At 37.2% G+C, this 144179-nt stretch overlaps 7 protein-coding genes, 2 long non-coding RNA genes and 1 pseudogene across 42 annotated transcripts; 8 read left to right on the forward strand and 2 right to left on the reverse strand.

The window, feature by feature from the left end:
• Positions 1-3511: 3511 nt before the first annotated feature.
• Positions 3512-4452, forward strand: LOC148698140 (uncharacterized). The gene is made up of 2 exons (XR_015960340.1): positions 3512-3847; positions 4073-4452. It is a non-coding gene; the product is annotated as an uncharacterized LOC148698140 (long non-coding RNA).
• Positions 4453-20023: 15571 nt separating this feature from the next.
• Positions 20024-22498, forward strand: LOC137714108 (alpha carbonic anhydrase 7). Its single transcript, XM_068453396.2, has 6 exons — positions 20024-20212; positions 20912-21129; positions 21326-21535; positions 21722-21889; positions 21994-22047; positions 22165-22498. The coding sequence occupies exons 1-6, from the start codon at positions 20122-20124 to the stop codon at positions 22249-22251; spliced, it is 828 nt and encodes a 275-aa protein (XP_068309497.1). The 5' UTR covers positions 20024-20121; the 3' UTR covers positions 22252-22498.
• Positions 22499-23165: 667 nt separating this feature from the next.
• LOC137715038 (lysM domain receptor-like kinase 4) lies at positions 23166-27519 on the reverse strand (annotated as a pseudogene).
• Positions 27520-29866: 2347 nt separating this feature from the next.
• Positions 29867-34239, forward strand: LOC148698141 (cocaine synthase-like). 23 transcript variants are annotated; one of them, XR_015960868.1, is made up of 13 exons: positions 29867-30225; positions 30454-30523; positions 30603-30791; positions 30870-30933; positions 31116-31292; positions 31643-31707; positions 31870-31923; positions 32419-32477; positions 32731-32853; positions 33151-33280; positions 33393-33524; positions 33855-34019; positions 34181-34239. XR_015960868.1 is itself a non-coding variant. In XM_088691297.1 (12 exons), the coding sequence occupies exons 7-12, from the start codon at positions 31921-31923 to the stop codon at positions 34193-34195; spliced, it is 480 nt and encodes a 159-aa protein (XP_088547423.1). In that variant the 5' UTR covers positions 29892-30225; positions 30454-30523; positions 30614-30791; positions 30870-30933; positions 31116-31292; positions 31387-31707; positions 31870-31920; the 3' UTR covers positions 34196-34239. The 23 variants fall into 23 exon arrangements, 10 of the variants coding, with proteins under 10 accessions (XP_088547423.1, XP_088547424.1, XP_088547429.1 ...); XR_015960869.1 differs by having other exon boundaries at positions 29874-30225; positions 30614-30791; positions 30861-30933; XR_015960867.1 differs by having other exon boundaries at positions 29874-30225; positions 30614-30791.
• Positions 34240-38929: 4690 nt separating this feature from the next.
• LOC137714984 (uncharacterized) lies at positions 38930-63880 on the forward strand. 2 transcript variants are annotated; one of them, XM_068454179.2, is made up of 20 exons: positions 38930-39158; positions 40525-41061; positions 41198-41789; positions 47440-47524; positions 49425-49576; positions 50306-50499; positions 50634-50764; positions 51048-51326; positions 51918-52067; positions 53054-53302; positions 53438-53578; positions 53685-54035; positions 54695-54868; positions 56257-57163; positions 57300-57529; positions 57678-57782; positions 59052-60944; positions 61297-61848; positions 61931-62156; positions 62822-63880. In XM_068454179.2, exons 2-20 carry the CDS (start codon positions 40533-40535, stop codon positions 63469-63471), a joined length of 7590 nt encoding a protein of 2529 aa, XP_068310280.2. In that variant the 5' UTR covers positions 38930-39158; positions 40525-40532; the 3' UTR covers positions 63472-63880. The 2 variants fall into 2 exon arrangements, 1 of the variants encoding a protein (XP_068310280.2); XR_015960880.1 differs by having other exon boundaries at positions 38985-39158; positions 61196-61848.
• Positions 63881-64434: 554 nt separating this feature from the next.
• LOC137716085 (phenylalanine ammonia-lyase-like) lies at positions 64435-70834 on the reverse strand. Its single transcript, XM_088691307.1, has 4 exons — positions 70695-70834; positions 67482-68382; positions 65121-66438; positions 64435-65071 (listed from the first exon to the last, which is right to left on the reverse strand). Exons 2-4 carry the CDS (start codon positions 67865-67867, stop codon positions 64628-64630), a joined length of 2148 nt encoding a protein of 715 aa, XP_088547433.1. The 5' UTR covers positions 67868-68382; positions 70695-70834; the 3' UTR covers positions 64435-64627.
• A 19646-nt stretch (positions 70835-90480) lies between these two features.
• On the forward strand, positions 90481-95816 carry LOC137715514 (E3 ubiquitin-protein ligase WAV3-like). Its single transcript, XM_068454863.2, has 2 exons — positions 90481-90951; positions 93482-95816. Exons 1-2 carry the CDS (start codon positions 90709-90711, stop codon positions 95414-95416), a joined length of 2178 nt encoding a protein of 725 aa, XP_068310964.2. The 5' UTR covers positions 90481-90708; the 3' UTR covers positions 95417-95816.
• A 5966-nt stretch (positions 95817-101782) lies between these two features.
• LOC137715929 (receptor-like serine/threonine-protein kinase NCRK) lies at positions 101783-108514 on the forward strand. 10 transcript variants are annotated; one of them, XM_068455294.2, is made up of 12 exons: positions 101852-102144; positions 102758-103482; positions 103598-103788; positions 104489-104568; positions 104727-104843; positions 105305-105415; positions 105867-106136; positions 106305-106540; positions 106642-106938; positions 107130-107366; positions 107551-107778; positions 107935-108514. In XM_068455294.2, the coding sequence occupies exons 4-12, from the start codon at positions 104499-104501 to the stop codon at positions 108199-108201; spliced, it is 1833 nt and encodes a 610-aa protein (XP_068311395.2). In that variant the 5' UTR covers positions 101852-102144; positions 102758-103482; positions 103598-103788; positions 104489-104498; the 3' UTR covers positions 108202-108514. The 10 variants fall into 10 exon arrangements, with proteins under 10 accessions (XP_088547434.1, XP_088547441.1, XP_068311395.2 ...); XM_088691314.1 differs by having other exon boundaries at positions 104730-104843; XM_088691308.1 differs by lacking the exon at positions 102758-103482 and having other exon boundaries at positions 101783-102144.
• A 1500-nt stretch (positions 108515-110014) lies between these two features.
• On the forward strand, positions 110015-111107 carry LOC137715930 (uncharacterized). The gene is made up of 2 exons (XR_011065612.2): positions 110015-110421; positions 110655-111107. It is a non-coding gene; the product is annotated as an uncharacterized LOC137715930 (long non-coding RNA).
• Positions 111108-117367: 6260 nt separating this feature from the next.
• Positions 117368-121402, forward strand: LOC137715987 (exosome complex component RRP41-like). Of its 2 annotated transcripts, none has more exons than XM_068455373.2 (7): positions 117368-117814; positions 118386-118464; positions 118605-118707; positions 118803-118923; positions 119676-119764; positions 120600-120749; positions 121132-121402. In XM_068455373.2, the coding sequence occupies exons 1-7, from the start codon at positions 117673-117675 to the stop codon at positions 121222-121224; spliced, it is 777 nt and encodes a 258-aa protein (XP_068311474.2). In that variant the 5' UTR covers positions 117368-117672; the 3' UTR covers positions 121225-121402. The 2 variants fall into 2 exon arrangements, with proteins under 2 accessions (XP_068311474.2, XP_088547443.1); XM_088691317.1 differs by having other exon boundaries at positions 117538-117814; positions 121029-121165.
• The last annotated feature ends 22777 nt before the right edge of the window (positions 121403-144179 follow it).

The following is a 144179-nucleotide window of genomic DNA, read 5'->3' on the forward strand; positions in this document are numbered from 1 at the left end:
AAGGAAAGGAAAAAGGATGATTTTCGATGGAACTAAGGACTCCAGTTATATAAGTTGTTTCATACCTCTTCAAATACCTTTTGGACGTATCTGAAGCTATACAACTCTTTCCAAAAAGTTGTATCTATTAATCAAAACGTTTTTAATTAATTTAATTAAGAACTTAATTCGAAATTCAAACTAATTGATCAGATTAATTTTAATTCCTTGGCCCTAAGTGCCCCAAGGCCCAAGGCCCTTGTCTTGATTAATTAATATTATAGTATAATCATTAAGCCTAATCCACACAATTAGTAGCCCAAACCTCAATCTTCATTCCAAATGGTCCAACACCTAATCACTAATAGAAATGACTTGACCTATATAAAGGCCCTTGACAAATGGTTGTATCCCAATGTGGGACAATGGGAGTTCAAAACTCCATCAATACCCCACATTTTGAGCCCACTATTAGGTCCTAGGGTAAGGTGAAAATGAGAGTAAACAATAGATGTGACACACATCAGGAGAGGTGTTTTTTGGACTTGAACCTACCTTATTATATACTTATCAGATTTACTAGATGATGCAGTGAATATAAAATCTTGAATCGTTCATTTTCGCAGTAAACCAAGACAATAAGCAAAATATATGTCACACCAACACATCGCAAATTCATATGTTTGTGTTTATTTTGGTCCTGAACAAATCCTGGATTCATGAGAGCTTTAGAGAATATAGCCATATAATTCTCATAAATGCAACCCCACATTTACTCTCATATAGGTGATATTGATTAAGAATAGGCTGCTACTATTCCACTTGATTTACAAGTATCAATATCATCAAACTAATGTATCCTACACCTATCAGTAGTCACCACACTTCTTCTATCATAGGAATGGGTATTTAAGTGTGTTTCTTCTTTGAAACTAACCAAACCAGTTTGCCTATTGAACCTAGACCATGAAATCTCCAATCAACTAGGTTAGGTTTCCATTTGGCAGTTTCATTTTACTCTATTGGCTTTAAACCTATTCCCCTCGATGTATGCTTGACTTGCTCTCTAGATAAACCTTTAGTAAGCGGATCATCCGCAATATTATCTTTTGACTTGACATAGTCATTACACTACTACAATATTAGCTTTAGGTGGCGGATGATGGTGGCGGATATTAGAAAAATACTGTCGAATAAATTATATCCGACACGTCATTTAATTAGTGGCGGACATTAGAAAAATCATGTCGGTTATATCGGACATAAATTCCTGGCGGATATTTAGTGACGGATATCAAAAAAATACTGTCGGTTATATCCGACAGTATTTTTGAATTTTTTTTTTTTAAAATATTTTGGACAAATTCTGACGGTTTTGAAGTTAATGGTGGCGGTTATAACCGATAGAAATTGACTATTTTATTATGTTAATTTCTGACGGTTATTATTTTAGTATTCTGGTGGTTATAATTGACACAAATGAAAATTTTATTATTTTAAAATGTTATATTGATTAAAAATAAATAAATAAACACATATTTTAAATATTTTTTTTTCACTTATGACCCTAAAGTCTAATGAACCCAATTCCCACGAGCCATAAATTTTCTAAGAGAATAATAACAACAGACTACAATATAAAGCTCTATCATTTTTGTAATAAGGATTATGCTCCCTCACAGGCAAGCAACAAGATACAAAGAAATTCAAACAATTTTTTTCAATGCGTCACAAAGCACATTGTCTGGCATATAAATACACATGAACATCTGGTATACTCTATCATGTACGATTTTATTATTTTAAAATGTTATATTGATTATAAATAAATAAATAAACACATGTTTTAAAATTTTTTTCTTTTTTTTGCGATTTTTTACACATGCTATCTCGGAGTTTATACAAACATATTTGACGGTTGGATCATTGAAACTAGTTTCGTAGAATGTATATCCTATCAAATTGATAGATTTAATGAACACTTAAGAGTTAATGTTATACTTTCATTAAGTATAAAATAAGATTTATCCACTAGTGTAAATATTTTAAATCGAAGATCGAATTCATTCATTGCATTCTTATAGGATCGAGGAGTGTAGCTGCAAAAAATCATCAAAATCGAAGCAAAATAACCGTTAAATTGTGATTTTTCGTTTATAACCATCGAAAACTTTTGTTTTGTTACCTAATCTCTTAATGTTTATTTTTTGTGATTTTTTACGTATGCGATCTCGGAGTGTGTACAAACAAGTTTGACGGTTGGATCTTTGAAAAACGCTTCGTAGAATGCGTATCGCATCAAATGGTAGATTAAATAAACACTTAGAGCTAATGTTATACTTCCATTAAGTATAAAATAAGATTTATCCATTAGTGTAAATATTTTAAATTGAAGATCGAATTCGTTCAATGCATTCTTATAGGGTCAAGGAGTGTAGCTATAAAAATCATCAAAATCAGAGCTAAAGTAACCGTTAAATTGTGAATTTTCGTTTATAACCGTCGAAAACTTTTGTTTTGTTACCTAATCTCTTAATATTTGTTTTTTGTGATTTTTTACGTATGCGATCTCGGAGTGTGTACAAACAAGTTTGAGGGTTGGATCGTTGAAAAACGCTTCGTAGAATGCGTATCGCATCAAAACGGTAGATTAAACAAACACTTAGAGTTAATGTTATACTTTCATTAAATATAAAATAAGATTTTGTGGTATCCGTTAGTGTAAATATTTTAAACTGAAGATCAAATTCATTCATTACATTCTTATAGGCTTGAGGAGTGTAGCTGTAAAAAATAATTAAAGTCAAAGCTAAAATAACCATTAAATTGTGAATTTTCGTTTATAACCGTAAAAAACTTTTGTTCCGTTATGTAATCTCTGAATGTTTGTTTTTTACGATTTTTTACGTATGCGATCTTGTAGTACCTACAAACAAGTTTGACGGTGAGATCATGGAAACTAGTTTCGTAGAATGCATATCTCCGTTAAATTTGCCTAAATTTTGAAGTGAGAAAAGTAATTTATGCTAAATTGTTATTTATGTTTTTCAAGTATTGATTAAACAATATTTAGTTTGTGTGATGACATTTTCATGTACAATTCTCTTTTTGTTTCTTTATCGCATATTTTACATGGATTATTATCTGTTAAACCAAAAGTGTAAAATTTATCTATTAAACCAAACAATTATTTATTTAATTTTAAAAAACATATTATTTATTTATTTATTAAACCAAACAATTATTATTTTATTTTTTAAAATTGTAACAAAATTTTGGGGGAAAATTTAAAATTTTCAGAGGGAATTTTGAGGGATTTTTGCCGCCATTTTGTTTTTGTCGATTATAACCGACAGTAATGAAAATTTTTCAAAATAATACCCTCCATCTCTTTATTGCGCCAGTGCTTCTTCCTTCCCCCTTTTCTCCTCTCCTCATTTCCTTCTCCTTCTCTTCTCTCCTCGTTTACTTCCAGTTCAAAGCATCAACAAGCAGAGGCACAGCGACAGCGACAGCCAGGCCTTAGGTTTTTTTTCTTCCCCTTCTAATTGTCATCTTTAATTCATGTTTCTGAAGCATAAATCCATCAGTTTTTCCTGTAATTCTCTTTTGGAACCCCCAGCAGAGAAATGCTCTTACTTTCATCTCTCTCTCCGATCTTTTGGTATTATCGCAATTCCTCTCTCAATTGGTGCTATAGTATTTCTTAAAATTATTAGATTTAGGGTTGGGTAAACTAATTTTAAGGATTTTGATTGTACTTCACGTTCTAGTTTTGTTTGAGATAGTCCCGTGTTTGGTTTAGATGTAAGGCCTGAAGCTTTTCGAGATGAATCTTAACCAAAGAGGAGTTGAAAAACATTTGGAGGTAAGATCGTTTGATTGTTGTACTGATTGTTTGAGGTCTGATTCTAGAAATCATCATGAATTTTTTATTTTTTTATTAGTGCCTTTTGAGGGTTTTGTGAGGGTGGGGGCAAAAATTCGATGTTTTCTATTTATGTGGGTTTGGTTGATATTTTCTTTGGTGTGATAAGTCTCAGTCCTGGTATTGAATTTTGTTATATTTATGTGTTTTCCGTTTCCTTGCCAGGTACCTGGCAGTGCTGCAGATGCAGGACCACGGCCAACTTCGTTACTGGCCTTCAACTGTTGCAGCTGCTCTTGTCATCCTGGCTTCTTTAGAAAGCAATCGTGATGTGTCCCGCCAGCGAGTAATATAGGTAATTGCCAGATGGGAAGAAGAATGCTCAACAAGAAGAAGGGAGAATGCTCTCATGTTCTTTTTTTTTTATTTTTTATTATTACTATATTTTCTGTTGGTTTTATCCGACAGAGAATGCTTTGCTTATTCATTATTAATATTTTCTGTCGGTTATATGTATTTTCTGTTGGTTTTATCCGACAGAAAATGCTCTTATTTATTCATTATTAATATATTTTCTATCGGTTATATCCGACACAAGTTTTGTCGGTTTTAGAGTATTTTCTATCGGAAAATTCATTTCTTGACGCTGGCAAATCTATCGCTTATTATATCTGCCACTGCATCTATTTTCTGTTTGATTTTGCATAATATCCGACAATAATATATGTTTCTTGTCGGTTTTTAGACCGCCAGAAATAGATAATTTTGTAGTAGTGATAGTAATTACACCACTAGAGAGCCATTGCTTTATTGTATTATGCCTTCGTCTAATTTGTCTAGACTTCCAATTGTATACATTATTTTTAGCTCGATATTGACAGCTAAATTATCACAGTGTATACATATTGCCATTACAGGTTTAGGCCATATGGGAACATCTTCCAAAAAATCTCTTAGCCACTCAGCTTTTCCCTCAACCATATTGAGAGCCATAAATTCCGATTCCATAGTTGATTGGGCTATGCATGTTTGTTTGGAAGATTTCCAAGATATTGCTGCTGCTCCCAAAGTAAATACATATCCACTTGTGGATTTTGTATCATTACTATCTGATATCCAATTCGCATCAGTAAATCCTTCAAGCACAGGAGGATACCTGGTATAATGCAATCCATAATTCATTGTATGCTTTAGGTATCTTAATACTCGAATTAAAGCTTCCCAATGATCATGACCAGGATTGCATGTATATCTATTCAGTCTTCTCACTGAGTATGCTATATCAGGCCTTGTATAGTTCATAATGTACATAAGGCTTCCAATAACTTGTGAGTATTCACGTTGAGATACTGTATCTCCTCTATTTTTCTTAAGTTTGCTATTAGCATCAAAAGGAGTAATTGCATCTTTACTTTCCAAATGACCATATTTTCTAAGTGTAGCTTCTATATAATGGGATTGTGTAAGAATATATCCTTCTTGGTTTCTTTTTATTTTTACACCAAGAATCACATCACCTAGTCCAAGATCTGTCATATCAAAACTTGATTTCAATATCTTCTTGGTCCAATTTATTATCTCTATGTTAGTTCCCATTATAAGCATATCATCTACATATAAACACAACGTAACACAAACATTATTTTGAGTTTTTGTGTAGACACACTTATCACACTCATTTATCTTAAAACCATATGTGATCATGATATGGTCAAATTTTTCATGCCATTACTTTGGAGCTTGTTCAAGCCCATATAGTGATTTCACAAGTTTACAAACTTTGTGTTCTTGACCTTTAACTACAAACCCCTCGGGTTGTTCCATATATATTTCCTCATCTAAGTCTCCATTTAAGAACGCAGTCTTTACATCCATTTGATGTATTTCCATGTTATGGAGTGCAGCCGTAGCAATCAACAGTCTTATTGACGTAATTCTCGTTACAAGTAAGTATGTGTCAAAGAAATCCAAACCAAGTTTTTTACGGTATCCTTTAACTACCAAACGACCCTTATATTTATCAATTGTACCATCATGTTTCAATTTCTTCTTAAAGATCCATTTGTACCCAATTGGCTTATTGCCAGGGGGCAAATCGACTAATTCCTATGTATGATTTTGCATAATGGAATCTATCTCACTGTTAACTGCATCCTTCCAAAATAGAGCTTCAAGAGTGGACATGGCCTCCTTGAAAGATTGAGGTTTGGTTTCAACTAATAAGGCCACAAAATCAGGCCCAAAATGCTTTTGAATTTTTGTCCTTTTACTCCTTCTAGGTTCAAGTTCTTCTTCTTCTTAAACTCTAGATGAGGATGAACCATCATCATGTTCTTTAGGTTCATTATTAACCTCAGATACATCATCATGTAATCTCTTTCTCAAGAAGTTAGACTTGCCCATTTTGTATGGAAATATATCCTCAAAAAATATTGCATTTATAGATTCTATAATAGTATTGACATGTATATCACTTACTTCATAATGGAAAACTAAGATTCTATAAGCTAAACTATTAGATGCAAAACCAATAAAAACACAATCTATAGTTTTAGGCCCTAATTTTGTTCTCTTTGGCAATGGGATTTGTACTTTTGCCAGGCAACCCCACACTTTAAGCAATTTAAACGTTGGGGTTCTTCCCTTCCATAATTCATATCGTGACTCCTTTCTCGTTTTAGGTGGAGTTTGATTCAAAATTTTATTTGTAGTAAGTAAAGCTTCACCCCACAAATTGTGTGGAAGCCCAGAGCTATTTAACATAGAATTGATCATGTCTTTAAAAGTCCTATTCTTCCGTTCAGCAACACTGTTTTGTTGCGGTGTATAAGGGGCTGTTGTTTGATGAATTATGCCATGTGTGGCACAAAATTTAGCAAAGGCATAAGACTCATATTCTCCTCCCCTATCGGACCTTAAGACTTTAATCTTCTTGTTAAGTTGATTCTCAACTTCTGCCTTATATGTCTTAAACATATCCAAGGTCTCATCTCTACTATGAAGTAAATAAACATAACAATACTTACTGAAATCATTTATAAATGTTACATAATAGTTTTTTTCCACCACGAGTTGGATATGATCTAAAATCACACAAGTCACTATGATTTAATCTAATAAATCATTGGATTTTTCATGCACCGATTTAAAGCTTTGACTAGCAAATTTCGATTTTGTACAAGTCACACATTTAACATTATCTAAATAATCAAGTTTGGGTAGCAAACCTACATTATGCATTCTAAAAAGAGAACGAAAATTTACATGTAACATCCCACATCGCCCAGGGGAGGTGGATCTTGTAAGCCTTATATGTATATTCTCATCTTTACCTAGCACGAGGCCTTTTGGGAGCTCATTGGCTTCGGGTTCCGTAGGAACTCCGAAGTTAAGCAAATTCACGCGAGAGCAATCCCATGATGGGTGACCCACTGGGAAGTTCTCATGTGAGTTCCCAGAAACAAAACCGTGAGAGTGTGGTCGGGGCCCAAAGCGGACAATATCGTGCTACGGCGGAGTCAAGCCCAGGATGTGACAATTTGGTATCAGAGCCAATTCCTGGCCGGAAGTGTGCCAACGAAAACATCGGGCCCTTAACCGGGGGGGGGGGGGGGGGGTGGATTGTAACATCCCACATCGCCCAGGGGAGTGGATCCTATAAGCCTTATATGTATATTCCCACCTCTACCTAGCACGAGACTTTTTTGGAGCTCATTGGCTTCGGGTTTGAAGTTCCATATTCCCATCTCTACCTAGCACGAGGTCTTTTGGGAGCTCACTGGCTTCGGGTTCCGTAGGAACTTCAAAGTTAAGCGAGTTCACCCGAGAGCAATCCCATGATGGGTAACCCACTGGGAAGTTCTCGTGTGAGTTCCCAGAAATAAAACTGTGAGGCGTGGTCGAGGCTCAAAGTGGACAATATCGTGCTACGGCGAAGTTGAGCCTGAGATTTGGTGGGGGCCCAGGTCGAGATGTGACATTACATGTCCTAACCTAGAGTGCCATAAATTAGACGAATCAACAATATAAGCAGAAGCATTATTTATTTCATTCATAGCATTAACAAGTACATTTAGTTTGAATAATCCATCAGCAAGGTAACCTTTCCCTACAAACATTCCCCCTTTAGTTAATACAAATTTATTAGACTAAAAAACTAGTTTGAATTCCTTATTACTAAAGATAAGACCAGAAACAAGATTCTTCCTTATATCGGGGACATGCAGCACATCAAGGAGGGTTAATTCCTTTCCAGAAGTGAATTTAAGAACACATTTCCCTATTCTAGCCACAACAAATGCAGATGCATTTCCCATAAACAGCTGCTTGTTTCCCTCGATTTTCTGGTACGAAGAGAACATATTTCTATCACCACATACATGGCGAGTTGCACCAGTATCTATCCACCAATCAACGTGGTCAGATACTAGATTGATTTCAGAAATCATAGCAGCTAGGGTATCCACATTGTTTTCAATCAGGTTTGCGCAGTTGTTGTTGCCTTGACCTCCAGGTCCTTGGTCCCTTCGATGACGACATTCTTGAGCCCTATGGCCTTGGTTTCCATAAACCTAGCAACTTCCCTTGATTTTCTTGAAGTCTTTACCTTTCACTCTAGGGACATAGTTCTTTTCCTTCTTCTTGGTTTTCTGGAATTTCAACCTTTGCTTTAATGAACTTCCTTCAACAACATTCGCCTTAGATTCCATAGTCGAAACTAGGCCCTTCTCATTCTTTCTGTTATCTTCCTCAATTCTCAACCTAACAATGAGATCTTCAAGGGTCATCTCCTTTCGTTTGTGCTTGAGATAATTCTTGAACTCTTTCCAAGAAGGTGGCAGTTTTTCTATAAAGGACACCACTTGGAAAGACTCATTGATCACCATCCCTTCAACATGAATGTCATGGATGATTTTTTGGAGATCTTCAGTTTAAGAGACAACGGGCTTGGAATCCGTCATTTTGTAGTCCAAAAATTTGTCCACGACAAATTTCTTTGAACCAGCATCCTCTGTTTTATATATTTTTTTTCTCAAGTGATTCCCAAAGTTCCTTGGCTATTTTGCACACCACATAGACATCATACAAAGAGTCATCTAATGCATTGAGCGCAGAACATTAACCAAATTTAGTGTAGTCAAATAAAACAGCATCTTCTGCTACCACCTTTTGAAGTCTTCGCCCTTAAATTTCTCAGGCTTCTCAAAATGAGGTTTAGTTCCTGATTGTTCCATATTGTTCGAAGATTGTTGGAGAATAATTCAGAAATAAACAAAACTTGAAATTCTAATATTTTATTTACCAAAAATACTTGTTGTGCATAATGAAATTACACAATAAATACAAAAATTAATATAAGAATTTCAATGATACTACCTTGATTACAGAAGGTAGAGGCTAGCATAAAAGTTATGTCCTTCGAACAGTATTTTTGTCCCACTCTTGTGCTTGTGGTTCTACAACGTCTGCTCGACTAGGATTCAACTACCTAATTCTACAACCCGCAGTGGATTCTAGAATTCTAGCGAATTGCTTTGTGTGTTTACTCTCTTGAATGTTTGTACGGAAGAGAATGAAAGGAAAAAAGATGATTTTCGATGGAATTGAGGACTCTAGTTATATAGGCCGTTTCATACCTCTTCAAATACCTTTTAGATGTATCTGAAGCTATACAATTCTTTGGAAAGAGTTGTATCTATTAATCAAAACATTTTTAATTAATTTAATTAAAAACTTAATTCGAAATTAAAACTAATTGATCAGATTAATTTTAATTCCTTGGCCCTAAGGTATCGTTTGGTATGCAGACGGGACGGGATGGGACATGACGGAACGAAATGGAGCGGGAGAAAAGATGCCCTCGGATGGAAACAAGGAGGAAGAAGAAGGAGACGGAGATGTTATAATTTTGTGTTCCACGGACGTGGAACGAGTCGTTCCAGGGGGATGAGGTGGAACGAAAATTCACCCAAAACTCGTCATGTGGAACAGCTCATTCCACTCGTTTTAGGCACACCAAACGTGGGACGGAACGCCTTGTCCCACTCTGTTCCGTCCCGTCCCACATACCAAACGGTACCTAAGTGCCCCAAGGCCCAAGGCCTTTGTCTTGATTAATTAATATTATGGTATAATCATTAAGCCTAATCCACACAATTAGTGGCCCAAACCTCAATCCTCATTCCAAATGGTCCAACACCTAATCACTAATAGAAATGACTTGACCTATATAAAGGCCTTTGACAAATGGTTGTTTCCGGATGTGGGACAATGGGAGCTCAAAACTCCATCAACATTAAATCATTTTGAAATAATTATGTAGATTTCAATAGGTTGAGACTCATCAACATTAAGAAACTAAATGGAAACAACTTCAAAACTTGAAGGTTAAAGATCAAGATGTATTTGGAGATGTTGGTGTTTGACACTGCTTTCAAGTTACCCCAGCTGACTACTCTAACTGAAGAAAGCACCATTCTACATGAAGAGAATTTTTCTAAATGGGAAAAGGCAAACCAAATGTCACTTCTCATTATGCAAAATGTCATAGAAGAACATATAAGGGAGGTATTCCAACATGTGATTTGGCAAAGGAGTATATGGCCAAGATATATGAGAAATTCAAAAAGTCTGACAAGGCTGAAACTAGGCATGGGCATAATGGATCAAGAATCAAAACCAAACCCTAACTAAATTGAAAAAAAAAACGGTTGGATCGATTTTATTTTACTTTTTTCGGTTTTGGTACAAAACAGAACCGGTATATAAAATCTTGGTTCAATACTAGTTCTCTATATATCTGAATTGAACCTAACCAAGTTTGAAAAAAAAAATCCTTTTACCACGTGACTGAGTTTAGTTAGGTGGTAGCTAAGTCCATACAATTGTCATGGGCTCTAGCTGCCACACCTGATCATCGATCTATTCTCTTTCTCTCACTCTCGAGTTTCAGCTCGATCTCACTCATCTGATCCCAACTTCAAACTCAAACCCCAGCCTTTCACCTCGAACTTGCCATATACCTCCTCCTCCAACCTCATTCCTCCATCGCCTCCCAATCTCCACCAACTGTCATTCCTCCACCATCAACCATCGTTCTCTCTAGTCTCACTCTTCATTTCTTGAGTCTAGATTGAGGCTTTCATCCCTCATTCTCCTCCTTAAGCAGACAAATAACCTCCCTCCAATCTCAACCCCACCATCTTCTTCTCCAATCTTGTTCCTCCATTCTCAACCCTGACATTCTTGTCCAACGTTGTTCGTCCATTCTCAACCCCGATCCAATCTCAACCTCATCATCTGCTGTAGCCAGTGTTCTAAAAAGCCCCGTCCTAACCCAGGCACTAGACTATTCGCCACTGCCACGACTAATCCCTAGGTGTTTTAAAAATAAGAAAGGTTTCCTATACCTACCTAGGCACCAGCCTAGGCCACGACTTTCACATAGACAGAGAAAGACAACTTCCATTTTACATTTTATTTTTTCAATAAATTTTTATAGACTTGTTGGATACTTGAATGAACACTAATTATATGTTTGTTCACAATGTTTTCAATATGTTCTAATACTTTATAATTTATATGTCGTTCTAATTTGCAATTTATGTAGCCCAATATAATTATGTAATTTTTAAGTATAAGTAGACATTTATTTATTTTTTTTATAATAAATTCAACTAATTTAAAAATAAATAAATAAAACCTCCTAGGCCTTAATCTTCTGACCGCATCTTAACTAATGCCTAACCCCTTTTAGAACATTGGCTTCAGTGCTGCTCACCTCATCAGATTCCACTTCAGTCGAACTCGCTGCCACTTTAATCATAATGGTAGTCGTTCTTTTCAATCTCTTCAAGTTTTTTGCGTTTTCTCTCTCTCAATTTCTGGTCTTTCTCTTCAATTGCTTTGTTTGTCTCGTTTTGGAACCCTAGAAATTGGGCATTCGACAAACTTTAATATATACACAAGTTGATTTGAGGAATTTAGCCCAGAATTTGGCTTGTGAATGGCTTCTATGGTTTATAAAATTGGGCAGTTTGTGTGATTTATAAAATTGGGAATTTTTATGCAATTAGGATTTTTATTCTGTTAATGATTTATAAAATTGCCCAATAACTTTTGCTTTCTTCTGTGAATTATTTTGTAATGGCTGATTGGATTAGGATTTTTATGCAAGTTGGGCAGTGTGTGTGTGGTTTTATAAAATTGGGCAGCGTGTGTGATTCAATAAGAATTGTGGTTTCAATTTGGAGATTACATGGGCAGTGAGTATTTTCAGTTTGCGCATTATTTGCGTGTATGGCACTGGTTGCCAACTTGCTGTGTACTGTGTGCGGTGGATGTGGTTGCAATGGAAAAAGAACAAAAATCTCACGGTTACTTGAACTTTGCTTTTTCATTTGGGTTTTTACTAATGCGGAACCCATAAGACATTTCATTTGACAAATTTGACAATGTTTGGCCCTATTTTAATCATTAGCAACATGGGATTTGGGTTCAATCAAAACCTGTTTAACCCAAAATCGAAAAGGACCTATTTTAATCACACAAAAAAACATATAAAGGGGGCTTATAACTGAAGCCCAAAACTGAAATAGGACCCTTTCATACCGAACCAAAACTAACCCATAAGGGTCGTTATAAATTTTGTACACCCCATGATACCAAATCGAACCGTACCAAAAATTTTTTTGGTTTCAATTTCAATTCCAGTTTAATAAAGTACCAAACCAAACTGTATCAAAGGCTAGCTAAAACTGGTTCTTATCTCTCAACCTTCGTTAGCACTAAATCTTGGAAAGCACTTTCTAGTCGAATTCCATGCTCTCGAGAGCTACACGAAGTAGCAAATCCAGATCCTCAGCTGGAATAAGCAAAAGGGGGTCCTCCCGCTTGAAAAAATTGGTTTTGAATAGAGAAATCACCATTTTCCGGGTGGATACAGAGAATTCTAGCTGCATATACAACTAGAAAGCAGAATCCTACTTAGTAGGTGGACTATTGAGCAGCATGGCATTGATACATTCGGAGTCTTGGTACGGAAGATTCAAATAAAAATCACGATGGTACTAGCAGTATAAGGCTGCACCTACTCAACCTCGTCAATATGTCAAACAAATTGAATGCTTTGGATATTGACATCACAGACCAATTTCTTGTTCACATGTTTCTTTGTTTCCTCTCTAGTGACTGTGCACGTGAAAGCCAAATATAACACACAAAATGAGACATGAAACGTGTGTGAACTCATTGCCATTTGCAGTCAAAAGGAGGAGTGGATGAAGAAAACCGAAATTGAAACTACAAAAGTTCCAACTACAAGGGCTCTAAGTCTAACCCAATAGACAAACAACAGACAAAATTGAAAACGCAGCTATTGTTGGGGTACCAAAATTGAAAACGCATCTCTTTTGTGGGTCAATGGTCAGCCGGCTATGGCGTTTGTAAACCAACTCGCCTGATTAATTAGAGCACTATTTCAGCAAGGGAAAACAAATTTATTTTTTACCAATGGAATGTTGGGTTATTTCAAACTTTGGACTTCTTCTTAACATGGGGAAGAAAAGTATTACCAATATCTATTTGCTAGTAAGGAAAATTATACGAAATAAATATGACAAACTTATTAATTTCACAGTCCTAAAAAACATGAAATTATTTCAAGCGTGTTAAAGGGTTAAAACATAAGCTTGCATATATCTTCTCACAACTCAAAGTATCGCACCTAGCTCGTGCAATTCAAGCTGTGAGATAATGAATTGAGATTAAGATAGATGTAAGTGTTCGATTTCCTATCAAGGTAGCACAAAAAAAATTAGTTACATGTGATGAGTCTATTTTATATTGTATATTTTACTCTATTCTTAGTATATTTTTGTGAGATTTTGATACTTCAATTTATATTTCCAATGTAGGATTTATGGCTTCCTCTTGAGCAAAAAGTGATCAAACGGATTAATTTTAGAATGATTCCAATTGAAGAGTGTTTGCAAGTCTTTCAACTTGTTCGTGTCAAAATTTTAGATTTTTATGACAAGCCGTTGAGTTATGGCAAATAAATAAGGGACCAGCATGGTGCTGGCAGATTGAGGCCCCATGTGGTATTGCTTCACTTTAAAGTTAAGTAGTAAAAAAAGTGTTTGGTAAAACAAAATTATCCTGCTTATCTTAAAAGCAATGGGCTCGAGACAACAACTTTTAAAAGCAGCATGTAGGTTACTTTTAAAAGTTGCTTTAATAAAAAGAAGAGTTGGGTCTTTAATAAATATTTTCAATTGTTGTAATACCTTCATTAATTTTTTTTTTAAATGACATTATTTAGCCTTCCACACATTTTATCCCTTAGAGAATAAAGTAAACGCTACAACCTATCACTATAAATACTAACCTTACACCATCGCCGCCAACATAACCATCATATTTGCTACCACCACCGCCATAACCACAACCTCCACCACTGTCATCACTACCACTAGTGTCACCATCATCATTATTGCCACCACCACCACCACCATCACTACCACCATTGTTACCACCATCGATGCCATCCCCACTATCATTACCACAACCACCACCATCACCATCACCACAACCACAACTACCACTGTCACCATCATTGTTGCCACCGCCACCACTGCCATTGCAACCACAACTGCCACTGCCGATGCTACCATTCCTCTACCACCATTGTTACCTCTCCACCCCAATCAACACATCTCACTATTAGCACCACCACCACACCTCCACCGCAACCATCACCACCATTACCACCACTGATGTCATCGCCCTCAATCCTACTACTATGTCCATTTGTCATTGTATACAAATATGTCACTTTTATATTAAATTTTACCAAACGCTTTTACGCTGCTTTTCATCCTCACAACACTTAAAATTCAGTTAACCAAACGCTCGCGAACTTTATATTACGGTTAAAATTTTACCAAACTACAAATACGAAAAGTACTTTTGTAAAGATTACTATTTATTATTTTATATATTTCTCATAATTATTATATTATTATTTTAACATTATTTTGTTATTATATTATTATTTTAATATTAAAAAGGAGGGTGATGGGCATATGAGATGAAGAAGGAAAAGAGAGATGGGGGTGGACGGTTTGCCCAATCAAGAGAGAAATGAGGGGAAATGGGCGGCCAATGAGGAGGAGAGAGGGAAGTGAGGAATGAATCAGAAAAGAAGGAAATGAGGGAGGTGCAGAGCACCCAAACCGGACCCATACACCTACACACCCGAGCCGGTTTCGACTGGTGTAATTCTGGCTAACTTTCACCATTTTTCCAGTGATTCACGACCTACCACCCCTACCAAACACCCACCCAACCTCCCCTCTACCATTTCCACCCAAAATCAAAATAAATTTAGTTGTAGTTTGGTGAAAAACCCACCGTGGGTGCCGCGGCAAACCTTGCCCACGATCCACCATTTGTGAAACGATTTCATTCAATTACCACCACCAAAACACTCATCTTGAGGCCTGGAACAAAGCCCAAACAATTGTAAGGGCGACGGAGCACCGGAGGTGATGGATCAAAGCCACCCATTTCTAGGGTTTCCTGCGAGTTCAAGAGAAATTAGAGCTTTTTCCGGCCAAATTGGACTTGACTACAAGTATAAAACTTGCTCTACTCATCGAGATTTTCATTTCTATGAAATTTGGTAATTTTTGAAAATAGTTGATATTTTTAGCGAGTCAAGGCGGCCGACCGCCGCATGCGGTGGCGTGTGGGCAGAGACACCACTTGACCTCCCTAGGCTAAAATGGGTGCCCCGATTCCATATTAGACATCCGATTGCCGAAATTCCGTTGTTTGGTTATATTTCCGTTAAGGGCCGCCACTTTATTATTATATGATTCGATGATCCGACCATTGTATCGTCACCAAACTTTAATATGTAATAATACATAATATTTAAGGATATTAGGAACTGACAGATCAGGAATCTGACATACGGATCTTCCCGGATGGGTTTTCTAAGTTTGTAGGCCGCCACTTAATTTTAGCGATTGGTGGAGATTTGACTGTTGGATCATTTCGAAACTTTAGGATGTTGTTCTAGAAGCTTATTGAAACTCTTGGGAAGTTACGGATCGAAAATCCAAGGTGTGGATCTTCCGGATTGAGTTACATAGGGTTGTGGACCCTACAGTAGACATTCGACCGACGGTTGACTTTTGGTCAATGGGTTCCAAATCATTCTAGAATGTTCTTAGGGATGTGTTTTATGTAAGTTACGTATTCTATCGATAAGAATTCTGAGACGTGATTTGATATTTGTTCTAGGCGACGATCGTTCGTGATGCCTCGATATTCGTGCTAGGAAGTTGTAATGCGGACTTTAGGTGAATAGGTCTTTTCCTTTTTACCGTATATATATATATATATATATATATATATATATATATATATAACTATTAGCTTCCATTTATGCATGTCATAAAGAGTTCCCTACAATACGCCTAGTTTAGCGGAATGCTTATAAGTTTTAGCATGTTGATGGAAATTACTAAATCTGCTACATCATTCAGGATGCACAGGTATGCATATTTTATTAATGCTATGATTATACCTACCGCTATGAATGATATTATGTTGATTAGAACTATCGAACCACTATAGCATGACTATATTTATGTTTTACTCATCGTTTATTGCATCTGGTGTTAGTGCTCGACCGAGACCAAGGCTAGTCTTCCACGTGTATGTTCACATTCGCACCGTATGCTCGCCTTGGATCCAAGTAGGTGCCAGTCCTGTCGTACAGGTTGCAATAGGCAACTCCAACTCGTATGTGAACACTATAGCGTATATCATTATTACACCCAGTCCTGTTCATGTCAAAATAACTCTACATGAACTCGTGTGTCAGCATGTGTCAATGAGCACTTGATTTGATATGTTTGCTTATGCGAAAGTATACGATTACTGACGTCATGCACTTATATATAAACTATTATGCCGTATTGATATCTTGGTATTTTGCAAGCGAGGGTGAGTATTTCCATACTATACATAGTATGTATATCTTGGAAACTATATATGTTTTACAGTGAGGGGTTACAATGTTTTCATAAAGGTTTTTATAAAACTGTATTTTTAGGTCCACTCACCCTTATTTTTCGCCCTTCCAAGTTTTAGTAGCTGAGCTTTCGTATCAACGAGGACTCTTGGCAAATCTCAATATAAGTGGCTATCTCTGAGGGTATAATTCTCAATCCACTCTAGTGTACTTTACTTATGTTCTAACATCACGTGTGAAATGGGTTCATTCCCGCTCACTAGCGCACTCTTATATTTAAGCACTTTCAGGTTTAAAATTTATTCACATTTTCCACATCACTACACTTTATGACTTCGTCATCTTTCAGATGTCGGCTAGCACAGCTCAATTCAGAGTCTTAGTGGACATTTTGGGTCGGGGTATGTCAACAGTCGAAGCAGTTTTTTAAAAAGCACATCAATCCCAAACTGGCCCTGAGTTGCATGGCTTAGTTGCGGTTTTTTGGGCTGGAATATGATGGTTTTGGAGTTGGGATCTTCTACAAACTTGGAGATGACGTCTTAAGCTTTAATTCAAGTCGTTTTGGGCCTGACTTGGAGCCCTAAAGGTCTAGAAACGTGTTTAATTGTTAGCTGGGCAGATTTCCCAATTAGATTTGGATTGTAATTTTAAGTTATCCCTTTGTTATTTTGTTTCCTAGTTTTTATAAGACGTATTTTTAGCAAGGATTTTATTTATTAGTAGTATAAATGATGTTTTGCCTGCTCATAATATTTTTTTTTCCTAAATGAAACATTAGCCTTCTCTGGCATTAAGTTCCTCTTAATCATCTTCGATAATCCTTTCTGGAATTTAGTTTCAACATACACTATACATTTAGTGGCGGAACAAGACTTCTATTAACATACTTTATATACATCATGAGTTTAAATTTTTGTCCCCAAATTTGACATTTTCTTTCCCTTTCAAATGTCCTGGACGGTAGGACTATTATCTCAACCATTCCATTAAGGATTATTTTATTTTATTTTTTTTCAATGCAACAGAAAACATTGGCGAATTGGGGTTGAAGTTCTCTTTGACCTTTTGGGCGGCCTGCGTATATAGTTCAAAATCTGACGCTATAATTCAACTAGTTAATTTAGAAACCAGTCCACATGGCTATTAATTTAAAAGTCTTGATCAAAATTGTTATAAAGTTTAACACGAACACAGTTTATAGGCACAAGATCATATATACACAAAATCTACTTCACAAACAACCACACAAATTACGTATAGATCTACAATAATGATTTTACATTCGTTAGACATCTTTTTAGAAAATGTAGTTTTTTTTTATTAATAGGAGTCGGGGAACAAAAATTCCGACCTCTTTGAGCGTTAGAAGGAGAAATATGTGGTTGAGAAGTTCTTTTTTTTCTTCTTTGAAGCAACAACGACATTCATTAAAAAAATCAACAGTATGTAAAAATGAGTAAAATACACAAATCTTACATAAAACGTTCCGACCTCTTTGAGCGTTAGAAGGAGAAATATGTGGTTGAGAAGTTCTTTTTTTTCTTCTTTGAAGCAACAACGACATTCATTAAAAAAATCAACAGTATGTAAAAATGAGTAAAATACACAAATCTTACATAAAACAACTCAGAAGAACTAAATTTAAGTGGATGAAATCTGCACAATCAGCTAAAAAAACTCATAACACCAAAATCTAGCATCACCAAAACCCTAAACTGAACCATAACTCTAAATTATAATTACTACCACAAATTGAAGTTTCGCTGCCATAGAACCGTTCACTTTATGGGCGGATTTGGAGAAGAATCAGTTTCCATTGATCTATATATGTATAATGACGTATAATAGTCACATATTAGCGATTAAAAGTTGTCATCTGAAAAAGAAGGCTAAAAGAATATGAGAAAATCACAACAAAATTCTTCAAATCGGGGGTTCAATTAAATTTATAGAAAGTGTTTGAAGGAAGAATTGGAATGAGGAATGCCAGGCGAAACAAGTGAATGGGTACGAATCCGGATCCTCTTTGTGAGGATCCCAGAGATCTGTGAATCATGTCCGTTCATCGTACATCGTGTAGTCAGAAATTATTTTAAATACTTTTATTCAAAATTAAACACAAACAATACCTGATAAAAACTGGCTGCATGATGTACGATGAACGGATACGATTCATGAATTTTCAAGATCCTCACTTAAAGGATCCGGAGAGGATCCTGTTGGATTGGGTACTACCACAAAAGACTTGCTATCAAAAGACTTGTTATTCGCTAATATGAAAATTAGAAACGATGAGAGAGAAAGAAAAATCTTTATGCGGGTTGTGACTATGATTTTTATTTAAATTATCGTTTAATTCTTCTTGCTACATATTTTTTCTCAAGGAAAATGCTAAACACAGATTTTTTTAGTCTCTCACGCATCCGTGTCTAATCTTGTCCATTGTTTTTGCTTGATTTATTTAATTTGATGACCACAAATAAAAAAAGGAAAAGTGAGAAAGGGTGTGTGAAAATCAACTCATTTTTTAAAAGAAAGTTATTATTATTATTATTATTATTATTATTATTATTATTAAAAGAAATTATTACATAATATAAAAGAGAAATTTCGAACCCAGAACGTATAAATGGAAACTAACACTCTACTAAAATATTAGGCCATAAAATCAACAAGTGATTTAGGCCCTTTCGGGAGACCTAAAAACAAAAATTGATAGAACCTCCAAAATAGCCTTCAAAACCACCAACCACCACACAAATATTAAACGAACTCATCATTATTAACTCAACATCCAGGAAACGTTAAGTGTTCAATTTCATGACGCGTAGATTAACCCATCACTTTCTATATATATAAATTAATAATTGTATCAAAAAATCGTCATCAACGACGTAAATCAGATAGTCTACTTTGTAGAAAATTTTGGAAATGAAGCATTAAAAACAACACCATCATTTACAGTCTTCTTCTAAATTATATTTTAATGTAGTGAATTTCTCTATTGACTGGCAAATCCCCATTGCGGCCTGGCTGCTTCCTTTCAAACTGCAACATATACAACTACCTGAGAAACTTTTGCCCCAGAAGGAATTTTATTTGAAAATCTTAATAGCGGAAGACTTGTTTTTCTGTATTCATACTACAGGCTGCTGCCTATAAATATGGAAGCAACTGGACCTATTCACCATGCTCCCAGAATCCCAGTGCAGCTCGAAGCTAAAAAATGGAGAAGTTTCCCACCCTAATCTTATTTTGCAGTTTCCTCATTGTCCTGGTATTGCTGAATTCATGCCAAGCATCATCTGATGAAGTTGGTACAAATTATTTGTAATAACTTTATTATGGTCAATATTTTCACTGTTAGAATCAAAATAGAGAATATTGTTCTCATTAGAGTTTCATTAAACTCTCTTTAAATTGGGTGGTTAAAGTAATGCATATTCAAAATCAAAAATAATTTTCTTTCAGCCATTTTTATAAAGTTTTTCTAGTTTATGTATATCAACTTGCATACTAGGCATGGTTAAGGATGACAATGGTTCCAATTGAATTTTTGGTTACCTTGTAAATTTGTTGTATAAGGAAGTCCATGCGCACCAATGTTATGCACTCTTATTCTTTTTAGATGGGGTTTTTAGTCAAAATAGTTCAGGAGATTAACATAATTCCTTACTTTGGTTTTTAAGATTTAAAATTGATTCCGTGAAAAATCTAATTAAATTGAGAATATTTTTTGTCAAATCAACCCCTCCACTTGAATTAATGGTTTTTTTTATTTAACGGAAACTTGTTACGGAATGACCAAAATGATCACTTCTATCGATTTTAAATTTCAATGATCAAAATAAGAAGTTATGATAATCTCATTGACTATTTTGGTTAAAAGGCCTTTTAGATGATATCATACGTCCCTCCCACAATTTTAGTCTAGTTTCCGGCCATGGATAGTGCCGTTATGGGATTTTGTTAGTAGCGATTACTTATCATTTTTGTTAATATTCTTGATGGCGCAGAAGATGAGAGGGAGTTTAATTACAAGGAAGACAGTGAAAAGGGGCCGGCTCGATGGGGCGAGATACGCCAAGAATGGAGCACGTGCAGCAAGGGATCGATGCAGTCACCGATCGATCTGTTAGATGGCAGGGTTGAAGTAGTGTCAAATTTTGGGATACTTCAGGGTAGCTACAGGCCTTGCAATGCCACTCTTAAGAATAGGGGCCATGATATGATGGTAAGATAAAGAAGGAAAAAACCAGAGATCAAATTTGAAAAATTCTCCCAACACAATTAGTGTTACTTACACTTTAAAATACCAAGAAGGGTGCATGTAAAGTTGGGGTTGTTGAGGTTTAATTTTCCATTAAGCCTAGGAGGAAAAGGTATTTTTACGAAATATTAATCGCTTGTTTGATTATTTGTCAATGCAGTTGAAGTGGGAAGCTGACGCAGGATTTATACAATTAAACGGAACTTTGTATCAACTGAAACAATGCCACTGGCACTCGTCTTCTGAACACACCATCAATGGCAAGAGGTTTGATTTAGAGGCGCATTTGGTTCACGAGAGCTCTACTGGAAAGATTGCTGTAACGGGAATCCTTTATAAGATTGGAGCTCCTGATCCATTTTTGTCATCAGTAAAATACTTCAAACCGTAACTTGGAGCAACACTACATTTACTGACTACTTTTCCGACCGCATCTCTCACATAAATAAAACTCAGTTGCATATAAGTAAGGTCTCAAGTGGATCCACCTATGTGAGGGATATGGTCGGTAAAAAAATATAGTCGAAATTATACTGACCGTGTCTTTTGTGTTTAGATGATGGATTCTTTGGCAGAAGTTTCTGGTACCAGTGAAGAGGAAGAAGTGGTTGGTACGGTAGATCCAAAGAAAATAAAAACAAGGAGCACAAAGTATTACAGATATATTGGCTCACTTACAATTCCTCCATGCACACAAAATGTTACCTGGACCATTGATCAAGAGGTTCTTTTTCTCTTATTTCATAAACCCTAAAATTTGATAATATGTTCTGGTGTCTACATAGTTTTCTGTTCTTTTTATATCTCACTTAATTTCTAACTCATCAGGTTAGGACTGTCTCAAAAGAACAAGTGGAATTCCTCCGCGTAGCCGTTCATGATGTAAGTTCAATCACGAAACTATTTTGAAATAAATTATTTCTTGTAAAACATTTATGCATAAACATCGAAAAATTTGATGTTGTTTTGATAAGACGACTTGTGTTGAAAATCTTGCAGGACTCAAAAACTAATGCAAGACCAGTACAACAGAGAAACGGGCGGGTAGTGCAAGTTTATAGACCCAAAGAAGAGGAAGAGGACTGAACCTAGCTAGAATATTATGGCTCTAAAGTATCACCATCTATCATTTACTGCAGGTCTTGAAACCCGGAGGACGAGATCTGCAGGGTCTGGTCTAAATAAAGGAAGGGTACCCATAAAGGAATTGTGATCACTAGGATTCCTCTATGTTATCATATGTGTTTATTTTGTACACCAGTTTCCCATTTCCGCTCTAAATAAAGGGTTCCCCCCATTTTTCTAGTTGGGGGCTCGGACCATGTTAGATTAATGTTTTTTACATAAATATTTCATATTAATGTTAGAACATAATTACATAAAGTACGATATTTCTTTCATGGAACGAAAGAAATTACATATACATATTTAGTATCAACATCTTTAATCTGTAATCAAACCTACAATAGCCTTCATGAAAACAAATTGAGTAATGTGAAAACAAGTTAGTCACATATGTTAACACTTTAGCTTATTAACACATCCGCAACTGATGTTGAGTAATGTGAAAATAAGTGTCAACTGGGTCTCGACCAAGTGAATAACATGCTCTTCCAAAATTTTATGAAGTCTTACATAAGACTTTAGTTCCTCATTCATATACTATCTCACATATATATAAACTATTCATTTTTAAAACAATATCCCCTAAACAGAAAGAACATGTGAAGCTGAAAAGCTTCTAGTAGTCCAGTTGGTCCAGGAAACATTTAGAATTAAGTAGAGTATCAAACAAGTGAAAGCAACAAGTTATCAGCCACCAGAAACTGATAATGCGTCTAAAATATATTAAATAATAAGTTTCTTCAGACAATAAATAAATAACTAAATATGTGATGTGAGCTGAGACCAAATGGAATCGAACCAGTCATGTCCTCCAATTACATAGCCTTCTATACTAGTTAATTAATTTGCCTCCTTTCTAGAGCTGATGGAATAAACTAAAACATGAACAGAAAATGATGCAGAAAATTTTCCATAAACTCGATGAAGTGCCGATCATACCATTCTGGCAAGCACTTTCATGATGTCATCGATGGATGGCCGATGGAGAGGATCATGCTCCACACAGGCTTTCGCTGAAACAGCTAAGCATGAGGCCTCTGCAAGAGGATAATCCTCCAACTGTGGATCTATGAAGCTCCTAAGTTGATCGAGGAAACCACCTTCGCTAGCACCCCCTCCCAAAAACTTGAAGGATTCTTTAAACAACTTTCCATCAATGTCCTCTCTTGCCGGGATGAGCTCAAGCAAAACAACTCCAAATGCAAAAATATCCACCTTCTCAGAAGCTGATCGTGCAGAAGGTACTCTGGTGCAACCCATCCTTTGTCATTTCCTTCTGAAGATCCCAAAGCCGAGATGCTTCCAATGTTCGAAAGCTTTGACCTCCAATTTGCTGTCACAAAAATGTTTCTAGTGTTTATGTCTAGGTGAGCACAAGAAGGGAAAGTACAACGGTGTAAGTAGTGAAGTCCTGTTGCAATATCCAAAGCTATTTGCGTTCGTTGATACCACTTTAGAGGACTAGATGGACTAGACAAGCAGCCCCTCAAGCAGCCATTGCTCGGAAATTTAAAAACTAGATAAGACCATGACATGTGATTTTCGCCATAAGAAACTGCCTCTAAGTTCACGATTTTGATGTGGTTGATCTTCGAATGCACGTCGATAACATGGCTCGGGTCCTCGAATCTCATCTGATTGATCATCACTTCAACATTATTTATCATTCCTGATAGAGATTTTAGTACCTGCATAAGTAAGGATAAAAACATTTAAAAATACTTATAAGAGAACAAGGTTGTCGTAGTATAGCAGGTCAAGTAAGGTCGTTCTCCATAAGGATTGAATGAATAGTTTATGTAAATACCAAATCTTAATTAATTATTTGAAAACAAAGTTTGAAAGATGTTGATTTTTTTACCTAAAATATTAAAAACGAATTTAATTAAAAACAATTAAATAAATTGGCAAAGTAAAGAAAACAAAAGAAAATAGTTTTGAATAAGGTTCTAAAAAATGTTAGGCGCTAGTCGGGCAGCAGGTTGGCGCCTGGCGCCTAAGCAGATAAGCGGGGTCTAGACGGGTGCCTAGGCGGATTTAGGTAAATTTCTTGTATATCTTGTAAATAAGTGCATATTGACACTTATAAAAAATTATACTTGTATAAAATCCATAGATAAGAAAATAAAAAAAAAAAAGATAAAATCAATGTTCTAAAAGACACTAGGTGCTAGTTGGACGGCGAGCTGAGCGTAACGCCTAAACGGATTTATGTAAATTTAATATAAATTAATTAAATTTACTATATAATATATAAATAATATGCCTTTTCTTTTAAAACAATATATGTGATGTTAGGATTTAAATACATACTAATGTAAATGGTCTTAAAAGAAAAAAGAATAATAAAACAATAGACCTTTACCGGTTTATGTAAATGATCTTAAAAGAAATAAAAGAATAAAAAATAGATAAAGAGAGTAATTGGACTAGAAATAAAAGAATAAAAAATTAGTAAAGAGAGTAATTGAACATGGACCCGTGCAATCAAAATTCAAAAGAGAGGAGATGGTAGGACCATAAAGAAGTCACCCACCCCTTCATCTTCTTCCTCAGTTCCCCTCGACTTGCAACAATATTTTTCCAGAAACATTTTCACATCCCGACGTCTTCTCATACGTCCGCCTAGCTTCCGCCCAGCCCCACCCAGACCCGTATAGCTCCGCCTAGACCCGTCCAATCCCACCTAAGCGTCCACCTAATACATTTTCCGATTTTGCGACCGAGTAACAGTTAATTGAAGCGGTCGGTCACCGTCCAGCGCCTAGGTGCTGCCTAGGCCGATTTTTAGAACACTGGTTTTGAAAATAAATTTGAGCACTAAGGTTTCGCCATCACCTTAACAATCCTACATAGTTCTTCCAATTACTTATGAATTACACATGCATATTTTGAAGGTTAAGTTTTTCTAAAGTATGCCCTACTTGAAACCTCCAACATAGAACGTATATCTAACATGCAACCCGTCCGTGGCGTCTAAATCAAATGTGAACATACAAGACTCATTAAATTTTGTGAAATCCTTTTGAAAAACCATATAACCCTTAAGACTTGTCGTCCATCCTAAGAAGTTACACATATTAACCACAAGAAGCCAACGCCAATTTCAGGGACATCCCTCAGCCAAAATTGCATCAAATTACTTTTCTAAATATCCTAATGGTGGTCAATCATTAAGGCAAATAGATAGTTTAAAGCAGAGTGATTAACAATTCAAAACCTACATACATAATATCATAAGTGAATTGAAAAGAAACTACATATTCTTGCTAAGGCTCGTGGCCTCGCCTTAGTAACCGAAACTAATTACTAACAACCATAAAACAAAATATTATTAAAATCATGGATAGAAAACATCTTGAAAATAACTTGAATTGTCAAAGGTTTGTATGCATTCTCCTCCTTTTCTTTTCCTCAAACCCTAATGGCTAAAAAGCCTTATTTATACTACTCTAATTAAAATCCTCCTAGTAAAAGGTCTTAGAATAAAACTAGGAAACCTAATAAATTGAAATAAAATAGGAAACATAATCCTAATTTAACTTGATAAATTCGCCCAAAAATCTGCACATCCACATTTTGGACCCAAATCAGCTCCAAATTGGACTAAAATAGCTAGATTTAAAGCTTGGACTATTCTAACACTTCTCCATGATGCCACGAACTCATCTAAGGTCATCTTAGGCTCCAAAAACGCAATTTAAGCCCAGAAACGTCACTTTCCAACAACACACACTACTCCTTTATTTAATCGCCAGAAAATAACCGCTTGGTAGAAATTACTGAGATTTTGATATGAATACGCCAAGGGACACAGGAACGTCTTCCAATTTGAATCACTCCAAAATTCATCTGTTTGATCACATTTTGCTCCAGATGAAGTATAATGTCCTATATTAAAAATATAAAGCAAAGTGTCAAAATTCTACCAAAATAACCAATAAATTATAACTAAGATTAGGGTAAAATATAGGGAACTTTAACGAAAAACTTCTGATATTATTCACTTTAACAAAAAACCACATTTTTACACTAAAAATTCAATCATGGTACTATTCACTTTACCCTTTATTTTGTCCTTATTGTTAAAACTCAAAGTTTTCAAGCTCTTTTCATTAGTTTTCTTAAAATATATGGTAAAATATGGACTCATCAATTCTCCTATACACTTGAGAGCCAATCTTGTTTTCTTCATTGAAATCCCTTGTTGCTCTCCGCAGCTCTTCTATGCTATAATTGAACAACGAGTACTTCAATCCTGCAAGAATATCCGGCGATAAACATGATGAAATCGAAGAGCTTCTGCCCGTCTGACCGGATTTATTCGGGCTTGAACATGAAATTGGAGAGCTTAAGCAGTAAAGCCTATGATTTTCTCTCTCTTCCATTTCCTTAAAGCCCTTTTATACAAAATTACAAATGCAGTTAAAGCTGCCAGTAGCAAAGAAAACCCAACAACATAGCCGACTATATACAATTTCTTGATCAGTTTCACGTTTCTATTCGAATTTTCCACAGAAATTATGGGAAGAAAAGCAGGAGCTGGAGGTGGAGAATGTTGGATGTTGAAGTTCAAGAGCGGTTCTGCTCTCAAAGGAACTAAAACAGTTGTATTCGGAAACACAATTTTGCTCGGCACTAAGTGATTCACTGACAATAAAACTTCAGGAGAGATGCTAAACTTCTGGCTCAAGGTAACTGGCCCATCACCTTCTACGAAAGGGTAAGTTACAAGGTACTTCACACCACTACTGTTAGCTAACTTCTCAGGACAAGCACATCTTAGACGCACATGAAGCTCAGTGCCAACCATAAGCTTGTTTTCTTGGGATATATTCTCCTTTTTAAGTGTAAAGGACTTAAGCAAGCCTTAAAAAACCCCACAAGCTACCTCGGAGTATGACATGTTTTGCAAAACTTTGTAGCTGAAATTTGCCATCTGAGCAAGAACAAGTTATGGGAATAACAACTTCCCTACCTGGTTTGAGTTCCTCGTACGGAGATGTTAGTTTGTTGAGTCAAAGCAGTTGATCAGTGTCCATTCAAAACAGTTCGAAAATTCAGGTTGGCTATGTAGACCAAGAACGTTTAGCAAGAATTTTGGAACATATTGCAAGTGTATCTTGAACCTAAATAGCTAGCATCAGCAGCACATTCAAACTGGTCATAGTACTGCTGACCATAGCTTGAACTTAGGCATAGCAAGATTAGAAGGCAAAGGTAAATCATGGTTTTCTGATATCAGAAATTGTACATTTAATTCTGTTAAGTGGTTTAAGAAAAGGAGAGGAAGAATTGATTTGGTTCAGATGAGATTAGTAAATTAATTAGTTGATTATTACTGATGAGAGAAAGCTAGTAATGAAAGATGGGTGTTGCAAAATGCCACAAATGGCCGGCTATAATAGTAATAGTCAGATGGGAACAGATTATGATATAATATAGTAACCACGCTCTGATACCAAACTAACACGTTTGACCCTGATATTCCTCAAACACTAGGGTAGACACGTAATGACCGACACCTGAGGGTGACGAAACCATGTTAAGATGCATGAGACTAACGAATATAAATAAGACTTATAAATTTAAATGTAATTAATAAGAAAATGAGGAACGTGTTCAGAGTATATAATCTAACTAGAAAACTAAAAAGAAATAACATAAAATTGAATGAATACAAGAATGGGTCCTCACTGAGAGGACTCGAAGATGTCGATGCAGAAGTGTCTTGATGCCGAAATTGTATGCCTCAATTCTAAATCTTGAGGGGACACTTTGACTTGTTTCTCTGTGTTTTTTGCAATCAAAGATCCTCTAAAGACTTGTCGTTGCATTTTTCAATTCAATTTTCTTCATTTTTAATTTAGAAGTAGTGTGTGAGTTTTTATTTATTGATTTATATTTTTATTTTGTTGTATTTGACCAATTTAAGTAAAGATTCAGGTAAGGAAAGAAAAGGCATTCTCAGTAGTCATAGGCGCATAGCTGATAAAACAATCCTTAGGGGACTAGAATTTGAGATGACGAGAATAATTTGCAAAAAGAGAGAGTAATGTTGAAAAATTGGGAACATGGAGATTAACTTTTCAGGCAAAGTATGGACCACCATCATATCATCGATATTGTTTCAATCTAATCACTTATAACTAGGTGTGGATTTTATCACGAAAGATTTCGTGATATAAGGTATGCAACTCCCACCTATAAGATGTATAATACTTTGTTATGTTTTTTTATGTGCAACTCTATTCTCCAACATGTCCCTTCACTAATGACCCCACATGGGTCACACTAGAAACCAATTCCTACATTGGGAACCAGTCAATTCATTAAGTTGAAGCTAACACATCTTTTCGAAAGCCCGGTCATCCTTCATTCACTAGAACTAATGCAATTTTTTGAAGACTCAATCATTTATTCAACACCCTTAGTTGGAGTTAGCCCAACTTTTCAAAAACCAACTTAAGGAAGCAAATTCAAACCTAGTAAATTGGGCCTAGAACATGTCAAAAAAATAATCTACTCTATATATTATTTTGTTATATTTATGAAGTGGGACTCTATTCTCCAACTTGCTGTATAATATAAGATTAAACCCTCAATAATCATGTGGTATAATATGTCCACATGTGTATAAATTGGTGAGTGTTTATTGATATCATATATACTAAAACCCGTAGGTGTTGGTCACTGTGGATGACCAGTGGATTTCCCATTTTGTCCTCGCCCATTCTTCTTTTATTTCAACTTTACCCCTTTTGCTTTCTATTCTATATATACTCAAGCTCAGCGGATTGGCACTGTTCATTAACAGTGCCCACCCGGTTTTGTCCCTCGCCTGCTGAGCAATTTTTTGTCCTTTTCTGGAATTGTGCAGTGAGTTGGCCATTTTGTCCTTTCCGCTTTCCGGTGCTGTTCAGCCTGTTCTCCATCATCTGCGGTTCTTTGCTTTTAAAAACCCAAACAATATTTTTATAATTTTTTTCCTTTTTGGCGCCACAAACTATGTGGCTGGTTTAACTCCTGACAACTATAATCATTTGTTTTGTCCTGCAGTCTATTTGTTTATCATTTTTTTGTCCAAAAACCAATGTGTTTATCCACGGGGTAAAACAATTGGTGATTGTTTTGTTTATTATATATATATAATTGTTTTTCTCAAGAACTCCCTCACCGATTGTTGCAGCTCTCTCTGAAAGTGGGTTTTCTTTTTTATGCGTGTTATTATTTTATTTCTCTCACTGTTTCTTTTCCATTTCAGAAAGAGGCAAAAGGAAAAGGGGGATGCCATTGCCATTGTCTGTTGGTAGCAACGAAAGCCCATTCCTCGAAAAAGGGATAATAAATGCAAAGTGGTAGAGAAATATACATACATGTGTACTCAACAAGATAAAATTACCGTTCATTAACAGTAAGCGGACAAAAGTGCCCTCCAATTCATTTGTTATCCGCCCATTTTTTCCTTTTTTTTAACAGTAAAAAGACGACTTTGCCTTTCATCTCCACCTGTCGATCACTCCTCAGCTTCTGTCATTTTCAATGGCATAAATACCCTCTGTTTCTTCTCCATTATGCCGTTTGTCCACGCGTCGCTCATCGCTCCACATCGACTACTTCTCGACCTTTCTTCTCTACTTTTCCCTCCGTTCCACTTCTCTCTCTCACAATTCCCTGCTTCTGTCGCTTTTGAACCTCGATTCCTTTCGCTCTCCAAGGCTACCTTCTCTCCCTCTTCCACCGTGCGATCTTTGTCTCACAAATTACCAACCGCACTTTCTTGCTAAAAAACCTTCACTGCTTTCTCTGTTGCTAGAGGTTGCTTTTTCTTCTGCTCCCGCAGGGCCTTCAGTTCTCACTTAGATTCCAGAGTAGAAGCCCAGAAAGCTAATATGGCAAAGCGAGAGCTTTCCAGCACTCTCAGGAACTTAAAAGGTGAAAAGAAACGATAAAATTGCAATTTTTTTTGGTTTTTTATTTATTTTTAGTGTTAATTTTTTATTAAATTATTATTTTTGATAAACCCTTTTAGAATCTGATCTAGGTTTTGCTTAAATTCATCTTGGTGTTGTTTAATTTTGAGTTATATAATTTTCTGGTGGACCTTTAATTGTATTTACAGATTAATACAACGTAATTGGGTTATTTTTTTAATTACTGTAGTTTATGCAAAGAGCAACTTAGAAAGAGGTGAAGAAAGAAGAAGATGTCAAACCATACCTTATCACCTCAGGTACCTTTTAGACCTATTGCATGTCAAAATCAACTTCAAATTTGTGATTTAATATAATTGAATTTTAACAAGTTTTTAGTGATTTTGTAGAATTTTACGTTTAATAACCAAGTGGATTACTTTACTTGGTTGGACCTGTTTTTATAGCTATATTTCAACCTTTCCTCTGATGGCTTTTAACGATTGGATTTCTCGAGTCTACTTTCCATGCTTTGACCATTTCATTTGGCAGAGGGTTCTGGGTTTTGGAGAATTCTTCATTAAATTGGTGGGTTTGTAGAATTGTACCCTTATATTTCTGGGTTTGGTTTTATGTCAGTTTAATAAATTTTTTTAGGTTTTGCAGAATTTTTTGTGATTAAATTTCTGGGTTAAGTAGCGGTTTTTGAGGTTGTGGTCTCCAAAAAAAGGTAATTTTTACATTAATTCTGTGAAAATTTGTACATATCAATGTGTTAGAATATTTAAGGGAATTTAAAATAAAATATGGTATTGGTATTGGTGGGGACGATGTATGGGAATTTTTCAAGGATTATTGGAATCTCATGGTAAGGAGTGATGTAGAAACTTATAGCTGCAGCCGTTGATGCAGGTTTCCTTTCTATGAACCTGATTTTGGATGGGGAAAGCCACCATGGGTGACTTCAGGTACGGAGTTCAAGAATCTAATTGTGTTAATGGATACACGAGATGGAGATGGCATAGAAGTATCCTTGAATCTCAAGGAAGAAGACCTGGCCATATTTGAAAGCACTAAGGAGCTGCTTGAGTATGCATCTTTAAATCCAACTGTAATTTTGTTTAGTATTGTTGAACCTTTTATGATCTTTCATTGTTTTGTTTCTTGCTTCTGTTTTTCTTAGGTGTGTGCTAAATTGGATGTTGGTTTGGTTGTTTCCAATCTTTCCCCACGACTTTCGATACCCAATAGAGAATATGAAAAACCCAACTTTAATTTTGTAAATTTTTTGTCCTAAATGAAGGTAACATGGGAATTTGTTCCGAATGGTGTTCAAAGAACTTCAAACTCAACTTTGTCCTGAATGATGATCTGTTCTCTGGATGTCTGATATCAATTTTTTATCTGCTCAGAGTGATTTGATTTACATCTTTTGCTAGGGTGCTAATGTGCCTCCACCATTCAATTCATTTGAATCTACTGGTCTCCCATATGAGATTCAGAGGTATGGAATTATTCTTCTGTTTTTGTCTCTTTTGTGTAATCCTGGTAAAGTTACCTGAGTGTTTTGTGCAAAGTTATGTGATTGCTAGAGGTCCAATGTTGAGTTCCTCTTTACAAATGCTTCTCAACAATTGAGCCCTTTTTGTCACTATTCATATTGCAGGTTTTGAGCTTCCACAAATTTCAAGGCGTTCAAACTTTACTCTCGAATGAAATGGTAATTAAATTTCTTAAAATTATAGTTTAGTACTATAAAAGATAAAGACTTATTTTCTCAGCATTGTAATCTATGTATGTTTACACGTTATCCAACTTGCTTCTACAAAATCAAAATACTTATATCCACCTACAAAATTCTGTTGAAGAAGTGAGATTTTTAAACTGCAGTTTTTCTTTAATTATTCACAAATGTATGTACAAGTTAACGAAAAAACATGTATGCTTTTTTGGTGAATTTAATTTGAATTGTTAAATTTTGGTAACAAAAAAAACCTATGATAAATTAAAAGACTATCATTAAATAAGATTTTCTGCTTAGTGTACCTCTATATAGTTCTATTTGAACTCACATTTTTTTTTTCAATTTAAATTTTATTTCTCTGCATAGTCTGGAAAAATTCTGCTTTCCTAATCATTTCACACAATTTTGTTTAGTTTTAAAAGTTTTGCTATAATTTTCTCTGATGAAAGGACATTCTGTGACAAAAACCAGGATCAATTTGTTTGCAGCTTGAAGATTTCTACTTTCACCAAGTTTATCTCCAACTCCAGGTATTTTCTCCCATTGACAACTTAAAATCAACTACACTGCACCTCTATACTTGCATAACTCTGTTTTTCTCTCCTCCTTAAATTCATATATGGAGATAGGAAGTTTAAGAATCTTTGTTCCTGCTAATAGGTTTAATAATAGTGACATTTGAATGATCTTTGTTTCCAGGAAACTGATTTTAAAGAATTGTAGCTGGTGATTCAGAAAATAGTTAGATTTTTTAAAGCTGACACAGGTTTTTATGAATATCAGGCTTTGAAATACAATGTTGTTCTAGGCTGTCATCTAGATTCCCAATCACATGTTTCCACGGCGGTTTCAAAGAGGTCCTTGAGACGATCAGATGCTGTACTTAGCAGCCACCATTATAATAAGGTTAGGTGTTGAGGTTTTTCCTTAACTTATTTTTCTCTTGGAATATGAAACCCTATGTTTTTCCTGCATGTTGGTACATGTAAATAACACAATGGTTCATAATCTTTTATTTAGAGTTTAATAAATATGATAAAAGTGGATCATAATTTTTACAATAACCTAACATGGCTATTTTTGAAGGTAAGACTGAGCGTCATTCTCTTGGTCACTAGATGCCTTGAGAATTTATAGTCACTCACCCAACTTGGGATTTGAGTAATCATGAATAACTCGATTTTGTGTTACTATGTGATGCAGTGGTGAGAGGACTTTGGTATGGGAGGGAGGACTAGAGAGAGATGTTTAGATTTGAGAAGGGTAATTGGTATTGAAAATTGAGATGCCTATATACCATGGCAGGGTCGGTTCCAGCTTTTTCTTTTCCTTGGTATGCATTATTTGTCCCTTTCTTTTAATTTGTTAGTTTAATTTATTCCTGCAATTTTGTATGAACTATATGTGTGTGGTGATAGATTGTAAGGTGATTGAGATTTGTGCAGGTAATTACTATAAATACAAATGGATGGTGCATACAAATTACTATAACTTCAAGAAAAAACAAAACAGACCCAGATACCAATTCACTTCAGTCCCCAAACATCTCGATCCATTCCAGCTTTTTCTCTTCCTTGGTATGCATTATTCCTCCCTCTCTTCTCTTAATTTTTTCTTTTTGTTTAATTATTTCTGGAATGTTGGAACCTGAATTTCCAGAATTATTGTGATTTTGGAACCCTAATTTGGGATGCATGTAAATGAAAAGTCTTATATATTTGGTCTTTGCTTACAACCTCTCTCTACTCTTTTTCTCTCTCTCTCCAAAACTCAATTTTGAAGTTGTCATGCATTTTTTTAATTTTTTTAATTTTTAATTTTTTATTATCACTGTCACCTTTTGATTTGCCTTATGGTTTTATCATCGTACATCATTAGTTGACTACTGTCTTTGTTTTCTTCTGCAGCATGGAGAGCTGTTCAAGGCACTTTCTGCAATTTATTGCAAAATAATGTCAGTTATCCCTTCTTTGGATACAACTCAAACTGGGAGCAAGTCTGGTATCCAAGCTTTACGTTCGTTGCATGTAGCACATGAAAAGTCTAAGAATGTAGTAAGCTTTATTTGGCAGGTATTCCCTCAATAGTTAAGGAAACAATTATTTTCCCCTTTCTGCTTTGAAGAAATAGAATTCTCTTTAGATGTTTAAATTTGTTTCATTCATGATGAGGTTGTGTATAAATTGCATTTGCATTTGTAACTCAGTTTTTGACTCGAACATTGTTTATAAAGATTGCAGGTGCATAATCTTTCATATAATTTTCAATCCCGCAGCAACGCGCGGGTGCAAATTCTAGTTATAACCTAAAATTGGGAAACACAATGATGTCGTTTACGAAAGAATAATTTTATTCAAACCCATGTTTTGTATCTTTGCACCCAATTTGAAATATTAATATGAATTGGTCTATCCTACTATACATTTACCATTGAGTAGACACAATTAAAATTAAAAATTTTAAAATTCAACAAACCCTACTTCAGCAATGCATCTCAAAACATTCTCAGATCTTCAAAGTCTTCAGCAACTCCAAAATAAACATCAACATTCCAACTCGATCTTTCTACCGAGTGACTTCATATTTATACTACCTATTAACACCGTTTATGGTAAGTGTTTTCTTATTATATGTAGTATATTATGTTTGGAAACTATACTTATTTTACGGCAATGGGTTATTACGTTTTCGAAAAGATTTTATAAAATTTTATTTTCAAACCTACTCACCCTTGTTTTTCGCCCCTTTAAGTTTTAGTGGCAGAGTTTCTGTGTCAACGAGGATTCTTGGCAAATGTTGGTATAAGAGAGTACCTTTGATGGTATAATTCTTATCCTACTTTTACTGTACTTTACTACTTTGACATCACGTGTGAATTGGGTTCAATCCCGCCAACATGCGCACTTTTGCATTTAGGTGCTTTTAGGTTTAAATTTATTCATATTTTTTATATCACTACACTATATGGCTTCGTTACCTTCTAGTGTCGGTTAACACAGCTCAATTTGGAGTCTAGACGAACATTTTGGGTCGAAACGTGTCATTAAGGCAAACATAATCCATTTGTAATCTGCAAAGTAAAAACACAAATTAACAAGTGTTTCTCGATTGTACTCATATTTGATCAAGTTATGGTCCACTTGATATTGCATGCCTCAATTATATAGAAAATGCCCACATACATTGTGTGAAATTTTTTGAAAGTTATGGGAACAAATGTGGAGAGAAATGTGGGAGAGGAGAGAAACAAACGTGGGATTTAAAAAGAGATTTGAGGTGGGATGCTTTGGTTGATATGTAAGTGAGGGAAGAAAAAAAAATAAACTTTTATATGCGAAACTACTTTAGTGTCCCCGATTTTAGTTTCTGATTTTCTTATTGGATTATAAATAAAGGACTAAATCGTATTTTTACTCTTTTGGTTGAGAAGGACAATTTTTGAAAATGCAACAATTCCCAACATTTCCGCATATAAAACATGTAGCATTTGGTAATCACAATATCTCGCATAACAAACATATCATATCGAGTGCTCATCGACATATACTGACACATGAGTTCATGCAAAGATATTCTAACATGAACAAGACTGAGTATAATAATGATTTACGCTCTAGTACTACAATTACGTGAAGACTGGTGCTATGTGCATCACATACGAGTCCTAATTGTCTATAGCAATATAGGACAGGACTGGCACCTACAATGGATCTAAAGTGAGCGTACGATGTGAGGTGAACATACACGTGAAGACTGGCCCTGGCCTTGGTGAGTACAAACACCAGTGTAGCACACGATGAGCAGATAATGTAAATATGGTCATGCCACAAAATTCAATAATTCTAGTCAACATAATACTATTCATATTCGTAAGTCTAATTAAGGCATCTCCTTATAGTACGCTTACATGTGCATCCCATAAGATTATTTCATGATTTCCCAACATTACGACATTTCTGATAAACGTTAATTTAATTATGGAATCACATAGAAAATGAATTATTAATATGTATGGAAACTAAATAAATATATATACTATATAAAAGAAAAGACCCACTTATAAATACTTGCAAAGTCGTAGCCGTTCAAACTAGTAAATACGGATCGTCAATGCTAATCATACCTAAGCATAATAGAGACCCATTAGTAAAACTCAATTTAAACATTTCAATTTGGAAAAACAGACAGTGGATTCGGATTCAACGCATCGAAATACCTTAAGAAGGGTCCTGGGCAATTTTCGTAAAAAGTTAACCGAGCCGCTGAGGCGGTCAACTATGTTAAAACTTTAAAATTTCACTAAATGGATGCTAAAACGGAGTCGGGGCATCGACATTAGCTTATGAGGGTTTCTGAGAAAATTTCAAAAAAGTCAACTAGCAGTCCACAATAAACTTTAATGGAATATTTCATCCTTAGATGAAATATTTTGTTAAAGTTAACGGAATATTCCTGCCAGATTCCTAAATGGGTTCGGGTCGACCGATTCAAATTCGGGTTTTTTTTTTTGGGTATTGGGTCGGGTCAACCCGTTTGGATTGTGGGATGTACCAGCCGGACCAACAAAAAAGAAGGCCAAAAATTCACGGAGAAGGTCGGAAAACTTCAAAGGTCTATAATAGGTTCAAAACTCAACCATTTTCAATGAAAAAAAAGTCAAAATGAAGCTAAAGAGATAGAGATTCAAAATATACCCATTTGGGCTTTAACTGTGGCCGGAGTTGGCCAAAAAAACCTACAAAAATCGTGGTTCTCGCAGGAAAACTAGGGAAGTCTCCTTTCGCCGTTTCTGTGATACTCAATCGTCCAAAACACACAAACACACTCAGAATCGAATCATGAGGACAAAAGGATAAGGTTTTGAGTATTTCCAAAGCTTACCTAGGTCAGCATCGGCAAAAGTTCGCTAGAGAAGACAATGACTAGTGGCAATGGCCACTGCGCAGTTCGAATCCATTAACCCAATGTCTTGAGCATGTTAGGTGATGTGATGGTGGTGACCAACTTCGAGGCTAGCGGTTGAGACTTGTCGGAGTGGGCAAGGTGATGGTTATTGGGCTCAGTCATGGCGCACATCTGAGATGGGAAGAGAGCTAACAGAGGGAGAAAGATGAGAGGGAAAAGAGATGAGGGAGAGTTTGAGAGAGAATGGAGTAAGGTGATGTGGTAGAAAATGAGTGGGAATTTGAAGAAATGAGGGCAGAGAGGAATAGGCGTGGGCCCCGTTGGCTCACAAAACAACACACAATATCTCTCCAAATGAAATTACCAATTTGCCCTCGGCATTCAATGCTTCATAAAATTTTAACCGTAACTTTGAGTTCGATTTCGCTTGCGCCCACGTATTCGTAGAAATGAAGACTATACGAATACAGTAAAATAGTAGCTCATACGCGTCACAAATGATTGTTAACAAAAGTCAACAATCTTGCCTCTAGTGGCATTTTCGTCGATTCACTTTTTTAAAATTAATGAAGCCGTAAAATAAGGGACGGGGTTTTACACTTAAGGCTTAAATTGAAAATCTTTTGGCAAAAATTGATTAACTTATATATCAAACTTGCTAAAATACCATCTCAAAAGTTTAAGTTGAGGGTATAGCTATATATTGTTGGACACACTGACGTAGTTTGTTTATTGGACGATGAATAACCAGTTACAGAATATGAATTCTGGGATCTAACTAACGTAGTTTCACCATGTGTTCTTGTTGCTATGGGATATGGAGCGGGGGTGTGACATGGTATTAGCACATGTAGTTCTAATGTTGACGTAGTTGCTAGGAGTTTGTACATGCATATTCTTATCAAATGCCTTTTGATCTATTGAATGTAGGGTAAAATATAAATTATGTAATTTGTACTCTTTTATCTTTCACCAAAGCTTCGACGCATTAGAATCTTAAGCGTAAAATGGTGTCGAGACTAACTTAGTGGTGGATTTCAATGTTAGAGGGTTCTAGTAGGTTTGTCAAGATTCAATTTGGTGACCAATTGAACATCTTGATAGCTAAAACGTAAAGCTCATACATGGCACAATCTGAGCCATTAAATTTTTGTCAATGCCTGTAAACAGAGCTCTTTGTATAGTCTTGTACTATAGAAAAACATGTTGAGGATTCTATTCCCTTATTAGAAAGAGGCAAGGAAATGGAATCGTATCAACTAGTTGATTTGTTTTTTGATCACATGTTAGTAAATATAGAGAAAGAAAGTTAAAAAGTGAAATGATTCATAAACATGAGAAAGTTAAGCAATGAAATAAATTTCATACCCATATTTTAATAAACGCTCAAAACTGAAGAATCAAAATAATTCTAATTTGTATTCCTTGTAACTAAACTTGCAATCAGCCTTTCAAATTTCCAAGAAGTTTAATATTCACTTGAAAACTACTGCCCTGAACTACAAAGTTCCAGGAATCTAAGTTTCATGAAAATTTGAAAATCCTAATCCAAACATAACAATTCATGAAACTTTTTTTTTTTTCTTTTTCATATCATAAAATTTCAAATTTATTTGTACCGTCAAAATTTTCTATAAAAAAAAATAAATATTACTTGTACACGAACACTCACAAATGAATTTTAAGATGTGTTTCACACAAAGATCATACATTGTTTACCATGCATTCAAGAATCTTATCAAACTTCAACTACTCTAGGTATCAGATAAACTATCAGTTAATCATATGAGTGGGTTAGCCGTTAGATTTGATTTTCACAACTGTCTAAATTTTCTTTTATCAATCTCAATTATTCATTTTTCTTATCACTTAGTTATACGTAATATTGAAGAAAAATGTGTATAATAATGCCAAACTATTAATTTGTTTTTATTTTCTTTATTTATTTTAAGAAATTGCAACCTTTGTTCTAAAACAAATTGTACCCTTGTAATTAAAAAAGGGATGGCATCTGCCCGTTGGGACATGGGAAGGGCAAACTTGTCATAAAACGAAAAGAAATCAAAATGACGTTTTCGTCCCCCACAAGGAAGCAGGCACTATCACACTGTAGCAAAAGAATCTCAAAAAACGCAACAAAAATTTCACCGGCTCAGCATTTCTCCTGCCCTTTGCGTCCCTCATTTTCCTCGGAAATTTTCTTGCAGCCCCATGATTTCCGTGCGAGGACCGAAGTAAAAGCCCTAGCATTCTCTGATCATTCTGGAAAAAAAAAAAAAAATTAAAGGACTAAGACTTGCATGCGGGTTAGTCCAAATTTCTCGATATTGTTCTAATTTTTGTGGAAATTTTGCTTAATTTATTCATAATTTATTCATTGAAATTGGACCTGAAATTGTTATTGTTAGTGTTTGGGGCTTTGGTTTGGATTATATCATTTGGTATGGAAAATCAAGGTGTTAAGGGTGGGGAATTCCTGGGTTGGTGTAATTTTTGGCAGGTGATTAGGGTTTATAGGGTCATGAGCTACGGCATTGTACGATTAGGATCTGAATCAGCTTCTTTTAATTTCTATTTTTTATGTTTAGCATGGGGCATGCGTTTGATTTTGATCTCTTACATTAGCCGTTGTTCGATTTCTAAAAGCGATAGCAAGTTGAGGATTGATGTGTTTGGTTCACGCATAAGATTGGTGTGATTTGGGTGTGAATATACGGCCACATGTCATGCGAATGCATGTTTTTTGCATAAATAGCTGTGATCAGCCTTTGGGAAGTGCTTTCTATTTCGGTTCAAGGCACATTGTCAGCTTTATGTATTGCCTAGCTTAAGGGACTGCCATAGTGCAGGAGTGCGTTCTTTTGCTTAAGTAGTTGTGATCAGCCTTTCTGAAGTGCTTTCAATTTCAATTCAAGACGCATTGATAGCTTTATGTATTGTGTAGCTTAAGGGACTGGCAAAAAGCTGCTACCTTCTCCTCTGGTGTCTGAACTGATTGAAATTGCAGCAGAGATACCGTGATTGCGTGTTAGCCTGTTAGGTAATTGCGATAGTAAAATGAATGGTTGGTATAGAAACTGGTAGGAGGCTGGGTTGATGAAATCACGGGTTAGGTAGGGTTTATGAGAGGAGGAGATGGAAGAAGAGATTAAGCGCTCACAATTTTGCAGTTATGGTACAGATTTTATCAGCATTTTAGAAGTCTCCGACATTCGTGTTTATTCAAGTATTCATGGTTGAAGGAATATTTTGTTGGGACGGCATCAATTCTAAATTTAAAATTGTAATAAATGTAGGCCTTTCGGGTAGTCTAAATTATCCTATGAGGTTCAAAGTATCTATTGTTTTTTTTTTTATTTTTTTAATTACTATCTGTCGATTAGTCTCTCACATTATTTTTTGTTTTGTTTTGTTTTGTTTTTTGTTTTTGTTTTTTTTTTAAATTGTGTTTCTCATACATAAAGATGAATTTTCAGTGGTGTCTTCATGTTCAGTTACCTAAATTACTGCTTGATGGTGTAGATGTTAGTTATTCCTGTTTGATGTCAGGTTATTGTGATTTGCAGATGTCCTCACTCTAAAATATCTTGACATTCTTCTATTGATGTACAGTTAAAATTATGCAGATGTCCTCACTCTAAAATATCTTGACATTCTTCTATTGATGTACAGTTAAAATTATGGCACATGATACACGATCTAGCCTGAAAATGAAGGATGATGAGGATAGTAATTCAAAAGGGAGGCAAATCAATAGTAAAAGATCAAGCACTTCAGGTTCTGGAGCATTGGATACAACTGGATTAAGGAGGTCTGCTAGAGAAACATCGTTGAAGAAGAACATAACATTGAGCCCTTCTACTACTAGGAAGTCTGAAAGACTCGAGAAAAAAAGTTCTGAAACTCCTCCATCCAAGAGGAAATCTGAGAGATTTGAGAAGAAGTTGACTCCAAGTCCATTGAGGATTTCTAATAGAGTCAAGAATCACTCATCAGATTCTTCTAGGTCTAAAAAATCTGAGAAAAGCTCAGGTTCATCATTTATGAAACGGAAAGGGGAACAAAAAGAGAAGAGTGTGAAAGAATTGACAGAGGTGGCTAGAGAAGTGAGCAAAAGTGTAGGATCTGGCCGTGTGAAAAACAAGATAAGAAATGCTCGAGCTTATAAGGCACTATTCATGAAACAAAGAAAGAAGTTTAAAGCACAAGGTAGTTGTTTTGGCTTTTCTCTCAATAGTCATTAGTTTATTGTTCATGCTTCCTTTTTCGTTCTTGTTTGTGTATTAAACAGTGGTATTGATTATTCAATACATTTTTGGCTCATTCTTATCTTCTTGAATATTAGGTCATAGCGAGGAGCAGAGCAGGCAGAATAAAGTTTCTGAGGGAGGCCGCAACGATTGTGGAGACACGGTTGATGGACTCTGTAAAGGTGTTGAAGCAGTGGAATCTGATTCCACTGTAAATAAATTTACAAAAGAAACAGTGGAAGATAATCAGGGAGGGGACTTGTCCCACTCAAGCCCAAGGCCTAGCTCCATGGAGGAAGCTTCTGAGTTTGGAAATGGTGATGGCTTAGAAATTTGTGGTCAACAGCCACTGCCATCATCTTATAATGCCACGACGAAAGAGATCAGTGATGCACCTGCAAGGGTACATGTGGATTGCCCTGGTGAGGAACAATTGAAGATGCCAGAGTTGACAGGTTCTACAGTCAATGGAAGTGTAGACAATCTCCACATGAGCTCGGAAACTGGTCATTGTGTTACACCTTCAAAGAGAAAAAGGAACATGGAGGATGAGGGTACCTATTCTTCTGCAGTTAATGCAAGTAAAGATATCTGCACCTTGATTGCTGATGCCATCTCCCCATTGCCATCTGGGTCCACAACGGATGCTTCTGTTGGGACTTGCGGTGTATGTTTGAAACGACGAAGGTATTCCTTTGCACAAAATAATCGTATTGTCTCCTTATCTGTTGGTGGTGGTTCCCAAAAAAAATTATATCTATTGGCCATCAAATTAATTTAGTTTGTGTCAGTCCACTGATTTACTTGGAGGTACAGAGTTTGAATACACCCTTTCACATTTATTATACTTCCCATCATTCCACTTTAGAATCCGTATTGTTGGTGGTGGTTTCCAAAAAAACTTATATTGAATTAATTTAATTTGTGTTAGTCCACTGATTTACTTGGAGGTCCAGAGTTTGAATACACCCTTTCACATTTATTATACTAACCATCTTTCCACTTTAGAATCCCTATTGCTGGAATTTACAACCTAGCTGCTGGAAGTTTACATATGGTTGCACATATCCTCCCCTAGAAAGGAGTCAACCAACAGATAAAGTGTAATCATACTACAACAACTTACAGTGTTATAATGTTGTTTGGCTACTGTTGAATTTATAACTTACATAATAAAGTGGAGTTTGAGTAAAACACCCAATATTTTGACAAAAGGAGCTAACACTTGTGCTCATCAGACTTCACCATTCCTCTCTATCAAAGGCCTCACATCCTTAATTTCCCACTGTTTGGATTTTGTTCGTCGTTTGTTGGAGTCCTTTTTTGTTTAGGATTGTATTAGGAAAGCTAAAAGTGCACAGATTCTTGTCGTACAAGGATTAGGAAAGAATAATTTTCTTGTACAATTAGATTAGGAATCATAAAAGCAGAAACGGAATAGGAATGTGTGCTTTCCTATCCCAAATAGGTTAGGAGATTTAATACGAAATAGGACTGTAAACCGCAGCCTATAGTTATAACTAGGGTGCGGCAAGGAGCAAAGAGCAGAGAGACAGCCAAGAGAAGTTAGAGGGATTAGTTCTAGGGTTTAAAAAAGCACTGTATGCTCTATTATTAATTTAAAGAAGCCGTGATTTCTCTGGGTAGAGGAATCACAACTGGATGTAGGCAAAAGTTCTACCGAACCAGTATAAATCTTGTGTGTTTCTAGTTATTCTCTATTTGCTAAGTTTAGTATACTGGGGTAAACATCAAAGAACAAGTTCCATCGGGGAGTCGAAAATCTTACAGACATATTGCAGGAATATGTCTGTTTTTTGCTACACTGTTTTTTGGTTTCAATATTTGCTACACTGTTTTTTGCTTTCAATATTTGCTACACATTTTATAGAGAGAATTTCTCTTGCTACACTTTTTTTGCTTTCTATATTTGCTACAAAACTGGTTAAGTTTATGGTTTGGTTCCTCCCTTTGCGAGATTTTGGGTAATCTTGAATCTCTCAAATTTATTTTATTCATGGTTTACGATCAGAGAATCGGGTCTTCTTTTTGCAATCTTTGTTTCTGGGTTTGCTTAATTCATGGATTCGAAGATAAGGAGACCAAAAGCTCTGACAACCGATGAAAACTGTGTTATTTTGACTTTAGTTTAGTATAGAAGTGGACTCCTTATCCCCTGTTTGTAAAAAGTTTCTCCTTTTTCAAAATATAAAAGCATGGAAAGCTAGCTCTGCCTATAATCCTATTATTTGTCTCTCTCTACATTCCTTCCTATAGTTTGTGTGCTTCTGAAATGGGATGGAAGATAAGTTAGATATCAATAATTGGTAAAGAGGAGTAAACCCACATATGTGGCAATACTAATAGTTGCTGTGACGATAATAATGGCTTTATGGCATTAGTTGATCTTCTTCTGAGAAAGCTAAGAAAAAAGGTACCCAGGAAGAGACTCGGTGAGAGTCAGGACTAGAATATAGGCAGAGATCTAGAGTATTTTGGACACTAGTGTGTATGTTAGCATAAGTGTTGCTTGTAAACCTTTGTCCAAAATCTTTAAAGGAACTAAAGTCCTTTTCAATCCAAAACTCAGACTTACACTATAGACTCTTAAGTATTATCATGTTAGACTGGCCAAATTACAGATGGAAACCAACCACAAACAAATTCAGTTTTCTATATAAATTAATTGCAGAAAAGAATTGGCTCGTGAGTACATATCAACTATAAAGCTAATGCAAGGAGTGACAAATCACATTCCCCTTTTGGAATTTCTTTGAACCATTGGTTAAACTTGAGTTGAATGCGACTTCCTTTGGAATGTCTTTTACCTGGTGATACATTTGTTGCGGGCTAGGTGATTCTTGTACTATATGCAGGAGCTGTGCTGACATGAAAGAAATTCTTCCACTTATTTTTTCCCCTTCTTTGTGCCTGAAAGGGGAAGTGAGGTGTTTGGACGTGAGAATGAGTGCAATTTCTTAGTTTTATTTGGGTTTATTCTCAGATCAATTATGTAATCAGTATTTTTCTAGTGGTCAGCTTACAAAAAGCTTTGTGTGCCCCTTGATTTATTGCTGTCCCCTATATTACTACTGATTGAAGTTTCGAGGTTATACTTTTCTGCTAAATGTAACTTCATTTTCCTTTATCCCCACTTGATGGTGCTTTGCAAAGTATTGCTGTTGGCAACTAGTATAAGGGGCTACTGAAATGGAATCCCAACTTAACATGGGCTGATCACAAAATCATTTTTACTTGGTGTGTCATATTTTTATTGTTAGGAATTGGCTCGTCAATGTTAGCGTCCAATTTTGTTTTAGATTGTATTAGGAAAACTAAAGGTGCACATATTCTTGTCCTACTAGGATTAGGAAAGCATTAAGTTTTCTGGTACAATTAGATTAGGTGGACGACTGCCTGAGTTGGGTTGGCATCCATATCACAGAACCTTTCTTCTAGCCAAGAATCCCATTATTTGAATCCGGTCAATTCATTGGCAAATGATAAATCTATCGGTTTAACACTCAGAACCTGAAAAGAGGAAGAGTCAGTAAGTCAAGAGCTAAGCAAGAAAGAAGGAGAGGCTAGAAAATTTGGAATTCTAAAAGCAGAAACGGAACAGGAATGTAATTGTACCCTTTACTTATAAATAGAATAGGAAACTTAATCCCAAAGCAGGCATGTAAACTGCACCCTATACTTATAAATAGGGTGTGGCAAGGGCAGAAAAAAAGAGAAAAAACAGAGACAGCCAAGAGAAGTGAGAGGGATTAGTTCTGGGGTTTACAAAAGCACTATACGCTGTATTTTTAATTCAAAGAAGCCATGATTTCTCTACCCAAAAAAATCACAACGGGATGTAGGCAAAAGTTCTGCCGATCCAGTATATATCTTTTGTGTTTTTACTTATTCTCTATTTGCTAAGTTTAGTCCATTGTCAGATACATCAAAGAACAAGTTCCATAGGGGAGTCGAAAATCTTACAATAGGTATCAAGAGCTTGGTTCAAGGTCTGATGCGATGTCAAAAGGAAAGGAGTTCGTGAACCTAGAAAGCTAAGGCCTGTGTTAAAACCTTTTGATGGCAAGGATGACTTCACGGACTAGCAAAGGATGATGAAGAACGTATTGATGCAACATGAGTTGGATGATGCACTCCTTGGTGAGAAGCCTACAACCATGATAGAACCGACATGGACCAAGACTCTCAAGAAGGCCAAGAGTTCCATTGAGATCAATGTTTTAAAAAACTTGCCTCGGGGAGTGCCTAGAGGCCTTGGAGGCTAGGTGGCTGGGTTTTTCCTTTGGCTTGTGGGGGTTGGCATCAGGGCGCGCTAGGCAGTTGAGGTGTGCCCAGGCGTTCAACTCGGGCCTTTTTTCCCTTTAAAATCCATGTTTGTTTCTAAAATGCAGGGGACTGTTCTAGTTTCAATGAAGAAGAAAGAGAGAGTTTATCTCTTCAGATCCTATGTGACAAAGTCTAACTCTTTTTTTTTTTTTTTTTTTTTTTAATGGTTGCCCATTAAAAAACTGAGCGCAATGGCATTCTAGGATTTATATAGCCGACCCCACTTAGTGGGAAAAGGCTTTGTTGTTGTTGTTATTGTTTTAATGGTTGCCCATTCAGATTTTGCCACCTAGCATTTTGATTAGCAAAGTTTTATTTCTCTTCAAATTCCCTATAACTGCTCCACTTAGCTTTTATTTTCCTTTAAATTCCCTTTAATAATTGGTCCACTGAGCCTTTATTTCAGTTTAGATTCCCTATAATTGCTCCACTCATCCTTCATTTCATTTTAAATTCCCTATAATTGTGCCACTCAACCTTTATTTCTTTTTGAATTGCCTATAATTGTGACATTCAACCTTTATTTTCCTTGAAAATTCCCTATAATTGTGGCCAACTAGCCTTATCTCTTGAAGTTCTCTATAATTGCTTACAATAAAATAAATAATTACAACATTTTAAGACTATATGACATAGTTTCCAAGTACAACTAGACGTAGTGATGAAGAAGATGATATTATCTTTGATTTAGTTATAATTATATTTGTTTTCCCAAGATATAGATTAAATTTTAGGCACCGTGAGGCTTCGCCTCATGCCTAGGCTGGGCTATCCATGGGACGCCTTGCCTACACCTTCGCCTTTTAATACATTGATTGATATTTATCTCACAAAATCAGTCAAGTCCCACATCATAGAAATGATCACTGTTAAGCAAGCATGGGACAAATTGGAGAAGGTTTATATGGGCAAAACCGTTTCCAATAAATTGTTTCTCAATGATGAACTATACGGACTTCAACTGAAAGAAGGATGATATTGAATTGAAGCAACAAGAATTCCATTCATCAGATCAGAGGAAGATGAAGCTCTGGTGGAGCCAATTGAGCAAGGATTCGAATCTGATGATTATGGGAAGAAGAGCATCAACATCATTCACCAGGTAGGAGTCAGGCACTCCAAGCACTCCAATCCGCCAGACATCCCAATGGGTTCAAACTCCAACCCACAAATCACCTGTATTCCAGAGATGCATAGCACTGGACAAACCCATTCGAAACAAGAAGAAACCCGACAAATTTGGGTTTGACCAAGACGAAGTTAATTAATCTCTTCACATCAGCCAACGAGATCCAATTACTTATCAAGAACTATAGTAAGTGATAAGCGAGATAGTTGGATAAGTGCTATGACAGAAGAAATGTAGTTGCTTTGCAAAAGCTCTGTTTGGGAGTTGGTTCCTGAACCCAAAGACAGAAAGCTAGTTGGATGCAAGTATATGAACAAGATGCCGTAAGATTCAAAGCAAGGCTTGTGGCAAAGGGGTATTCATTGAAGTAAGGTATCACAAAATTCGGGTTTGAGTGGAGTCCAAGGAGATTTGGGTTGAAAAGTTTCACACGAATGAAAATGCCGCATATTTCCTTACCAAGATAGTGCTGGCCAAAAAATTCAAGCATGGCTTGAACTCAATCAATCTAGTTGATTGAGTAAGGTGTAGCACCTCCGCACTTGAGGTTGGTAGAAGTTCAAAGTGCCGGCCAAGAAATTCAAAGAAGCCGTGATCTCTCTACCCAGAGAAATCACAACTAGACGTAGGCAAAAGTTCTGCTGAACCAATGTATTGTGTTTTTAGTTATTCTCCATTTGCTAAGTTGAGTTTATTGTCAAATACATCAAACAAGAAGTTCCATAAGGGAGTCGAAAATCTTACATCTATGAGGATATATACTTGGCTATTGTATTAGATTTTGTAAATTTTGGGCAGTTGTGATACTCTTATAACATTCCGATTTTAAAAGTGTTGATGTATCTCATTTGATATTTTCAGGGTGGAAAATGATCCAATGAAGCTGGAGTGTTGCTCTTGCAGCACAAAATTAAAGCAGGCGTTATGTAGTACATATGGAACTGAGGTTGGCTTAACCTTCTCGCTCTTTACTGCTTTCAAAATCCATTGTTTCAGTTCCATTTTATTTGAGTTTGTTTCTCTCAGATGGAATATATTGCTCTAAATGGCCTGCCACTTTTTTTGTTGCTTTCCGGTGCTTATATTATGGTGCTGTGGCTCGCTTTAATTTCTCTCTCTTCTTTCTGGTGATGTGTCTCGTTTCATTTCATGGGGAGGTGTTTCCATGATTGGTGTCATCTTGTGGATATGGTTTGTAGAGGATCTCTAATCTCTAGCTGCATACAGAGCTGATTTGATTATAATAGTTAATTAAATGTGGCTACCATGTCAAAAGTAACATCAGATATTGGATATAGCAAATAAGTTTTTTTGTTATACGAACATTGTAATTTAGTAGAGGACAATAATTTATAAAGCCTGTTGGGTTTTTCCAACCCATGATGAGTTATCCTAAGTCTATAAGGAATTATAGTCTTAGAGGATAAATTGTTTTCCCGATTGGAGTTGCGTCCCCAATCGGAGTTGTTTACCCAATTGGAGAAGGATTCATAACTAGATTCCAATTAGGATTAATAATCCTTATTGAAGAAGACCTTTATCATGACTTTATAACGGGCCGTTGTACTAGTTTTGAATTGGAGCAAAACAATATTTTGTATACCACTCAGGGGATTAGAGTGAGAGAATATTGTAAGGGCAAAGTGTGTGAGAGAAAAGAAAAGAGATAAAAGAGTGTATTTCTTGTTGTTGTTCTTTCAGGTTTATCGTCAACTTCTTAATTCTAGAGACTTTGGCAAGATTATTGGTTGTACTCATCATTTATATAGTGAAAGATTGTTGTTGCTGTCCCATGGACGTAGGTACATATAGCCGAACCACGTTAATTCTTGGTGTTATTTGTCTTGGTTACTTTGTTTTTTGATTTCTCGAGTTTGTTCTGTTTTTCTCATTCTTAAACGCGATATTCACAACAAAGCCGTCTTGGAATTTGTTTTTCAGTGTTACGGAAATTAGTAATCGAGTTAATGAAGGTTTTGACCTGTTGTGATTTGGCTCGTGAAAATACCAAGGCCAAACAGGTGTAGGTTTCCAATTGGGGTTGGGAAAGAAGAAAAGGAATGTCCACAGGTTATTTCCCATAAAAATTGGGAAAGAGGTTTTTCTTTGGAATCCCTTAGGATTAGGAAATAAGTTAGTTATCCCTATTCTAAAAGGATTTAGGAATCCTATACTTGTAAGGAATGTAACCATTGGTTCTATGTACTATAAATAGGCTAGTTGGGGGCTGTTCTAAAGCAACGTTGTGGGGTTTAGCAATTAGCTTAAGGGTTTTCATTAAGTTCTTGAAACCGAGTTGTTATTCTCCACAGTGCAGGTGATTTCTCAAGAGAGATCACGCAAGGAGTAGGCATAAGTTTGCTGAACCACGCTGAATTCTGTGTCTCTGTGTGGCGTGTTTACTTTATTGTTCATATATTTGCATAGCATCATCTTATAAGTTTGCATAACACTGGAGATTATCGATAAACAACATAAAAAAAGCAATTTTCGACGTTCCTATTCATGACTTGTTTGTAAGTCATTATTTTTATTTTTCCACAGATATTTTCAAATGGTTGAAATGGAACATTTTATGGGATCATGTCCGTTATTTTGTGGAGATTGTACGTATAAATTTTTGTTCACTGTTCCTATTTATGTTATGCTGCTTGGATCATTAGTAATCTTTCAAGGAAGCGAATAATAGTGTCTTTTAGTAGGTTACTTGATTTTGATACCCTACAATACTTTTGCTTGTCAAATTTCTAGGTAGTGCACATTACCTAGCTTAAAACCTTATGGTTTTAGGTTTATCTTATGTTTGTTGATCTTGATGTGGTTTTTTCTTTTCATTTTTCTGAAAGGTGCATCCTGATAGAGGAGAACTCACAGCTGATGGTACCACAGATGTTCCTGAAAAGCTTAATGGTATGCAGCAAAAAGAGTTTTCTGTAGATTTTCAAACAAATGGCGACCAAAATACATGCCTTGTCTGTTCTCTTGGTGGGAAGCTCTTGTGGGTAACCCTTTCTTGTGACATTTGATAGTTGCAAATGTTTTTATTATTAAATGATATGGAAAATTTATTTTTTGCTTTCATTCAGGAGAAACAAAATTTATTAAATCTGAAAACAGATTACAAAGTATTAAATCTGAAAACAGATTAGGGAGAAGGCATCCACCTTCATCCAGATACAAATAGAGCTAAGAAGGTAGCAACCACAGAATATACACATAAACGGCGCATTTATTGAAGTTAGTAAGCCAAATAACCCCACTAACGTTACTGTGCCAATTGGTCTATGACCCTATAACATGCAGCAGAAGGCCTTTCCATTGGAGCTTTTTGACGCACCTTACCTTCGTTTTTCCCACTTCTTCCACCATTTTACTAGTACAACATCAGAAATCTGCCTCTCCTTTACTGAAGCCCGCCTTAAGCGAATGAGATTGTATCAGTCAACACCTTTTATAATCATGAGGCCAACATTTTTACAATAATTTTTTATTAAACAGGACACTTGACTAACCGGCCTAAAGTCTTTTATGTTTGCTGGACACCGGACTTGCTGGCATAAAGTCCTTCACGTTTGCTGAAGCTGCACTTTTTAGAAGTAATTTTGCATGAGTGGTTGTAGTTGCACATGAATGAACATTTTCACAATATGGAACTTTTTTCTTTAAACTTCAATGTTATTTGCTTCTATGATGTGTTTTGGTTCTTAGAATTTGTTTTCAATTTCAGGTGCTGTAATGGAAAAGGATGCTGGACAAGCTTACATCTTTCTTGTCTAGATCCTCCTATGGATGATGTTCCTCTTGGACTTTGGTACTGTCCCATGTGTGTTAGAAAAAAGTTGGAATCTGGTATATATTCGGTGTCAGAGGGAATAGAGTCAATCTGGGATGCTAGAGAAGTAGAGGTATCTAATGTTGATGGTATGCAGAAATTATGAGACTTTAGCTTCATCTTTGTTTTGGATTATTTTCTTATTTTCTGTTGTGATGATTTTATGTATGATGACTTCTTAATAACAAATATCTGGTCCTTTTTTTTCCTGGTTGACCTGAAGGATTGCAAAAGAGGAAGGAATTTTTTGTTAAATACAAAGGTCTTGCTCATATTCACAACCAATGGGTACCAGAAAGTAGAGTTCTTCTTGAAGCTCCTACTCTTGTGGCAATGTTCAACCGAAATAACCAGGTCCGTTTTTTCAACTCTTGTTTTGGTAGACATGTTCTGTTATACTTGTTATGTCTATCAATGGAAAATTTGAAACACCCCAAAAAGGGAATTTTAACTTCATTCATGGGATTGAGATGCCTTTGCATGGGTTCAAATTTCTTTTTCTTCACTCTTTAGCTTTGTTCTATCATTTTTTTATACCCTTAAGTCAAAAGCTACCTTTGCACACCAGCTGTAGTTGGGGAGTTGTAAGATAAATAATTCTTTCAATATTAAGCAGTTGTTAATAAATGTTCTTCAGGTCACAAGGTGGAGGAAAGAGTGGACAGTTCCACATCGGTTGCTACAAAGGAGATTGTTAATGTCTTCCAAGCAGCGTGAAAACTATCTTGGGGAACATATTGGTGATAACTTATTTTGTCAGTATGAATGGCTTGTGAAATGGCGCGGTCTTCATTATGACGATGCTACTTGGGAGTTAGAGAATGCTGCATTCTTTGATTCACCTGAGGGTCAGGGCCTTATAAGAGATTACGAAAGCCGCCGGCAGACGGTGAAGAAGTCCTCTAAAATGGATAAGGTGCCAAAGGCATGAATTATATGATGAAATATATGAAACATCTAGTTCTAGATTTAAATGCATATCTGTTTGGATTAATATGTTGAAGATATCAGTTTCCTCCACGTTTTACTTGTTGACCAAAGAGATCTAAACCTATCTTATTTGTTTTGAATTAATTTTTAAGTGGAAAGTGACAAGGAACATACTGGTTGTCTAGTCTTAAGCACAGTTGAAACCTATAATGGAATCTCCAAAATTTGACGTGTAAAATATTTTGTTTCCTTCTATGATTGGTGGAGGGCTTCTTTATCATTTCTCTACGAGTACAAAGGCTTCTCTGTCATTGATCATAATGGATAACAATAAGTCCTCTCTGTGTGCTCTTTAAGGGATACTATATTTTTCTCAATGTTCTAAGGGTGGGCTGTCTTGATATCATGTATTTTCTGCTTGTTCACTGTCATTTAAGATTTTGAGTATATATAGATTATTTGTCTTTTATAAAATTGATTAATCCCTGAAGGGAACTTTTTGAGTCTACAGTTTATTCGTATGAGTATGCTTATGACTATACGATTCTTCAGTTGCTAATGCTAGCATTACCTGCAGATACTTGAGAGGAAAAAGTGTTCAACAGTTAATTTATCAGAACTGCTAGCCGGAGACTCATCCAGACTTGATAATACATGTCTAGAGAACATTAACAAGCTACGCAAGCTCTGGCACAAGGGTGAGAATGCTATTGTTGTTGATGATAAGGTGAGCTTGGTTTACTTTTCATCTGTTAGACAGCATGTCAGATAACATTTTGGTTAACTCACTAACATTGTCTTGTTGTGGGGTTTATGATTCGATGTTCAGATATATATGCACATACAGTTGATCTGTTCTACTTGTCTGCATTCTTGAGAAACAAATTTTATCATTAAGCAAAATAGAGTGCCACAGTGGTGAAAAGATAAATACAACAATACTATCAATCAAAGAGTAATTATTTTAAAACTCTCTGAGACTCTTTAACAAGTGTGTCAAGCCTATTTTAGTTATGCTGGTGCTAGGACGGCTTGTTTTACATCTCTAATTAATTAAAACGGCTTAATAACATGCTAAAACTAAGGATAAGGGGAGATTCCAAAAGTCAGGTGAAACCACTCTGGTACATAAAATCTCAGCTACCTCCCTACTATAGTTTTTAAAACTCATTTTTGTTTCTTTCCATACAAATTACCATGACACTGTTAGCACACTTCAACTTCCTAAAGCTTTTTCCTTCTTCCCCCCTCCAAAAGCCTCATGTTTCTCACCAACAAGAACTATGCAATTGGTCATTGGAGGAACATATGATCAGCACATTCACTCCCTCCTTTACACACTTGTATCAGCTACTGTGAACAGTTGTTCTAGTATTTACATTAGGAGGTACTCTAACCTTCCAAATTATAGGAAAGGGTTGGGTAAAGAAAGAGGAGGATTTTCACATAATTTTCACAAATACGATTATAATAAACAGGTTTACATTTTAATTTTTCTCCTCTGAAATATGTTATTGTATTTTTGACTGAAAAAGGTTTTATTAGGGACTTTAGAACGATTTACTATCTTCTTTATGATCTTATATATTAGCAACAAGCTGGTGCTTAATGGGGAACTAAAAAGAAAAAATTCAAGTTTTTAGACTGAATCTAGTAATGTTTCATGTGAAGTTGTGCTTGTGAACTGGTTGTAAAAAAATTCTGTTTTTGCAGGAACGAATTGTGAAGGTGATTGCATGTATTAAATCTTTGCAGTCTGATGCCTATCAACCTTTTCTGATCATCTCAACTCCTTCTACACTTCATTATTGGGATGATGAGTTCTCCCGTTTGGCACCATCTATGAATGTTGTGGTTTACAGTGGAAATAAAGATTTACGGAGAAGTATTAGGTCAATGGAGTTTGGTGAGGCTGGTGCCATTTTTCAAGTACTTGTTACCTCACCAGATGCTATTATTGAGGTATCTTTTTCCCTGATTGTAGGATCCATTAGCATTAGAAATGTAGTTGAATGTAAAAGTGCTTACTTCTCTTTGAACTGAATAGTCGCTTAGACAATAGTGACTTTGTTGTTAAACTGTCTTTTTATTCTGCAGGATAAAAATGTATTCGAACACATTGGATGGGAAACTATCATAATTGATGCATGCCAGCACCCTACAATCTCTACACAGTTGGTGCAGATTAAGATGCTACGTACCCGTAAGTGGCTTCTCCTGGTCAGTGGAGTACTTAAGGTTTGTATTTTATTGTGCTTTATGTTAGTATTTTTCTTTTTATATTTTGAGTGGTGGTGGAGATTGCTTTCTACTTGGCTCGCTTATGAAAGGCTAAATATTGCAGGAGAGCAGTCCTGAGTACCTCTGTTTGTTGTGTCTCCTTGATTCTGACAGCGATTTACAAACTGGTGATCACTTCCTAAGCAGTTGCACTGACATTATTGTTAAATTAAAGGACAGGCTTTCAAGGTATATTTCTCATGGATGCAAACATGACTCTCCCAGGTTTAGAGAGTATTGGGTTCCTGTACAGATATCAACCGTCCAGCTAGAGCAGTACTGTGAAAATTTACTGTCAAACTCCACATTAATTCTCTCATTGGCAAAGAAAGATCGTGTTGGAGCAGATATAACTTTAGCAGACAAAAATTTATCAAAAAAAGCACTCTATGATGTAACTCTAGCTGCTCGGAAGGTTGGCTGGTTTCACTTTTCTCTAGTATGGTGGTTAATGATTGCATGACATCTATGTGTCTTTTTGTCATCTACTGTAACTTTTGACTTCCATGGTGTCATAGGTTGTCATACTTTTTATTTGGTTTGATAACACCATTCTGTCATCTCATTTTGATTTTTCTCTCTTTAGTATGTTGGCGCGGATATTGTATATATACGTACACACATATATATAGTTGATTCTGTTTGGGTAATTTAAAAGATGTGGTCTTTGCACCTTCAAAAAGTTACTACTAGTAATATAGTTATCTCATGGGTTTTAGTTTCATTTAATTTAGTGATTATTAATTCAAGTTGTTTGTATATCACATACACGTATTGGAATTAGAAGAGATCTGTAATGACATGTTTTCATTTATTAGTTTCAACTTTCTCTTCTATTAATTTAATTGGATTTTGTTTTCTCATTTTATTATGTTGTTTTCTATTTTAATTTGTGCTTGGCTTAAAACAAAGGAAGATATTATTTGCATATTTGTTTTAAGTTTGAGTTTCCTTGTGTTTTGTGCAATGGGTATTGAAAACAAGTGACTTTCCTATGGTTTGCATATTTTATTCTCCCTCCTCCACCACCCTACTTGTTTCTAATTAAGTCACTTGTATGGCATTTGTTGACAGTGCTGTGATCACCCCTACATTGTGCATCCACCATTACAAGCCTTGCTTACTAAAGACCTCCAAGCAGCTGAGTATTTGGATGTAGGAATCAAAGCAAGTGGCAAGCTTCAGCTTCTTGATGTGATGCTTAAGGAGATAAAGAATCGAAGTTTAAGAGTACTTATCCTGTTCCAGGTACGCGATTAGTGGTAGTATAATTCTTATTAGAACTGCTGTTCTTAGTATTATTTGTTATACCTTATATTTAATATAGAAGTTTTGATCTTGACTTCTTTGGGAGGCTGTTCCCATCCTTTTAAACATGTGGATTTAGATAATTTGTTGATTGAGGATTAGCTTCCTATATTTTAGTTTTTGAGTATATGATGCATTTTGGTTGGATCATTTGTTGTTGCACTTTCCAGTGGCTTTTTCTTTGTTGGCTCTGTTAAATGAGGAGGCAGGTTTATGTTGATCCATTTCGATGTCATGTAATGCATTATTATGTGAAAAGCATAAGTTTGTCAGTGGAAAAGAGAGGGGTAGTGCTTGGGGGGTGTGCGTTATGTTGGCAATTTTTATGGGTGGTATGGGGAGAACGGAATAAGAAGACTTTTGAGAATGTTGTGGGTGTGGAGGTGGAATTCTTATGGCAAAGGGTGCGCTTTTGGGATTCTTTGTGGGCATCTGTAGCTTTGGAAGTTTGAGAGATCTCTTTTTCTGTTATTTGTTCAAATTGGAAAGCCTCTGTTTTGTAATTGTGTTTTGTGCTTTCTCAAAAAAAAAAAAAAAAAAAAAAAAAAAAGGGTGTGTTTTATGCTTTTTCTCAGAAGTGAACTACTTGTTCACTAATTTTGTCTTGTTTTTATCTTTAATAAAGTTTGTTTCTTATAAAAATCAGATGATATATATAAGCCGACAGACTATCACATTAAATTATATATATACATATACAAATAAGAAACAATATTTTTTTTCCCTTGAAACCGCTGCAGCCTGCAGCACTCCAATCAGAAAAGATCGCCCAAAACAAAGCATCCTGAATGTTGACTTACTTATGCCCAAACAGAGGCTCATCGCTAACCGTCCTCTACAGTTCTTACTTCTCTGTAATTTTCAACAATTATTTTTACTTCTCTTACCAAACCACCCAAAAAAATCAGCTAGCAAACAACATTTCCCTCCTCACAAAGCTTGAGTTACAAGCCCAAAGCCACCATACGAAGGTAAGTAGATGATCTCTAGCAGCAACTGGCTTCACGCCATTTAAGGTGTAATCACATATGTGGCTTCCGCCTTTGGATTTTATCACTTGTGTTCTCTCTGCCATGTGCCATAAGATGCAATTTTTTCTTCCAAATAAAGTACTAAAAATGAATGAGGATGTGAACCTGACCAGCTCTATAGTATTCAGGCAGTTCATAAAGTATGAATTTACTGAGCTTCTCTGATTTATCCAGGATGAATTTACTGAGCTTCTCTGATTTATCCAGGGTCATAAAAAATCAATGATAGACAACAGATACATGGACAAGAAATCATTCTATTGTTCTCATCTTCCTTTTTGTTTTTGTCTTTACCAGTCAATTGGTGGTTCAGGAAAAGCATTTTCTCTTGGAGATGTTTTGGATGATTTCCTGCGCCAAAGATATGGTGAAAATTCCTATGAACGCGTCGAATGTGGTGTCCTTCGGTCTAAGAAAGATGCTGCTATGAACTTGTTCAACAATAAGGAGTCTGGTAGATTTGTGTTCTTACTGGAGGCTCGTGCTTGTCTCCCCAACATCAAACTGTCATCAGTTGATACTGTGATCATATTTGGTAGTGACTGGATTCCACATAATGATATAAAAGCCCTGCAAAAGATATCACTTGATTCCCGGTTTGAACACATAAAAGTATTTCGCTTATATTCAACTTGTACGGTGGAGGAGAAAGTTCTAGTGTGTGCAAAACAGGGGAAGATTCTTGATAGCAACATACAGAATATGAGCAGTAGTATGCTTCTGTGGGGGGCACCTTATCAACTAGATAAACTAGATGAGTTCCATGGCTGCAACAGCCCAGCCTCTACTAGAAATATCTTGTCTGAAGAATCACTTCTGAAAGATGTCGTCCAGGAGCTCTTCTCCATACTTCCTCAGGATGGCGAGAACAGTGGCTCATGTAATTATTCTACGATTTTAAGAGTTCAACAAACTGGAGGAGCTTACAGTACGGAGGTTCCGTTGCTAAGCGAGATGAAAAATGAATATACTGGTGAAGGGCAGCCTCTTAGTTTTTGGACAAAACTGTTGGAAGGAAAGCATCCTCAGTGGAAATATTGTTCTGGTTTGTCTCAGAGGAATCGGAAACGGGTACAACCTTTTGATGAGTTACCAAAGAAACAAGAAATTGTAAAAAAACGAGGGAAGGTGGTAAATAGTAATGATAATGCACCCTATCTGAAGCCTGGATCAGAGGTGAAATCAATTCCTGGATCCAAGGAAGGTAAATGACTGGTACTGTGAATTGTTTCATTTTTTCACGGCATTTCTCCGAGAATTATGTCTTGATGCAATGTCATGGTCCTGTAGATCTGGTGGATTCCCATTTCTAGTTTTTTAAAATATCTCTACTTTTGCAGGAACTTCTGTGGCTGCAGCAGATAATTTGCCTCATTCTTCTCACCAGTCAACTGCTTGTGCAAATAAAGTAACTGATGAAATTCGTGATTCCACTTCAGATAATGTGAATACGCCGGAAAGTAACACGCTTGAGTCTGAAGAGAGAAGAAAATTGTGTGATGCCCAGAAGAGTCTCCATCAACTTCTGAAGCCAGATATATTAAAACTATGTGGAATCTTACAAGTCTCTGTATGGATTTGATTTTCATGTGAACAACCTTTTGCTTTCAGTTTTCATTCATATGTGCTGCTGTTATTAACTGGTATTTCCATTATTATACCTCAGTAAAACATGGTTCTCTCGTTTAATGATATCTTGGTTACTCACTGTAATGCAGGATGCTGTCAAGGTTATGGTCGAACTTTTTCTCGAATATGTAATGGGTAATCACCGTGTTAATAGAGAACCAGCGACAATATTGCAGGCATTTCAGATATCTCTGGTTAGAATTGTCTTGCTCTTTCATGCACTTATTTAGCCTAACCTTTTTTTTATTTTTTGTTGGCATGTTGAATTGCAAAGTTCTTTAATATTACTTTCCTTCAACAATCATATATCTTCCTGGTCGTGAAATGATTTTAAAGTATAGACTTGGTATTCATGCTTTTCCTTTTACCCTGATATGTTCATATGGTTGTCACTGAATATGTTATAGTGACTCATTGATTTAGGCTTACAACATCTCTTACAAATGATAGCAAGAAGGTACTTCATGTCTTGCGTGTTCAAAGAATCAATTTTGTTTTCATTTGCCTAGGCGTACAACAACTTTTATAAATTGTTGGTTCAGTTTTACAAATGAATGATGCATTGTATAACGATGATGCACTTTACCTAGCTTGACCTGATCAAGTTCTACCCTAAACATATTTGAGTGATGGTGATTCTTCTGCCTCTGCACTTGATTTGCTTACCACCATGAAATGTCACTTTTATACGGGTTGAAAAGTTATATTTCTTGTAAAAAGTAAAATAACCAAGGATGGATAAACTTCTATGAAGATAATGCAGTTTGAATAGCACTAAATTGTCAAAACTGATTCATGTTTTCGTCCCACTAGGTGATATTCAGAATTTTTTGGGTCAAGAAAAATGCTTTCATTACTAACAGCTTAATTTTTAAAAGAAATAATTGTATTTAAAATCCATATATGTGGTGCAAGTGGCCCTTTACCACAGTGGTGGAAAGGAGTTGAGCCCTTGCATGACAGCGTGGATTCGAACCCTGGCGGTGACTAATCTAACAAAATCTATCATTTGACAAAAAAAAAAAAAAAAAAAAAATCCATATATGTGGTAATTCTTTTATTTATTTATTTTTCAACTAAGTTTAATACTCCACAATTCTTAAGCTATTTTGGGGAAGTTTGGATATATCAAAAGAGAATGGGGTGGTTGGAGAATAGTGAAGTATTGAGTTTAGTTACAACTAAACTCAAAATCCACATGGTATTATCTTGTGATCTTCCAATTAAATTCCATACTCCACAATTCTTAAGCATTTCCTTCACTATGTCCATAGCTGTAACTGTGACTAACATTTAAACGGACCACATATTTAGTACTACCTCTCTCTATTTCTCTGTGTGAGGTTAGGGGACATCCTTAGTATTTTGTGTGCATATATACATCATTGCTTAATTGCATGCGCATGTTCCTTAGTGTTACTTTTAACATTTTTTTAACCGACTTTCTGATATCTATATTCCAGTGCTGGATTGCAGCTTCATTTCTGAAGCAGAAAGTTGACCACAAAGAATCTCTTTCACTTGCAAAGCAGCATCTTAACTTCAATTGCAAAAAGGAGGAGGCAGAGTATGTTTATTCGATGCTGCGGTGTCTGAGAAGAACATTTTTGCACAGTATAGGCGCTTTTAAGGCTGCAGAATCTCCAAAGCTTTCTAATTTATCAAGTAAAGATGTTTTGAAGAATTCGGATGCGAAGGCTTCACAGTCATTAACTTCTAATTTGCAGCACATCAAATCAGACGTTAAAGACTTGCCACCGAGTCAAGAATATTTTGCACAAGAAGATGTCTCAAAAAGTATTAAAGAAATTCAGAAAAAGCTCCAGAAGAAGATGAAAAAACTTATTGATAAGCAAAGCAAAGACAAAATTGAAGTTTTGCGAACTTATGAAGAAGAAAAGGGGCGTCTAGAAAGAGAGCTTAAAGCAGAGACAATTGTTATTCGATCTTGCTTTCAGAATAATACATTAATGAGAACGGATAAGCTTAAGATGTTGGAAAAGAAAATAGAAGAAAATAACATCCGGATGGACCTACGTCTTGAGCATCTTGAGGTATCACAGCTGGAAGCAAGGAGTAAACTGAGGGAGATGGGGAAACGATGGGTAGAGGAAGTGCAATCCTGGGCTCGTGCTGAATTGTTAGATAGATCACCCTCAGATACACTTGACCCTTGGTTGGAATGCTCAAGAACTAGTGAGTGTCAAAGTAGTGAAGATCACGAAGATCTTGCCACTTTAAGAGTCCATGACTTTGACAGTATTGTGCATAGCGTGACGGGGGGAGTTAAAGCACCATCTCCAACTTCAGAAAGTGTTCCTGCTGAAGCTGTAGCACATAATGCCCCCATTAGAACCGAGGAGGAGACCCCAGCTAGGCCACTTGGTGCATTAGATATTACTTCTGAGGCGGCTTCATCTAGTGGTTTCATGGGTAAAAACAAAGCTGAAAGTTCTAGTGATGTTCAAGAGAGTTTTGTATCTGTGAATCCTTGTGCCAAAGCGCAAATTACTGATGGAGGTATTGCATGTAGTGGGGTGCTGGATGTATCTGTGAATCCTTGTTCAAGTCATAGCTCGCAAAACGTCGTTTCTGTGAGGGCACCTTCACCAGAAGAACAAAACCATGTAGCGAAGCGAACCATGCCAGATAAAGAGATCAAATCAGGAGTGCTTGAGACTGTCAGTTCAAATGATGGACAAGGGAATCTTGTCTCAGTGGATCCACTTGCTGAAGGACAGATGCTTGGAAAAGTGACAGAACATGAGACTGTCAATTCCAGTCATGATTTGCATGACGTTTCTGTGAGCCCACCTCCATCTGAAGTACAAACCCATGAATTGACAGTAACCGTACCAGATAAAGAGGTTCATTTGGGCGTGCTTGAGAATGTCAGTTCCAAAGATAGCTTGGAAAGTCGTGTCTCTTTGAATGCACCTTCATCTGAAGAAGAAATCCCTGAAAAATCAACAGAATGTGAGCCTGTCATTTCAAGTCATGGTCTCCACCATGTTCCGCCTATGTCACCTGCCTCTGAAGAACAAATCCATGAAGTGACAGTAGCCATGCCAGATAAAGAGGTTGATTTGTCAGTGCTGCAGACTGTCAGTTCAGATGATGAGCAAGGGAATCTTGCATCTGTGGATCCACCACCACCTGATGAACAAATCTGTGAAAAAGCTACTGAAAAAGAATCCAGTGAAGTGGATCTTATGGCATCTGATAGTGGGGCTTTCCAGCAGAATGGAGTTGATATTGTGACCAATGTAAACTCTGATCAGGAAATGCCCCTGGTAAATTCACCTAGAGTGCAGCCTGTGGCCTTGGTTACTGGTTGTTCAGCAACACTAGATCAGGTATTTGCTTGTTGGAATTTGTCGATCTATATGGGAGTCACCTTGTTTTTATCTTTGTTTATGTTCCATGAAAATGACTTTGTGCTTTGTCTGATGAGCAGGCTGCCCTACTTTGTTTTACACTATCTTGAGAATTATGACAAGCTTATATTTGTAATTTTCTGATGAAGTTTTTATATTCACATTTCACAACATCTTATAAGTGGTCCACTATTATATGATTTTGTTTTGACTTGGTTCTTTCATGTTAGGAGGTGGTATTCATATTCCATGGTAAATTTTGTTCTACAATAAAATCAGAAAGAGAAAGTGATTTAGCCGTTCACCTACTGACAAATGCTTACCTGGCCAGGCATATCAAGACATAGGTACTCGGATAGAAACATCTGATGCAGAGCAAGAAGATGCAGTATCCAGCGAACAGCAGAATACTTCCCAAACGGTTGAAAATGTCACACCCGAATCTGCTTCAACCGTAGCATCCAATCTGCCGCCTAATCATGAATTGCCAGACATTGAACCTGTAGTACAACAGCCATCCTATTATGCACCTGATAATAGTGCTCCTGAGTTATCTTCAGCTGGTGGAGTCGAAATTCGGCCTGGTGAAGACTGTACCTCTAACCAAATTTCCCATGGTCCGGTGGATATTGTTGAGAATATTTCCGATCTTTCAAATCAAACTGTTTTGCGGCCTGTCACATCCTCTACTAGTGAATTTGGACTGCCATTTTCAGACACAAGGGCTACACCTGTTACTTCTGCATTTAATAGTCGTCCTATAAATGCTGCACCCCAAGGGGGATCTCGAGCGCCTCTGCCTTCGTACACTGACCCGCTTCAATTTGAATTGGAAAGATTGAATAAACAGACAGATCATATTCTTAAGTCTCATGAAGATGCGGTGAGTTTTGAAGTTAATATATTGTTGTTTATTTATTTTTCAAAGCAAAAATTTCTGCTGAGGTCATTTTTGTCCTGAACAGAAGCTACGACTGAAGGGTGATTGCGACAAGGAAATAGAGGAGGCTGTTGCTGAAATTCGACGAAAATATGAAGTTAGATCTCAAGAGATTGAGGCTGAATTTCTCCTTAAAAAGGAGGAGTTGGATTCAATACACCACAAAGTTTTGATGAACAAGATTTTGGCTGAGGCTTTCCGGTCTAAATGCATGGATCTTCGGGCATCAGGTGCATCTGGACTGCAGCAAGGTATGAAAACTTCTGAATTGCAACTTTTGAGATATCAGTTTTATTATTCATATACCAATTATGTGTTGTGAAATTTATTCTTTGAGAAGTAACCTTAAGGTTTGGACCTTCCGAGATTAAGGAGGATAGTAAGATTTTTAGATTTTAACCTTAAAGCTTCAGATTCCATAGGTTGTTTGGTGGGAGTGCAAAACTGTAGTAGATGAAGATTTTTGACCCAGGGATAGCTTGGTTCTGAACGTAAGCTAGGTCCATCATTAATACATACTTAGACCAGGGGAGGGTACAAAAAGAAGAAAAATGGCATGTTAAATGAACAATCGATGAGGAGTAGGGTTAAAGGATTTATAAAAAAGGATCCACTCAGACGAGAGAACAGAGAAAAGAAAAAGGTGGTGTGGCGAGAGAGACGAGGGGGAAAATTGAACTTGTCTGTATAAATAGTTTCAATATTTGATTCATTGTCAAGTTCGGTGTATGTGATCGGTTTCGAAACCTTCTTTAGCATTAACTGTGCCTGCTATGACAAACTGAATCTGCCTATTTGGTCTAAATGTACTCTAAATATAATATTTTTGGCGGAAGGGGCTGAGTCCCCGTATTCTTGCAGATTATGTGCTTTTTTGTCATTGCACTTATGCTCCTTGTTCCAATTTATCTGCCAGATGGGAATTCCAGTTTCGTTCAGCAGCTGGTTCAGCTATCTGTACATGATACACACAGAAATTCTCCAGTTGCTAGTTCATCTTTGGCCAGCACTCCTGCAGCTAACCTGCACACTTCAACTGCCCCCTTACCCAGCCCACCTGCACCTGCAACAATTCCTCTTTCAACTTCTCCTATTCCAAGTATCCCAGCAAGACCACCGCATATCAGTTCCATCTCCTCCACAAGAACCGCCCAAGGTGGAGGTGAGATTCGTGCCCCGGCCCCACATCTTCAACCGTTTAGACCTTCAACTTCCATGTCTAATCAGCAGTCCAATAGCAACTCCCCCGCAACGCCTCCCTCACTTCCTCATATTCCACGTCCTCCAGCTCCTGCACAGCAATCTGTTCCTAATACTAGTGCCCGTCAGCCTGAAAGTCCATTGGATCTGTCAGCTCTTCGTAGATTATCTGCTTTGGGGTTGCTTATGAATATGAACTCTCGGTCTGGTGCAAGTCCACCAGGTAGTTCGCCCTCACGCCCAAATTTGGTCTCAAACCGTGCCACATCGAACCTTTCTACTCCTCCCATTACAGGAAGTGCTCGTACGAGCCCAGTAAATTCAGGTGGACCCGCCGACATAGTTTGTTTATCAGACGATGACTAACCAGTTATAAGATACCAGTTCCTAATTTCTCAGAAAATCATTTTACCACGTCTCTTTCTTCTCTGGGTAATGCGCCGGGGTTGTGACTTTTGACATGCCCTAGGGAGAGGCAGGTGTGTTGTAATGCTGTCCTTGCTGCTGGGAGGTCGTAGCTGTACATTTTGAGATGCCTTGCGTTCAAATGATGGTAATGTAAATTCAAATTATGTAGTTAGTTCGTACTCTTATGTTTCAGCCGAGCGTAAATCGGTGTCAAGGGCCAAATTAGTTTGTACAACGCTGTCGGCACAAGTAGAACATTTTCTGTATCTCACCTCAACTTCATTCGTATGGCTTGTTTCCTGAATCCTTTCTTACTTGCTTTCACTTTTTGGGAATATATCAATAATAGCAAAAATTTCACTCTTAATTTCAAAATTGTCATTTTTTATAAAAACTTTCAATTATATTCAAAATTTCACTTAAACAGACACAAATCCTTTTATAAGCAAAACATTAAGGAAAAAGAGTGATTATGCTGGAACTTTGAATAAATAAGAAAATTGTTTGTGATAACAATTTTGATCACCATAATTACAGAGATAGCAAAGAACCAAAAATCACAAAATCACATTTAAATATTATCTATTTCTCTCCCAAAATTTAGCGAAACTAAAGAACTAGAAACAAACACTGATCGAAACATGGAAAAAATTGAAACAAGAAAAAGAAAATGTAGACGAGGAAAAATGCAAAAAATAATCATCTTAACTCATTGTCATTTAGGGCTACACAGTCTGCACCTGCAGTCGATTCCTTCACTATGTCTCCACTATTTCTTAGATTTTGGCATTAGAAATTCATCTAACAGGGTTTAGATTTTTTTAGTTTTTTTGGTTTTAAAGTTTTAAGGTATTTGTGTCTATTTAAGTAAAATTTTGGATATATTTGAGCGTTGTTATAAAAACAAACATTTTTTAAAGCAAGTGCGAATATTTGGCTATATTTGGTAAATACTCTTCATTCATTTTTCTCGCCGTTCTTATAAATGTGGCCGGGCATCTATCAGAGCACGAAGAATCCGGACTGATTGCTTTCGATAATATTTTTCTTACGGCTTAATCTGTTACAATGAAAATATATCTCAACATTATTGTTTTAGGACAGGGTAGAGTTCTTAACATATTGGAAGGGGACTGCCATCCCATTCATTGAGGCAGTGCAGGAGCGGATCGATTATCGTTCCGCTGCAAATTGCCGAAAACACTTTGTCGCAATCTTCTCCCGGCGACCTGATCTTCTCTCCGGTCAAAAATTCAGTTCCTAGCTCTTCCCTCACAAACTTATACAACGGATAGGACCTGCAGTGCTCGATCCGGTTTCGAGTAGCTGGATAGCCAGTCACAAAAGCAAATCTAGTCTCCTCAACTTCTTTGGGCAAAACTGTCTTCAATTCTCGCTCAAATGCACCAATCTTCAGAAAGATTGAAGCATTTGGGTTCGTCATGTCATCGTCGTTTGCCAGTGCATGATTGACCAAGACTAGCTTCAGTTTCTGTACAAGGACAGAATGTTCACCGCACGGATCGTCGATGTAAGTAAAAACAGGTTCATCGTTGATGTTCACCGCACGGATCGTCGATGTAAGTAAAAACAGGTTCATCGTTGATTACTTTGAGCAAATCTTTCTCACAAAACCTTGATGGATGGAGATCCCCAGCGCCTCCGACCGTTAGAACCCTTTTCGCAACGTTGCTAACTGCAAGCTTGACGCTGTTCCCCAGATTCTCCTCCAAATGCCTCAAGTCTATAGCCTGGCAAAGTGCAACCAAATAGCTTGAGGCCATCAGCTTCAAGACTTCAACTGCTTCAGCTGTTTTCCTTGCCGAAATCAAACCCAACGAGTTCACGTCTTGATTGTGCTGCTCAGCACTTTGGACGTGAGTGGTCACAGGGTTCGCAAGATACTGAAGCTCCGAGCAGTACGCTGCCATGGCTATGTCCACACCCTTGAGCCCGTAGTCCAAGCTTGGGTCCCGTCCGCCAGAGAGATTCGAAGGCAACCCGTTGTTGTAGAAGTTGTTAACCAGCTCAGAAAGCTGTGCAAACATGAGTTTTCCAATGGCCGCCAAAGCTATTCTTGTGTTGTCCATTGAGACACCAACTGGGGTACCCTGGAAATTGCCACCATGCAAGGCCTTGTTCCTTGAAACATCGATCAAGGGGTTATCGTTCATCGAGTTAATCTCCCGCTCGATGGATTTGGTGGACAGTCGAATAACTTCAATCTGAGGGCCCAACCACTGTGGCGAGGTACGAAGAGCATAACGATCTTGTTTTGGCTTTCGAAGGAGATTAGTTTCATGCAGCTGCTGTGCTTCCTTGACATAAGAACTTCCATCCAAAATGTGTTCTATTATAGCAGCAGCTTCAATCTGTCCGGGATGTCCCTTCAGTTTATGCGTCAAATGATCCGCAAACTCCAGCTTCCCTTGCATAACTTCGGCAAAAATTGCTGTTAAAACTTCCGCCAAAACAACCAAGATGTTAGCCTCAAAGAGCACTATGGAAGCCAAGCCAGAACCAACTCCTGTGCCATTAACCAATGCAAGTCCCTCCTTCGGCTGCAATTCAAAGAAGCCATTGTTTAGTCCCGCAAGCTGGAATGCCTGTTCGGCATCAAGGGGCTCGCATGAGGGTCCCATGGCCCTTGAATTAGGACGGCCAGTTAAGAGGCCGGCAATGTATGCGAAAGGGACCAAATCGCCGGATGCAGAGATGGAGCCACGGAGGGGCAGGCAGGGAGTAATATTGCGGTTAAGAAGCGTTGCGAGGGTTTCCAAAATCTCATATCTGATTCCGGAGTAGCCTTGGAGGAGGGTGTTGATCCTCACCAGCATTGCAGCTCTTGTTGCTGAGTGTGGCAGTGTCAGTGTGTGACACTGACAAGCTTCTGTCCCATTGCCAAATATTCCAGCATTCAAGAATCTGTTAAACATATAATCAAAAGGATCAAAGCCAGTGGAAGAATAAAACAATTAAATTTTCATCAGTTATCAAACAATAACAAAAGTGAATTAATGTAAGAAAAATATGCGAGGACATGAAATTATCCAAAAGAACACGAGTAAAGTGGACATTCCGGCCCTTGTTTTAACTGTTTGTCGACTGCAGTTCCAAACGAGACCATTGTCAGTGTCTCTTCTTCGACCAAACATCTCTCTATGAAAGACATATATATAACATGTATATATATGCATGGGTTAATAAACGTGAAACACAATCAGTGAAGATTAGATGCATCGTCCCTTCTCCTTATCTTCTCCTACTTTAACTAATTTTCACTCCCTTTCAGACGAATCAAATAAACATCGTGTTTTTTGTGACCGTCTCTCATCTGCGATTAAATGTCTTAACACACATCTTTCTTCTTTTCTTTATGACCCAGATTCTGTATTAAATTCTCACCATCTATAAAAACCCAATAGGGTTTTCTGAAGCTCATCAATTAGTTCTGATCATTTCTTCTGTCAGATATTCTAATCATCCTATATCGCAGAAGAAATGGCTTCTGAACTAGCTTCAGTTGAGATGAATTTCATGAAAAACATGAAAGAGTACGATATTTTTTGAGATTTAAGCTTAATTACAAACCAAAGTAAATTACATGGATATGATTTGCATGATGTGCGTGTTTTAAAAGTAGAGAGTTGTTATCTTCACCCATTCTTATTTTTCTACTCACCTAAGTAAAATATAATTAACAAACCAACTCAAGGTCGATGAGAAAATAAGAAAGGTAAATGACCACTGGAACAAGATTGAAAAGTGCCGGATCGGAAAGATAAACAAAATTATCTTTTCTTTATCAAAAGTAACTCAATAAGCCTAAATAATATGGTTTAAGCGAAACTTCATTAATTAAGATTAGCTGTTTAAGATAAATTAAAGGACTTTTCATATGTAATTTTATTCCTAATAGTTAAGCCATGCATGCAAAAAGGAGTTCTTTAAAACACAGAATTAGTCACCTAATGAGCTCCTTCTGCAGATTCGCTCCTTGATTCGTCCGCCTGTCCGAGTTCGCACCGAACCCAGTCGTAATCCCATATAAATCCTTGCCGCTGTTCACACCATCTATAACCCAAACGCTGCTTGCCTCCACCGCCGCCCTTGCCGACTTACACAGCTCAACAACCACATGACGTACCGAAACCGACGCCACCTGACCAACGGTCAGGCCCCGCCCTCCGACGTTAACCGTAGGTTTCCGGTACTCTTCCACCATACGCTTCACCTCGTCTAAATGGCTTCCCTGTACGGCCTCACCGATTGAGAACCAGTTCAACGGATCTTTTCTAAGAGTCAGATTTTCGACCATGTAACTCATTTCAGCTGAAGCTAGCTCAGAAGCCATTTCTTCTGCGCTATAGGATGATTACAATATCTGACAGAAGAATTGATCAGAACTAATTGATGAACTTCAGAAAACCCTATTGGGTTTTTATAGCTGGTGAGAATTTAATATAGAATCTGGGTCGTAAATATAAAAAGAAGAAAGAAAGCTGCTTTTAGCCCGGGAAAAGTGTGTGAAGACATTTGATATCAAATTAGAGAGACTCACAGTAAGTAGGACTAGATTTTGTTTGAGTGTTGGGGTTGGATCAATTCTCTGAAAGAGAGTAAAAATTAACTAAAGAAAGAAAAGAGAAAAGGAAAAGGAAGAATGCTTCTGCCATGCACTGACCGCGTTGGACATTTGTTAAAACCCTATTTGATCATTAAGTTGATCGAGAGAATGGCAACACCTGGACACAACAATGGAGATGATCAGATCGATCTGGGGGAGGTGTTGATGCCCATGGAGATGATAAGATCGATGTGGAGGAGGTGTTGATCCAAGGCATGCATCTCTCGTGCTCGTCTCATCATCTGCATGTAAGGTAAAAAGTGATCAGAGAGATTCGACAGATGGAGGTGACATACAGTAAGACTAACTTCAATGGGCTAAAAGCCAAATTACTCTTCAAAACTTCCCCCCAAACCCAACCTAACCTAAGGGGAAATTTTGGGCTAAATGCTAAATGTTAAACCAAGGCCAGATTCCGCCCAAAATTTAGCCTAGAAATCGATGTGGGTTCCACCGAACCGAGTGAAAAGGGGCGTTTGTTTCCATTTCCAAATTGTTCAACATGGCAAGAGAGCATATTAGAGGTCGTAATTGGAGCTGTGAGGAAGATGTTGCTTTATGCTTAGCATGGGTTTCTGTTAGCAAAGATGGTGCAGTTGGAACAAATCAAAATAAAAAAATTTTGTGGGATAAAATCATTGCAAAGTTTCAAGAAAACTGCAACGGCGGCGGGCAGGATGGTGGTGGTGTTTATGATCGGTGGAATACTATCAACAAAGCATGCACTTTATGGAAGGGAAACTTAGAGAGAGTCGTGGTTGGCATGCCTAGTGGAAAAAGTGCCATAGAAATTGTGAGTTTTGTTCTTGATATTTTATGTGTCATATACATAATATTAGTTTGCAACTAATTATTTTTATGTATTTTTTGCATAGGGTAACAAAGCAATGGAAATTTACAAGACAAAAGTAACACCAAAAAAATCAAGTTTTTAAGTTGCAACATGCTTGGGATGTCCTCAAAGATTGTCCGAGGTGGGAAACTGATGCGGACTAACAATGGGGAAGATTATTTCAACGTGAAGCCACACAAACACATGCCGGAGATAAAGGTGTCGATGAAATGACCCCATCTCTTTCTTTTGCAAGGCCCCCGGGAAGAGATAAGCAAAAGGAAGCAAAGAGAAAATGGAAGTCTCAAGATCCGATGAGTGGACACTTTGTTACCGGAATTGCAAAATTGAACGAAACCCATAGCACTCGCCAAGAAGAAACAGCCCGAATGCGTTTGAAAATGAAGGAAATCTCAAATAGGAAGCAAGATAGGTTTGAAATTAATTTGATGATGGATGACCTCAGCAAATACACTCCAGAGAGGAAGAAGTTCTTACGTGGTAAGCAAAAGGAAATTTTGCGAAAGTCTGCCTCAAGGAGTATGTTTCAAGATGATGAATCCTCTGAACCCTATATCCCAATTCAATCACGAAGTCCATCACCAAGTGAAAATGGTGGATATGATTATTAAGTTTATGTAGTGTATGAATTATGTGCTTTATTAATTAAGTTTATTAATTGTCGTTTGTATTAAGTTTATGTAGTTTATTAATTATGTGATTTATGAATTATCGGTTGTATTAGTTTATGATTTTTTAATATCTATCGGAATTTAAATTTTTTTAGATTAAAATGTTCATAAAATTAATTTACGATAGTCTACATATTTATTTTTTTTAAAATTTAATTTAAGAAAAAAATTAGCCTAAGTTCATTCTTTAATAATTCCGGGCTAAAATTTTACGTCAAAAAGGTTGGAGTAAAAAAGCTGTTTCTGAACTAAAAGCTAAATTTTCCGGGCTAAAAATTTTGGTTTTCAGCCCAACCATTGGAGATAGTCTAAAGGGGTGTTTGCATGGCCTTTTGCTCATCAAAAGGGGTTTGTTGGTATCCAAAAGGCATGCCATTTACACTCAGTTTATTGGCACACCATTTATGCCATTTTTGTCATATATTTGTGCCGTTTTATTACTTTATTTGTAATAAATGGCCACCAGTAATAAATTGTCATTTATTCAGGGACAAGAGAATAGGTTAGATCTCACCCTAATTACAGTGTAATTGGTGTGCGTTGTAGGACAATTTCTCTTATTGTATACTACCCATAAAAGCTAAAAAATTTATCAGTTGATAAATATCAGCAACTCTTATCTAAACTACGTCTCAGCATCTCGATTGTATGTTGCCACCGCGTGTAAAAATTTGTAATAAAAGTTCATTTATTTAAGGATAAGAACACTAAATTTGGACTAATTTTCTCTTTTTCAAACTAAAGGATCATAATACTAACGGTCTAGGCGGTTCGATGTGGTCTGTTTTCTCGACGATTGTGTGTGTTTGTGTGGGTGCATGCGTGTGCATGTGTAACCGTGCGAGCGTGTGTGTGAGTAAGTGTGGGAAAAGCACAGAATTAGCAGCGAACAAGTGTTGAGATGAGATCTGTCAAATCTGGAGGGGATGGCTATAACTGGTATTGAGGGGTTAGAGGGTTGATTTGAATTTTTGAAAGATCTTGAGCGCATAGCCCCAAATCATAGCCTAAAAGCCTAAAATCAAAATACCTTGAAACACGGGCAAACAGCCCGGAGATAGTGCCCCACCACACTACCCATAGATGGTGGGTTGCTCTACTGGTCCTTGACGGAAAATGGGGCCATCGCTGCTGCGGGGAATGATGAAAAGCCTGGAGACACAATTCCATTCACACCCTCCGTAAAAGGTGGGTTGATCTACCATTCCCAGATGGAAATCGGGGCCCTCGCAGGTACAAGGAAGGAAGAGGAAGAGAGAAAGGAGGAGGATAACAAAGGTTGAAAGGGTGGCTGCCACCGGCCCCAAACAGGAGCTAAAGGCCGGCGACTGGAGAGAGGGTTATGTTGGGTTTCTTCTGTGGTATATTTGATCTCATATTAGAGAAATCTGGTGTGAGTATCAGATAATCTATATAGAGAAGGCCAGGATATCACGGCGCTAAGGTTTGGTAAGATAAGATTTCAAATCTAAGATCTCAAGTGCGAGGGTCGAGTATATATAGGAAGAAGGCGGGTTGTACAATCAACACGTAATTATTGCATGGGTGACGAGTGGAAAGTTACTTTTTTACAAGGTTCTAAAAGATGCTAGGCAGTAGTCGGGCGGTGAGTTGGGACCTAGCGCCTAGGTGGCTAAGCGGGCGACTAGGCAAATTAAGTAAATCTATTATATTTAGTGTAAATAAGTGTCTCTTTATACTTAAAATATACAAAATTACATCATAAACTACAAAATAGAATGACATATATATTATGAAGTATTGGAACATAGTGAAAACATGGGGAATAAGTATATAATGTCTGTTCATTTAAGTATTGAACAAGTCTTTTACAAGTTATTGAAAAAAAATTAAAATGCAAAATGAAAGTTATCAATTTTCTGTCTAAGTGAGTCGCAACCTAGGCGGGTCTGGACGGGCTAGGCGGGTGCCTAGGTGGTCTAGGCTGGCTCCTTAGCAGGCTAAGTACCCTTTCTTAATTTTCAAACGTCCAGGCATAAATCTAATTTTAAACATTCTTTTGCCTTTATGAGCACCCAACTTTTAGTTTAGTTCACCCAAATTTTCAAATCTAGCATTTATCAAAGCTCAAGTAAATGAGCACGTTTATATGTTTAAGTAATTTTGTATCATATATCATTTAGTTTGTGTGTGTGTGTGTGTATTTATGGCTAAATTTTGCATCATATGTCATTTGGTTTATAAATATATCAAACTTTACGTTTCCAACTTTAAATAGAAACATACATTTGATATATTTATATTTATGGATGAATTTTGTATCATATGTTTCTATTTTTAATTTGTACTCACTTTTTATTTTCAACCAACTATCTTTTTAGTTTTAATTTGTATCTATATATATAATTTTTTTTCTGTGCCCCTATTTTTAAACTTCAATTTGTACCTATAATTTTTTAAATCTTTTATTTAAACCCATTATTTATTTTATAATGTGCTCATTTTCTTTAAAAAATGTACCACTTTATTATATGTATGTAAAATGTACCAAAAATTTCTTATGTAAAACGTACCCATTTTCTTAATATAAACTCTATTCACTTTTTTTTTTTTTTTTTTTTTTGGGTTTGTTTGTTTGTTTGTAATTTACCCATATTTAAAAAAAAAATTAAAACATTTCATTTAAAAAAAAATCAGATCAGATTTCACACAATTCCTATTTGAAGAAAAAATTGAAAATTCCTATTTCGTATTAATCTCTACATACTTTTAGGAAGGATTTAATCATTTTTCTTATTAAATTTCTTAATTAATATACTAAAATTTAACATTTAGTCTTTCAATCAAAATATTCAAATTAATAAAGCTTCAATCTAAGATTTTAGTCAATTAGAAACTGGAACTAAAGTTTTCCAATATGATATAATACTTAATTTCTTCAATATTAAATAACTAGAAAATAGTCTAATAGGGAAAAAGGAAATTGGATTATTTCTCTCACATAAGTCAATACTCATCGTACTTGTCACATCCTGCCCCCGCGCGGGGCGGGGGGGGGGGTGACCACTTCTCGGGCCTGCTCTACCACCGTAACACGATATTGGCCGTTTTGGGCCCCGACCACGTCTTCACGGTTTTGTTTATGGGAACTCACACAAGAACTTCTCAATGGGTCACCCATCCTGGGAGTGCTCTCGTGCGCTACTCGCTTAACTTTGGAGTTCCCATGGAACCCGAAGCCAGTGAACTCCCAAAAGGCCTCGTGCTAGGTAGAGATAGGAATATACATATAATGATCACTTCCCTGGACGATGTGAGATCTTACAATCCACCCCCCTTAGGGGCCCGACGTCCTCGTTGGCACACCACGACCAAGGTTAGGCTTTGATACCAAATTGTCACATCCCGGCTCAGGGGGGGACCATTTCCTAGGCCCGCTCCACCACCGTAGCGCAATATTGTCCACTTTGACCCCAACCACACCCTCACGGTTTTGTTTCTAGGAACTCACACGAGAACTTCCCAATGGGTCATCCATCCTGGGAGTGCTCTCGTGCGCTACTCGCTTAACTTCGGAGTTCCCATGAAACCCAAAGCCAGTGAGCTCCCAAAAGATCTCGTGCTAGGTAAGGATGAGAATATACATATAAGGATCACTCCCCTGGGTGATGTGGAATCTTACAGTACTGCTCTTAATTAAATCCAAAAATAAATGAGATTATTCAATTACTTTGAGGTTCTAACAATTTCATTCGTGTAAGGCATTTGACATATAATATAATACGATTCTTGATTAAATTGGAATAGTAAATTTAGGTGTTTTATGTTTTTACTGCTATTATGCATTTGACTTGAGTATTTCTTAATTGATCATGAGTTTTAGTTTTGAAGTTTGTGTTAGTTTTAATAATAGATTTGCTTATTGGCAGGTGATTTTCAAAATATTGTTAGCTTCTCAGAAACTTCTTTTTATTTTTTGTCATTGAATTGAATAAATTAAACAAAAACAATAGACAAGATTAAACATAAGGGCCCAAGGCTAAAAAAGGTGTATGTTCATCATTTTATTTGAAAAATGTCTAAAAAATTACTGTTTAAAAAAATATATTAGTATTGTTTTAGATTATATTAAGTAGGGACCCATTGAAAATTTTCGTACAACTCCTAAATTATCAAAGGCGACCCTAGTACTTGTAGGGTGTGGTTGGGTGAACTTGCATATTCTAAAACTTCATGGCATTGGGTTTCAATAAGGTTATTTGTGGAATCATAGGGCTGCATTTATAGCATTTTATAAGTCTTAAAAAGGGTGGGGTTTTTTTTTTTTTTTTTTTTTTTTAACAAACAATATTACCTATACTAAGGGAAGGGGTGAACTAAGCTTCACAATGAGTTAATAATAATGTGGTTTAAATTCACATTTGGCAAGAATAAACCTAAAACATTTCACTTACAAGTGAAGATGAATACCACTAGACCATAGTACTAAGTGGCAAAAAGGGTGGTTGGGTGAATAGATTGGGTGAACTTAGAGTATCTCCAAAGGAGATGTCAAAATGTCAAAATAACCAATAATGGTAAAAAAAACAGAAGCAATGTTTTCCAATCGAGAAGCCAGATCTGATGTGGCATGACATGGAATGACATATCTCCTTCTTGCTGCCAAATTTGACAGTAGCTTCAAATTTTTTTCCATTAATTATTAAATGTTTTTTACTAATTTTTTTTATTCGTTTAAAGGCTAGCCTTTTAATATCTTTTCATTATGAATGCAATGCTTAAATATTTTTAGAGCAGTTCCACCGTGGGAAAGGCCCCTCAGGCAATACACTATGTTATCCACCCAGTGAACAGTAATTGCCTTTAATGAATAGTAACCACTTTTTGCACCTCCACCGTTGCGCTTCAATAGCCCTGGCAATAGGCAATAAAGTATTAGTATTTTTTATTATTTATAATTAATATTATATTATTAATTTATCTTTTCCAATCCCTTCCCGAAACTTCTACCATTTTTGTTTTCTTCTTCCTTCCCACTCTGTCACTCCCCTCTTCTTCTTTGTTTTCCCTTTTTGCTACGGCCGACCACCTCCCTCCCTGCTCTCTTTTTCTCCCCCATTTCTCCATGTTTTCTTCCTCAAAAGAGGAAGCTACCGATTTTGCACCTGATTTGGATCGAAAGACCAGCAGGTCTTTCTTGTTCCTCAAAGCAGAGAGAGCAACACCGACCCACCCGTCTCCGGCCATGTCTAAACCCGTTGACATGTCATTCTTCCTCCTCTTCTTGGTCCTCTGTGACCAAGCCCACGGAGGCCGCTTGCTCCTTTTTGACTTCAACTAATCAACGTCATCCGATCTGATCTCTGATGGAGTCCACCACTACCACTGGTCCCACACCTTCGCACCCTACCTCACTCTCAAGAACGCCCTCTCGGTGAAGGACTCCACCTGCGAGCAGGCCTACGAGTTCCTGCCCTGCACCACCACCGTGATCGGCAACCTCTTCCTGATTCCTGTGTTCTCCTTCAAGGGTTCCAGTGACCCATGTTTTAAATCGTGGCTAATGTCACCCTGACGTCAGCTTTGTGTCAGGTCGCCTTCGGGCTCTCGGGCTAGCAACTCATGTTGAGCTTGTCCCTCGGGCTTGCTCGGGCTCCCTCACCAGCACACGTAGGACCATCTCCCTCGGGCTATCTGGCCCTATTCCAAAGCCAGTCCACTGGGCAATAGCCCACAGTGGAAGTGCTCTTATACTTTTTAATTCATTTTCATACTTTTTAATTTATTTTCTTTTATTACCAATGCAAAGCAAATAAATATGAATTTTTATTTAATGTTTAAATTTGACATATTGAATAAAGAGCTAAACTGTAAAAGATGTTAAAGTGACCACATAAAACCATCAAATTTAAATTTTATGTTTAAAATTTGACGTCTTAAATTAAAAATTGGGGAGCCAATAATTGCCTCCCTTTTCATTATTATCGTTGTTTTGCTGCAACTTTTCTACACATTTAGGGGGAGGGGGGGGTGTAGTCAAAACATGATTTGATAGAATTTTAATAAACTTTAAAATCAGGGTGTAGTGAATTACAATTTTAAAAGAGGATTTTAAAAGATTTAGAAATCATGGTGTAGTCAAAGTAGAATTTAAGAGGATTTTAAAGAATACATCCAAATCCAAGGATAGTCAATTAAGATTTTAAAGAATACATCTAAATCCAAAGTTAGTGAGAATGCAAAAGATTTGGTAGGATATGAATGGAAAAGAGGTTTTGATGGATTTGAAAGTGGATGGTATATATACCAAATGCTATTAAGAATCCTACCATCCCCTATCTTATTTCTTTTCACGCCCTCAAACAGAAAAGAACCTCCCAACCCCTTCATCTTCATCTATACCTTCCTCTTCGGAACACACCCCATCGTCCTCTTCGACTTCATCGTCTTCATTCTCATCTATCATGGATTTTTTTTTTTCAAATTCTAGTCGTAAACAACTATTGGGTTTGGCAAGTTCTAATCCCTAATTCTAAACAAAATCTTGTTCTCCAGGATTCAAGAACTCACAAATAAAGTTCTAAATTAATAAAAAAATCCATTCTAATCCCTAATTAACTATTGGGTTTTGGCAAGTTCTAATCCCTTTTGCCAGTTCTGATATTGGCATGTTGGTGGAAAAGGGAATTGGGGACACTACAACAGCAGCCACCATTTCTGCGACCATTTTTTCCAAGGTGAAGTGACGCACCCTAAACCCTAATCCCTTATATTGGCAAGTTCTAATATTTCCACAAAGGACTCCTCACCAGTCTCATGCTCTCCTAGGCGAGTACTTTTGCTTCGTGCATCGTTTGGTGTTCAATAGGTCATGAAGGCAGTTTAATCTCAGCCATAAGATTTTATTAAAAATGATCTAATAGCTCTATGTGTGATTTCCTTCTTTTTCAAAATACTATGAAATCCATGAAAGAAGTCCATACAAATCCATAGAAATCTATAATATAATCCATATAAATCTATCAAAATTCATATACAATTCTAGAGTCTATTAGAATCCTTTGAAATCTGTCACCTAAAAAAATACATTAAAATCATTTGAAATCCAAATTGACTACCTCCCTCTTAAAAAAAAAATTATATACAAAGACTTGATCTTATTAATGTTATCACTGTTGATAACATTTTAGTGATGGGTAATACTAGGGAGGGACACTAAAATATGTAGATTAAATTCTGTAAAACTAAATAACATGGAAGTTGATGATTAGGTTATTATATAAGTGTTGATCAACGAGCTTACTTCTTATTGGTGACACATCATTTAGTTTTCAAATTTAGTCTACATAACATTACTCTTTATTGATTGCGTATACTCAAGGTTACTAAGGGGATGTATATGAAGTTTGATGGACTTGCTTGACTCTGAAATCCAAGTGTATTCATTATAGACTTTAGAGTTAAGAAAACTTACCCGGTATTGAATAAAGACTTTTATATAAAAAATCTATGAAAATCTAGCGGTATTCAATTATGACTTTTCTGGAAGCAGCCGCTTTGCAAAGTAAGGATCAGCGTACGATAGACGTTTCTCCCTTGACCCTCGCAAAGCAGGGAGCCTTATTAGCTTAAAGTCGCCTTTTTTTATCAAACTATGACTTTCTTTGAGTCATCAAAAGTTTATGCTATTTAAAATTTTCATTTGAAAGGCAAATTTGAACCACATTATTGCTAGCCTATTGTGAAGCTAAGGTCACCCCTTCCCCTTATTGTAGATAATATCATTTGTTAAAAAAAATTCATTTGACTGTAAAGAATTTTAAAAAGTCATGGATTTTGATAGACTTTAATTGCTTTCACATCTCCTCTTAATATTTTGATCGATTCATTTTCTCAATTCTCTTGTGATATAATCCACCACCCACTATAATGCAATGACTATCACTTTCACTACTTTCAATACCGTGTTGCCACCACCACTACCTTACTGAAAAAAGTTGAGATTCCACCATAAAACCAATTGACATTATGGAGAGTAGCCTAACTACTTATAAGTACATGCAAGGTTCATTCTCTCATCAATGGGAGATTCATTCTTAACAAGCCTCTCACGTGCGATGTCTTTTAAGCCTAGCATGTGGACAACACAGCTCAAGTGACGTGGAGCATGTGTGGCTGTTGGGCTTCATATGTGAGACAACCTACTTTGATACTGTGAAGAAGGTTGAGGTTCCACCATCAAACCAATTGGCAATATGGGGAGTAGCCCAACTACTTATAAGCACATGCAAGGTCCCTCCTCTCATCAATGTGAGATTCATTCTTAACACACCCCCTCATGTGCCACGAATTTCAAGCCTAACACGTGGATAACATAGCTCGGGTGACATGGAGCACATATGGCCATTGGGCTTCACACGTGGGAAAACCTGCTCTGATACCATGAAAAAGGTTGAGGTTCCACCATAAAACCAATTGGCAATATGAGGAGTAGCTCAACTTCTTATTAACTCTCGCAAGGTTTCTTCTTTCATCAATATGGGACTCTTTACCTTCACATCCTCATACAAACCCTCAAATGCGGCGAATTTTCAAGCCAAACACGTGGACAACACGAATTGGGTGATGTGGAGCACATGCAGCATGAAGAAAATTAGGGTTCCACCATAAAACCAATTGGCAATATGGGGAGCACCTAACTACTTATAAGCACATGCAAGGTCTCTCCACTCATAAATGTGAGATTCATTCTCAACCAGGCCATCTTCTCCACCCCCACCACCACCAATGTCACCATCGTCGTCGTCACCGTCATTGCTATAAGTATCATTGCCACCCTTACTAGGACTGTCATCTCGACCACTATTATCACCGCCCTTCTCCTTACTCCATTCTTTACCCCGCCACCACCTCTACTATCACCGTCATCACCAAATACACCAACTTTACCACTACTATTTTGTCAACAATCTCACACGTGACACTTTGTCACGTCACGATCACCATTTTAATAATTCAAGCTTAAAATTAACAATTCTAGCATTGAACTGAACAAAATTCTGCAAAAGCCTTTCATTTAACACATTTATTTTCCACAAAAGTATATCATTAAATTATGAAATTTTATGAAATTATAATAGTTTGTAAAAATCTATTAAATCTGTGAAAATCTATCATTTTAAAAACTCGACGAAAACCATATAAAATCTTCATAAGTACACCCCTATATTTGAGTGAAGATTGTTAGGAACAAAAACTTACAAGATATGAAGTCCAAAGAATAGCAGAAAGATTTTGTTGAGACGGAAACTATTCTTAAAGCCCGTTTGGCGTTCCCAGTACGTATCACGGAGCAAAAGGTCTAATGCGTGTCGACTTTCCATTATTCAAAAACTAAAGACTTTGGTAAACATGCACTTATATTAATAAAGTTATCTGTGAAGCCATGTATACAATAAACCCAGTATATGTGGAGGAAATTAGGAGCGGTTTGCAGTTAGATATTTTCTCGCAAACTGCTCATATTAATTAAATGGAGTTCTGATCGATCGGCTGTTTAAAAAAAAAAAAATACATCAACTTATGTAACAGCCCCTCATAAACTTAATTAAGGTCATCTATTTGGACCAAAGGAGGTTCAAAATTAATTAAGATAGACCAATAAAGGTGTAACAACAACTAAAACTGATAGAATAACATACAGTTAATAATTAGTATTACTAATAATAATAATATACATCAGCTTTAAACGGATGCTTCGATATGAACTAACAACCATTTGAAATACCAAATAAAGATTATGGACGTAAGAGGGCAGCGAGTGTTTTGTCTTCCTCCACACTATCACCACTACATAGCAAGGGGTGAATCCGGGTTTAGTGGTCTTTTTCTTCAACCCACTGTATTTCACATTCAAATCTTTCATCTCTTTAATACAAATTAGAGTAATAATATCGTTTGTAATAACATTAAAAATCAGAAATTATCACCATTAATATGTTTATCTCTTTTTTTGCCTCTTATTTTTGACAAATTTGATGCATTTACGTCTTTGCATTAAAGTTCAGTGGGGAGGTGATACTGGCCTTTTATAACTTAAGTCATATCAGGAGCCATTGTTTTTTTCCTTTCCTGAAGCATGTGATGTGTATGCCACTTTCTTATTTACGGCATGAGAGGATAGAAAAAATGGAACACCATCAGATGTTCCATTGCCAAAGATGAAAATTTTATTTTTCCTTCTCTTTGATTTCTTCTCTACTTACCAGATTTTATTTCCTTCTACTTAATAACCAAACAATCATCAATATTTTTTATGAAGTGATTAAGAAACAACTTTCATTAGATAAATTCGAATATTATATTAAAGTTATCAAACAGACGATAAAATTCGGGAAGTGATTCTCATAAACTATTTTTAGCTTCTTACATATCTATATTTTAATCTTGACCGTTTATTTTGTTTGATTTATTAAATCCAATCATCATAAATAATAAAGGTGTGTGAGAAACTACAATAAGTGTCTGAAAATTACTTCTCTAAAACTACATCAAGCAAAAGCCATACAAAGAACAATAATTTCATCACCTTCAAAGCCTCATGATGATAAACTTAGCACGACGAATTGGAAAAATAGTTGGGTTTGAAACGAAGCAAAAAGAATCACACCTCATCAGCCCTTAGCGTAACCAAAAGAAAAACAATAGCAGAGGCCTCCCAAAAGTGTTTCTTTTACTTTCTTAGGCTTGAACTTAAGAAAAACCACCACAAACCCAAGTACAGCCTGAGAAAATAACGTTTTATTAGAAAGTGAATAATTAATTTTTAGAAAAAATAGTGTCACTTAGTACAATAGTGTAGTAGTATTCTTTTTGACTAATAAGTGAGAAGTTTGATTATGGCCAAAAGCGTATTCAAACTAAACTTTTATGGCTGGCCCATCACGCGGCTTAGACCCATCTCTCATTTTCTTACTGTAAACAATATCATGTATTAAAAACATGACAATATAATAAATAAAAAAATAGTTGTTATTCAAAAATAAAGAAAGTTATGTTTGTTGTTTCCTTATAGTAATACTATTGAATTTTTTAATTTTCATTTGAAGATTATCCAAAAACTAATCAATCAAATCGGATATTGTTTAGTTCTCCAAATGTATCAAATAAATGAACAGTTTATTATAAATTTGTTACTTGGTACTTACAATAATGTTCCATACATCATTTGGTACATTAACTATATTTCCGATTCGAATGATTTTTTCATATGATGATTTGCAAATGAAGATCAATAATTTGAACGATTCTGAATGTGAAATTTATACATATGAAGATATATTATCCGTAAAAAGTGGGATATGTCTAGTCGCCTGATGAGAATGCAAGTATTTTCCATCATAATAGATCTTTGCTACCTTAGTTGCCTTACATAGTTTATGCATGACACCCTGTCATCACTTCCACAGTGACGACGTAGTCGATGAGAGATTCAAACATTATTCTCCTCCACTAAAATGGCAGATGTCCAAGCACTTTGAAAGGCAAATAAAATGACTATTAAAGGAAAACAGCTTAATTGTGCACCTCAACTACTCAGATTGAACATTTGAACAAAACCCACAAGCTATCCTTTCTTCTCTGCTACTTTGCTAAACTGGACTTTTTTTATGGAATGTCCTACTATTGCCCGAGCTTTCCGATCAACCAATCCCCTATTTCAGGGACATCTCCTTGTTAGGTAGGGTCAGGGATTACTAATTAGTTGAATGAGCCCATCCCTCTGGCCTGTCATTTATAAATTAAAATACGAGTTACAAATTTGTTTGGAAAGTGATTTTTACACATTTTTTTAAATTTTTTTTTTTTTTTTTTACACTTTTCTTCATCTTTAGTCATTAAATTTAATAAATCAAACATAATCCACGAACAAAATTAAACAAGAATGTGTTAGAGGTAAAAAAATGTATATTTAGTACTATTCTTCTTGTCGAGGAATTTTTATTATGAGCAGAACACGAATGGTATATTACGTGTTTCTATATAAATGGTGAGAAATTTTATTTTTTAAATTATTAACTTTTTAACACACATACACATATCTCATTATTTATATAATAAGTAATATATTATCATGTATTCCGATCATATTGAAAAATCTCCCGTTCTTGCCTTAATAGTCATTTCATATTTCACCCTCGGCCCGTAAATATATGGGGGTCCCTGGGGCATTCATTATCTTTCACACGCAAAATTTGTTCCCACAAGAGAACAAAATAAGGACCCGGGACAGTGGAGCCTTTTACTCCTTTTGAGGCCACAAATATTTCCATATATATTTGATTCCCTTTGAAAAATGAGGGTAGTGTGATCTACACATCTATTTTTATGTTTTGTACATCTTTCTTAATTTTTAAGAATTGAATTGTAGAAAATCAAAGAATAAAAATTAACAATGTGTACGGAAGATGAAAAAAATTAATGGTGTGGGTATAGAACTACTCTAACCGTTAATCATGGTTGTTGGACAGAAACTAGAAGCCATTAAGTAAAGAATCCTTTGCGTGGGGTACTTAAATCTTTATTGATCTCCTGCCCTTAAATTTGCTAGACTTTCTAGTTCAAGTCAACAGAAAAGGTAAAGAAAGGAAAGGGATCTTCTCCGGATTTATTCCTTCTAATCCATCAAATTAGAGAATTCGTGCAATTGAAATTTGATCAAACGGTTACAAATAAGAACCCACTTTAAAAGTTATAATAACTTCAACCGTTGGATCAAATTTTAATAATACGAATTCACTGATTTGATGGATTATAAGAAAATGATCCGAAGGATCCCTTTCCGTAAAGAAAAAGGCTTTCTCAGGGAGCATCCCCTTTTATTGTGTCACTAAATTAAGCAAACGATAGCTTTACCAAAAAAAAAATTAAACAACGATAGTTATCCAAATTCAGTTTATGAATATGGGCCAATTAACCATATTCGAAGCTTCCTTGGATTCAACATTTCGAGATTTTTATGTACGATTGTAGATATATTCTTTTTGTATTTACATCTCCCATCACATTATAAGAGATTAAGAGCATAAATAATGAAAACAACATAGATAAATATATAATATATATCCCGATTACACAGAAAATCTCATGTATTTTCGAACACTTTCTCTTGTGAGATACTAATTCCAGAGGCATTGGCATAAGCTCTTGAAAGCTTATCAAGCTTTTTGAATCAAAGCTAGTATTGCTCAATATTTCTTTTGTACGCGGTATGCTTTGATGACTAACTCTACCCTTTCTTAAAATTAAGGAGCAATATTATTGTGCAGTAGCCGGAGCCCCAAAGCTTCTTGCACGTCACATATTGTGGAGGCTGGCTCTACCCCTGTTAAAACTTAAGCTGCATTGTGTGCCAGCTTTGACAGAAATGATGTGGGATCTTTCAATGTTTACAGGTTCAAACCCCACAATGTGACAAGGCAGTTGCAATAATGCGACATCCCCCATTAATACAGAACTTTCTTCATTCTTAAGGCCATGCAAGCAAGCTACGTTGTCAATAGAGTGCCAACACCGGTACATATAATTATAATAATATGATAAACTTTATAGATAGATACAAGTCTATCACCAACATTACTGATATTGTTCCAACTTAACTACTTATTACTAGATTTCCACATGAGACTCAACCATTCATCTAATTTCATCCCAAACTGCGTGCCAGGTATAGCTGAAACTTATATTTCTAAACCTCATTTAAGTAGTGAATAATTCAATCTCATTCCGAAAACTTGAGAAAATATTAAATTACAATTTAGCTGAGTTTTTATATGGTCTTTGAAATTGATAAAACTCATCATATTGATCTCTCAATTCGAGAATCAATTGATTTTGAACTTGAAATTCACTATCTAACATCAATTAAGCCCTGCCGTCCAAATCTGTCAAATTGTCTGCTAATTTGTTGATGTGGCACTCACACACCCTAAACCCATACCCTAAACCCTGCAGGAAAGGTCCATGGGAGAGAGAAAAGGTCGAGTAGAAAGATGAAAAGGGGTCGTGACTCGAGCGGATGGGTTTTTATTTTTTTTAGGCTTTTTAGCCAAAATAGTCCATAATGCATAACACATCATTTTAGTTCTTGAGATTGTTCGCCATCCATTATTTTTGTCATTCCGTTTAAAACTCTGTTAAGTGTCCCGGAGCTCTTAGTTGACAGTTTGGGCAATTTTCAAAGCTTCGTAACTCAATCATTTCTTAACCAAATTCAACCCATAATATATCAAAATAAAGATAGGAAAGTGTAGAACAAGATTATACCATTTGGAAACCCAATGGTTGCTAGAGATGGTCGTAAAATAGCCTAAAAGGTGACTTGTCCGTGGGAAAACTAGAAAACTCGCCAGAAACTGAGTAAATTTAAACGTTCATAACTTCTTCAATACTCAACTAAATCAAGTGATTCAAAAATGAAAATCATACTTCTCGATAAGACGAAGAGAATGGTACCTTTTTTTTTTTTTAATGGCTAACTCGCCTTGATTTGGCCGAAAAAGGCGATTTAGCCATTGATAAATATACCATTCTCTTCATCTCATTGAGAAGTATGATTTTTGTTTTTGAATCACTTGATTTCGTTGAGTATTGAAGAAGTTATCAACGTTTAAAGTTTAGTTAGTTTCCGGCGAGTTTTCCAGTTTTCCTGCGAACCAATTACCTTTCAGGCTATTTTCCAGCCATCTCTGGCAACCATTGGGTTTCCAAATAGGTATAATTTTGTTCTACACTTTCCTATCTTCATTTTGATATATTATGGGTCGAATTTGGTTAAGAAACGATCGAGTTACAAAGCTTTGAAATTTGCCCAAACTTTCGGCTAAGAGCTGGGACACTTAACAAAGTTTTTAACGGAATGATCAAAATAATGGATGATGGACAATCTCAGAGACCATTTCTATTGATTTTCAATCTCAGGGATCAAAGTGATGTGTTATGCAAATGGGATCAAAGTGATGTGTTATGCAAATCTAAGGAACCATTTTGACTAAAAAGCCTTATTTTTTATTTTTTATTTTTATTTGTTATTTGGGGTTCTAATTTTTTTTTTTTTTTTAATTTTGAATAATTGATTTTTTTTTTTTTTTTGTCTTGTTTACATGGTGCTAAATCATTGGTTGTTTGGGCAGCAGATTAATAAAAATTTTGACAGATTTGGATGGCAGGAACTAAATTGATGTGAGGTAGTAAATTTAAGGGACGAAACTTATTGATTTTCAAATTCATAAACTAAAATTATAAGTTTGGTCAATTTCAAAGTTCATTTATAATAAAAAACCCTGTATCAAATTGTTTCACTTTTATTATACCGATACAATTTTTTTTTGATAAAACCAAATAGGCATGCTGAACCGTAAAAGTGATTAAGTTGGGATACAAATGAAAGTGTAGACCAATATTACTCTCTATGTCCAAGTCTACATATGACGTGCAGTGTAAACAGCTATAAGCAGAAGAATAATGGGAAAAATGCTTGCAGCGTGGAAAAGTGATAATTAGGCAAACCATATATCAATTTTATTTCTTTTCATCATAGAAACTAACAAGAAGAGTCGAAGTCAACTGGGCTGAAGTAATGCAGGGCCCCATTGCTTAACAAAAAATGAACCCTAGAAGTAGAGTTCCCTTCATCATATGACTTATGAGAGAGAAACAGAGAGAGAGAGTTGAAGAAGAGTCTGGGCACATGATTTTCTATCAATATTCTTACGTTTTCTTTCTTGGATTAGTTTGAATATGATCTTCGCTTCATTTAATTGGTCACATATACTTAAGCATGCATTGTACGTCACAAACCTAATGTTGCATTCTTTTTTCATAATGTTCTTTTCATCGTCAAGGAAAATTTGATAGAACTAAGCAGAGGATTGGTCACATATACTTAAGCATGCATTGTACGTCACAAACCTAATGTTGCATTCTTTTTTCATAATGTTCTTTTCATCGTCAAGGAAAATTTGATAGAACTAAGCAGAGGATTCGAATTCAGAACCTATCATGGAATTGCTCTCGCGCGAACTTGCTTAACTTCGGAGTTCCTACGGAACCCAAAGCCAGTGAACTCCCAAAAGGTCTCGTGCTTGGTAAATATGGGAATTTACATATAAGGCTTACATGATTCACTCCCCTGAACGATGTGGGATGTTACACTAGGAGTTACTGAAAATTAATGGCCATGACATCTCAACCACTAAAAGTGGACTAATTTAATGGTCCAAAATTTGTGTCAAACTTTGTGTAAAAAATATGATACCACATATACGTCCCTATATATATATCAGAACAGATAGAAATTCATTATGATGAGTAAATGAAAAATGGATATCATTGATATACACTGCTTTGGTTCACTTACATTGCATGCGCCTCCATTTTAGGTTGAGATTTGGAAGCGGTTCATAATTGCTCCTCATAGGTGTATTTGAAATTTGGTCTAAAATTTTCCACGTGAAATCGGCCATATTATAAGCAGAAGTATCTTGTAACCCAAGTAATATATAGCATTTATTCTTACATTTGACTTTGATTTCAAGTACTTGGGGGAGGGTGTCACGGTGATGCAGGTGAAGGGTTTTGTAAAACGTCCTTTTATGGATTGGTGGTGCTATCTACACAATTTCTTTTACCTTCTATACAATCTTCTCAATTTTCAACGGTCAGATCAAATAAATTGAAGAAAATCGAATGATAGAAAATAACAAAAGGTGTGCAAAAAATAAAAATCGGTGTGTGGACAACACATCTACTCAAAATTGTTTTCTAGTGACGTATGCTTTAAAATGAATAATCTATCAACCTATGTGAAAATATTAAAAAAAAAAAATTAAAATGAAATTGTTTATTGAGCTAAATCAAATTTCCTAGACTTACACCGTTAACACCATCCAACAAGTATATTTTGTGTGCATTTTTCCATAGATCATTCACTCATATGTCCTAGCTTTATGTGCTAAAGTTGGATCAGATACGGGTCATGCTCCTCCGCTCGTAATTTTGTAGTCACTGCCGTCTCTGTGCAGGTAGCGGAAGTTCAACCTTTATTTACGGGATTAAGTGACCTCACTCTTATGATTTAAAGAATATCATTGTTGACGGAGATTCTAAACTTGTAATTGATGTTGTAAGTCGGGGATGCCCGATATTCCGTCGGCTTAAGACTGATATGTTCAACATTCATGGGTTGAAGGCTCGTTTTGATTCTATTTCGTCCAGCAATGTTACCGGAGAGCTCAATTTGGTGAGATGTGTCGGGCATAATGTCGACAACATTTGTCAAGGAACGGTCGATTTTCCAGAATTTGAAAGGAAAAATAAAAGAATCATATTCTTTATTATTTTGGTTTTGGATATTCCATCCAAAATGTTATTGTATTTATTAGCTGTTGCTTGTGTGACGCTCCCTTGTAATTTAGTTTACAAGAAAGAGAAAAGTCCTTCCTAATTTTCTAACAAATTATAATACAAATTCCCCGTTGTTTTATGCATGTGTGCAGAAAATGTTTTGTGTGTATCTCTGGGCAATTAACTTTTGTTGTCGTTCTAGGTTCAATTTCTAGTATTGGTGGTGGTCAATGAAAGCTGAAATGTCTTTTCTGAGTTTTTTCGGTCTTATAAAGAATAGGTAGACTGCTGTGACAAAGTCATTAGCTAGCCCCTTTTAAAAAAAACAAAAAACAAAAAACAAATACTTCTGTTGTCATCCTCCCGCAGCTGATAAAAGAAAAGGGATGTTGTGGAACCTCTCTGACCACTCCAATCTCTTTACCATCTCCACCTACCCACCAGCTCGGAGGGTGTGTAGGTGGTGCCACCGCACACGACTCCGACCACAAGGGGGTCCCTAATTTTGTATTTTAACCTATCTCTAAAGAAGGATGCAGTGGCGGATGCATTGAGGGGTAGGGGGTCAGTTGACCACCTGAACTTCGGTGAACATCCATAGATACATTGGGTGCTAATCCTCCGAACTTCGATGAATGTCCATGAATACCTTGGGTATTGCCCTTTTGAAGATTAGAGTTGGCTTCATACATGATAAAATGTCTGAAAGAAGAGCGAATGAAATGGTGATCTCAGTGAATAACAAAGCATCATCATTATTGGATAAACATATTAACAGGATGCAATGATATCAAACATTGTTAATGTGTTCAAGATAAGTGTGTTTCTTTGTTAAACATTCATATGGAAGCAACCTTGGAACATGTTAGTTACTCTCACAAATGAGGCATTAACAGACGTGCATTATACATTTTCAAATGACTTCAGGCCTACCAAGACTAGATGAAATGGCGATATGCATGCTATTTCTGGTAAAAAAAAAATTGCGCGTTGCACATGCTATTCTTACTGACCCCCCCCCCCCTAATATTATTTTCTAGATCCACCACTGAAAGGATGTATACTTTTTCATGCGGACCATAGAAGTATATATACTTGTACTGTAGCAGCTGTCTCTAAAGAAGGATTTTCACAATTCTTTTTATTGTGCTTTTATTTATTTATTTTTGTAAATAAATAAGACATAAAAAGGTCCATTGAAACTCAAACCAGATTTTGAGAAGGAAAAAGAAAAAAAAAAAAAAAAAAAAAAAAAAAACCTCAAACTAGATGCTTTGCTAATTTTTAGTACACTTTAATTTTTCTGTTTGGTTTTAATTTATAACTCATTATTTGTAAATATATTAAATAAAATAAATAAAAATACAAAAACTCGAAGTTAGTTCGAATTTTGGGGGCTTGGTTTAACTTTAGGGCCCCAAAATTTCAAGGCCGGATTTCCCACCCACCAACCGATGCTTCAAATTGTCAAGTGAACGTGTAACAGTAAAAAATAACATCTCATTTCGTTCCAACTGATCATCCAAAAGCTAAATGGTTTAAAGGCTTGGCAGTTGGGGTCAAAAGTGCAAATTCATATGCCAAATAATTATTTCAGTTTTTTTTTTTTTTTTTTTTTTTGGGCTAGCCTTGGCCTTGTATTAAATGCTTGGCATAAGTGAAGTTATTATATTTTTTTAGCATTTACTATGATTTGAAAAAGTAATATATTAAAATACAAAATAATATATTAAACACATCAGTTGATCATTAAGTTGAAATTTGGTATTCAATATTTAACGTTTCTTTCGAAAATGCTCTTAAAAAGTATATTCAATCCCAAAAAAATAACCCACAAGAAACATTGATGATGTTGTGAACGTAAGTTATGCTGTGTATTGTGATGTGTGTAAAAAATTGAAGTTGATATGCTTCATATTTAGGGTACATTAGCAAAAACCAAATGGATGTATTATAATTTGAGTGAATGTAATGTAACAATATTTTCAGATATCTAAAAAACTACATCACTTTTATATTTAGTTGTAAAAGTAATCATTTTTAGTAACGATGACATATTAATCATATAAAAACTACACAATAATAATATGATAACATACTGACTACACAACGATGATTTGATCATTTTTGAAATAAATGTCAAAAAATAATCATTCATGTTAATTGTACCAAAGAAATAGAGTAAATTGTAGTAATGGTCCATCAACTTTAATCAAATTAGAGTAATGGCTCTTCAATTAAAAATTCATTACCATTGGTCCCTCAACTCATCAAAATGTGTAGTTATAGTCATTTTCATCAACTTCGTCAAAATTTTGTGAAAATGAGTTATTTTGGAAGGACCGTTGCTACAATTGGGATCCCTCAACTCATCAAAACGTGTACCTATGGTCATTTTCGTCAATTTCGTCAGAATTTTGTCAAAATGAGTTATGTTGGAAGGACCATTGCTACAATTGGGTTAAAGTTGAGGGAACATTGCTCGAATTGAGTTAAAGTTAAGGGATCATTTCTCCAGTTGGATTAAAGTTGAGGGAACAATGGTAATTGATTTTTAGTTGAGAGACCATAGCTGCACATTTTGATGAGTTGAGGGACTTATGGTAATAGATTTTTAGTTGAAGGGTCATTGCTCTAATTGAGTTAAAGTTAAATTATCATTGCTACAATTTACTTAAAAAGATAACTTATCAGTCTCCTCTAGGGGTGGGCACGGTCCGGTTAGGCCCAATTCCACCCTCAAAATAGAACTGGAACTGAAAAATTTCAATGGTTCAGTTCGGTGCGGTTCTGCTTAAATTTATTACTAAAATTGTAAGATTCGGTTCATGATGGTTCTGGTTCGATTCATGTCGGTTTACGATTCTAACCAAAAATATATATATGTTTTTCCTAATTTTCTACTTCTACTACCAAACACATATTTTACTCACAAATTCAAGTAAATTTAAGTTTCCACTACTAGATCTACAAGATTTGTGACCAGAAGATAGAAAGTGTACATATAAATATAAATAAAAAGATAGAAATGTTCATATCAAGACCAAAGTGTAGATCTTAAAGTAAAACTAAAATGTACATAATGCATAACATACTAGAAAAGAATGGAGAAAAATAATGTAAGGGGAGAAAAGTGATAAAACAACAAAGGAGGGGGAGAGAAGTGAAGAAAAATATTGGGCTTATGCACATGATATTCTTGGAAAAGTGTCTTATTTATATAAAAATAATAATAAAATAATAATTTATATTAAAAACGATTTGGTTCAATTCCTCCGGTTCTTAATATTTTCAAACCAGAACCGTTTGAAATGGTTTGGTTTAATTTTTGTTTCGATTTTGATTTTTTTGGTCAATGCGATTTTTACAATTTTATTTGTCATGGTTCGATTCGATATTCCGATTTAACAGTTTTTATGGCCACCCCTAGTCTCCCCTTTCATTTTCTACATGGTCCCTATAAAACCATTTGCCCTCAAACTTTTCAAACACTTATTATTGCCTCTTTATTATTCAATTTCTTGTTGAGCTCAAAACCACCGCAACATGACACACCACCTCCACACTTCCACCATGGCTTCTTCACCTTATATCATGGGTATGGGTCACAGATTCAACATCTGAAAAAAGTTTGGATCTTTACTAAGATTTTGAGCTGAGAAAAAAACAAGTTTAAAAAAATGGGAAGCAAATGGAGGAAAGCCAAGCTAGCTCTTGGGTTGAATTCATGTCTCTATGTTCCTCAGACCAGAGAGGAACCGTCACCCTCATCGAATGACGTTGCCGCATCTAGATTCTCCGACGCCGTTTCATCGTCCTCTCTGCTTTCTCCGATGGGTGGTGACTCCGATTGCCGACCCACCACGCCCACGCCGTCGTCTTCCGGCCTCCGGTTGCCCAAAACTGGAACCAAGTCCTCCAAGGTTTGGATTTTTTCTGTATTCTTTGAAAATTCATTTGCATGTTAAGCTTTTGGTTATTGGTTTTGTTGTTGTTTGTGTCAATGTTTGCTAATTTGTTTGATTTGTGCAATTTTATCATTTGGGTTTATTTTCTTGTTAATTTGTTGTGCCATTTGGTTCCTAGATGTGTGTTTGCTATTTGTTGAATATCCATGGTAGATTCGTAGTGAATAGTGAATGAAATTAATTAAATATTTTCTTTGAACACTAAATTTCATTTCTTTACATGCACTCAATAGTAGGTTTTGTTTGATTTGTGCAATTTTATCATTTGGGTTTATTTTCTTGTTAATTTGTTGTGCCATTTGGTCCCTAGATGTGTGTTTGCTATTTGTTGAATATCCATGGTAGATTCGTAGTGAATAGTGAATGAAATTAATTAAATATTTTCTTTGAACACTAAATTTCAGTTCTTTACATGCACTCAATGGTAGGTAAAGGCGTAACCAAACATATTTGTGCTAGCGTAACTTAGTTAGTTAAGAACATTATTCCTTGCATCTGAAGTCTCGAGTTTGAATTCCCATCTCCCAATATCACTAGCATAAACAAAAAAAGATGGTATAAGTAACATGTTTATGATATTTTTTATGATAATTTACTGGCGATGCCAACTCCTAATCATGATTGAAATTTTTTTCTTTTGTGTATTTGTTGGTGTGGGGTAGATGATGGTAGTGTTGGTGGGGTGGGGGGTAGTGGTGATAATGTGAGTTTTGTGAATATGGGGTATTGGTTGTCAGGTTGTTTTCAGCTATTTGCAGAGAGTGAGAGAGAGATGTGAGGAAGGGTTGTGGTTGTGGGGATAGAGAAAGTGGACTAGTCCCCTTTAAGGACCATTGTCCTTTGGCTAACATTTCATCAGAAAAGGAATACACTTCACTCGCTGAGTCCCTGCTGGCTGCTGTACCTTTCCTTTCCTCCAAGGGAAAGTGCTTTGTCTGGTCAGCACAAGTGCGCTGTTCCACACATCTCTCTCTCTCTCTCTCCCTCTCTCTCTCTCTCTCTCTATAGATTGTGGACCCTTTGATTGTTGTGAGCTTTCCTGCAATGAGCATCAGCAAAAGCAACCAAAGGAGAATTGAAGAGGCAATTGAGAGGAGCAATCCATCATTCTTCTTTTGATGAGCTTCAATTTTCTTTTTTTCGTACCAACTTGAAAGGTTTATCGTTAGTCTGCAATTGCTTTGTTATTCTTTGCTTTTGAAAAGTCATCCCCTTGATCGATGGAATTTCCCATGGTGTCCTCCACCATTTTTTTGACCATTTCTCATTGACCTCCTTTTGTTGCCTAGCTGATTAAACTAGGCACCCCCTTGATCATAGTTAATTAATTGTATCATTGACCAAGAAAATGATTAATAAATTGTATAAAGAATCTCGAAATTGCCAACTGTTACTGTGCTGTAGATACGATGAAATATATTTCACCTTTTTATGCATAAGTGGAAATGGAGCTGCAGGGTTAAAGCTTTAATATGATACTGTGGAGTGTTGACCCTTCCAAATATTCTCATGCATCAAAGAATTCTGATTAATATTTATAAGCCAGGGTTCAGATTCTCTAAATTAAAGGGTTGGATTTGGATGCAAGTCCCCAAATGCAAATCTACGTTTTTAGGGCAAATGCAAATAGTGGTTTTTGAGTTAAAGCTGAGAGGTACTATTTTAATAATCCATGATACCTGAAAACTAAGAACTCATGTCCCCCAAAGGGCTGAAACGAAATCTAGATGTTTATATGGATGCTTATTTTGTTGTTATTATTATTTGATTGGAAAAGTGCCTGCTCATTGTACACAAAGACATGGACATGCATGTATAATTTCTTGTAATTCCCATATTGGACCTTCATTTTTTATGTGCTTAAATTACTGTTCTTCATAGCTTGCCGTGATAGCTAAATGATTTTCTTGGAGAGTTATCGGTTTCAAACCCACACATCGAAGCTTATGGTAAAGTAGATCTGATAAAAGGTTATCCCATCAAGTTTATGTGTCGAATCATCCAATCGTTCCTTAATCTTAATTTTGAGACGTGTAGAAATGCAGTTTTTTCAGCAAGTGATTAACTATAAAAAATATAAAGTTCTGAACGAATCTTTTTCTTTGTAAACTGCAATAACTACATGATAAATGGAATTCTTGAAGAAGATATATCTAATCAATTGTAATATTTTGTGCAGAAAGATATATGAAACATAGTGTGATCCAGAAAAAAAAAATATTGAACAATGCGTTTTATTTTTCTAGCCAATTCTGTGAAACCCTAGAAAGCTAAATCATGTTATATTCCTGTTTTAAATTTATCCTAGATTTCTCCTTCAATGGTAGGTTATATGAGGTGCCTCCTGTAGTCAATTTAAGGATCACTTTTGTTGACAAAGGTGCTTCCGTAACTTTAATATATTTTGCCTGTGTACCTTCAACATTTTCTGTTCTGAATGTAGTACCAGCCTACATTGTTCTAACCAGGTTGTTCTTGACTGTAGAGCACCTGTGCAATATGCTTGACGACCATGAAGACAGGACAGGGGCATGCCATTTTCACTGCAGAGTGCTCCCACGCTTTCCACTTCCATTGTATTACTTCTAATGTAAAACATGGAAACCAAATTTGTCCAGTTTGCAGAGCAAAGTGGAAAGAAATCCCCTTACAGAACCCCGCTTCTGACCTTTCTGGCAGTGGTTCTAGAATTAACCCTGTTGGTTGGCCCCAAGATGATGCATGGATGACCGTTTTACAACAAATTCCTCCCCCACGAGTTGATGCAACCCGACCAGTTTCTTCACTCTTTCACACTCCCGAACCAGTTATATTTGACGATGATGAAAGCTTAGATCAGCAACCTGAGATTTCCAACAAAAGCGCATCTGTCGAAGATGCTTATGATAACAATTCTATTCGAACAATAGAGGTCAAAACATATCCTGAAGTTCCGGCTGTTCAAAGAGCAGCCTCACATGATAACTTCACTGTTCTAATCCACCTGAAGGCTCCTCTTACAAGTGGAAGACAGAATAGCAGCAGAAACCAGACACCACCAGTATCTCAAATTTCTCGTGCTCCGGTAGATCTTGTGACAGTGCTTGATATCAGTGGCAGCATGGCAGGTACAAAACTTGCTTTGCTGAAACGGGCAATGGGGTTTGTTGTACAGAACCTTGGTCCATCTGATCGGCTGTCTGTAATTGCCTTCTCATCTACTGCCCGCCGGCTTTTTCCCCTTCGACGGATGACAGATACTGGGCGACAGCAGGCATTGCAGGCGGTAAACTCTCTGGTTTCAAGTGGTGGGACAAACATTGCTGAGGCTCTTAGGAAAGGTACCAAGGTGTTAGTAGATCGCAAGTGGAAGAACCCAGTTTGCAGTATCATACTACTATCTGATGGGCAGGATACATACACTGTCAGTAGTCCTAGTGGGATCCATCCCCGATCAGATTACCAATCACTTATCCCAATCTCTATCCGTCGCAATAATGCAGCGGGCTTGAGGATTCCAGTTCACGCATTTGGGTTTGGTGCAGACCATGATGCTGCCTCGATGCATTCAATCTCGGAAATTTCTGGTGGAACATTTTCTTTCATAGAAGCTGAGAGTGTGATTCAGGATGCATTTGCACAGTGTATTGGCGGGCTTTTGAGTGTGGTAGTGCAAGAACTAAAGGTTAGAATTGAGTGTGTTCACACGAGTTTGCAACTTGGATCAATAAAAGCAGGAAGTTACAGAACCAGCATGATGGTTGATGCAAGAATGGGTTCTATTGATGTTGGAGACCTGTATGCTGAAGAAGAAAGGGATTTTTTGGTGACAATCAATATTCCAGATGATGTGTCTGGTAATGACATGTCGCTGATAAAGGTTAGCTATGCTTACAGAGATCCCATTACGAAAGAAATGGTGAATTTGGAAGAAGGCAGTGAAGTCACGATCCAAAGGCCTGAAGTAGTAGGACAACTAATAGTGTCACTGGAAGTAGACAGGCAGCAGAACAGGCTTCGTGCAGCACAAGCAATGGCCGAGGCTAGAGTAGCAGCTGAGAACGGTGATTTGGCTGGTGCAGTCTCTGTCCTGGAGAGCTGTCGTATGGCATTGTCTGAAACTGCTTCCGCACGAGCTGGTGACTGCCTGTGTGTCTCACTTTCCGCTGAGTTAAAGGAGATGCAAGAAAGGATGGGAAACCGTCGTGCATATGAGGAATCGGGAAGAGCATACGTTTTATCAGGATTGAGCTCACACTCATGGCAGAGGGCAACTGCTCGAGGTGATTCCACAGATAGCACTAGCCTTGTGCTATCTTACCAAACACCATCGATGATAGACATGGTGACACGTTCCCAAACCATGTTGTTAGGGAACCCATCTCCCCGACGAGCCCTCAGCAGTGCTCAGTCATTTCCGGCCAAGCCACAGCCACGATAATCCTCAAAAGTAGTGTTCGCCTCACCTTACATATGTTCTTCGTCAATGAACCTTTTTGTTTCGTTATTAATTTTCTTCGTGGTTCAGGGAGTCGGGGACATAACTGGGATACAGAGGAATTTTGGGTGATTTAACTTTTGGGGGAGTATGTTTGGTTGTTATCACATGTACATGAATAAGAACTGGGTAAATGTGAGTAATGGGGGCTGAGATCAATTGTGAGAGAGGAGGAGGAGGTGGGAGTAGAGGTCTTTCTATTTTAATTTTGTTTATGGTTTAGTTTTTCTTTTTTTTGTATGAGAAGAGAAGGGGGTATAGCCTTTTAATTGTGGGGATACTTTGGAGTGAATTATTCACTTGAATATATGATAATGGTATATCTACTCATTCTTTTCACTAAGTTATCATTGCTTTGAGGTTTTGAACTCAAGACCTACTAATCTTCTAACTTATTCAATTGAGTGAAGTGATAAAAAAATTAAAAAGAAAAAAAAAAAAAAAAAAAAAAAAAAGCTCTGGTTGGGTGGAGGGGTTTGAAATATGGATTTGGGTTTGACAATTTGCAACACAAACTAGAAAACTTTAGGGTGACTATTTCGATTGAATAACTAGATGAATTACATTTGACATGTATTTGAAATAACTATACCCCCAAAAGCCGCTTGAACACTTCATTTGTTTTCTTTCATTTCTTCATATTCAAATTTGAGGAATATGATACCACCTGGTACTACAATTTAATGGTATGTTTTTTCATTTGTAAATAACATGTTTTAGGTTCGAATCTGATGAATGATGAGTATTTTCATTCTCAATTTTTGGTCGGAATATCTAAACTTTTCATCATCTTTTGTCCAAGTTTATTTCCTTTGGAAACCTTGTTTCCTACATAAAATACGCCAACATTTGGACTCTTTTACAAGCCTTGGTATTTTAGGGGGCTTTTCTTAGGCTTGAACTTGTTTACTTAAGGAACCTTCAAATTTCGTTCACATTCTCTCTCTCTCTCTCTCTCTCTCTCTCTCTCTCTCTCTCTCTCTCTCTCTCTCTCTCTCTCTCTCTCTCTCGGGTGTAACAACTAATTTCATTAAAACACATCAATATAAAGTGAGAAAAGTCCGACGATAATATACAATAATAAATTAAAACTGCATCCCAAATACAAAAAGAAAACAAGGAAACAAACCCCAAAAGTGAGCCCCATGGCAATCCTTAAACCGAAAACCTTAAATCTAAAAATAGGAACTAGCCTCCTCCACCAAAATAGTTACATCACCACCGCCAAGCCGCCTCCGTCAAGAGAAGAACCAATGAACCGAAGGGATAAAGGGAAAATGGGGGTGGGCAAGCCACCCATGCTATAAGCGCTCCCATAATCTTACCAAATCGTGCAAATTGAACTTTAGCAACCATTAAAACCCAAAGCATACCTTCAATCGAAATCCATGGAGAAGGCACTCGAGGAGCCGAATGGCTGGAACAGTTGGATAGTGACTCGCGGCTAGGAACAACAAATTGGAAGGGAAAAGGCTTGAACGTTTGCCATAAAATTGAGACAAAGCTCAAAGAAATTTAGACAAAGCCCAAATCAAATTATTAAACTTTGGGGCTTTATATGATCTTTCGGTAACTTGGGGTTGAATTTTCAGGACGAAACAAAGTTGAGATTTGTGGGGAGGAATGGATTATGGGACTCAGCTCATATTGAATGGCAAGGCATTTTACATTAATAGGTGGAATTCGTCAGGGAAGCCCTCAACCCAACCATTTTATCTACCCCACATCTTGAATAAGTATGGTGGTGGAAGTTAGACTTCGGGGAGCTTGATTTGTATTTTAATTTTCTGCTTGTGGAGGATCATGGAGGATTAGAGTTACATTACACAGGAGGATTGGGCAAAGTTCTTCAATTTTTTTTTTTTGAAGTTTTTTATTTTATTTTATTTTTATGTTTAATCTTATTTTCTATTTAAAAAATAATTTTTTAAATGACAAGAATCTCTTAAAATTCATTCAAATCTTTAATCAAAGTCCATAAGAATCCTTGAAAATCCATTTGAAAATTGTAAAGGATTCTACAATCATTTGAAATCTATCACGTAAAAAAATCTTGTAAAATTCTCTAAAATTCAAATTGACTACACTCCCCTTTGTTTTTGGTTTTCGGAGGATTTGGGCGAGAGCTCAAGTGTTCTCTTTGTTGATTGTAATTGTTTTCGTGCTAATAAAATATTGTTTCTATTAAAATGCGGCCCATGGGCGAAAGCCCTATCAAAAAGTTTGCTAATTTTCAAGCATGGTAATATTGGCGGTGTTCTCCCAACTAGCTCTTAGTTTAATGATTTTTTTTCTTTCTAAAAGGTCGAAGATGTCCTAAGTGTAAATTTCGTGGTCTCCCTTTGATTATAAACAATATGTTCCTAATGCTTTCTAGCTAGATAAGTAACCAAATTAATGCGAAAATTTTATTTTAAATTCTGTTACTGTCCTTAAATTTTATTTCAAATTAATGCGCACGCTATGTATGTGGTAGATGAAGTTGTTATAATAGATACTAGTATATGTCCACACATAAAGTATGAATTTTTTTTTTTTTTTTTTTTTTTTTTTGTCAAAAGTGTGAAATTTTTACTTTTGTTTTTTAAACTGAAGGAGAAGGGAAGAGTGTTTGTTTTGTGAAATTACGTTACTGTCCTTAACTTTTTTGTTGTGATGGAAGACAAAAATGCCTTTTAACCCTCTTTTGGGAAGGCAAGTATAAAATTACTAATTCACCTCATTTATGAAAATTAACACTAAAATTACTTAATTAAAAACATGAAGGTCATTTTTAGGGATGGGTTCATTATCATTCGGTTTGATTATTTGCCAAAATTGTAAGATCCCACATCGCTCAGGGGTGAGGATCCTGTAAGCGTTATATGTATATTCTCATCTCTACCTAGTACGAGGCATTTTGGGAGCTCACTGGCTTTGGGTTCCGTAGGAACTTCGAAATTAAGCGAGTTCGCGCGAGAGCAATCCCACTAGGAAGTTCTCGTGTGAGTTCCCAGAAACAAAACCATGAGGACGTGGTTGGGGCCTAAAACGGACAATATCGTACTATGGTGGAGTCGAGCCCGGGATGTGGTGGGGGCCCAGGCCGGGATGTGACAATTTGGTATCAGAGTCAATCCCTGGTCGGAAATGTGTGCCGATTAGGTCATCGGGCCCCTAAGGGGGGTGGATTGTAAAATCCCACATCGTCTAGGGGTAAAGATCTTGTAAACCTTATATGTATATTCTCATCTCTACCTAGTACGAGGCCTTTTGGAAGCTCACTGGCTTCCGGTTCCGTAGGAATTCCGAAGTTAAGCGAGTTCGCGCGAGAGCAATCCCATGATGGGTGACCCACTGGGAAGTTCTCATGTGAGTTCCCAGAAACAAAACCATGAGGGCATGGTCGGGGCCCAAAGCGGACAACATCGTGCTACGGTGGAGTCGAGCCTGGGATGTGGTGGGGGCCCGGACCGGGATGTGTCAAAAACCGAAAATGAAACTCAAGTTACTATTCAGTTCAGTTCAATTTTTGCAATTCGTAGTTCGATTTTGTTTGATTTTCAGTTTCAATTTTTTTTCATAGTCTTTATAACCTAGATATTGGAGAGAAAATGAAGAAGAAAAAAAAAATCTAAGGAATAAAGATTTCAACATATTTGGGCTTAAAGTTAGGTTTCCCTAGCCTTAGATTGAAATTATTCTAACAAATAACTTGGAATCGAGTTTGAAAAATGAATACCCAACATAAATAAATAAATAATTTATATTCATTCAGTTTGGTTTCATTTGATTTTTGTACCATCATAACTGAAACTGAACCAATAGCTTTCGATTTAGTTTGATTTTTTTAGTTTTGGTTCAATTTTCAATCAATTTGGTTTTTTTAGTTTCGGTATTCGATCTGAACTTTTTTGGTTTTTCTAGCCCGCCCCCAGTTATTTTACTCTCTTGTCAATTTGTTGATACAGAGGGTTTTCTTAATTAATACTAGCATTTGCCTACACACTTTGTGTATGAACATATTTTTTTAGAAAATGAGAAGGAGAGAGGGAGAGAGAGAAAACATGGGGGGGAGTGGGAGGTTTAAGTTTTTGGTTATTTTTTTATTTTAATATTGGATGTATTTTAATATCACCTGTAGGTAAGGCTTCAATAAAAAACAGTAAAATTTGGACATGTGAAATTACATTATTGGCCATCATTTTTTTTTTTGTGTGATAGAAGACTAAGTAGTTTTTTCACCCTCTTTTGGTTGACAAAAAGGGTTTCATTAATTAATAGAGATTACAGATGTGAATTTTCATGTTTTAACAATAGATTTATGACATCACAAATTGCTTGTTCAAAGCATAATGCTTGACCATATGAAGTGGCCCAATGAGAACAAAACCCTTGTTATAACTTTAATTTTACAATCATGCAGTCAAGCATAATGTTTTTTTTTTTTTTGAACAAACGATATTATCTATGCTAAGGGGGCAAAGAAAACAAACACAATGTTAACCGCATATCCAAACATCCCATTTCATCCCAACGCTTTCCCTCTTTTAGCCTTGAGAAATGCTAAAGGGACTATTTCAAAGTGGGACTCTGTATAGACTTTATGCCACCTCACAATTTAATATCAATTTTCGCGCCAACATTATAAAATATTGTGCTAACATGAGGTGACATAGAGTTCAAAGTCACAGTTCTAAGAGAGCCTCTTTAGCATCTCTCTTTAGCCTTTCTCCTCCTGCTTGCTTCTGCCATGGTTTTAGCTTCGAAAACCTTGTCTTCTCCAACACGTTCCAAAAACCTCGTCTCTTCTGTTGGCACCACCCACTTCTCCTCCAAAACCCTCCTAATCTTTATTGTGGAAGCCATGGCAACATCATTTCACTTGCTCCATCCATGTGGTTGGACTTCTTTGGCAACACCGAACATTACCTTCGCCCAAATTTCATCGAGTAATTTCAACCTTCATAATTGGTGTGTTTAGTTAGATAGATAGCAAGAGTTTGGAGTGTTTCATTTGCCTCGTGTGTTAAATATAGTAGTCTTCATAAGATGATTAAACCATCTATATGATGAAAAAAGTAGCATAAATTTAGACCATTCAGCAAATGCATGAATATGTACCGTAAATTAAGACCATTCAACAAATACATGAAGCACTTATATTTGTTGTTTTTATTACTTCTGAATGGTATCAGCTTTTTCCCAGAGCCATTAACAGAAAAGGATCCTAGCCGAATCCTTTTCCTGGGGATCCGAGGGATTTCGTGATCATGACTGTTCATCGTACATCATGGGGTCAATTTTTGTTAGGGACGATTTATATTTAATTTTAAATTTTAAATGATTTCTGATTGCACGATGTACTATGAACAGTCATGATCACGGAATCCTACGGATTCCCAGGAAAAGGATCCAGCAAGGATCATTTTCCCCCATTAACAATCCTATCTAATGGAACAGTATCCCTCCAGACCCAAATAAACTAAGCCTAATGATCAAATTATCTGGGTCATTGAAATTTGATCCAACGGCTACAATTATTATAACTTTTAGAGGGATTTCCTGTTTGTAGCCGTTGGATCAAATTTCAATGGTCAAAATCATTTGATACTTAGGTTCAGATTTTTTGGATCCGGAAGGGATCCGGTTCCCTATCTAATCCCCACTGCAGCCACCTCACACCTCTCTCATGGCCACCCTGACTGCCTCTCTCCCCACCTCCTTCAATGTCTCCCGTATGATAACCACCCCCATAGATCGCAACAATTATCTCTCATGGCAGTTCCATTTTATGGATGTTCTTGAAATCCATGGCTTAGAAGACGTTGTGGTTAGCAACACTACACCTTCCAAAAATCTCGATGATGGTTTCCTCAATCCGGCTAGCAACACTACACCTTCCAAAATCTAGATCAAAGTGACTTGCTCTTCCTTTGTCATCTCCATTTTGAACCTAAGTCGACTTGTTTTGGTTCCATGATTTTTTACAGTTATTTTGTCACGATGTGATTCGATTTCTTGATTCTACAATTTTTATGTCTATTCTTAACTCTCTACCAATAAAACAAAAAATTATGAAAGGTCTTGAATTCGATGTTCCAAGCTGATGAATCTATTTGACTATGAGAATGAAATTTCCTATAATCTCTCTAAACTTAAAAATAATAAATAATTATAACTTTGCCGTTTTATTTTTTCAAGGAAAAAAAAAACAAACAAAAGACTTTGCCAATCTGTATTTTTCCTATGCACGAAGTGCCACATTACATTCTTTAAAAGTAACAAGTAAAACTAAAATATAATGAAGTGGGACCACCTCAGAAAGCAAGACTGAGCCACCTCGGTTCAAGTGCATTATCTCTCATAATAATTATTATGTGTCTTTCTGCCCTTTCTGCAGAGAACCCTCTCACTTTCACACTCTCACTGTCTATCTTCAGCTGAAGAAGCAGCAGCTTCCATCAGCAACTTCTTCTCGCAATTAAAAATGGAGACGCTCTGACTCTCTCTCTCTCTCCATTTCTCCTATATTATCGTTGGATTACCAGATCCAAAATGCCTGAGGTAAAAAAGCCGAATAGGTTTCTCAAAAGCGCTTATTCAGACGCGATTTTTCGGCTTCTCTAGCACCAATGGAGGCACCTCGAAATCGCAGAAGCCACAGTATTTCAGAATCACTTTTTGTCAAGGTAAAAATATATCCAAATTGTCACTACATTAATCGATTTCCATGCCATGCCGTTTTTTGCTTTTCGATTTTCTTTTTCTTTCTGTACGGATCTGGTGGACTCATTTCAGCTTCTAGAAGACGAGAAAATTAACGCTGGTTATTGGCCTCAAATGTATTTATGAGCATTCTCTTGGGTGTTTTAGTAATTAAGTACATATTTTTTCCGAGGAAATAATTAAGTGTATGTTACTACTACCTAACCTATTAAATAATTTTTATGAAGTCAATGCCACGTCACTACGTTCCCTCTCATATTCTACTCCTAAATTTTGATTTCGCAGAGCTAGGATAGGTTAGTTGATCAGAACTACGGAACGATAAATATTACTTTGTCAAAAAGAAGAAAGATTTCTTATTTTGGAAAGGAAGTTTTGTTCACATATCAATGGAAGATTTCCCAACAAACCAAATCCAAAATTTTTGAATTTTCATTATAGGCACGGTTGGTGACTACAATTTGACAAAAAAGTTTATGTCTTTACTCTTTTGGAATAGTCTGGTATTTTCTCAACCGTGGTTTTATTATGTCACCCCCTATCACCCCCACCCATTCACGCTGTCTATATACGCAGGGCCCACTACGACCCAATATGGAGCCCACAATGACCCAATATTGGGCCCACTTCCGACAGCCGACAGATTGGTAGGACCCAGTGTGAGCTCAACCCTTGTTCGCTTTACGGACCTAGTATCTGTACATGTATGTCTGATTGTCCGTCTTCGAAGCTAAGTAAAAATCTTCGATAAACTACAACCGTTATTTAGCCGTTGGGGTGTCTGAATATTTTGGAGAGTTCGGTTGGTATTTTAGTAATGAGCCACGTTTGCTATAATTTAACAGATTGTGGGGTTTCGATGGATAATGTTGGATTAGATTTTAGGTGCAGCTGAGGGGTATCTTTCTGGTTTGCAAAAGGGCAGCTTTCAGAGAGGTGGTTGATGGGTTTGTTTTGAGTTTCCTTTTCTCCATTCCATTAATTCATGAACCCCATTTGTCTCTTTCCCCGCTGTTCGTGTCAAATGTGCTTTCGGCATTGTCCAATTTCTAGAGTCACTCCATCATCTTTGAAGAGATTGCGTATATTAGACCTTTCTGGTCGTTGTTATAATGGGTTTGCTATGCTCCACTTTGTGTACTTGTACTCATGTTTAAACTCTGAAGGTAAAAGAATGTGGGTGGGAGTTGCGATATTTTTAGTAATTTGAGCCCGATGCTTGTTCCTTTTGATTTCGTATTTTGCAAGTCAAGGTCGAGTTACTAATTTGCTGTTTCTGCTGCGGTTCTTTACTTTCTCAGGTGTGCTGATTGTCCTTAATTCTCTTAAAGTTTTATACCTTCTATCTGTTTGGAAGCAATGTCACTTTTAAAGTCTTATAGAGTTACTGTAAAGAAAGTACAATTTTGTTTGCAGGAACCTTGTTCCTTTTTAAGTTTTTGTATGCTGTTTGAGGAGGCAGTTTAATTAAGATAGGACGGGGAGTGCTACAAGCAGAAATGCATTGATGATGGATGGGGGCAGTCGCTCATTTGTTGGGCCAATTTCTGCTTGATCTCCAAATTTCCTGGTGTTTCGTATTTGATGCAACTCTACCGCAGTTACAGGTATAAATGAGTAATGCAATGTGGTTTTTTTATTTTTTATTTTTTTTAATGGTAATTTCTGCATTTATGTTTTTAGTTATGTGTAATTATGAGACTGGGTATAGCTATCCCTAACCATGGGTCAACAACAACTTTGTGAAGTCGTTTTCGCTAAAATTTTGTGTTGACAATACCGAATAATCGAACTTCATGTTGTACTACATATTTTGCTTGAGTGCATAGCAAAGTGGGTTGCCATAAATTTGTTGGCCAACCATGAATTTAACAACACCTGCATGTCATATTTTACTGCTACACGCTTGACTAACTTTCAACTGTTTGATTCCGGATTATATGTGCCTTTCAGATTTATGAGAGTATTGCATCGGATTTTAGTTTTCTTTTCCTTTTCCTTTAATCTCTTGGAATCATTATCTGCAATGTAAATGGCTTGAATTTTTTATCTTTCCAGTTTGTTATATCGGTGTCAGGCCGTTGTTTGCATTTTGCAGCATTTTCAGGGAAACCGATGTTACTGGATGCTTACATAATTGTTCATTTTGAGTTTTTCATTAGGACCTGAAAATGTCTTCTACGCTTGTCTTTGTTATTTTACTTCTGTTGTATTCATTTTCGTAATGGATTCAAATTTCAATATGTTCTGTTGTATTCATTTTCGTAATGGATTCAAATTTCAATATGATATCGTCATACTGTTCAGGTTAGAATAAATGAAGTTCCAAGTGAAAGTTTCCCTTGCCTGTCTCATAACCTTGATCGTGATTCAACAAAGTGTTTGCGGTTAGTATTGATTTTCTCATTTATCGCTCCATTTTTATGCAAAAAGTTATTGATATTGCATGATGGTAAATCCAAGGCACACCATCCTTGCCTTCAAATCTGTAATTCAGTATCATTTGAACAATATCTGTGAATCCTCTTTGGATAATTTATTGCAGCAGATGAGGTTTCGAGTACTTCCAACGCAACAGACTGGACATGTAGATGCTCATATCAAGGAAACCTGAGCTACACTCTAGAACCTTACTGTTCAGCATCCTGTAATTGCAGTCAGGGTATGCCACTGATCTTTATGGTACAATCACCAATAGCTTACACTTCTTTTGATACAACATTATTGCCGATAGAATTTTACACTTGTCCCTTCTGCCATCTCGTTATATTTAGTTCTGTTTATAACAGTTTCCAGTTAATACATATCAGAATATTATGTCAAATATGTTCTTGAGTGCACTTTGTGATTTTTCTGCGCACACAGGAGATTCTTTACATGTTCAAATTGAAAGAATAATGGCTTTGAGTAACCGTTGTATTTTTTCACTCGATGTTTCGGTAGAAGGTCTTTGTAAGTTAGTTTTATATATCAAAAAATGCTTTGGTTAAATCCTTGCATGTTAGGAGTTAATTGCGTTGGTTAAGAAAGATCCTTTTGTTTTGGTGACTGGAATACTTTTACACCTGTTTTTTTGCATGTAATGTATGGTGTATAACAATGGTTCATTTCGGTTGAATATAGATGCTGGAAGTAATACTACATGGACATGCATATGTGCTGCGAATGGGCTTCCTAAAGTGGCAGCAGACGGTCATGATCCTAATTGTTTTGCAGCCTGCAACTGCACTTATGGTACTCTCTCTCTCTCTTGCGTACACACACACACACACACACACACTCACTCACAAACGTTTCTTTTAACAATCCTTTCAGTATAAGTTGTTTCTAGGCGGTAGAATACTAAGTTATACGTTGGACAAACTCTATCGAACCAGGAAATCTATCATGTTCTGAAGTCTGTATCATGTATTCATTTATTGGTCAACTGATGCACTTTACCAAAAATATCGAAAATTCATGCTATTTTTAAATTGATTGCTTTTTGTGACCATGAATTTTGGTTTACTGCACGATTCCTTTGTACGCACACCCCATTTTTTGCGACATCCCATCTTTGACTTACATGTATTGACGCATCCATAATCTGTTCCACATGGACATGCTTTAGATAATCTTGTTTACATACATCCGAATTTTTGCTATGTCATTTAATTGTGACTTGTTCTGTATTGCTCGTTAACAGGATATCTCAATGCAGCACAGCCTTCAAAAAACCATCTTCCGAGCAAAGTTGTTGTGATTATTCTTTTAGCATGTGTCATACTCACAACTCTTGCTTTTATTTCCTCGGTGGCATGCTACTTCTGCCGAAGGGCCAAGTGCTCTATTCAACCGCCAATATTTTTGTCAGACACGGAAACAAGTTGCAATAGTGCTTCCAACTTAATTAGCTATAAGAGCTCATTGTTTGAGACAAAAATTAATATGGATTCTCCCATCAGTAAAGGCACAGGTAATTTAATCTGTGGACTGTTTTAGCAGAGTTAGTTTTCTTAATATTTATATACCCGCTCATCTTTTTGGCCTGTTCACTTCTTAGTACTCCTTTAAACATGGGCCTTTTATTTGTATATTTTTCTCCATACAGCTACTGCTATAACTATTCTGTTTCAATTCACAGGGTGCTTTACCTCTTGCGTATTTAGGAGCAAACCCCGAGCTACACCTGGAGCAATTATTCAATTTTCATATGTTGAACTGGAAAATGCAACCAATAAGTTTTCAGACTCCAATCTAATTGGACTTGGCGGAAGTAGCTATGTCTATCGTGGCCAGCTTAAAGACAGTGAGATTGTGGCGGTTAAGCGTCTAAAAGCTCTGAAAGGGCCAGATATGGACTCTGTCTTTTTAACAGAGGTAGTACCTCATCTTTCTGTACATTTCTCGATATACTTCAACATCCCGTATATTGGTTTCTTGGCAGAAGAAATAAGTTTACTTATCTGTTTTTTCCTCAGATTGAGATGTTAGCAAGACTTCATCATTTTCATGTGGTGCCTTTGCTTGGGTACTGCTTTGAAACCCATGGAAAAAATGTCGAGAGGCTATTGGTATTTGAGTACATGAATAACGGTAACCTGAGAGATTGTTTGGATGGGGATGAAGGAAAAAACATGGATTGGGTCACTCGAGTTTCAATTGCCATTGGAGCTGCAAGGGGTTTGGAATATCTCCATGAAGCAGCTGCTCCAAGAATTCTGCATCGAGATGTCAAATCCACAAACATTCTTCTGGATGAAAATTGGCAAGCAAAAGTAAGAAGTGATTATTTGAGGCATGGATTGAAATCTTCGATTCTATAATGAAACAAGGGAAATAACTATGATGGCAGTTTAGCTACGAACACGGTTTGTTTTGCTTTTAGGAACTGAAAGATGAACCTAATTTGACGCAGATATTTGGCATGCATATCTTATATTTTGAAACATTTATTATATATGTGCAGATAACTGATCTTGGTATGGCGAAACGCTTGAAAGCTGATGGTCTCCCTAGTGCATCTAGTTCTCCAGCTAGAATGCAGGGGACTTTTGGTTATTTTGCACCGGAGTATGCAATTGTTGGCAGAGCATCTCTTAAGTCAGATGTTTTCAGTTTTGGCGTGGTTCTTCTTGAGCTTATCACTGGTCGGAAGCCCATCCATCAATCAACCAACAAGGGAGAAGAAAGCCTTGTCATATGGGTAAGGAAAATGCTAAACATTATTACTAGGAATGTATGTCCATCAATTTTTTTGCATGAAATTCCGTTTTGTTACCACGATGCTAATTACTACGAGTCTTTATCATAAATAATTAGTTCAGAAATACATCTATGGGTTAATAAAAACTGATGTTAGCATATGAACATTTTTGTCATTTTTGTAGGCTACACCTCGTTTACAGGATAGTAGGCGAGTAATCACAGAGTTGGCCGATCCAGATTTAGATGGAAACTTCCCGGAAGAAGAGATGCAGATAATGGCTTACTTGGCAAAAGAATGCCTACTGTTGGATCCTGATGCTAGACCAAACATGAGTGAGGTTGTTCAAATCCTTTCGACTATTTCACCAGAGAGATCTAAAAGGAAAAACTTTTCTGCAAACCTTTTTGAGGTAATTCTTGTACGCTGAAATATGTTACATTGCTTTTCTGCACCTCTGTCGTTTATGTCATTTTTAACTTTTCATATGTCCTGTGGAGTCATGTCCTCATAATGTACGATTTGAGCAATGCGTATAAAGTCTTGACCTGAGTATTCTTCTGCACAGCACATAGGCATGGATGGCCATAAAGATGCTGAGGAGCCAAGGCAAGCGAAATCCGATAAAAGTTCAGTTTGTTGTTCACTGCCACTAGACATTGACCGTAGTCTCTGTGCTGAAAGAGATACAGATTCTGTTTCAGATAACTATATGGAGAGATTGATCCTCTTGACTTCAAATGCCAGGAGTTGTCGTACCAACGATGATGATACGGTGGATTTAACTGAGCCCAGGTTTGAGTCTTTTCGTGTAACAAGTGATAAGCCCCCATGACAGGAGAAAACTTGACTTGGGTAAAGCACACGGAAAAGGATGGAAACCAGATTTTAAGCTTGGTTCAGATACTTGTTTGCGGCCGGTTGCTCGAAGAAATCATGAGGAAGCAAGCGGGTTTCTGAAGATTTTTTTTTTTTTTTTTTTTTTTTTTTTTTTCTATACTTTTTTCTTTGAAGAAAATCATAGGCTGTGTATGTTGTTTGGTGGTTGTACAGAAGTTATAGAAATTCAAATATGTTAGGAGATGAAAAGGATGGTATGCTGCTTGTAACTCAGTAAATGCAAAAAGATAAGCATATTGGTTCCCCCCCCCCCCCCTTTTTTTATTTTTTTTAGTCAAAGGAGTAATTCATTATTAAACAAAGTTTGAACATAAAACAACTTACAACGAGCCCTAAAAAGAACTAGCATGCAAAAAGAAAGCAACTGATGCAATAAAGCATGAGTAATAGTTTCTTTCTGCATCGACTACAAAAACGATGAATAACATAAATGCATACGGGGGGTTTCAACTCAAAAATAAATACCCTTCTAAGTGGCCCAACCAATAGAGGCTCAAAAGTGGCTAGTAGAGAAAACCTAAGAAGCCTAAGTGAGGGATGGCTAACCGCAGAAGCTTGAAACCCAGAGGCAACGAACCACACACATCGCCAATTTAGCACCACAAAATAACAACTGATCCCTAGTTCATAGAATATACAGATCTTCAAAAGTATCAAATGATAAACAACGCTAAACCACAAACAAACAACATTATAGCAAAGCCAAAACTCAAAATTACCACGAAATAACCTGCAAACCGATTGAAGCAGCCAAACTTTACACCTATATCCACCACCCGGGGACCAGCAAAATGGTTCTATTTCATATTTTCGTATAATCCCATTTATCCTGAAGAACCGCAAAAAAAGAACAACATGGAATGTTTGGGATAACAGTTGTGGTCGCATATGCAAACAGGGTAGACCAGTTGATCAAGATAGTTTATTTGTTTGTACCTATGTTCGAATTCTTAATTTCGTAAATTTAGTGTAGAATATATATCATCTTGTAATTAAAAAAGTCAAGCCTATAACTGCTCTCACATGGTCACTAGACATTTTTCCATGCCGCATGCGGTTGCACATAATTGTAGCAATCTGGTCAAAGTAACAGCTCAAAATGCTAACTATAAATTACTCATTTCATTTAATTTGTTAGGAATGATGTAGAACAGAAAATAGATTAAAGAACAACTTGAAAAATATTCTTCGCTTATTCATAATTATTTTATTTTTGTATTTTGCATCTCATTAGAATATCCTAGCAGAGCCTTGTTGTAGGGCATATAACCATATTTATGTGGTGTTGGGAACCTAGGGTTGTTATCATTCATATTATTCAATCATAAACTTCGAGATTTTTCTCATACTTTCTAGTATATTCCAATTTTCTAATCTAAAGTTATCGTTTAAATTTCCTTCTATAATTAAGTTGCGTCAAGAGACATCAACATGAGCGATTATTCCAAGAAATCAAATATCTTTATTATGACTATCGAATGTGGTAAATTTATCATGCTCAATGATTAGCAATCACTCACTTGTGGGCCTCTACCACAAAAAATGAAATATATCTTTATAACAACTTACTGATTGTGATAAATTGTGTCAATTTCCTCGGAAAAAAATAGAAGATTCTAACCTAGACAAGATGGTTTAATGATCCCAATTGTCAATGAATATTCGTCCACTTATGGTAAGGGATCCAGTATTGAAACTTGACTGTTTCGTACTTTATCATACATATCTTCAGAAAATGGAGTTAGTTTCGTTGGGATTTCCTAATATACTCCCAAGTCTATTTACCGTTCGATTTGTACTCAGTGGTATTTTATACTCCGAATTTTCGTGGTTCCGTAGTTGAGCCATTAGGCAGGAGTAGTAGTTCAGAAGTTGCACATCCATTTTTGTACACAAAACTTCCAAAGTGCTGTTAGTTGAGCAAACATTATGCAAAGACTTTGAACTTCTTTGAATGGTAGTTGGAAGACTATGACTTGGGGATAGATAGCATGGTTTGTTGGATCACTTACATGTAAAGTTTTTCTTTGGACTTTGTTCCTCAGCACCTGCCAATATCAGTGCCAGAGATGGATCCACCGCCACCACAGCCAACCACGCCGCTGTTAGCCCCCGCTCCTCCTCCCTATCACCAAGCAGGATGCTTGGATTTATGGTAAGTTCTTTTCACCTCAATATTTTTGGTATACATCATGTACAATGGGAGATTTCTCTAATGCGGGATAAATCTAGCCGGATTTGAGGATAAGCCAGCTGCCAGCCCAATACAACCAGTCACATCCGGCAAGATTAATTTATCCGCGTTGGAGAATTTCTGCAAATATACAATTCTACTGCATTTTTTTAAAATTTAAATTTAAATTTTGAAATTTGGTTTTGATTATGTAGTTTGTGGATTCTGTGCTGCTGCGGTATATTTAAATGTTGTTGCCCTCCACTGTTTGAGCCTGGGCCTCCTCCACCACCATAGTGCTACATTTTCTTATGAGCCTACTGTATGAATTGTTTTGTGTAATAATTGGTGGACTCAAATCTTCATTTGATCTAACTATTTCAATTTGGTTAATTTGATTTTTAATTTATGTTTACATGCATATTTATTAATATTTTTATTTCACTCTTTGAAGATTGGGTGGCGAAGAGAGGATACAATATGTATTGCATCAATATTCTTTGGATTCCTTGTAATCCTAGAGTGACTCGAAATCCTGCTGTTTTAGATTCCTTGTTACTACTGCTGTATAACCTAAGTCCTATATGAATTAGTATTGTATCAATAGTCTGTATAAATACCAATGCAGCGCCACCCTATATTTACAGAGTAGAAATGTTTATCTTTCAGGTTGATGTTAAATATAAAGTGGTTTAGCGCAATTTTTATTTTTTATTTTGTTTCAATTTGTTTGTTAGTGCTGCGTGTGGCAGGCAATTTCCAATAAATAAAAGATAGTCATGGAGTTTGAGGAAGTGAATGTTGTTGGTAGTGTATGTGTGGGTGTAGTGGTAAGTATACTAGGTAATATTAGTTGAAAAAAATGTTGTCTTTTGTGTGTTTGATATTCAAGAGAACATCTGTGATCATTTTTATGTTAGTTTTTAGCTGATCCAGCACATTTCACAATTAGAATGTAATATGGTGTTTTAATGTTTGGAACCTACCATGTCAATGGAAACGTGAACCTGTTTGACTATTGTGATAGCGGTATGATGGTGATTAAAAGAAAAAAAAAAAAATTGATGCAGTAGTATTGGAATTGGGTCACAGTGAGAATATGATTATTAATGCAAGCTTTTCAGGGGAGGGTGTCAACATAGGAAGAATTCGATGTGATTTGTAAGTGTGACTTCATTCTTTTTGCTAGGGACATAGATATGTTCTTAGAACACCTCCACGTATACCAAACTAAAGAAGAAGTTTCTATTGTTCATCCAACTAAGTTGGGAGATAATGATGGTGTTAAAGTTGACATTGGTAATGAAGTTACATTTGGTGAAACTGATTATGTTAATGAAGATATTGCCGATGAGCGAGAAGGTAATGTGAATGCACAAGACCCGTATGTGAATGATGAACTTGAGATTACAAGAGCTGACGAAAAGGATAATTTTGGAGAACCTGTGGATGTGGGAACATCATCTAGTATGGGTACAATGAAGAGTGCTAGACTATGTGGTGAGCAATCTATCATTTATAACTCATTTGAAGAATCAAAGCAAGATGATTGTCGTCATTTGGAGTTTGTAGAAAGTGATTATGCCATGCATGACGATGATCTACGATTCAAGGAATTTGTTGTTTAGAGAATAGTGGGTTGGACTTGTACAAGAAAATTAAACCTATGGTAAGGGCGAAGAAGAAATTGTTTGCGAGGTAGACAATGGTGGCGAGATGGAAGATTCAGTGACCCTAGGCACAATGATAGTGAGAATGATTAGGAGACGTGCCAAGATTTTAATGAAAACACAAACTTGGACAATCCACAATTTGAGATTGATATGTTGTTTAGTGATTGCAAAGCATTTACAAATGGCTGTCACACATTATCCACTACACGTCAGAGTTGAAGCTAATGGAGCCTGATATTTTCATTGTAGATTATTGAAAAAAATATAGTTTTCTCCAATATCTTAATTGAGTCACATTACTTTGATAATCTAGCTTGACCAAAATTGAAGTAATTTTTTTACTCAAATCGCCAAAAAATACTCATCCAGCAAAATATATGCGCATAAGTCAAACTTAGTAGGGTGGCTAACCAATGTGGTTAGCTAGAACAGAAGAAAGTGAATTTAATCACATTTGGCCACCCTTTTTGGATATGCTGTGTTACAAAATAGTGAAATCAATTTGTTAAAAGCTTCTATCATTTACATTTCACAATAACAAGATATATAGAAACAAAGTAAAATGTGGATGACACTGAGTCCACAATAAAAACATTTCCTACACAAACTACTCATGAATCTGAATTTCACAAGATCCTAACCAAAAATAAGTCACAAGAAATTTATTCAAATACTAAGCTAACTTTTCGTACTTTCTCGAAATTTGAATTTGCTTAGGTTAAAATATTCGTAAAAATAGATTAAGAGCTCGTTTGAATGTACTTTAAAAAATGACTAAAAGCTCTTTTAGAGAAAATATTTTTAGGTTCCAAAAGCACTTAAAGTGCTTCTTGCAGAAAGCACTTCAAGTGCTTTTTGAGGATTTACTTGTATTTTTGATAAGGGTTGGTTCTAACAACATTTTCATCAAAAGCGCTTTAAGTCATTTAAAAGCACGTCCAAACAAGCTCTAAGATGACCTAAACAAAAAAAATCTACAGAATTTGTTTTTCGAAGATAAAACAATTGTTTGACAATTAGGTGCTAAACTTTAGGTTTTAGGCCAAATGCATTAGAGAAGGATTAAGAACTAAGTTTTATACAAAGAAATAAGAAAAAGAAAGAGGTTTGTTTCCCTCCCTTACTCATATATCCTGAGTTATATTAGTGTTAATGTTAAACGCTAACAATGTATCTGTTGATGCCTAAAAATAGATCAATGGGGTTGTATCATTTAAATTAATTTGGTTAAAATTGAAAAGGCAAAAAATAAACAAGAAAAAAAGGAAAGAAACGGAGGGGAATATATATATATATATATATATATATATATATATATATATATATATATATATTTGTTTAAATACCAAATCTACAAAAAACACTTCGGGAACTTTTAGTTTAGACACCCATGAAAAAGTAAACCAAAATCATTTTATGAATACAACTAAATTTTAAGATAATTACATGATTGCCACACAATTTCACTAATTTCTCTGTGATATCCACACCTCATTTTACTTCTCACACACTCCTTGATAATTTCTGTCTGTTGATATTTTTCAATTCATCCGATCCGACGGTCGAAAAATAAAAAAGTGTGTGAAAAGTAAAATGAGGTGTGTGGATATCACACCCCTTTCTCCAGCGACATGTGGCCGACTGCTCAACTTTCCAGCAATTATTATTATTTTTTTTTGGAAAACTGGAATTACACCAGGGCTAAGCCAGATTACAACAGAGAACCCACACAGGACTAACAAAGCTAAAAACCACAGGGACACCAAAAAAACAGAATGATCCAGTGACAAAGATTACATGTACTGCTAGGTCGTGTTTGTTTGGCCACCTTAGGCCTCGTTTGGCACTTCGTATAAGACCACCGGATAATATTAATAGTACGAAACGGGTGTTTGGTGAGTTTCGTATTAAATAAGCACCGAATTATTTAATTCGGGCCCACTTATTTTATACATCTCCTGCTCGCTTGTTTATCCCAACCAAAACCTTCGAATAATTTAGTCGGGTATCATGGCTCTCCTCGCTTACTCCGTCCCTCTCTATTGCTTCTTCGTCCCTCTCTTTTTCTCGCAGCACTCTCCTTCCACTCTTTTACATCACATGCACTCTCTTGTCTGGATCCCAAGTTCATCTTCGCCTTCTTCTTCTTTTCTCTCCCTGTTCCTCCCTCATCCTTACACACGCACAAGCACCTCCCACCTCATCCGTTTGCCTTCGATCTCTGACAAGTGACAACAAAACCTTCCATGGGTTGAAGGAGGAAGACGATGATTCGAATTCTTCTGATCTGGGTTCTGACGAGGAAGGGAGCCAGGCTCCGACGAGGACGGGGATAACAATTTGGATCTGGGCTCTGACGAGGAGCCTATTGGTTTATTACCATTGAAAATATTCAATCGGGGATTTTAATTTTGGTTGGTGAATCGATGAGTGGGTTCGTATGGAGGGTGGGATTTGATAAGTTATAGTAAATATTTCTGGTATTATTTTGGGTATTTTACCATTTGGAAGAGAATTACTCCGGCGTGGGACATATGTTTACTGTCTAATCTTGTTCTTATGTTCAATGCATCTGGTTCTTTAGCAAGTATTTTCCGAACTTGTCTCTTCCTGCCAAATAACAATAGGCATGAAATTTATTATGAATGCTTTGTGAATGAGTTGCCTTGCTGAGCATTTTCACATGATTGCCTCTTATTATGCAGGTTGTGTTGGCAGCTAATGACTTGCCTTCTATCAATTATGTAACTTACACTGAACTAATTGAGATTATATCAAATGATGTAACCCCCCTTTTCTTATCCGGTTCAGTACCAAACACAGTATAAATAATACGGTCATTAGTCCGATACTGAACCAAACGCCCGACTAATTTAGTCAATACTATCCGGTGGCTATTTATCCTATCTGACAGAAATAGTCAGTACAGTCTGAGCTGCCAAATGAGGCCTTAAGTTTCACTAGACTGGACTACTTGGGTAGGATTATTATTCTGTGTTTGGTGCAAGCTGGGATTGAGTTTAGTGGGATTAAGTCGGACTCATGCCGACTAAATCCTTCGTTAGCTGGGCTTAGCAAGAGCCCCTGAAAAAGGAGGGGATTGCTAGTCTCGTTTCCCCGCTTCCCCTCACTTTGCCTCACCCCACGCCTGAGAACTTGCCCTTCCACTGTCTTTTTCCCCACCTCCCTCTCATCTGTCCAGAAGATCTCCAAGTCTACAAGACTGGGTTTGACAAAAACGATTCAAATGAATCTAAAAGTCCAAGTCTGCAAGACTCGATTTGCAGGTATTTTCCCCTTTTCTGGGTTTTCGAATCGATTTTTCTGGGTTTTTTAATCGATTTTTCTGGGATTTGATTTTTCTGGGTTCTCGAATCGTTTTTTCTAGGATTCGATTTTTCTTCCGATTGGAATTCCTGATTGTGTTTCTGAATTGTGAACATGATAAAGGGTTCTGGGTTGGGTACTTTGCGTTCTCTCTCGAAGGATTACAACTACGAAGGGTTTCAAAATATTTGATGGAAGGTCGAGAAGGAATTTATTATTGTTAATTGAAGAGCTATTTGGCTACAAATCTTCAAGTAACTACTTGAGCAGAAAATAAATAGAGGACTTATGAAGGAGATGAACTCTTATATATCAAGAAAATGTTTTGGTGAATTGGGTTGCGTTTGATTTGTGAAGGGAGGGTTGGATTTGTGAGTTGTCTTTGAAATACCAAATAGAAGGATTTGATTTTTCTGGGATACTAGAGCTTTTGAGCAATTTGGAGTGGTTGATCAAATTGAATGATTTAGTAGTTCTGCTTTTTATGGGATAACAAATTGAAGGATTTCATGTAGTTTTGATTTTTCTGGAATTTGGTTAATTGTGCAAAAACTTTCGATGCTGGGGTTCACTTTCATTGGATAAGAATATTTTGCTACATATCATGTTTTTTTTTTTTTTTAATCATTATTTTACTCTTAGTCCGACATTGCACCAAACGCTTCACTAAGTTAGTCTAGTTTAGTCTAGTCTAAGGCAGTTCAGCTTAGTCTCTGAAGGCCATCCAGTCTGAGATAGTTTGATGCAACAAACGCACCCTTATTATTTTGATGTCACTGTTGAACAGTGACTTGACGACATCCATCATTCTCGACAGTGATAATATATATTTTATAATACATAATCATGTGCTAAGAAATCAATGAAGTTGAGTTGGTAAATTGACATTATTTCACTAGGGAGGTCATGGATCAATCTTCCAATAGTCATTATTCGTATTGTAGCCAAATTTTATGGGAACTTTATGAAAAACTCTTGGTACTATTCAATTTAACGAAAAATCATATTTTTAAACATTCATTTTATCTTTTATTTTGTACTTATCGTTAAAAATTAAAATTTTCAAGTTCTTTTTATTAGTTTTCCTAAATTTTATTCGTATATTTTATTAGTAAAATTTTCTAAAGACCTTTTATCGAATGAGCTAGGTGGGTCTGGGTTTTCTGCAATGAGGGCAAACATGAAAAATATACAATTCTTATGTCTTGGGTTACAAAGTACGACTTGATCCAAAGAAATTGGTTGGGCTTGGTATTTTTCTTTAAAAATTATATTTCACTTGGTCCTAACGTACCTAATCAATTAGTGTTTAGAGGGGGATTGGATCCTCTCTGGATTCTTTTTGTCCGAATCCTCCGTCTCCTCCCCAACATATTTCTTCTTCTTTTTCCTATGCAGTTCTACTGCTGATTCTTCAATTTTTTTTCTTTTTTTTTTTTTTTTTTTTTTCTAGCCGATTCTACCGCACCTTTTTCCAGGCCGTTGCTACGATCCTGGGTCGTCGTCTTCTCCAACATCCGCTCCCATCTCAACCAGCCCACTGTCTTGAGGCGGAGGATCCGAGGCCACTGCTGCCATCGCAGCTTCTGTTGCTGTCAGCACACGGGTGATTGTCTTTTGATCGTCCGATTTGTGGTTGAACGGACGAGATTGATGCATCCGGAGGATCCTGAGAGAAGGATCCGGAGAGGATCCTATTCCGTTTAACAGATCTCAATAACCTAGCCAGATGAGGCCTTTTGACTACTTTAATATAAAAATTGCAAAAAATAAAACTCCTGACATGCTAGCTAAATGACTAGCTATCTTATCTTTATGAATAGTAACTGGCTCGCTTTTGTTAGTAGAAGAGAGAAAGTTAAATTTTGGATGAACATTATAAACTATAAAATTGCATTGTTTGTGAGCTTCAAGATTTAGTTAATATGGTTGAAAGTGATGGCTAACGAAATTAATATTTGAATCACTTGGATAGCTACAACAAATAAATTTAACTAGTATTATTGGAGATGCTCGGTGAACATAGAATTCCTCTAACTGGTCGTTAATAAAAGCCCAAAGGAAAGAAAAAAAACAACGGCAAAGTCCGGCCCACTGATTAACCCAACGCGGCTAGCCAGAACGCACCGTTTAAGGAGAAGAAGGACAAACGAAAAGGCTCGAAGTAGCAGCGAACACACAGTAACGCACGGGAACAGAAGAGAAGGACAGGGAGTTTCGACTGCCGCCGCGAATGGCCGGGAAAGGTGGAGCAACCCCAAGCACTTACGCGCCGTCTCCGACGACCCAGAAGACCAAATCTCTAATTTTTGGAAACGACAACGTCGATTGGGTCCGCTCCGACGGCCGTGAATTCCACCAATGCCGACCTGCCTGTAAGACCTTTTCTTTCTTCCCATTTTTTCGCATAAATTTCATTCCTTTACACTTGTTCTTATTTTTGTGGATGATTTTCATGGATTTTCTGTTGTGGGTTGTTGTTGTTTTATTGCTTTTGCATGTCCAAATATGGAGTTATTGAATTGGTTAATCAGTTCAAGTGGGATTTTGATTTTTGTTTGTATAGCGTAATGTATGTAAAGAACTGTGTTTTAGTTTGGTTTAAGTTGAATCAATCTGTAAAAAGTTGTCTTTCTTTGGACTGCTCGATTTAGTTGGGATTTTGTTATTCTGTTGTATTGATTGTCTGTGATATCCATTTGCGTTAATCCTTTTACGGGGTTCAGAAAAATCTTCGGTTCTTTAACTGAATGTGGATGTACAAATGTATGTTGGCTACCTTGAAAGACGAAATTTTTCGACATGTTTGAATTTGATGTAATGTGGGAACGATGTGTGTTTGATTTGCTGAAACTACAACAAACACATGTGTAGTCTGCCCAAATCATGTGGGTTAGGAGAGAAAGAGAAGTAGTACTGCTCTAACAAGTTGTTGGTAATTTACAGTTTTCAAGACTGGTGCTGTAAATTGTGCTTCAGGATCAGCTTATGCAGAGTTTGGAAATACCAAGGTCATTGTTTCTGTGTGAGTATATCTGATTTAGAAGTTCATAGGTTCAATGTTTATACTTTTTTTTATTCATTCGAGTAAGCGCAACACCATGTGATTCAAAATGCAAAGATGATGAACCGAGTTTGATATTTTATTTGTCTTGGTTGGTTTAGATTTGGGCCAAGAGAGAGTAAGAAGGCAATGATGTACAGTGATATAGGACGCTTAAATTGCGATGTCAGCTATACAACTTTTGCTACCCCAGTTCGTGGACAGGTATATGACTTTGTGTTAATGTTTCTTCTGATCCTCTTTTTTAACCACTCTTTTTAAAACAATTGTTACTAATATTTGAACACCAAATTTTTTAGGGGTCGGACCACAAAGAATTTTCTTCTATGCTTCATAAAGCTTTAGAGGGTGCAATAATATTGGAAACTTTCCCCAAGACTACTGTGGATGTTTTTACATTGGTGTTGGAATCTGGGGGCAGTAAGTTTTCATTGGTTTTTAACATATAAACTCATGTTCTTTCTGCCATTGTATGTTTAGGCTGAGGAAAAAATAATATGTAGAAAAGGAACGAGGAACAAAAATGACAGAGAAGAGAATTTTAAGTCGAACGAATAAGTTTATACTCCTGCTGAATGTATATGTTTGTGTTCAATGTTTATGTATATGTCAATGTATAACTTGTAAACTTCTGAATGCGTGTACTATTTTTCTCTTAGAATTTCTTCAACATACAAGAATCTGATAAGACACGTAAATATAAATGTGCTGTCCATGACTTGTGGATTTCAGTGCCAACAGACACTCTCCTGTTATTCCTTGGGCTCAATTTTGGCACTCTATGGATTTTTCTTGGGAAAAAAAAAATTAATTGCTTGACAATTACCTCTTACCTAGCTCAGAAGCTGACATGTAATAAGTTGCAGAGCTTTCTTTGTGCTTGCATGAGTTTGATAACGTAATTATGTTGATAAAGATGTATAGTTGATCATAAGCAATTATAGTAATAGAGAAGTCATTTGGGATGAAATTTGAGAAATAACGATGATTTCTATGTTGTAGTATTATCTGTCCATCTCTGGCAGTCATTTGGGATTAAAATCGAGAAATAATGATGATTTTTATGTTGTAGTATCACCGGTGCATCTCTGCCTCTGATCATTTGACTGTGTCTTCATTTGTGCCATTCAGTTTGTTGTGCATGGTTATAAGCTTTTTCACGTTGGTTGCAGGTGATTTTCCTGTAATCATATCATGTGCTAGCCTTGCCCTAGCAGATGCCGGGATAATGATGTATGACCTTGTTGCTTCAGTTTCTGTGGTATGCATCTAGCCCAGACATGTGGCCTTCTCTACATTTTCTTCATAATCAAGTTTAAATCAAAGATTTTGATACTGAACCTCTTACCTTGTTCAACGTATCTTTTACCTTTTTTTTCTTTTACTATTGTGCAAACATCATATTCATGCACAAATTGCCCCGTACAGATTACAGAATATGCAAGAATTGAGACTCGTAAAACTTGAGCACATGGCACAGTAGGGAGCACAAATCTGATCCTTGATCATCCTTTTGTATTTATTCTGTTATTTTGGTTAGTCCACTAAATAGCAAGATTACTGCTATGTTTTCTCCTGTTCTTTATTTTCACATGGTATAGTGCTTTAAGTATTTATTTTGGAGAAGAGTTCTTGTGATTTATATATTTATGGCACTTTCTGCTTAAATATCGAATTGGCATTTCTTGTGCGTCCATGTGCACATGTTTGTGAACATATGAGATCTGTCACTTTGTTAGATATCTAACGTACTAAATTGCTGCTCAGTATATACCGTTGCCTTATTTAACATTAATTTCTTGGTTTCTTGGAAGGTTTTTCTTCTTTGTGGTACTGCATGGTTTAAACTCTGCTAAACTGATTCCTCTTACACTTATGCGTGTAAGAAAAATAGTTTGCCACTAAAATGTTTTTGCCACAAAGGCTGTAAATAGTACAATTGTGCTATCATCTGTCATTTAGCACAAATATATGGAAGTTCAATAGGTTTGTCCTTAGATTTACAAATGATTTTGGGCGTCGTACTGACTTTCATATCAAAGTTGTTTTCGTTCTTCAATTTTTTCGTTCACTTGTGTTCTATTTGTGGTGTCCAGTCTTGTCTCGGAAAGAACCTTGTCATTGATCCTATTTTGGAAGAGGAAAGCTACCAAGATGGAAGCTTAATGCTGACTTGTATGCCTTCTCGCTATGAGGTCACTCAACTAACCATCACTGGGGAATGGTCAACCCCAAAACTTAACGAGGTACGACTGATAGCTGATTTATTCTTTCCTGTATCATATGTTGTTTGATCAAAGAATTTCTGATCATTATTTCTACACGGGAGAATGGTAAATAGTAGCAGTAAGTATGCATGCAAGGTCATCTTTGAGATCTTGTTTGGTTGGTTGTTGCACGCTACATATGGGATTGATAAGTCAAATAGGTGGATATACTTGTCAAAATTGGTCTTGTAGGGTGCTTTCATGCAACTCCTTGACACTTAATTCACTAATATCCTTGGAATGCACTAAAATCCGTAGGAAGGTCATTTCGATAGGTCAATCTGAGGGGTGAGAAATCTCTGATACGGTTTGATAAAGATAGATGTGGCTTATGAGATGCTAACATAGTTTCTGCAAGTAGGGAATGCAAATTTGCCTGGACGCGTGCGCAAAGCTTGCGGAGATCATGAGGGCATGCTTGAAAGGGACTAATTCTACCTTGGAAGAATCATGAGGGCATGCGTGGAAGGATGTAATCGGTAACTCAACCTTGGAAGAATGGAGGCTTGCAAGGACCTTATTCTACCTTGGAGGAATATGATAATTTTGTCTAATTGTAATCGTTAGTTTTTCTTGCAAGTTGTACGGAACAAGTTTTGAGTAATTATAGAAGAGAAAGATTTGACCCTTAATTGTATCTTTCCCCTCCAAATTGGCCTTAAATTTTTAGTAAATTAATACAAATTAGGCCCTCAAAATTTTTTTTGTGTTTTTTGTTTTTAAATAAACAATATTATCTACATTGAGTGGGTGAGGGAGTGGGCGGCTAAGTCTTACAATAGTCTTGCAATAATGTGGTTCAAATTCGCTTTTAGCGAGAATTGAACTTAAGATTTCTTACTTACAAGTGAAGAATATCACTAGACCGTACGTTCTTTATCATTAAGGATATCGTTCCTTATTATTAAGGATATTTTTTTTTTTTGTATTCAAACCCCTCATGACATGTGACTCATTTTTTGTTTTTTTTGTCCTTATGATATAAAAAATGTTCTTAATAGTACAAAAAGTTGTCTTAAGTGTTTTTTGATTAAAAAAAAAAAAAAGATTTGTGAGGTGTAGTGGCCTATATTTACTAGAGACGTGCGGCAAAGAGAGAAAGAGAGAGTGGAGAATAGGCTTGAGGAATTGTCTATTAATTCCCCAGTCCTTATGCTTTTATTTATAGTAATAAGGAGGAGAGAAACTTGCTCTCCAAGTAATACAAAGTCTATTAGCAAAGATCTTCTAGATCCTAAAGGATTCCTATTATATCTTTACTTAGGTTTTACACAATCACATATCGATATAAACATGTCACAACACTCCCCCTTGAGTGTGCAAATACTTAAGTAGATGGTGCATCAGATCTTCAGGCAAATGTAAAAGTAGTTGATGAACTTGTCTCGTCTAGCCGACACAAGTAACGAATGTGAGTCTCAAAACAAACGGAAGAATGCATCGGTGGTAAAAACTCACAAAACCTCGCTATGGTAAAACCCAAGGTAGGAGAAAAACCCATAGGCTAAAGAGAAAAGTGAGAAATTGCATTAAGTCAAAACTATACGTCTTCTGGAGGCAAGTAGAAGAGCTCACAAGGGTATGACCATCCCATGATGGGTGCCTCGTTAAAACCTAGTTAGGTAGCAAAAACCCAATGGGAAAAATACTCCTAATCGTAGGGAAAAAGAGTACATTAAGATCAAGTGAGTATACTTCTGGATACTCCTCTTGAGTTTGACAAAACTTCTAAATGAAACTCCAAGCATCGCAAATGAGAAAGTTATGCATACCAATTCCTTGGACAAGTTTCTGGAAGGGTAGACTTCAGCGGTGACTCCGTGTAGATGTCGACAATGTTGTTTGGGATTGGACTGCTCGACTTCAATCTTTTGATGTTCATGCTGATGTAGACACAATATGCTTGGTGTTGACTTGTTGGATGTATCATAATTTGGTTGATACATACGATGTTGTATTCATGGATCATTGTTGGGACTTAACAATGGATGAAATCGCTAGGATTTTGAATATGTTCAACAACAGTTCTCGACTATATCTCTCACGTGATGAGATATAGTGAGTTTGGAATAATTCAAAGGGTTTCATAACAAAAGGTCTATCTGGTTGACCTCCAAGATATTGCGGTGATCCTTAATGGTAAAGACATAACCATTCGGGAACGTACCTTGTGTGGTTAGACAGATGGTCTGATTCATGGAATCCCATAAGGTAGGCATCATTCCGAAGATCAAGGGGGTGTGATATATTCTGAGATGCTGAGATGCATAGGGATAGATAAGCCCAAAACCGTAGTAACGGAAAAACTTCTTTAACACCAAATTTGGTGGTGGCGTGTTAGGCATAACGCTGCTTTATGCCAAGAGATTATTAGCACATAAGATGTTTGATCTAGTGCATTTGAGCTAAGTACAACAAACGCCTATGGTACTTAGATATGGTTGCCTCACGTTCCAATATGGAACCTTATGCTCTATATCATTCGTAAAGGTCTCATTTGCATCTAGTATACAGACGATCAGGGTATACTTAGACTTAACACCATCTGGGTCTAGTTCGAGTGGTAGACCAGAATACCATTAGAACTAGCTCGAAACTTCAGGTCGAGGTAATGTCGAGTTCTCCCAAGATCATTTATCTTAGACTCTGACTTGGCATTCCTGCTTTTGGGGCAAAGGTCCGTTGTACATATGGTACACAACTTTGCAGGCACATTGGCAGCTGGTATATGTGATCTCGTCACTTTTGCTATGTCAAATGTGGTTATACTTTGACGATCTAGATTAGGATTGGGATGAGACATAGTAGAGACGTCCACGATAATTCGCGGCGTTCTTTAGGAACGTTGACGTTCTTATCTCCCCCTAACGATGGGAAGATTGTCTCATAAAAGTGACAATCCACAAAATGAGTGGTAAATAGATTGCCTGTCAAAGGTTCTTAGTAACAAATATTAGAAGGAGAATCATAACTGACATAGATTTCAATCCTTCCCTGAGGACCCATTTGTTCTTTTGTACGTAAAGGCAGCGCAAATGGCATATATACCGCACAACCAAAGACGCGCATATTCGATTTGTTGGGTTCGTATCTGGTAACCAACTGACACGCACTTTATAAGGTTGGATCGTGACAGGCCTCAGGCAGACCAATATGGTTGGTTGCAATATTGTATGGCCCCAAGCATAGATCTGGAACTTTGGTACCTATGACTAATTGATCGTGCAATCATTTGAAGGCGTTTAATGAATACTTCTGCTGGGTCGTTCTGGGTATGAACATGGGACTGGATGTTCAACTTCAAAAACCCAACTGACATGCAATATCCATAAAAGTTAAAGTTTTCGATGTAAATTCTCCAACTTATCCAATCAAATAAATTTGATTAGATAATCAAAGTGGTGAACCCTGAGCTTGTTAATCTGAGCCACCAATGTGGAGAATGCAGCTTATGGACAATAACCACACGTGCAGAAGCATCAACCAATACTATAAAATATCTAAATGGTCTGCAGAGTGGTTGAATTAGTCCACACATATCCCCTTTGAATCTGTTGTATAAAAGATGGAAGGTATTAAGGTATGATACTCGTCTAGGTATGATGTCTTTACTTCTGGTAAAAATGCCTAAAACAACGCATCATGGATCATCCTAGATATCCCAAACGTATATCCATAGCAAAAATTCCTTTGGAATCGCGGGTTTCTGGTCGGCCACATAGGGGCTTGAATGGGTATAATCCACTCGTTAAGCGTTTGATCTTCTCTAGAATACGTTTTTGGCTATATTCATAGTCATTTTTCTACATTGGTTTCAATATGGTAATAATTCTCTCGAATATCCTTAAAACTCAAAAGGTGTTCTGCCGGAACGAGTGAGTATAAAGCTTCCCTTTATGGTAAAATTAGTACCATTGAAGAATATAGGGCAATGCCATGCCCCACAATTAGGTTGGATAAGCTTGAAATGTTGTCAGGGGATGATTAGGTATGAAGTTAGCATGGAACCAGATTGCTAATTTCCCCACAAAACATACCTAAGCTTGAGTTAATTGTAGGCACATGTGGTAATTTCGTTAATCAACTCTTTATTCGGGAATAATAGTGACATCCAAACACCAATCTTTAATCTGAGAACAAAATAAATTATTCGCAAAGTAAACCAAGTATAGAAGGGGGTTCGGCCAATAAGGTTTTCCATGTCAAATTTCGCTCTTCCAAATGTGTTAGGTGGAGCAAAATTAGTCTCACAGATTGACTACAGGAATGGTACTCCTCAACAACATTGGTAGAAGCACTGAAAAGTGCATAACCAATGATCTATTCCGTCAAAATGGAGTTAGATTCTGTAGGTGTGACATCCCGTCCCGGGATTTTTAAAAACGTACTGGTGAAATGACATTTTAGCCCCTAGTTCGTTTCGTTATTTGGTTTTGGTTGTTTTGTGTGGTGTTGGCAAGCTGAGGGCCACACACACACACTGTCTCACTGTCTCCCTCTGTCTCTCTCTCTCTGTGAGTTCCCCGAGCCCTATTCCCTTTCCTCCTCTTCGAAAACGTACGGACAAACCCACAACCACCCTAAACACTAACAGATCGAGGGAACCAAGGACATATTTAAGCTCGTGGGGTCGAGGGGAACACAACCGTAGCAATTTCAGGTGAGAAACATTTAGTTTTCACGTCGTTTCGAAGTGGTCCGAATTGTGTACTGTTCATGCAAAGTTTGTACATTAAGTTTTTGGGTTTTCTGAGCTTGTAGATGTGTTGGTGAGGTCCCAAGGAGCCTCGGAGTGCTTCGTTGGACAAAATTGGACGTCGGGATCGTCCTGTTCTAAGTTGGCCGGTTTTGGAGAAATTTCACAGGTATAATCTCTTAGTTTTAGCCCTTAAAACTTGTTGGGACTTGTTCTACTAGTCTAGGGCTTTCTTTTGGTCCAAAAATCACGAAAAACGGTTGAAAAGTGAGTGAGAAAACCTGAGTTGCAGGTTTTCCCAGTTTCCGGCGCCGGCGACGTTGCCGGCGATCGAAGGAAGAAGGCGACGGAATATTCCGTCAATTCTGACGGAATATTCCTAACGCCGTTAACGGAACCAGTTAGAATTAACGGAATATTCCGTCAGTTTGACGGAATATTCCTGACGGTGTCTGTTGACACCGTCAGTGTGCCTGGCACGTGGCCGCGCGTGGGTGGCGCGTAGGTCCGTGCCTGTGCTGGCGCGTGGGGGCGCGTGCAGGGTCCAAAATTTTTTCTAAAAATATGGTTGTGATCCTGAGGTTGTGTAGAGCACGTGGGTATATTCATTTGTCCATTTTGAGCAATGTATGAGAAGTTATTACGAGAAACGAGTTATGTGCTTTAAAGTTAACGTTTTTATAGTTGTTTCGCATCTAGGTGACACGTACCCAGAGGACGAGCGTGCACACGCGAGACAGGGGGGCTACGACCCTTCTACATACCAGTGAGTGGGCTTTTGTTTTCCGTATATACCTATATACATTTATATTCCCAGAAATTGAATTAAAAAGGGTTATTTGCCTTATGCCATGCACTTTATTATTTATCGTTTATGCATCTTTGCATGCATTATTTGTGGCATACATATACATATGCATATGTTATATATATTTATATGTGGGTGCTGTGGAGGCATAGGTAAGTGCCAGGTAAGCGTTAATTAACGTTTGCATTACATAGTGTTTAGAGATGCTTAGAGAGCTCATAACCTGCACCCTCGGTGTTAGTGCTCCCGCCCAGAGTAGGACACAGTCCTTCACGTGTTGTTCACCTCCCGCACCATACGCTCAGCTTGGATCCAAGCTAGGTGCATAGGCCTGTCGTACAGACCACTTTAGGTGGTTCCGACTCGTAGGTGACCCGCGATTATTCGCACAGCCTTCACGTGATCGTAGCACTAGAGCGTATATATGTATTACACCCAGGCCTGTCGTACAGACCACATAGAGTGGTTCCGACTCGTGGGCAGGTTCAGTTGTTGAGTTTGAGATTGAGCTCTATATGCAGCCGTACAGGTCACGTTAGGTGACTCCGGCTGCCAGATGTTATGTTATTGTTATGATTCATACCTGAGCACATACATTTCATTACGAGGTTTTGATCTGGCATATCTTGAGCATGATTGGCATACCCTTGAGCATGTTGGGCATATCTATACATACGTACATATGTTTATTTTCTGGGAAGTATACAGGTTTTACGGTGAGGGGTTAGAATGTATTTTATGAAATGGTTTTCAAAGAGCTTTGTTTTTGCCCACTCACGCTTTTGCTTTGCGCCCCTCCAGGTTCTAGTTGCTTAGCCGTTGCGGTGGTTTCCCTTGAGAGCTTTCCGGCGTTCTGACAGACACTCCACATTGTAGGGTCGCCTTCGGGCGTACTACTGTTGTCGTTTTATTTGGACTGCTATAGACCTGCTCTGAATTTGTAGCGCACTAACTAGCACTTATTCTAGTACTTGTATGCTAGTTTTTAATTATTCGTACTTTTATATTACTACTTATTAGCTTCCGCACGTGCACATGGCTACGTCACCTTTGTGTGACGGCCAGCACGCTCCGATCTCGGTCGGGGTGTGTCAGTTTGGTATCAGAGCCTAGGTTTGGCAGTCCTGTGTCCTTGTGAGTATTCTAATAATTTTGGTGTCTTCTGTCAGAACTATGCCGCCTCGTCGGGAACCCCGTCGCTCTTCTGAGCCTATGTTCCCCGATATTACTCAGTTGGGGGAAGCTTTTGCTACAGCCCTTCAGGCAGTGATGCGCCCTCCCCAGAGGACTCCTCTGGAGACTATGTACAACTTGAAGCTGGATAAGTTTAAGGGCAGTGAGGGACCCGAGAGCGCAGAGCGCTGGCTAGAACACATAGAGAAGACTTTCCGGGTGCTACATAATCAGGGGAACTTGCCTATGGAGAGGTGGGTCGAGACGACCGCTTGGTTTCTGGATACGGAGTCGGCAGCTTGGTGGGAGCAGGAGCTTCGTAGGTTGACTCCGGATCAGAGGATTGATTGGAACGTGTTCACGGGGTTGTTTAGGAGAAGGTATGTGCCCCCTGAGTACATCGATCGTAAGAAACAGGAGTTTTCCGAACTGAAACAGCGGAAGATGTCAGCGAATGAGTACTACCGTAAGTTTACGGACTTGTCCCGTTATCACCCTGATGTCGCTGGTAATCCGGCGGAGATGCTCCGTCTTTTCCGTCTGGGCACCAGGAAGAAGTGGCGTTCTATGGCGTCTACGGTCCACAGCGAGACTTATCGGGACTTCTATGAGATACTGTTGAGGATCGAGGACTCCGAGAATATGTCGAGCGATACGGATGAAGAGAAGGACGGCAACCAGAAGAAAGATGACAAAGGCAAAGGTCAGGCATCGCTCGGGCCCCGACAGACTCAGAACTTCAAGAGAGGTGGAGCTAGTTCTAGTTCGTCGAGTGGTGGCTTCAGTGCCACTGGGCAGGGTCATGGAGGTAGATTCTCTGGTGGCGCTAGAGGCCAGAGGCAGGGCGATGGTGGGCGAGGCAGAGCCCCTATTTGCCGCAGGTGTAACAACCGACATTTCGGTGAGTGTAGACGTGGTAGCAACGGTTGTTTCACATGTGGACAGGTGGGACATAGAGCGGCAAATTGTCCCCAGGGTCAGCAGCAGCAGAAACCGCAGCAGACCTTTATGCCACCACCTGCACCGCTCCAGCAGATTCAGGGTACTAGTAGCTACGGCCAGACAGGTCGAGGTGGTGCTTACCACTATCAGGGTGATGCTGTCCCTTATGCTCCTGGGCAGTATCAGTACCCTCAGGATCCCTATCCCCAGGGTGGCTATCCCCAGTATTCAGGCGGCTATATGTCGTATCCTCCAGCTCCAGCGGGTGGTTCTCAGTGGTATCAGGGAGGACAGTATCAGCAGGGAGAGATTGCCACTAGCAGTGCAGGATCTTCGAGGCAGGCAGGCCAGACCAGTCAGGGGCGTGGTGCTCAGGGACGCGGTGTTCAGGCGAGCAGAGGCCGCGGTGGGCGTCAGCAGGGACAGGGGCGTCTTCACAATATTTCTCTGCAGGACGCTCAGAACAACCCAGACTTGATTATGGGTACGTTGAACATTCTTGGTTGTTTTGCTAGAGTCTTAATTGATTGTGGAGCTACACATTCCGTAATTTCTCATACATTTGCTCAAGCGACGCAACCTCGCCCCACACCCCTAGGGTATGATTTAGAGTTTGTTATGCCTAGGGGAGAGAGTTGCGTTGTAGATTGTGTGTACCCGGGGTGTCCAGTGATCGTAGAGGGTGTTGCTTTGTCAGCCGATCTTATCCCGTTAGATATTGTGGACTTTGATGTGATTCTGGGCACGGATTGGTTGCACTTCTATCGTGCCAACATTGACTGTTATGGGAAAGTGGTTACGTTTCACCGACCTGGACTACCTGTGGTTACCTTCGTGGGTGAGCAGAGTGGGGTGAGATATGGCGTTATTTCGGCGCTACGAGCGAAAAAGTTGTTAACTAAGGGTTGTCAGGGGTATCTGGCTCATGTGGTGCTGGATGAGGTTGTTACTAGCAGAATAGAGGACGTGAGAGTGGTCAGACACTTCCCTGATGTATTTCCTGAGGATTTACCTGGGTTACCCCCAAATCGAGACGTAGAGTTCACCATTGAGTTGATTCCAGGTACCAATCCTATTTCTTTAACTCCTTATCGTATGGCTCCTGCGGAGTTAAGGGAATTGAAAGTTCAGCTGCAAGAGTTAGTAGATAAGGGATTTATCCAGCCTAGTACTTCGCCTTGGGGTGCTCCAGTGTTGTTTGTGAGGAAGAAGGATGAAACTTTGAGGCTGTGCATCGACTACAGGCAACTCAATCGGGTGACGATTAAAAACCGTTATCCATTGCCTCGTATCGATGATTTGTTCGATCAGCTGAGAGGTGCTTGTGTGTTCTCTAAAATAGACTTGAGGTCTGGTTACTATCAGCTGAAGATCAGTAGGGATGATGTCCCTAAGACGGCGTTCAGGACTCGTTACAGTCATTACGAGTTTCTGGTTATGCCATTTGGGTTGACGAATGCACCAGCCGCCTTTATGGATTTGATGAACCGAGTATTCCAGCCTTACTTGGATAGATTCGTCATTGTCTTCATTGACGATATTCTGGTGTATTCTAAGTCGAAAGCGGAGCATGTTCGACATCTTACTTTGGTGTTGAAAAGGTTGAGGGAACACCAGTTATATGCTAAGTTTAGCAAGTGCCAATTCTGGTTAGACCAAGTTGCGTTCTTGGGGCACGTTATTTCTGCTCAGGGTATTTTGGTTGACTCTCAGAAGGTTGTAGCGGTAGAGAGTTGGGAGCAACCGCGAACCGTCACCGAAGTGAGAAGTTTCCTCGGTTTGGCAGGGTATTATCAGAGGTTCGTTAAGGATTTTTCGGTGATTGCCTTGCCGTTGACGAGGTTAACGAGGAAGGATGTTAAATTTGAGTGGGATGATAGGTGTGAGCAGAGTTTCCAACGGTTGAAGCATTGTCTCACTCATGCACCTGTTTTGGCACTCCAAGACGATAGCGGTGATTTCGAGGTTTATAGCGATGCTTCCTTGAATGGTTTGGGATGTGTATTGATGCAGCATGGTAGGGTGATTGCTTATGCTTCGTGGCAGTTGAAACCTCATGAGATGAATTACCCTACACATGATTTGGAGTTGGCTGCTATCATTTTTGCGTTGAAGTTGTGGAGGCACTATCTTTACGGAGAAAAGTGCAGGATCTTTACGGATCACAAGAGTCTCCAGTATCTCTTTACTCAGAAAGAACTCAATCTTCGTCAGCGGAGGTGGTTGGAGTTGCTCAGCGATTACGATTGCACGATTGATTATCATCCTGGTCGTGCGAACGTAGTGGCTGATGCACTTAGCAGGAAGTCACAGGGCCGTATTAATGCGTTGTACGCTAGTCGTGCTCCTCTTTTGGTGGACTTGCGTACTACGGGGGTAAGGCTAGAAGCCGAAGATCGAGATGTGGCATTACTTGCTAATTTCCAAGTTAGGCCGATACTTGTTGATCGGGTGCTTGAAGCCCAAGTAGCTGATCAGGAGACTCAAGAACTTATTCAAGCTCGAGAGCAAGGAAGGAGGCGAGACCTCAGAGTTCGTGATTCGGATGGCATGTTGATGCTTGAAGGTAGAATGTTCGTGCCTAATAGTGTGGAGTTGAAGAAAGAAATTCTCGATGAAGCACATATCTCGGCTTACGCTATGCATCCAGGAGCTACGAAGATGTATCATACCATTCAACCATTTTACTATTGGCCGGGTATGAAGAGGGAGATAGCCGAGTATGTGAGCAGATGTGCTGTTTGTCAGCAAGTTAAAGCAGAAAGGAAGAAGCCGTTTGGGTTGTTGCAGCCGCTTCCCGTTCCAGAGTGGAAATGGGAAAATATCACCATGGATTTTGTGTACAAGCTCCCGCGTACACATAATGGCTTTGACGACATTTGGGTGATCGTCGATCGACTCACTAAGTCGGCTCATTTTATTCCTGTGAGAGAGAAGTATTCTCTGAGCCGTTTAGCGGAGTTGTTCATTTCGAAGGTTGTGAAGTACCACGGTGTCCCAGTGAGTATTGTTTCGGATCGAGATCCACGATTTACGTCGAAGTTTTGGGTAGCTTTCCAGGAAGCTTTGGGCACGAGATTACTTTACAGCACGGCGTATCATCCACAGACAGACGGACAGTCAGAGAGAACTATTCAGACCTTGGAGGATATGCTGCGAGCTTCGGTGTTGCAGTTTGGTGACTGATAGGAGCATATTTAGGCGACTTACTTAGCTTGTTTTCGTGCATCTATGTTGTTAATTCATAGTTGTTTTAGTAGTTTAAGCCATTTTCGTGTGTTTTTAGGTTCATATGGCTAAGGAAGCAAAAAGATGCATTTTGGAGCATTTTGGAGCAAAATTGGGCTTGGAATGGATAGCATATGCTTGGAGCCAAAGTGTTGGACGAATTTGAAAGCCTTGTATGCACTTTGGACGTAAAACAAAGGGCCTAGCCCAATCAAACAATCCTTTGAGCCATGCAAAACCTCTAGCCCAATCAACAACCCTTAGCCACATGCATTCACATGCATCACAACCCCAAAACCATCAAGAAACACCATTCACACACACATGCACTTATTCTTTCATCATTACACCACCATTCACACACACATGCACTTACTCTTTCACACACACATGCACTTACTCTTTCATCATTGCACCACCATTCACACACACATGCACTTACTCTTTCATCATTGCACCACCAATTCAACACATGCATTCACACACCAACAACCTAGCTCTTTTTCCATCATTATTTCATCCACATGCACTCTCAATCATAACAACCACATTCACTCTTAAACAATCACCCACATATTCTCCCATTCCCCCTATAAATACCCTTGCATTCATTCATTCAAGCATCATCTCATTTCATACACAACACATTACAAACACATTCTCCCTTCCCTAGCCGTGAGCTTCCCATCTCTCCCCTTATAATCCAAACACCATTTTTCCATTCCCCTTCCACTTCTACACCACTCCTCATCCATTTCCATAATCCCCCAAACCTCACCTTAGACCTTGTGCTACAACAACGAGGAAGATAAGAGGGCCTAAACGTTCATACAATTCAAGTTTGAGTTGTTGGAATGTTTAGGTGTTTCTTTGATTTCAAAGTTTAAATTCAATTCTCTTTGTTTTGTACGTATGAGGAATGGAAGAGAAGAGTGCCTAAACGTTCATACAATTCAAGTTTGAGTTGTTGGAATGTTTAGGTGTTTCTTTAATTTCAAAGTTATGAGGAAATAAACCCCCCTTTAGCTAGGGGGTGATTCGAAACTATGTTTATGTTTGCATTATGAGTTGATTAACTTTCGTTGGAATTTCATAAGTTGTTGATTCAATTTGTTTAACCGTTTGATTGATAACTTATTTATGTATGTTTATTAAGAATGCGCGCTTAATTTTCATGCATGAATATGACGCTAGAATATAAGTGAGTTTCACCTAATCGTTATGAACTTATATTCACAAGTAGTGGAGGTTGCTTATAAACAATCGCGTTAAATGAATTCTTGGCACTAGTTTCATGCGTATTCCATAGTAACGAATGCCTCGTCAACATTTATAGTTTTCATAATGCTTAATGATCTTTGATTGTATCTTTATTGTGCTTTTTACGTAAAGGACTTTTGGAGAATGTGGTGAATTGCGTTGCGCTAACCCATCCAATTCATTAACTTAAGGAGAACTTGACGGTTAATTTAAGCGGACCTAATTAACCCGGGGTGTTGAGTTTCATAATTTATCGAAAGACCAACTGAGAATCAATCTTGTATGCAAGTGTAACATGTGTGGAGAAGAACCCCTTGGCTATTCCATCATCCATATTTTCATCACATTCATATTTACGTTTTGCCTTTAATTACAATTTGTGCAATTTAGTTAATTTCGTCAAATCAAACCCCCCCTTTACTTTCTTGTTCTTTAGTGCTTAGAATCTGTTTAGTTTATGTTTTAAAGCATTTTGAGTTTTTGGTTTGTCTTAGTATTTTAAAGTTTAGTTTTGCATTCTTTGAGTCTAGTATAGTGTTTTAAACTTTGTTTTTACGTTTTTGAGTCAAATCCAAGTGATTAACAATCCCTCCTAATCCCCGGTCCAGAACGATCCCTACTTATACATATACTACAATTTGACAAAAAGAGGGTTTAATTTGTGTGCGTATAATTCTCGCATCAGTGACGCTTGGCACCAAAGGTTGGATTTGATGGAATTTGCTTACAACAACAGCTTTCATTCGAGCATTGGCATGGCGCCATTTGAGGCCTTGTATGGCAGAGCTTGTCGCACACCGTTATGTTGGTCAGAGGTTGGAGAAAGAGTTTTAGTGGGTCCAGAGATTGTCGAGGAGACTACTCAGAATGTTCAGATAATTAAGTCTAACCTGAAAGCAGCTCAGGACAGGCAGAAGAGTCTAGCGGATCGGCGTGCTACGGACAGAACATATGAGGTCGGAGATTGGGTATTTCTGAAGCTTTCACCGTGGAGAGGTGTTGTGCGGTTTGGAAAGAAGGGGAAACTGAGTCCTAGGTACATCGGACCATACGCGGTCACAGAACGAGTTGGTGAGGTAGCTTACAGGTTGGAGTTGCCTCCGGAGTTGGCTAGAGTGCATAATGTTTTTCATGTATCTATGCTCCGACACTATGTTGCTGATCCATCTCATGTGATACCTCCTCAACCGCTTGAGATTAACCCAGATTTGACGTACGACGAGGAGCCGGTGACGATATTAGATTGGAAAGAAAAGGTCCTGAGGAACAAGACAGTGAATTTAGTGAAGGTTTTGTGGAGGAATCATTCCGTTGAGGAAGCCACGTGGGAGACAGAAGATCGAATGAGGGATTTGTACCCTCGTTTGTTCTTTGGCCACTAGGGGCTGCTGTTTGGTTGTTTTGAATTTCGGGATGAAATTCTATTAAGGTGGGAAGGTTGTGACATCCCGTCCCGGGATTTTTAAAAACGTACTGGTGAAATGACATTTTAGCCCCTAGTTCGTTTCGTTATTTGGTTTTGGTTGTTTTGTGTGGTGTTGGCAAGCTGAGGGCCACACACACACACTGTCTCACTGTCTCCCTCTGTCTCTCTCTCTCTCTGTGAGTTCCCCGAGCCCTATTCCCTTTCCTCCTCTTCGAAAACGTACGGACAAACCCACAACCACCCTAAACACTAACAGATCGAGGGGAACACAACCGTAGCAATTTCAGGTGAGAAACATTTAGTTTTCACGTCGTTTCGAAGTGGTCCGAATTGTGTACTGTTCATGCAAAGTTTGTACATTAAGTTTTTGGGTTTTCTGAGCTTGTAGATGTGTTGGTGAGGTCCCAAGGAGCCTCGGAGTGCTTCGTTGGACAAAATTGGACGTCGGGATCGTCCTGTTCTAAGTTGGCCGGTTTTGGAGAAATTTCACAGGTATAATCTCTTAGTTTTAGCCCTTAAAACTTGTTGGGACTTGTTCTACTAGTCTAGGGCTTTCTTTTGGTCCAAAAATCACGAAAAACGGTTGAAAAGTGAGTGAGAAAACCTGAGTTGCAGGTTTTCCCAGTTTCCGGCGCCGGCGACGTTGCCGGCGATCGAAGGAAGAAGGCGATGGAATATTCTGTCAATTCTGACGGAATATTCCTAACGCCGTTAACGGAACCAGTTAGAATTAACGGAATATTCCGTCAGTTTGACGGAATATTCCTGACGGTGTCTGTTGACACCGTCAGTGTGCCTGGCACGTGGCCGTGCGTGGGTGGCGCGTAGGTCCGTGCCTGTGCTGGCGCGTGGGGGCGCGTGCGGGGTCCAAAATTTTTTCTAAAAATATGGTTGTGATCCTGAGGTTGTGTAGAGCACGTGGGTATATTCATTTGTCCATTTTGAGCAATGTATGAGAAGTTATTACGAGAAACGAGTTATGTGCTTTAAAGTTAACGTTTTTATAGTTGTTTCGCATCTAGGTGACACGTACCCAGAGGACGAGCGTGCACACGCGAGACAGGGGGGCTACGACCCTTCTACATACCAGTGAGTGGGCTTTTGTTTTCCGTATATACCTATATACATTTATATTCCCAGAAATTGAATTAAAAAGGGTTATTTGCCTTATGCCATGCACTTTATTATTTATCGTTTATGCATCTTTGCATGCATTATTTGTGGCATACATATACATATGCATATGTCATATATATTTATATGTGGGTGCTGTGGAGGCATAGGTAAGTGCCAGGTAAGCGTTAATTAACGTTTGCATTACATAGTGTTTAGAGATGCTTAGAGAGCTCATAACCTGCACCCTCGGTGTTAGTGCTCCCGCCCAGTGTAGGGCACAGTCCTTCACGTGTTGTTCACCTCCCGCACCATACGCTCAGCTTGGATCCAAGCTAGGTGCATAGGCCTGTCGTACAGACCACTTTAGGTGGTTCCGACTCGTAGGTGACCTGCGATTATTCGCACAGCCTTCACGTGATCGTAGCACTAGAGCGTATATATGTATTACACCCAGGCCTGTCGTACAGACCACATAGAGTGGTTCCGACTCGTGGGCAGGTTCAGTTGTTGAGTTTGAGATTGAGCTCTATATGCAGCCGTACAGGTCACGTTAGGTGACTCCGGCTGCCAGATGTTATGTTATTGTTATGATTCATACCTGAGCACATACATTTCATTACGAGGTTTTGATCTGGCATATCTTGAGCATGATTGGCATACCCTTGAGCATGTTGGGCATATCTATACATACGTACATATGTTTATTTTCTGGGAAGTATACAGGTTTTACGGTGAGGGGTTAGAATGTATTTTATGAAATGGTTTTCAAAGAGCTTTGTTTTTGCCCACTCACGCTTTTGCTTTGCGCCCCTCCAGGTTCTAGTTGCTTAGCCGTTGCGGTGGTTTCCCTTGAGAGCTTTTCGGCGTTCTGACAGACACTCCACATTGTAGGGTCGCCTTCGGGCGTACTACTGTTGTCGTTTTATTTGGACTGCTATAGACCTGCTCTGAATTTGTAGCGCACTAACTAGCACTTATTCTAGTACTTGTATGCTAGTTTTTAATTATTCGTACTTTTATATTACTACTTATTAGCTTCCGCACGTGCACATGGCTACGTCACCTTTGTGTGACGGCCAGCACGCTCCGATCTCGGTCGGGGTGTGTCAGTAGGGTTAAGGTTCGGGAATACCATCCCTTATTCTTGAAGTTTTTAGGTGGACAAGAAAGGTTTTCTTCCAGTCAAAATTTGATTGGATATAAACTTCAGAATTGTATGTACTCATGGACGTAAAGGTTTCAATCATGTTTTGCTTTGGGCAAGAATTTATCTTTGCATGATTGGAAACGGTCCATAGCATGTCAAAGAGCCATGGAGTCCTCAGCAGTGAGGTACTTCCATTTGATTTTGCTTCAGGCATAAGTCTTCGAATGAAGAACTGGCTACAATGATTTCGCAATTAGTCGTAGTCAAGCAAGGTATCATGTCTTGTATCCGCATAAAGTAGTTTCTTGTTCAAAACTTCCAAATCAGTGAAATCAAACTTGTTAATGTTCGACAATACGCTGAATGGCGGAAATAGGAATGTGATTGGTGTTGTTAAGGTTCGACAATACGCTGAATGACCGAAATAGGAATGTGATTGGTGTTTTAGGAAATAAAATTTCCATAAACATCAAAATTAGAACATTCAGGTTCTAAGACATGGTTTGATTTAAACGGATTTAAGCATGGAGAACTTCGGGTCTCAACATGAGTGTTGCTCCTTAAGAAACTTCAGGTTTCAATGGCACTTTTCCGAAACTTCGGGTTCAAAAGTATGAACTTTAAGTTCATAATACCTGCAAACAAATGCAATACATATACAAGGCAGAAATATATAAAGCAAGAGAAAACAAATATATTATAGTGGGTAGCTTCGGGACCCTTTGTGTGAAGGTTAGGGAAACAGCCCAAAAAATATAAATATGGAGCTTCGGGTCCAAAAATATTATTTTTAGTTAACTGGGTTGTGGGCCAGCGAGAAAAATTGGGTTAACAGAACCCAGGCCCAAATATGGGCTAAGAAAGAAAAAGTGAAAACCAAATCCCGATTTATAGGGTTTAGAGTTTCAAATGGGCTAAGTAAATAGGCCCAAAAGAATTTTTTTTTTTTTCACGAATTGGACTGTAGGTCCAACTGGAAAAAAGTAGTTTGAAAGCCCAAAAAAGCCTAGAATAGACTGCTAGGCTGGCTGCTTGATACAGGTCTAAAAACCAAAACGAGTCGTGAGGTCCTAAGCACAAAACCGGGGCCCTTAGTTCCTAGACTCAAGCAGCAAAGGCTGCTGATTCGTAGGCCCAAAATGCGACTTCAAGTTGGGTGTGGGCCGAGAGCAATACAGGCCCAAGGTCTTTAGGGTGTAAGATCCGAGCCCATCTTCAATTTCAGCTTTCATCTTAAAGCTTGTATCACATTCAACATAAGAAGAAAAATAAACTGAATCAATAAAAGTATATGAATTCAATAAAATCAAAATTGAATCAATTAAAAATAATTGAAACGTAATACTCCCTTGATTGAAGACGAATAAATTCTCTTTAGCACAACGTAAAGAGCATGTTGATAACGTGTTGTGGCCTATATTTACTAGAGAGCTGTGGCAAAGAGAGAAAAAGAGTGGAGAATAGGCTTGAGGAATTGTCTATTAATTCCCCAGTCCTTGTGCCTTTATTTATAGTAATAAAGAGGAGAGAAACTTGCTCTCCAAGTAATACAAAGTCTATTAGGAAAGATCTTCTAGATCCCAAAGGATTCCTATGATATCTCTACTTAGGATTTACACAATCACATATTGATAAGAACATATGTCACAACATGAGGAACTTTTTCTCTTTAAATTTTTGGTATTTTCTACTTTAATTGGCAATCCATGTAGCACGTCACGATCTTATTACGCTGTTTTATTTGTAACAAAAGTCCGTCGAGTAAATTGTCATCCTGCACTCTTCAGACATTCCAAAACCTTTATAACAGCCCAAAACAAACAAAACCAATATCCGATTGATCGATTGCTTCCTCATCTTTACTTTTTTTTTTTTTTTTTTTCAAACAAACGTTATTATTTATGCTAAGGGAGAGAGGCAGCGTTAGCATCACAATGAGCTAGTAAATGAAGAGGAATACCACTTGTCGATGCACATTTCTACCATCTCTAGTTTTGACGAAAATGTAGTTGCAAAACAATCAACACTTTTGATCAAAGACCTAAGCTTCACGCACCCATAAGGTTGGGGGGGTTAGGCTAATGGATCTTCAATGCCTAAGTTAGTTTCTCTAAAAAGAGTAAGTGTTTAGAGCTTTTTTGTAACATCCCACATCGCCCAGGGGAGTGCTCCTTAAATGTATATTCCTATCCCTACCTAGCACGAGGCCTTTTGGGAGCTCACTAGCTTCGGGTTCCATGGGAACTCTGAAGTTAAGCGAGTAGTGCGCGAGAGCATTCCCAGGATGGGTGACCCATCGAGAACTTCTTGTGTGAGTTCCCAAAAACAAAACCGTGAGGGCGTGGTTGGGGCCCAAAGCAGACAATATCGTAGTATGGTGGTGGAGCGGGCTCGGGAAGTGATCCGCCCCCGGCGGGGATATGACAATTTGGTATCAAAGCCTAACCCTGATCGTGGTGTGCCGACGAAGATGTCGGGCCCCTAAGGGGGATGGATTATGACATCCTATATCGCCCAAGGGAGTGATCCTTATATGTATATTCTCATCCTTACCTAGTACGAAGTTGTTTGGGTTGTAGCAGCCGCTTCCTATTCCAAAGTGGAAATGGGAAAACATTACTATGGATTTTGTGTACAAACTTCCGCGTACACATAATGGTTTTGACGGCATTTGGGTGATTGTTGATCGGTTTACTAAGTCAGCGCATTTTATTCCAGTGAGGGAAAAGTATTCTTTGGGTCGATTAGCTAAGTTGTTCATCTTGAAGATTGTGAAGTACCATGGTGTTCCAGTGAGCTCCCAAAAGGCCTCGTACTAGGTAAGGACGAGAATATACATATAAGGATCACTCCCCTAGGCGATGTAGGATGTCACAATCCAACCCCCTTAAGGGCCCGACGTCCTCGTCGGCACACCAAGATCAGGGTTAGGCTTTGATACCAAATTGTCACATCTCCGCCCGGGGCAGATCATTTCCCGGGCCCGCTCAACCACCGTAGCACGATATTGTCCTTTTTGGGCCCTGACCACGCCCTCACGGTTTTGTTTTTGGGAACTCACACGAGAACTTCCCGATGGGTCACCTATCCTGGTAGTGCTCTCGCGCGCTACTCGCTTAACTTCAGAGTTCTCATGGAAACCGAAGCTAGTGAGCTCCCAAAAGGCCTCGTGCTAGGTAGGGATGTGAATATACATTTAAGGATCACTTCCCTGGGCGATGTGGGATGTTACATTTTTAGGGTTGTACAAGCTTACCAAAATTTGGTAGAATTGGGGATATATAAAGGAGAGGATCGGCCATAATGTTAGGGTTTTACTCTACACATGACGACATCCTATTGGCTAAGGTTTATGGAGATATATTCTCAAGATATTAAATAGGAAATAATATCTTAAGATAATGGAGTAAATATCCCTAGTTGATTTAAATAGAGATTACTTATTTGAATGGAGTCAATATTCAATTGGGAATGTATTAAAGATAGGATTTACCACCCTATCTTTATTGCTTTGACTTTTCTTTGTTGTGGACAGTCGTATTCAGTTGTAGGATTTTCAGGAGTGTGAACTGCCTGTGGGAGTATCTGAGAAGCCTGCCCATTTAATGAGGGCAATCTTGTCTTTCTTGGGCAAAAGTCCAAATGTCACCTCTATAATTTTTGAGATTATTTTAGGCTCCACACCACTAGACCGTAGTATTAACTGGTTTCCTCATCTTAATTTTTTTTTGAACAAACGATATTATCTACACTAAGAGAAGGGGGTGGCTAAGCCTCGCAATGGGCTAGCAATAATGTCATTCAAATTTGCCTTTGGTGAGAATCGAATCTAAGATCTCTCACTTACAAGTGAAGAGGAATACCATTAGACTGTAGTAATCAACATAAAAATTTAGAATGCTACTAAACCCAACCCAGTGTCTTATTTTCTCACCCACATGATAATCTCACCTAAAGTAAAATGTTATTTCCCCACCCACCATTATTTCCGACCTAATATATTTTGTTTTAAATAACTCTAATTTGTTTTTAAATACATTAAAATAAATAAATAAGAACAAAAAAAAAAAATGAAAGATAATGCAAGACCTGGACATTCATCATCTCCTCCAAACCAAGCACATCCTTAACATTATGGCATCCATTTCATAATATCTCTTTTTCTACTAACCCAAATATGCCACCCCGATCTCTTTCTAGATCCCCACCCTCTATTTTCACCGAATTCCATATCTATGGCCCAATATTCCCTACCCCCTGGCAGACCCCAGTACTCACACATGTCACTGTCTCACAAAGACCCCGGATCCCAAACCACTCTTCTTCCTACTTTTCTATCAAAGTCGCAGATCTCACCGCCAAGGATCTTTCTCCTCCGTTGAAGTTTCTCACATCCGTCTAGGACACCCATTCCTTCCTCCAACCTTTATGTCGATGTAGCCCAAATCTTTTTCAGCCTCTCTCGATCGTAGATATCACACCCCACCCACCATTATTTATTATTTTAAATTATTTTTTGTTTTTTTTGAAAATTTTAGTAATTAATTAAATAGGAGTTTAAAAGTCTTTTTATAGAAGGATAAATATGTCATTAACACTTTTACTAAATGAAGAATGAGAAAATAAGACACTGGATGGTAATATCAGCACGCAAAACTTATTACAGATGAGGAAGCTGTGAAAACTAATTTTTATTGCAGAAAAATCAATAATTTGGTACAATTATTGTGCAACAATTTAATAAGAAATTGAAGATTTTGGGGTTTGAAAATTATGTGCCAGAAGCAGAAGACAAATATTCAACCGAGCATGTTTTAATTTATATTGTTTTCAGTGGGTAGGGCACACGTGTGCGGTGAAGATCTCCAATCCTTTGGGGTCCATTGTAGTTCAGTTCCAGTCTGTTATTATCCAACGGGGCATTCCAACATGAAGGACATGGACACCCAATGAGTAGTTGATTGATTAATGCTAGCACAAGGCTTGTTCACAATCACCGTCAAGAATGTTCTAGTAGTCATCGGGGGATCAAGAAATGACCACCTTTTGAATTTGATATCAAAACTAGAAAGGTATAAATGAATGGGCTTTTAATATTTTATTGTCAACTTTTAGTATCGAATCTAAAAGGTAAGTAACTATGTATTCTTGGTTATAAATGAAACTCCTCATTATATATTTTGATTTGTGCAATGAATAGATCACTACTTGACAATCAATAATATAAGATTCCACATCGACCAACGGAGAGGGGGTGATATGCCATATATGTACATGCCCATCTCCATATAGCACGAGGCTTTTAGGGAACGTACTGGCTTCGGGTTCCATCAGAACTCCGAAGTTAAGCGAGTTCGGGCGAGAGCATTCCTAAGATGGGTGACCCATTGGAAAGTTCTCGTGTGAGTTCCTAGAAACAAAACCGTGAGGGCATGATAAGCCCAAATCAGACAATTTCGTGCTATGGCAGAGTCAAGACTGGAATGTGACAAATAATGTCTATGTGCACCGGCGGAGCCCACTAAAGCCCACAAGGGTCACTTGACCCTTCTCACAATTTGTAAAATATGTCTTCTTACATGTAATGTTATAAAATGTGCTAGGCACTGCAGGCAGGGGCCTAGACGGTTTATTTTTTTATTTTTAAATTGAATTTATTATATAACATATAAATACATGTCTACTTATACTTAAAAAAAAAAAATTGTATTGGGATATATAAATAACAAAATAGAATGAAATATAGATTATAAAATATTACAACATATTGAAACATGAGGAACAAGCATATAATGAGTGCTCATCCAATTATTGAACAAGTCTCTTACAATTCATTAAAAAAAATAAAATGCAAAACAAAAGTTATCTATTTTTTTATCTAAGTGAGACTCGTGACCTAGATGGGTGCCTAGGTAGGTCTAGGCACCCACTCTTGATTTTCAAATGCCTAGAGATTAATCAGGGCAGTGACCAGCTGCCTAGCACCTAGGCGGTGATAGGAGGAGATTTTTAGAACAATACTTATATGTTATATCCAAGTTTTTTCATATTTGTACAATAATATTTGCCCCTTTAAACATAATCTAATATCATATGTGCTTAAGAATCCGAAGACACTTGGGCTTAAAGGTGCATGTCAGTTCATTCCTTGCCTTCAACTTTTCAATTTATTCACATGCGTGTCTTGAATTTGTTTGATATTTTTTCAATAAATTTTAATCAGCATTTGATACTGTTATTGTTTGTTCATCTTTTCAATCTCTTTCCTTGATAAAATTTTGGTTATACTTGGATTAAAAAAAATTGATTATACTTATCATTAGTATTATTATCGTATGAGTTTGGAATAATAATACAATTAGGTCGTAAATATCAAATTTGTAATATTCATAATAATATTATTGATGTGTAAGATCCTACATATTAAAGTTAAGCTGACCTTCCTTATTAGATATATATATATATATATATATATATATATATATATTTGTTAAGTGATAGATTTGTTAAATTAGATGTTAGATTGGGGAGCCGACATGGTTCAAACCAATACCGTAATGCAAGGGCAACACTCCTCTCCACTACTGTGGTAGAAGACCACTTACCTTATTAAATATTCTGGCTCCGCCACTTTATAATAATTAAGAAGGCAAAATCACATGCAACTTAATTAGATAGAATAAGGCTGTTTAAATACCAAAAATAACAGCTTACAAAATATCTTTATACTAATTATGGAATAACTAACACAAAGAATAGATAGTGATATGAAGCCTGAGTCCCTTTCATATCATATAAAAGAAAGACACATTGTCTAGCATCTTTTGCATCCACAATGCTATATTGCAATACACTATTGAGGATTAAGTAGTGAGTGCCCTTCCCAAACATACATGATCAAACAGTCAGTTCCATGTTTCAAGTATTAACTATTAACTAGTATTGCACCCTTGTACTTAGGCTCGTTGGTGGTTCATTATGAATATGTTATTTGATATTAACATTGTCGACTTGTTATATACATTTTGACGATCTTTATATGGTGATTAAGAAATTAAGTGGTCCCGATTATAAAATGTGTACAACGAACAAACGTTATTAACAAAGGGTGGATATGTAACCCCGTGGGATTGACACAAACAACCTCATGGCGTCAACGTAAGTATTATTATTTTTTTCTTTAACAACTTATCTTGAAATGTGGAACTTCATGCCTCAATCGTGCACAATCTTAACCACTTAAACTATAAGCCCATATTCCTTATTGTGCCTGAATTACCTGAATTAGTAGGGTAGTGGCCATGTGCTAACATATTTTAATAACGATTTGATGCACCTTATTAGATCAATGTGATGGATTAACTAATTTCATCTGTCCCAATAAAATAAACAAATAAGAGCAAACATTAACATAACTTGCTTCATTGTAGGACAAACTGTTGTGTCTCATACTTTTGCAAATTCGTACTTACTGTACTTTCAATGTTCATAGTTCTATATTATAATTTATTGTTGATCTTTATCGATTAATACCAAAATCACAATTGGCCACATGAAAAAATTAAATTAACAAATGCATTTTAATTAGTTACAAATAAAAACAAGAGGGTTAA

Source organism: Pyrus communis, chromosome 3 (genome assembly GCF_041283825.1).
Source record: "Pyrus communis isolate YQ-2024b chromosome 3, ASM4128382v1, whole genome shotgun sequence".
Classification (NCBI taxonomy): Eukaryota; Viridiplantae; Streptophyta; class Magnoliopsida; order Rosales; family Rosaceae; genus Pyrus; species Pyrus communis.

Bases quoted from the DNA above. Each gene is read 5' to 3' on its own strand.
- LOC137714984 (XM_068454179.2), top strand. From the start codon at position 40,533: ATGGCACATGATACACGATCTAGCCTGAAAATGAAGGATGATGAGGAT. The intron at 52,068-53,053 runs GTGAGCTTGGTT...CTGTTTTTGCAG, and splicing joins CTATTGTTGTTGATGATAAG to GAACGAATTGTGAAGGTGAT. The intron at 61,849-61,930 runs GTGAGTTTTGAA...TGTCCTGAACAG, and splicing joins TTAAGTCTCATGAAGATGCG to AAGCTACGACTGAAGGGTGA.
- LOC137715987 (XM_068455373.2), top strand. From the start codon at position 117,673: ATGGCCGGGAAAGGTGGAGCAACCCCAAGCACTTACGCGCCGTCTCCG. The intron at 117,815-118,385 runs GTAAGACCTTTT...GGTAATTTACAG, and splicing joins CCACCAATGCCGACCTGCCT to TTTTCAAGACTGGTGCTGTA. The intron at 118,924-119,675 runs GTAAGTTTTCAT...CGTTGGTTGCAG, and splicing joins GGTGTTGGAATCTGGGGGCA to GTGATTTTCCTGTAATCATA.
- LOC137714108 (XM_068453396.2), top strand. From the start codon at position 20,122: ATGGAGAAGTTTCCCACCCTAATCTTATTTTGCAGTTTCCTCATTGTC. The intron at 21,130-21,325 runs GTAAGATAAAGA...TTGTCAATGCAG, and splicing joins ATAGGGGCCATGATATGATG to TTGAAGTGGGAAGCTGACGC. The intron at 22,048-22,164 runs GTAAGTTCAATC...AAAATCTTGCAG, and splicing joins TCCGCGTAGCCGTTCATGAT to GACTCAAAAACTAATGCAAG.
- LOC137716085 (XM_088691307.1), bottom strand. From the start codon at position 67,867: ATGGCTTCTGAGCTAGCTTCAGCTGAAATGAGTTACATGGTCGAAAAT. The intron at 66,439-67,481 runs GTGACTAATTCT...TATGTTTAACAG, and splicing joins CTGCAGAAGGAGCTCATTAG to ATTCTTGAATGCTGGAATAT. The intron at 65,072-65,120 runs ATCAACGATGAA...CGTGCGGTGAAC, and splicing joins AGAAAGATTTGCTCAAAGTA to ATCAACGATGAACCTGTTTT.
- LOC137715929 (XM_088691308.1), top strand. From the start codon at position 104,499: ATGAAGTTCCAAGTGAAAGTTTCCCTTGCCTGTCTCATAACCTTGATC. The intron at 104,844-105,304 runs GTATGCCACTGA...GGTTGAATATAG, and splicing joins ATCCTGTAATTGCAGTCAGG to ATGCTGGAAGTAATACTACA. The intron at 105,416-105,866 runs GTACTCTCTCTC...GCTCGTTAACAG, and splicing joins AGCCTGCAACTGCACTTATG to GATATCTCAATGCAGCACAG.
- LOC148698141 (XM_088691297.1), top strand. The intron at 32,854-33,392 runs GTTAGGTGTTGA...AGATTTGTGCAG, and splicing joins GCAGCCACCATTATAATAAG to GTAATTACTATAAATACAAA. The intron at 33,525-33,854 runs GTATGCATTATT...TTTCTTCTGCAG, and splicing joins CCAGCTTTTTCTCTTCCTTG to CATGGAGAGCTGTTCAAGGC.
- LOC137715514 (XM_068454863.2), top strand. From the start codon at position 90,709: ATGGGAAGCAAATGGAGGAAAGCCAAGCTAGCTCTTGGGTTGAATTCA. The intron at 90,952-93,481 runs GTTTGGATTTTT...TCTTGACTGTAG, and splicing joins CTGGAACCAAGTCCTCCAAG to AGCACCTGTGCAATATGCTT.